The sequence below is a fragment of the Cyrtonyx montezumae genome, unplaced genomic scaffold (assembly GCF_038088225.1).
Source record: "Cyrtonyx montezumae isolate F1298 unplaced genomic scaffold, pur_monq_1.0 scaffold_10, whole genome shotgun sequence".
NCBI classification, from domain to species: domain Eukaryota; kingdom Metazoa; phylum Chordata; class Aves; order Galliformes; family Odontophoridae; genus Cyrtonyx; species Cyrtonyx montezumae.
This window is the reverse complement of record NW_027071826.1, coordinates 37,185,133-37,328,387: the sequence shown is the minus strand read 5'-3', so window position 1 is coordinate 37,328,387 and position 143,255 is coordinate 37,185,133. Positions and strand designations below refer to the sequence as shown.

Sequence of the window (143,255 nt, the reverse complement as noted above, 5' to 3'; positions counted from 1 at the left end):
GAACATCTTACATGAAAGGTAACTAATACCTCCCATTTCGTTGACATTAGGCCTTTGTCCCTAAATTAGCTTTTTCCTGACAGCAATGAGTGGAAACAGAACCAAGTTCTGCCCACCTGACCCACAAGGCCCCAGGGCAGGGCTGCAGTCTGTGACTGTACTTCAGTGTCCATAGCACTACACCCACAGCTTCCCTCAGCTCAGGGGTCTTGCCAAGAACTCACTTGGACTATGTATGTGACATTTTTTGGGTCATCAGAGAAATGTGAGGCCAAATGAAAGACATCAACATCGAAGACTAACTCCAGATAAACTTCTGTGTTATTACCAAGAAAAGTCATGAAAAATTCATTAAAACAACTGAACCGTTCTGCTCAGCTTTAAGCTCTTTCTATAGTTAAGATTGAGCTTCCACTTATATAAAAAAAACCTTTCTTTCATTGCTCTTTTTCTTTATGTTCCACAGTAATTCAAAGGAAAAAAAAATCCGTCAAAAGCAATTCTGCACCTCGTCCTCAGTCATCTTCTCAATTTAAGCAAACCTGATGTTGACTTCAGCTTCCTACTTGCTTAACATGGGAGCTTTCTGTGTACCAGCTACCACTGCTAATATGATGATCAAAACCGATAGCTCAAATTATATTTCATTAGCAGCAAAAGTTGCTGCTCAGCTGCTCATAAGGGAAAGACCAGAGTGGGATCAGCGTTTATGGTGCTGAAATATTGGCCTCTGAACAGCCTGGAGCGATAATATGGGTACACAGAAAAGCACCCAGCTGCTGGTTATGAACAGAATCACAAGTGAGAGATCATGCAAATAAAACCTGTTTTATCACTGGTAGTATCAAAGATTACAGAAGGAACATTCACTGTGCTACACAAAGATGCTCAGTCCTGCGGATGCAGAGGAATTAACCACAGGAACATTAACTGACTGGTGAAAGCTGACGGTGTTTTCTCTCTTGCTAAAGAAGTTTATTTGTCTAGGTGGATGAAAAACTGTCCAGAGAAATGTGATGATGTCTGTGGAAAATATTTTATATAATCCGTAGATATCTATGCTTTAGTTCATATTTAATTTTACTTAAATTAGAAATTACAGCACAGTGTTGAAAAACTAGATTAATATTTATAGATGTTTACTTAGCACTTAACAGCAAGCCAATGTGTTGAGTATATCGCTTGTGAATATAATAAAGGTTTGCAGAATTAGAGGTGAAATTGGACTAATTCTGGGTAAAGGCAGCTCAGAGTGGGGTCCACCTATTTTGTGCCTTTCAGTCCTCATGTAACAACAGAATACCTTCAGTCACATTGCATGCTTCCTCAGACTCAAAGAGAAGCCTCCCTCATCTCTTCAATCAGAATAACACCATCAGTCACTGTCAGTAACAATCAGAGGAACAGCTCTGTTTCTCTTTCCTGTGTCCAAACGAAGCTCATGGATGAAAAACAGGTGGTTGAAGTTGAATGTGAACAAGACAGACCAACTGGCTGACAGCACTGCTCAAGGATTACACCGTTATGGTGCAGGCAACTTAGGCTACTGATATAAAAGCACCTTTGTCTGAAGCTCTGCATAGAAAAAGGGAGTTCCTCAGTCACATATGGCAAACTCTCACAACACTTCTTAGGAAAATCCAACTAGTAAAGAAAGATACAGTACATTACCTCAGCCTCAGGGGTTATGGCAAATCCACCTACCAGTCTTCATCTATGTACACGAGCTTCCCAGAGGACATGGAATTAAGTTCTTAGTATCAGTCTCTATCCTCAACATGTTCAATGATTTGAGGCCAAAATAAGCTAGAAGCTAGGCACCCAGAAAATGAGAAACACACATGCTGTGTTCGAAAAAAAATAAAAACCTGCTTTAAATTACTTGACAACTTCATAATAGATATCTCCTATGAATATTTTTACACAATAGATGAATAAGCAGAGGATCGAGCACAGAATCCACTTCTGTGCTACCAATTCATAAAAATTTCAATTTCTTTCTGACACTTGTCTTAGTGACTGCACTTAAGTTAGCATTTCCAATATATAACAAAAGCACTGTACACAAAGTGTAAGCCTGATTCAGTCTACAAGCAGGGCCCATGCTGTGCAGTGAATGAGATTCCAGGAGAAAAGGTATACCATACCATAGTATCATCAAAGAGCACATCCTAAAACATAAAAGGATTACAGACCAAATTTCTAAGGCAAGTTTGGTTACAACTACTTTTTTTGCTGGGGCTAAAGCCCATGTCCAAGCTTTCCTACTTATTTTGCCAGCTTAATGATGTAGAATCAAAAAGTGAACAAACGTGCAATACAGAAATCAACTTGTTTGGTCTTGAGTGTCACTGAGGCCCCAATTTTTTACAAAAACATAATCATTTTCAGTACAGTATTTCCTAGGTTTTGGTTAGCTGAATTCACAGGTTTACTGCACTTCCTGCCATGTGTGGTCTCTTTCTTCAAAAAACTGTTACCAAAGAGCAGCAGCTGAAAAGCGAGTTCTCACTGATTTCTGTGGAAGGAAGACTAGGTTTTAAAACAGAATGATGATCCACTGAGGGTGCCAAACTGCTCCCAAGAACCTTGTTCCAGTTCATAAAATTATGACATTTTTCTCCTGCACCTTAAAGTATCATCTGATACCTCTTCAAACACCACTTCACAGGATAGACACCTTACTAAATACTGTTTGAACTGTTTAAATTCATCTAAATCCTTTTAAAATATAAAATTTGATACTCCACATACTGCTAGTAGATAGAATCTGAGGTTTCTGTTCCTGCCCTCCATTTCCTATGTTTTCCTTCATATCTTCTCTAGGATATGTCAATGCATCCATAGAACAGAAAGCAATAAATGTCCAAGGTACTCAAGGGTCTTCAAATTCTTACCACAGAAACAGGAGGTAATAATCGTGCCTCTGCACTCACTGAGGCAACTGAGTCTAGAGGGATTTACCCTTTTCTAAAGGAAAAAGGCAGTAAATAATTTGCCTAACCCTCTTTAAGATTTGTGTCTTAGTGATAGCATGTTAGAAATATTTAATAAAATCACAACATATCAGTAGCATTCTCTTTCCATCCAGTGGTGTGGCTCTAGTTGTTGAGCTGCCATTCAGCCTTCTGCTATAACATACAGCAATCCTTCAGCACTGAGCCTCCCTCAAAACCTTTCATGCTATGGCCAGCTGTTCTGACCACAGTCCACAAGATTCCAGTGCCTTCCTCACTCTGCTGCCGCATATTGCTTCCTCACTGGATGAGTGCAAGGGTTCTGTGATTCCTCAGCCCTAGGCTGATAACATCCAGTGTCAGGCTGAGAGCAAATGTTGCAGCGTATGCCCAGCATTCACAAAAGCATAAACTTTGCTTGTAACACAGCAAATAACTCTGGCTGCATGTGGCATGTCTTGGCAGAGTAAACACTAGTCATTGGAGGCTAGTGACATTTTGCCTGCCACTTCATACTCAGGCTCGCTTGTTACAAGTATACGTTCTGTTTGTTTCATGCTTTATATTAATTGTCTCTTTGCTTAGATTTCGGTGAAATGGTCTGAAAAGAGATGAAGGTTCATGGCAAAAGAGTGACAGCTTAAGAAATAGGTTTGATGTCTACCCAAAGAGCCATTAGAAGCAAAAGAAATGCCAATCCAGAGCTGGCAGGGTGTTACGAGGGCTTTGAGTGCATGCAACTGCGTGATGGACATGACAGTCAGATGATGCCCCAATCATCTTTTCTTCTTGGAAAAAGCTTAAATGCACCATCATTCTCTAGGAGATAAAACTATTTTAGGGCAAAAAGGTTTTGTTGGAGGGCTTGAGAGGGTACTGAACAAGCTAAAACTTATTTTAAAAAATTATTCATAACCACTGTTTTTATTAGAAATTTGCAGGGGAAGATTAAATATATCAGGAAGGTGCTAAAAGCATACACATGACTTTAAACCTCCAGTGAGAGAATAAAACAAGCTTATGTAGTTTTCCATACCTGATATAATTTCACATTTTCATGAAGTACGGCTTTTAAATCATTTCGGTTATCCCAGTCTCCAGAAATGAATACAAGAAAAATAATTTCTTATTCTAAAAATAAAATGATACTTTCTGATCAGCCTGTGAAAATTTCAGATCATAAAGTTCTGAATACTACTATGATGATGTATTTTTTCTATAACAACTCATACTTTGGCCTGATAATCCAGAAAGACTATTGAACTCTGAGATAGTATCATGAAACCAGGGTCTTTTAAAAATCTTTTAGCTGTTTCTGGCAAGGAATTCCTGGAACTGCTCTCATCTCCACTGAGCTCCTCCAGTTGTCCCTGTGGAGCCCTATCTGGTGTATGGTAAAGGAACAGATGCCCACACATATTCTTCATCCATCTGAGGGAAGAGATATGCTGCTATAGGCACAGCTGTGAATGGAGTATACAGCAGGGATGGGTATATTCTGATTTGATTGAATGCTGAATTTTGCTGAGCAGAAAAAAATGTGTAAAAATATCTTTGGCAGAACCTCATCCTACAGCATGAATCCTCTCTTCCATCTCTCCCTATCTCTGCATCTGAGGTGCCCTCTCTGTTGTTACTCTAATGCCAGAAATCTTGCTCACATCACAGAGCTTTTTATAGAAACAAACAAAAGTGCATGTATGTATATGTAATATAACTTGAGATATCTCCACCATTGTCCATGGAAAGGCACCAAGAAGGGGAGGATGCAGAACATCTGCAAGGACTGGTGAATTAGTCACCTTTTCAGAATGAAGTATTTGCCAGAAGTTCCCTTCTTTAACACTCCACAGCCCTCTCCCTCCCAAACCATGTCAGCAAAATGTGCTTAATGGATCATACTGAACCTTCGCATAATAGCAGCTGTGCATTTTACAGATTTAATGAATTGAAGGCCAGAGTCAACGTGCTATGGCTCTGCTAGCACTAGACGATAACTGTTCCAAAAGCACATGTTGGGACTCTTCTTTTTCCCCAGACTACTGGCCAAGAACTTGAGCTAATTGGATAGCCACAGCAATCATGAAGTGAGAGTTTGTTAAAATCAATAAAGAAGGTCCAACACTTAGGAGCTGAGCTCAGTCGTATTCATTTTATGGTTCCAAGGAATAGCCCAGTTTAGTCTGCGTTTATTTAACAAAGGACTTGTATTATTTTCAGTGGATTTTGAAAAAATAATTTTTTTCTCATAATTTCCTGGTCTCTCTGGTTATCCACTCTTCAGCTGGGTTCTTCACCTTATAGGTCAATGTGAGCTATTAACAGTCTTGATCCAAGGAAGCACTCAATCACATCCCTAACTTTGATACTATGACTAGTCCCATTGGAATCAATTGCACACTTCGAATGCTCAAAGGCAGACATACACACAAGCATTTTCCTGCCTAAATCCTCCAAATGAAGAGCTCCAAATGAAGAGCTAACATTTATAAACAGGAGGCAAGCTGAATAAAAGCACAAAGCAATCCAAAATTGGAGACTGGCAAATGCAGTTGCAAAGTGTTTCCAGTCAAGAAAGTGGAAAGAGACTGAAGGGATGCAAGACAAATCTCCAGATGTAGAGTAGATGTGGTAAATGAATGGCAATAGTGAATAACAATGCAGCTGAAGGACAACTTTCCCCAAATGATTGGCCACATTACTGCCACTGAGGATGTAAATAGAATTAGATTAATAGGAATGTGAGCATCCCCTCTGAAAATATAACTGCTCACATACATACTTGCAATTATTTTGTGTTTAGCAGACAAGAGAGTTTTGTGTGCAAAATTAGCAAGGAGAACTATTGCAAAATAAATAGGATGGGAAAGTGCAAACTGCACAGTCAATGCAGCAAAGATCCTGTGTTCAGTCTGTGACTCAGGGAACAAAATAGAAAAGTTAAGAGCTCACACCATGAGCTCCCAGCAGCGTGACTGTTTATGTGCAACAAAAGGACTAAGTAAATACAAGGAAATGGGGAGAAAAAAGTTTCATTAGCAATTTTTAACCATATGTTTTCTAAAGGAACAACCTGTCATGGAACTTTAGCTCCACTTACTGGCTGTAAATTAAATGCTTCATACACACACGCTCAAAGGACAGCTCTCAATTTTTACTGCTTTCAGTCTGACCTCCCTCACTTGTCCAGCTGAGCCACCCTGATTTGCCTTGATGCAGCACTAGTCAGAGGCACAGCAGGCAGCAGAAGTCAGTGAGGTCCATGTGACTGGCTGTAACAGAATCCATCACATTTGTGGTCCTCTGAACTCCCCTATACTACCAACTGCTATTAAGTGGGTTTACAGTGTTTTTACACCCGGCAAGGCTGCCTGGGTATGTAATATTGCAAAGGTAAGGCAGGGTGAATGCAACCATGGTTCATGAAGCAGAGAGATCATATACAAGCCCTCACACAGTTGCAAGACATCAGTGTTTATCAGCATAATGCAGTGGCCTCATCTACTCAGCAGAAAGAAGACAAATTCCTTGTGAACTAGGGTGAAAAACACATGATCAGGGGTCAATGTGAGGGCATTGCATTATCCATATTAAAAATGAACAGCAAATGTCAAAAATGTTTTTACAAAGCTGCCTTTACAAGCAACATAAGGTGGATCCAGAAAAGACTGAGACAACCTTTGCCACAAAAGCACACCCTTGTGATACCTGTAACATCAATCCACCCTTGAGAACAGAAACAACTTGCTTAGTCAACCTCCTGTTCTTCATTACTATATGTTCTGGACGTGTGTAGCTTCACAGTTACTGGTATTCATAAACTTCTACTGACCTTCAGAAGGGAAAAAAGAGGAGGGGTTTCCCTACAGACTCCTAGGTCTGCCCCACAGGAGGAATCTAGAGTGAATTAACCACCTGCTCTTTTTGTTCACACTCACATTCATCCCACAAGTGCCTGATGCTCACTGCAATTTGGGAAGCTGTGGTGGTATGTGCAGGCAGTGGGTAAAGCAGGAGCACAGGTGGTAGAAAGCACTGCTGTTATCAACACTGAGTCTGTAGGGAGTCAAGACTACCTCTTGACCTGCTCAATTGAGGTAAAAACCATTGCAGCACAACTACATTAGCAAAGTGGTCATCCTTAGGTCAGAGTTAACTGCACCCAATGTAACCTTATTTCTGCTCATTTTTCTAGGCTAGAAAAGCCCAAAGGCATAATGCAACGTAACATGCATTAAGAGGGTCTACCTTGCAAAGGTTACCTCTTCATTTAATCATACATTTCAGTTATTGCTCAATTAATATACCTCATGCATTTTCATTCCTGTATTAAAGCTGCAGTATCTTTAGACCTGAATTGCATGGCTCTGTGCCAGGCATTTACTGTTATCTGCTCAGATAGGTAAATCATTTTCTTTTGTGCACAGCATGTATTCTTCCAAAGAGGAGGATAATTTCTGGTCTTTTATGAGGAACTACATCTGGTGAGCAACACAGTAAGAGAACCCCTGCTTCTTCTCAGCTCCCTGTCTGCACTAGGGTGGGAAGTATGCCAGACTGCATGCAGGCTTGGGACCCATAATATTGTAAAATCCTCACCTCTAAGGTCTTCTGCTCATCAGGAGCCTTTGCCTCTGCACAACTGGTGGTATCTTATTTCTATGTCATTTCAATGAATAAGGCTCTTCAGAAGTTCAGAAAGAATGATCAGGAATTTAATAAGTAGAACAACCCTGCAATACACCAAATTACCACAGAGCACGGAGTGAAAGATTTTACTTGCTTATCCAATAGCTTGCCATCATAACTATATTGTGTCACACATATGGAAAGAGATACCTAGGCAGAACAGTTTGGCACTGCTTGGAGAGAATTAGCTATAGCTCATACTGAGCTTCTTGCCAAGGTGGTCAAGCTGATGTCAGGGCAAAAGTCAGCATCTCCCAATAGGGCTGCACAGCAATACAGCCTGCTCAGTGGTTATGCAGAGACCTCAGCCCACGCCCCAAGGCTTTGTAGATGAGACTTCTGTTGTTTGTATTCTCAGTGAAAAGCATTTGTAACCAGGGCAAGTGAGTCACAGTTTTTGTATAAAGTGAACTCAGGCAGCATAGTCTGTATTTAGGGCATTTCTCTTTTCCTCTCCCAGTGAGGCTCACCAGTCACTTCAAATTCAAACTGTCCTGCATCGTGCACAGTACAGCTACTGCCCTAGCTGCTTGTTACTGTGAGAAGCTGACTCTTAAATGTGGTGTTACAGAAAATATAAACCGAGTTCAAAGCATGAATTCTGCAATATACTATATCTATCCTTTGGGATATCATCTTCCATAGAGAAGATCCATAAGAAAGGAACTACATATTAAATAACAGATGCACAGTGATGCAAAACTACTTTGCAGAGGCAGCTACTGTGTTCAGACCTGCAGGGCTGTTTGACTCAATTGCTATAGTTGAGATGATGCTGTTCTGGGGAATGGCTCCTATGACTACATATGCAGAACTGAAGACCTAAATCTTACATCATTTTCCTAGATATGGCACAGAGTTTTTATGCTAGCAGTCTCCACAGGGAAGAATCATCCTCAACAAAAGCTGGGACAAAAAACACAATCACAAAAGCCCCTCTAATAGAAATGCATTGGCATAAAGGAGAAGGAGAAAAAACTTTGAAACCGAAGATGGCTTTGCTTAGCCATTTAATATGAACCCTCAGGAAAGAAATGCAATAATCTACAATATTATCACTGAAGTGCTGTATTATCTAAAGTATACATTAAAGAGTCACCCTGCTGCGAGACAAAAAATCATTAACTTCCTGATCTTTAGAGCAGTCAGGTCCTCCAAGGGATACTTAATATCAAAGCATAACATATCTCTTTCAGCCAAAACAGCTCTGTACAAAGCGTGTGAGAAAAACAGGCCTTACTTCCATTAAGTATGAAAGCTGAAGACTACAACAGACATTTTTGATCTTCCCATAGCTCTGAAATTAAATAACTAAAGAGAAAGAGAACAACATCAAGAAATGGTCCATGGTTTGTTTTTTTTTTTTGTTTGTTTGTTTGTTTGTTTGTTTCCAGGTTTATTTTCTTGGTGCTTGGAATATCAGTTTTCAGTTGGGATACAATTTTCTTTTTCACTTTTTTTTTTTTTTTTGCTTCCTTCCTTATGGGTTCCTTCTTTTGTTTCAGATAAAGTCAATAAATGTGCCCACTTGGTAGAAAATCCCCAGGAATGAGTAGAGGAAAGAAGGGGATTCCTTTGATGAAGATGAGTGAAATAGATTGTAGGGTACATACTTCACTACTTCTGAGTAATTACTTAGACTGTGATTCACCTGGCTCAGAAATTGAACTTAATGTCTTTGAATTGCTTAAGTTTTATGATGAGCATTAAAACCATACAGCAGCTTTGAGCTGGTCAAGTGAGCAGCCATTTATTTTGAACCCACTTTTCACCACTAGATTTAGCCCCTGGATTTTCACTGCAGCATCACAGATAGCACCTTTGCTTATCCACCAGACACAGTTCTGCCAAGCAAGATGATGTGCGGAAATAAAAGGGAGGAAACAGAATTTTGTATCAATATGAGGCACTGTTCCATGAAGATTGCTCAGAAATGCCTCAATTAATGAAAAGATCATGGATCTGTCTTGATTATGATTAATAACGTGGAAAGGACTAAAGAGAATAATACAAAGGTAGAGCAAAAGGAGGACTCAGTTCAGAAGCCAGCATAAAGAATGAATGAGCCATCTTCATATCCCACCTGCCAATGCAATTTGCAGCAGCCATTTTACAGCCACACCACAACATCAGGAGCTGTACTATCGACACTAGTTAGCTAAACATGAAGGTTTTTCTCTTCCTGAATTCTTGGTCATGCTTATGGCTACTGTATAGCTCTCATTCGGCTACTGTATAGCTCTCATTCCTGCAAACTGAGATCTGACAGCCAAAATAGGGCTATGGATGATTTTTAATTTTCTGTATAAAGTCTCAGCTAATTCTTCAGCTGTCACATGGGACTTGAGTGGTATATAGACCTTTCAGTGGCTCTCTGGAAAGAACAAATATTACTTTTTGGTACTGTATAGTTTACTGTGACTGTTTTGCCATTCATCTGAGACGTCAGTAACAGAACTATCAATAATGGAACTATTAATATCAGTATGCAATAAATATGAAAACACAAAAAAAAATAATTCTGGGAAAAGATCAAGGGAGTTCTGTGTGTTAATTGCTATGGAACACCGTGGCTGTGATTTTGTGCAAATGTCCAAAAAAAAGAAGAAAATACTTCATTCAGCATAAGGTGAAGATGAAAAGAATGATGGAGCCTTAAAATACTGAAATAAGGCAAAATTCATCAGTTTTATCTAAAGCATGTACAGGGGAAAGAAAAAATGTGAGTCAACAGTTATGTGCATTATGCAACTCCTCATAAAGACACATGTATTTCTTACATGCCTCTCATAACCTAATACTGACAAAAGTTTTCAGAACTAGTCTGTATGTATTTACTTCCTTACTCATAAGTAAGCCATTTTTTCCTTCCCTTTATTATCTTGTCTCATTCCAGCTTATCAGCATCCTCTCTTTTTGGATGTCAAAAAGCGAAACAAGTTCCTTCTGTACACACTCTTCAAAAAACGTACTCTTGGATAGTTTCTAGGTTTGTTGTTTAGGTGGGATCCTGTAACATAAAACAAGTCATCCCCACCTCAATCCGGTCTACTTTAAAGACTAGCAGCCAGCTGCCAAGGAGGTACAGGGAGGAGAAGCACTCCATTTTCCAGCCTCATGCTCTCTGGGAGAAGAAACCATTGAAGTATGCAGGAACAATTGTGTATGTGCTTTGAGGTGCAATTCACAGCCCATTTCTTTGCTGTCCGTGTCTAGCACTGGAGCAGTTAAAGAATTGGGACCTCTCAAAGCAATCAAGTAACAGAAGACATTGTTAAGTTTCTTTTAGAGATGTAATTGAAGACAGAGTGGGTTTGGACACCAGGTGAAACGATTCATGCAGGAAAGGAACTACTTATCCCACTAAATGTCATGTTACTCTGGTCAATGCAGGAGACCACTTATTGACTTAAAAAAAGAATAGGAGAAAGCCATGGGTTAGTAGCAAGATGGAGCATGATGGGAAAAGCAGGAGAGATTAAATAGAACAAAAAAGCACAACTGATCTCTCAGAAGTCCACTGCCACTTAACATAAGGTACTAAAACTGATAAATTGAGCACAGTGTCACAATGGCTAATGCTAATGTCTACTCCTCTATCTATAGCTACTGCAGTAATTCAAGTTTTGATACTGTGGCTTTCTTTCCTTTTTCTTCTATCCCAGCCAACGCCCAGTCAGGTACAGGACATTCCTGCGAATCCATAGGGTGCAAAGAAGTAGATGGGGATAAGCCTGCTCCTCCTCAGTCCTGATATGCTCGGTTACCACATCTTCTCCTTGCTTTGTGCTGTTAGAATTCCTGCAGGCAAGGAAGAGACGATTGCTTGTAACACCACCACAGCTCTGATCTTTTGTATTTATTTCCAATCCAGCTACCTGAGTCATTGAATATGTGTTAATTCTCCAAGCAATTACATATTCAACTGCTTCAAAAATAACACTTTTGAAAATTCAATCTTCTTATTTCTTCCATCAGTTCAGTTCTTCAGTATCTCTTCAGATTTTTTAAAATATTCTTAATTGCTGTTCATATCAAGACAACAGATTTACTGTCATGAGAAGATGGAAGACAGACAGAGGGACTCACACAAAGACTTTTCCTCCATGCTTGGGCTCCTCCCTGAACTAAGAGCTGGATTTCTTGCTTTTGCCAGATCTTCTGCAGTGCAAGGTTATACCAAGTAGTACACACTACCCTGTTGGAGCAGTTATCATGAGGAAAACCCATACTGAATACCATGGCATGCTTTCTGCCACAATTACCCAGCTGGTGCTCTTACCACATCTCTGCAGACTCTTGGTGACACTAACAGCATGGTAAATCCAGCAGAATTACCTTATTTTTTGATGTATTAGAAATATGGCAGTTTTGCAGCCTAAACTTAATCTTTTTTTACACTTTAAGTCAGCTTCTTGTATTTTATTCTGGGATATGGAACAGAAGGGAGAATACCAGACGATTTACCAAATGGAGAGGAATTAAACTATGCCAAGCGCTATCTGGAGTTTACTCAACGACACATACACCCATTTCACAAACTGTCTTGTGGCAATATTTTCCCACTAAACCTAAAAGTGGTGCAAGAGGTGTTATTGTGCATTTCTTCATGGATTACAAGCTTCCTATGCACTCAGATGCCATTATATTGGTAATATGTGCCCTGCTGTTTTGAAATGTGCATTGATGTGTCAGAATCTGGATGATATGTATCAGTAGTGAAAGTGTTAATGCCCCAGATACAATAAAGCTTCAGGAAAAATAGCACCCTCACCAACTCAAGCTTATTCCTTGGGAGGCAGATAACACTTTTCTGATTATTTTGACTAAATTCCTCTGAGTTGCTTTACAGTTCTCCTGATTTTTTTAACACCACACCTCAGCAGCAGCTGCTCTCATGCAGTGGTCACCCCTCTGTCCTGCAAATGAAAAGCATTTGCAGGTCCATAAGTATATTAGAGATGGCTGGGCTTTCAAAGCTGGACTTGTTCAAATGCATAGTTTATCTTGTAATTGACTGTCAGTTTGATTTACAATGGCAGTTGTGATGGGTTTGGAGACTTCAATCCAAAATGCTCTCTGAAATAAATGAAGGGAAAAGTCAGCCCGGTAAGGCAACTCGATTTGTTAATATCATCAAAGAACAGGAAACAATTTAGGCAACACATCAGCCCCAAACAAAAAGCACTCAGGACAAAGCAGCCCAGAGAGAGGCAGTTTATAAAACAAATCACAACAGCTGTAAAAATTACAGAAGCAGATGGAGGAAGGAAGGTCAGAAAGGGGAAATAAAATATCTATTCAAACGTAAGGAGAGGAATGAGCAACAACATTTAAGTTCTGAAAATTTTGACTTTTCAAATGCCTTATGTCATTTGTGGAAAAATCTCTGGTAAAAAAAAAAAACAAAAACAGAAAAATTATACACTGTGGGCTTGAATGGGTGCACCACAAACCTTCCAGTCAACTACAGTTTGCCTCAGAAAAATTGTGCCTTACAATTTAATGTTTGTAAAATACCTGGAACTGTACTTGTATATTAGGAATGGAAGTAAAGGAGAAGGACAAAAAATGCTAATTACGAGTTCTAAGTTTCTTCACTGCTCTCTGGAACAACAGCCCCTCAACAATTTCTCTATCTCAGATCCAATGGTAATACTTTGCCTGATACTTCTGTATGGAAGCAACCTTTCCCTATGAAGGCAGCTAAGGACCATTTTCACATTGGTCTATGAAAGGATAAGAAACCTGAAATGAAGTGATTTTTTTGGACGAAGATCTGGATTATTTCCAAATGCTTTTCTGTAAGACTACGAGAACTCAGTAAGTCAAACAATCAGCCACATCAGCAAGCAGCTGGCTGGGAATAATACTTCATGCATGCCAGTTTTGAACTTAACATTGCAAACTGCAAGTGCTGTGATTTGTGCTTAGCTGTACCAACCCTGTCTGTCCAACAGATTCATCTCTTTAGTAACTAAAGCACACACAAACAAACATTTGCTTTCAAATCATGAGTTTCCCTAAAGTGAGCTACTGAGTCACCTCTCCTGCCACCAAAAAAGGAGGCCTTTTGAATGTTTGACTCCTATCAGCAAGGGCAAAGCTACATAGAGGGCAAAGTCCCATTCCTAGTGCTCCAGTTTCTGTTTTTTCTGTATATCATTGGCATTCGTCTCACTACTTTGAAAGCATTAATTACTTCTGGCTTCAGTACCCTCCATCTTCCTTCTGTTTACTGAACTGAGTTGGAAAACTATGTCCATATTGTTTACAGTGACAATGTTTACATATAAGTTCTTTTTTCAGCTAAAAGGAGTATATTTTTTAAAGAAAAACATTCTGTTCCAATTTCTGTTGAAAAATATTTTACCTTACAAAATTATAAGTAAACATAAACCAAAAATTCTGTGAAAATGTGTTCCAAGTAAACCAAAATACAAAAAAGCAGACGGTGCTTTTCATCAGTCTTAATTCCTTCTCTACTCCAATTTCATTCCTGTTTCTCTCATTTCCAGAGAGTTTAGTATGAGTTCATTCAAGTGTATGATCATTCCATTTCCATGTCTGCCTGTCTTGGCGTCATTAAAAGTCTCTTACCTTTCCACTCATGTGCACCTACTATTCTTGTTTTGATGTCTCTGTGCCCCACTACAGCCAGTGCCTTTCAGATAAAAAACACTGTTCCTAGCTGTAAGGTTCTATTACAGTTTCTCCAATTTATATGAGCTATGGCTATGTTCCCTGTAATACAAAACCAGATCCATTAAGTAGACATTTTCTTATGATGTCCTTGACCTAACTCATTGAATTTGGTCTTTAGATATTATCACTTACCTGGCAAATACCTGCGGGATCTCACTAAAATTCCTTTCTTTTGCCCTTCTTCCCAGAAGAGAATGTAGGACAGCTACATTAATTAAAATATAGATGGATCCCCAAGTCCCAATAACATACCCCAAGAGGAATGTGCTCATAAAATTCCATCCGTTCACATTCCTCAGGAACTGAGTTATTTTTTTCAGCTGCCTGTAGCCCTCTTGGGATTGTTAGCTGGGGTCTGTCTCTGAGGGAATGAAAGAATTGCCGCAGCTGCATAATGCTACTGAGACAAATCTGTTAGCACATTTCCATACATGAATTACTTTATTAAAGTCTTTTAAACAGAGCTGGAGAGGCTGAGGTTCAAAACCTCCTGAGTGGTTCAAAAAAGCACTAAGATGAATATGGGATGTGACAAGAGTGATCTTCAGGGCACTACTACAGAAAGGAACAATGAAAAGATGCAAGAATAGTACTTTGGGATGGTAGAGAAACAAAGGAAAAAGGATAAAGGAAAAGGAGAGAAGATGTGGCTAAAATGGAGGTTTCTAAAAATACTAGAAATCTTTGGAGACAATCTGAAGTGAACATACATCAAACATGGCATCATTGGTGTGTAGGGATCAGGGGGCTAACTTAAATTAGATTTAAATATAAGGAAGTAGATGCTCCCTCCATAGCAGTTGCTCTCTGGAATCCAAAAAAAATGAAGAGAAGGAAGAAAAAAAAGAGAAAGGATAAAGCATAAAAAGCATACCTAGAGTTCCCTGAAAAGATGAGATGTGATGAGACAAAGCCACTCTAGGAAAGCTTTCTTTACAGGTTTCTGAAGAGTCACTGCTTTTTAACACAGAACTCTGCTCCCCAGGAAACTCCACTACTCAGGTCTGTCAAACCTGCAGCCTGGCTAGCAAAGTGCAGCTGTCTAAAAAGTAAGTTTCATTCTGATGCTGAAAGAAGGGACAGTGCTCCTACTTTAACCATGCTCTGTTCAAAAATGCAAAGACAACGTCCTAGACTGAGGAAAGCTCCCATGAAAGAGTGAAGGACTTCAAAGGGACTCACAGGAAGTGTAAGAAGGAATGGATGGCCAAAGCCTGCCCTCCACAGGGTACTGGAAGCCTTTGAAAAAACTTGGAAAGAACACTGAGCACATTCAGTAACATTTTTACTCAGATGTCTGTACAGGGAAAATCAACCTTTAAGTTCCTTACCTCCTTTGGATTTATCCCCATCTTGATTACTGCAACTAAGTTGTTACTTTTGCTGAAAAGAAGATGAAAGGAGAGGTACAAATGAAAGTACATGCTCAATGGAAGGTTCTCTTGAATGTAAAGAAGGGACAGCTGAGGGCCATGGACTAGTTCAGTGCTCAGGAACAGAACCAAAGTTGTGCCATTAGCACCTAAAAGAACATTCATTATTCTGCTTCCATAACTGAAAGCAGAATCCAGCTTCAGACAGTGATGGACAAAATCTCTTCTGCTGTAAATGTGTGTGCCAGTTCTGGGCACGTCCAGCATCACTGGATGGAGCCTGCACTGTGATTCCTGTCCGTGGGGAAAAAAAAAAAAATTAATCTGACGTTTCTGAAGCATCAGTGTGCATATACTGTCTCTACAAAAGTCGCTGTTCTCCAGCTGAGGTCATATATTCTCTTTTATAATAAATGTAAATAAATGTGAGCCAGCAACCTGCTTTTTCACCTTCTGTTCATCCTTTTTTCTACTCATCTATGTAAAATACAGTAGGAAATCCAAAATAAGAGGGTAATTCTAGAAACAGAATGACAGAGCAAAGTCCTCAAGAAAAGGTTTGAAAGTACACACATAGAAAGGATGCAAGTAATAAATACTCCAGGGCAAATAATAAATGTCCTAAGGTTCTACCTCCAGCAAGGGAGGGAACATGGCCAGGATGCTGTAAAGATGAGCCTGATTCACTCTTTATTGCCAGAGGAAATTTGCAGTCATGGCCACAGGGGTCCCCATCCAGCTGTCTCTGAGCTCAGCTCTCACCCTCTCAGCACGTGCGTGCTGCTTCACTGCCTTGTTGTCTCCACAGGAGGATTTCTGCAACATAGGAGAGCAACCCCAAGTAGAGAGCTGCTGGAGAGAGCAGGGCAGAGAGGTTTGTATCTGACACTTTGAAACAATTCACCAGGTGTTAGCTTGACTTCAGGGAGACCACAGGCTTTATTTTTTTTTCTTTTTTTTTGTCTCTTTTTTTCTTTTTTTTTTTAATTAATTTATTTTATTCCTTTTCCAAAAGAGAGTGGGAACTTATTCAGCTCTAGTGGAAATTCACTGACTCATTCCAGGGAACTTGCCTTCTGTGACCCAAAAATAAGCAGTCAGCATTCTGGATGCAAGGAAATATGCCTGAACTGAAAGCTGAGACCACATCTTCTGCTCTGGTACTTACAGGTTCTCTGAAAGTAACAGTTGGGTTTTACCAAGGGCGTAAAAAAGCCCTTTTAGCTAACGTGAGGCTTAAAAGATTAAGTTGTTGGTTAAAAGAAACATTGCTGAGAACAGACTGTGATTCTCCTGATTCAGCAGTACTCACACAATGTGCCTGAAAGTGCTTATAAATTTCATCACTCAGCACCTATGTGGATGACAAATGGAGATAGACAGGCTGGTGACAGCAGAGGTGGAGGGTGCAGTATTTCCTTTCGTTTTTTGCTCCTTAGTGAAACAAATGGCAGCCAAATAACACGCTCCAAACTCCCCCTTCTCTTCAAGATAACGACAGCTACAGGATGTACTTAGTCCTTAGCTCAATGACTTGAAATGTAACTTAAGGGTTGGCTGGTATTTTTCACATGGAATGAGGCTAGAAAATATAATTGGAATGCTCGGTGTCTGCTTGAGCATGATCTCTCATTTCTGTGATTTCAGCTGAGAGCTAAGTGTGAAATTTTGCATATAAAATTATGTTATAGAAATAATGCAATACAAGTGACTGTGGAGCTTTTAAAGAAGCAGAAGGCAATGAAAAACTAGTACTCACCTGTGAGAGTATTACAAGTAGTTCTCTTGATTAACTTGCATTACTGACCACTTTTTCCAGTGTATTAATTTTGTACTGGTAAAACAGAGCAAGATTCTTGGAACTATAAAATCCTCTAAACAGAGAATAAATACAGAATACGCTGCAGCAACTTGAACTCTCCATCCTTCACTATCAATAGTTTTCTTATTTTCTTTGGTGCCAAGAAGCCGCAAAGCAACCTCTATACTTTCTTTGGGCTATACATATAACCTCAGTGGGTTCTTTGGGTGCAGAGTGAGAAATACCAGGCTTGCTCTTTCCTTTAGATTGCTTTACTTTAATGCACTGTTTTTAACCCACGGTCCAGTTGTGCTGGCCTGTTGTCTATATCCTCTTCATTCTCTGTGTCAAAAGCACTGGCTATAGGTGCCTAAAATAGATCTGTTTTTCTTTTCTCCTACTCTTGATGATTGTGTTTTTCCAGCTTCTTCCTCTGCATCTATGCATCTGTTATCATTGACCCTGTCACTATCTACATTTCATTCACTGCAAGCACATTCATCATATGGTTATGGCAATTGTGACTCTCCATATTCAACAGCTGTATCTCATCCCAGCAATGTCTGCATTCCACAATCTGCATCTAAGAAAACACAACAGTAAAGGACAATAGTAAAAAAAATGTTGCTTTCTGTAATGGATCTCATTTTCTGTCCTTCATTGGGTTTTCTGCTCCTGAAGAAATTATTTTCTTTGCCTACTTGGAAGATAAAACTGCTATTTTTTATGGTGTTCTTCTGCTCAGCTCAGTAATGGCCTGTTGTTATTTCCCAGAAGGGAGCCCCAGGTGGGACCTAGGCCTGAGACATCAGCTGTTTAAGCAAGTGGAACGGCTGTCATTAATCTTTGCTTCTGGAGCTCATAACAGGAAAATGGAGCAAGCAGGGAATTGGTTCTCAATAAAAGCAGCGTCCTTCAGCCTTGCACAGTTTCATGTCCAGCCACTAATCAATATATACTGTTCCCATAGATCACAGCAGCAGCAGGTGAGAAATTGCTTGGACTAGAGGGTGGTGTATAGTGGACATGCGAGGATTTCCCATGCATGCTGCAGACAAATCAATCTTGTAGAATAAGACTCAGAAGAAGAGTCAGGAAAAGGCAAGAGATGATACCAAGGATATTTGGGAACAGATCCCTTGGGGGAAATATTGAAACAAGAAGAAAGCCTTGCTCTTCCCATGAGAGTTCTCTTGTACTGCAAAAATCAATACAAATATGTTAGAAGATAAATCTTTGCAAAACTATTGGTAGCTCAGAGCTAACTGAAAAGCATCACATGGCTGCACAGCAGGACCTCTTTGTATCGAAGTCTTTCTGGTTGGTACCTCCAACAGCTGCACCCTCAGGTCCACAAGGCATATCTCAAATGGTTCCTTGCTCTGACCAGCTCACCCCTGCTCCTTACTCCTCTCTCCACCAACTCTCTCTTTTCTACACCAAGGCTATATTCATCAGTAAAAAGTGATTCTACTTGCTCAGGACAGTTCCTGAGTGCTGTGACCTGAACCAGCTTTCTTTTTCCACTCACAAACTAAAGCAGACATTGAAAGTACAATTTATAACAACCTATGAGAGCGGTGCTGAGATCCAAAAGGCCCATAATGCTTAGATATTGCAATGCAATCTTCAGGATACTGCTCCCTGAGTCCACAGAGCTGGATTCTGTGCAGCTGAAGCAGTTCCCATCATGCTCCTGGCCCTTCATTTAACAGAAACCAAGAGACTGTGTGCTACATTTCCTATTAGAGACTTGGCCTGTAAAAAAATATTAATTTAAAAGAAATTAAAAAGCCCTGCATCATTTAATTGCATTGCATGGCTCTGTGCAATGATTGAGATTCTATTTCATGGCCCATGGTCCACTCCTGGACAGTAGCACAAGTCAGAGCTAGCATGCACTGAACTGAGCATTCCTGCAGGAAAAGTTTAATGATGGCTGTCTTTTCTGTAAAGAGAGGGCACCTTCCACAATGGAGAAGAGAGGTTTTAATGTCTAAAAATGTACCCAGTGGGTAACACGGCCCCTGTGATTTTCTTCAGCTGTTGCTCAGGAGAGGTTAAGGCAACAGGCATTTCAATTCCCAGAAGGAAGAAAGCATTTCTGGTTATATTACCAAGAAAAATAGCACAGAGAAATCAGTTCTGAGAGACAAGAATTGGTCCTGAATGACTGACTGTGTAAATTTTCAGTACAGTTCAATTCATATGCTCATTTGGTACTTTCTATTTTTTCCTCATAACCAGGTGGTAAGCAGCACAGAGAGCAGCAAGTTCTTTTTCATGACTGATGATTTAGACTCTTCAATTAAAAGTGTGTTAGCAGGTTTCAGCATATATCTGTGATGAGGAAGATGGAAGAGGTGTGTGTGTAAGAAAAAAGTTTTATTTTCTGCATGCACTAACACCTCCACTCCTGTTTTAATTCTGTCATTATTTGACAGGTGGTAAAGCACCACAGCATGCTGGGGGGCAAGGACTAAGACATTCTTGCTCCTCTGTTTTTGAATACTTTCTAGTAAGCACTGAAAGCAAGATTCCTGGACTACTGGACTGATAAAGCAAGCCTGACCCCTGACAGTGGTTTTGAAGAAGACATTTCACGTCTTTGCTAAGTGACGTGCAGTGAATAGTCAGATAGAGAATCACTGAATCATTACGGCTGGAGAAGACCACTAAGATCATCCAGTCCAACCATCAGCCTATCCCCACCATGTCCACTAACCATGTCCCTCAGTGCCACACATCACATGTCATATGTCACTCATTGCCATGTATCCTGTAACTCTTAAGATAACTGAACTTGTTTATCCTGTAAATGGTAGATGGTAACGTGACCTTAGCTCAGGTTTTTAATGAGATTCAGTACCTTTGATACTTAGATATTTCTATTGCCCTCTGAGGAATGAAATTTATATTGATTCATTTAATAAATGGCCATTATATTATGGTCATGATTGCTGAATGATCATAAGCAAGTTTTTTTCTATTGTTTTCTCTAATTTATTTTAAATTACTCTAAGGAGCATCTCATTGAATGGCTGATACTTTCACTGCCTGAACAGTCCTGTGATGAAAAATGCCTGTTTACTGTCTGAGAGAAAAGCAGACATTTATAACCACGTTGGTATCAGTTGTAGTCTGAGCTGGGAATTCACTGACAGTTATTTGCCAGATACTGAAACAACATTGTAAATTGGCTTAGTTCCAGCTCTGCTTTGGAACGAGTGCATAAACAGTTCAAATCATTCAAACATAGTGCATTCCAGAGAGCTAGTTTTGTTGGAAATTGGGGATACAGAGCCATGTTGATGTATCTGTATGGCTTCTGGACTACAGGTGTTATTTCAGTTAGCTGTCATGTCCTGTTAATTTAAGGGATGTTCCTACAAAACTGCCTCTCACTATCTAAATCTGAGTTATTCTCTGAAGGTTCCTCTCCTTTCCCTTGGTTATAGATATCTTGGTGTATATCAGTTCCTTTTAAAGGTACCTGGCTTACACACTTTGCTTTAGACAGAATCTAGCCAGTTGTGTGCAACCCCTCCTTCATTAAGAGCCATGAAATGTGATCCAACCCTGATGAAGTCAGAGATTAAAACCGCAGTTTTTGAGTGAGATCGGTAAAGCCTACATCAGGCTGGATCCAGTTTGGTAAGCTGAAAATATTCCCATTTTAACAAACATTATCACTAGACCAGAAATGGCTTGGCCATCCAGTATTAACTTCAAATGTATTTAGACAGACAGTGTAGTGAGCAGTCCTTTGTACAGACTTCTATGGTATCTGGGGTTGGAAGATATTTTAATCAGCATTGGCTATTGTGGAGTACAAAGCACACTGTTGCATCATCTCCACCAACTCCTAGGCCCTTGAAGGTGATGGATTGCTTCTCTGTAGGGCTTCTTATGGCCACAGCCTGTGTTACAGGTTGATAAGCCTGGCCTTTTCCTCTTTTGCAATCTGCACTGGCTTAGATCTGAAATGCACATGCCCAGGCCTTCCTTGAGTTTCCCTTTATGGCAGCCACAATAAAACCTGAGACATGTATCAAGGATGTAGCATTAAATTATTTTGACAGAGCTAAGATTACTTGCCCAGAGTGTCAGTCAGAAAGAAGAAAAAAGATAGCATAAGTGCACAAGCAAGGCAGCTGAGGCTAGGGTCCAGAGAAGTGACATTAGAGGTAGAAATACAGCAGCCTGGGCACAGAGCTTCATAGAAGAGGCAGACCTAGTAGCATCTGCAAATACTATGCATTGAATCCTGAAAGAGTCTGAGAGTCCCTGCCCTTTGAATATCTATGAATGTTGAAGATAAGCAAGACATGAGCAGTGGTAATTAGCATCTCCCTATCTTTTGTATACTGTCACTGATTTCCTGGTACCGTGGTACGTGCACCCTAATACATTACTGTTTAACAATGACTAAATCAACTCTTATCTGGATTTCCATATGTTTGTTATAAATATTCATGTATTTAGTTTCACAACACAGCTATAAGCTACATCAATTTATTATTCCCATGTTGTGATTAAGGACCTTTCAGACAAAAGACCATCATTTCTGTGTGTGGCTATAATTTACACTTTTTAAATGGAAATATGTCTTAAAGGAACACAGAGTCATAGAAGACTTGAGTTGGAAGGGACCTTAAAGATCATCTAGTTCCAAGCTCCTGTTGTGAGTAGGGTTGCCACCTACTGGATCAGGCTGCCCCAGAGCCCCATCCAACCTGGCCTTGAACTTCACCAGGGATGGGGGCATTGACAACTTTGCTGGGAAGCCTGTGCCACTGCTTCACCACCCTCATAGTAAATAATTTCTTCCTCATATCTAATCTAGATCTACCCTCTTCTAGTTAAAAAACATTGCCTCTTGTTCTATCACTACATGCCCATGTAAGAAGTCACTCTCCAGCTTTTCTTTAGGTCCCCTCTAGTTACTGGAAGGGTGCAATGATGTCTCCCTGGAGCCTTCTCTTCACCAGGCTGAACACCAGCTCCAACTCCTTCAGCATCACAAGTAGCAAGTAAAAAAGTTCTGATTAAACTGTCAGGTTAAAGCTCTATCTGCATAAATTCAATAAATCTTAAAAAGAAAAAAAAAAGGAGGCTGGGACATATGTTTGGGTTTTAATACAACCTCACAAAATGGAGAGTGCTTTCTGCAGTTGTGGATAGATAAAGGGGTGGAACTAAAGGGTTATGAATGCTTTCTACTTATTCCTAACATTGGAAATTCGGTTCATAGCACTGCCATTAGAAAAATTACTTATTAGATTTGTCATTAATTCTAGTTCTTTTTAATGCATTAGCACAGAGTCTGTAAGAGCAAAGGGAACAGAAACATTGGAAGCTACTTCTCACACATCAGTGAAATAATAAAACACTCTGAACTAAAAGAGGAACATGAGCTTAAAAGAACAAGTTGCATCTGGAAATTTTATTTATGTATCAAAACTAATTATTGTAAGTTCCACCTCAGTAGCACTTGAGGATTTCATTACAAGATCTAATTGGACTTATATGTACTATAAAAGTTTTTTATCTTTTAATTGGTAGCAGAGATCAAAGCAAAGAGAACGAGAGACAAACTTGGTATTTGTTCCAAAAACTCATCTTCTGGCTTCATTTGCATTTACATGGTTCTCTGGAGCTGCTCACAGCACAGGCTTGTACTAGCATGCCAAGAGAGAATCTGCTACTGGTCCTCCAGTTCAGTGCTTCAGAAATTTGTCAGAGTCATTCAGCCAGTCAGATCTTAATTACCAAAGGATGTTGCTTCAAGGCCTCCTCAAGCCTTGCATGGAACATGTTTGGTAAAAAGACAAGTAACAGCTGTTGTGCTATTTTAATGCACTCTTCAATGATGAAGGTGCCAGCCTATTTTCCCAAGGGTGAATGAGTCCTTGGAACAGCTCATCTGAATTAGGTTTGTGGGTCTGGACCACAGCCCTTTTAACCCTCACCCAACCTTGCAGCATGAACATTCTTTTTGATTCTACCTTAAATGTAGCCAAGCTGAAAACTCCTTCAGAGCCCATGGATGCTGAGAAGGAGAAGGACTAAATTCTGCCTGCACTGTCCAGTGCTGTTTCGTGCACTGATCTCCACTAATGCTGGCCCATCTAACACCAAAAACAGAAGCACTCTTGCTCTTCGGCTTGGATGATGGTGGCTAGATGCTAGTGTTACTGACATACCTTACAACAAGATAAGCAGTGAGTAGAACTGACACTCATGGTAACATCTCCAAGACTTGAAGTAGTAAGGAAATGATAGGTCACCTTAGGGCCTCAGTGATGAGACCAGAGAGAAACCAAACATAGGTGATACCAAAATATCTACTCACAAAATTCAAGCAGCGGTCTTCATCTGAGCTCAAGTTAAATTGGCAAGAGTTCATCAGTGAACCTTGCTGATATCCAACATAAAACTGTAAGTAGACACAGCAACAGAGAGGGAAAAAATTATAAAAGGGTCTTCTGAATGTTGAGCATTCATGCTGGCGGGTTGGGTGCCTAAATAAACAACAGCTGCCCAAGAGAATGAAGAGTTTGAGTTGTAAATATTACTCAAATGTTCCTGATCTGGTTTGTTGTATTTTACCAAATAATAGGTCTATCCTTTCTTCCTTTAAGCTTCTGTTTTATATGCAAACTCAAGGTTTATAAGTGAATTATTGACAGTTGAGGTTTCAGCTGAGAGGTATTTAGTTTTCCCAATTTTCTGTGTGATTGAGCCAGTTTTGCACTACAAGTATAGGAAGCCTACACTGGTTCTGGCCACCTGGACTGGAAGAAACATTGTATGTTAGAAGTGTAACACCTCCCTGTTTGAAATCATGCACACTGTCAGTCTGCCTTCCTGGTCCTCCAGAAAAAAAAGAAAAAAAAATAATAATTAAAAATTTTAAATAATTTTCTGAATCTGCAAAGACAAATAACCATCATGTTTCATTTACACCACCAGCAGAAGTGGAGAGGATGCAGGAGCAATATTTTCAGAAGCTGCTGACCTCTTTGCTGTCACCTTGCTCTGTCATCTGTGGTTCTTCATTTTGCTGTATCAAAAAAGGGAGACCACAGTACTTACGCACTGATCCCCATAGGGCAGAAAGGCTTAACTGGCATTGTTCAGTTGCTTGGGAACCCTCAGAAAAATGACTGAGGAAAGACAAAAGATGGTGCTGACCCAGATGATACCATCATTTTATCTCTGTATGATCCTAGGATGTGACCTCCACTGAAAAGAAATCCTGCTACTCATTGTATGTGGACTTCAGAATTCTATTAAGTAGAATGTCCCTAAGGAAGCTGTTTCATTTCTTTTTCTCCAGCTCATTCTAGCTCTTACTCTCTCCTTGAAATGGCCCAATGGTTTCAATCGTAGATCCTTCCCTCTCTTTTCTAGATATTAATTTAAAAGCTCAATCTCCAATTCATTTGTTATAATAATATATCCAAGAAGTATAAAGCAATCTAATTTTCTGTACTCCACAGAGGCCAACAAAATAATCATTTTGGGGCTTTAACATAATGGAGTTGAAGAGTTACCTAGAGCCACGCCGAAGATTCACACATTTATGTAAGTTGTGGGTGCTTTACTACACCCTCATCATTACAAAAAATTTCTTTCTCTGTGATTAGGAGTTCCATGGTGACTGAAAGCATCAGATGATGCTTTACAAAAGTAAAAGCAAGCAACATCTCATAGAAAGTATGTTCAGTTTTGTCTCTAAATTAATAGTTCCTCCCAGCTAAACAGCTGCAGAACTGGCTGTGGTCTGTGATACAGGTATATGTGCATTAGTTCCCAAATCATATGACAGTGCACTGTACTAAGACATGTGAATGGATAAGTCAAAAAAGGTTGCTGCTTCCCTCTCATGGTCAGTCTGCCTCACTGGGAAGTAAATCCCATTCTTAACTGGCATTTTTCCTATCTGAGAAAAATGTATTTTTGAGATACAATCGTCCACACTCAACATTAAATAGTCCATATTAAGAAAAATGCCAGAAAAGCCTTACCTACAGCTTGTACCTTACAAGTTAAAAAGAAAAAAGAAAAATATCAGCCACAACACACAAAACCACCAGGAAAAAAAAATGAAAAAAAAAAAGCAAAAACAAAAACAAAAACAGACTTCATTAGTTCCTTTACTCTCATAACTACATGTTTATTTACTGTGGTAAATCTCTTGTAAATAAGCTCTTCATTGCATGAAAGTTCTCCTCATTCGTAATCCTCTGCCGGGAAAACCTTAATCCTCTGTTTGCACAGGGGTGACTACACTTCGAAGGGCTAAACCACTGAAAGAGGATACTCCACAGACCAACAGCCCAAAAATGTGTTTGGAGCTTTGGTGTACCAAGATATACGTACAAGCTGATATCCCCCTGCCTGGGCAATCATTTTACATCTGTGCAAAATTAACATCAAGCTTCTCCATTCTAATTAGTTGAGCTTCAACACTCTTTATGAGTAAGTTTAAACGACAGCCTGAGCAGCAAGACAACAGAAAATCAAACACTGTGATATGGATATGCCAGCTCAAAATGGATAAGGCAATAATAAAACAGATTAGCATTGTGGTTTTCTTGCCAGGAATCCTAACATAATTTACATACTCTACAGGAATCACGGGAAAATAGATAGGGACGTAGGATTGGCAGGAATTGCCTAAGTCATTGACTCCAGTCCCCTGCTATCACAGGCAACCATGTCATATAATCCCTCTCATAAATCCTTTGACTTGCCAATGAGATGGAGTGAACACAGGAGAGAACACCACAGCTGTTCAGTAGAGCACAGAAAAACCCACAGCCTGTTTATAATACAATATTCAGTTGAAGTCGTACAGGGTTTTAATAGGGATGAAGGAAAATGTTGGTTCAATTTATTTCTAACTCCAAAGTTTTCTGGCAGGCGTGAAAGGGCTGCATGTAAGTATCTGATGAAGGAAAGTCACAGTACTCCTTCACATATGAAGGAAGTGTATATGGAGTGAGATTTGTTTGTAGCACCAGGGTGGCTTATTCATGGATTTTGAATAACCAAGACTGGCCCAGTATTCCAATTTATGTATCATTTGAGCCATATTCAAGATGACATTTGAGTAGGTTGTCTGCTGCCTCCAGGAAAGGAAGTCCAGAAGGAGGAATAGACCCAGTCCTTAGTTCCTATTTTATGCCTGATATCAGAGACATTCACCTATGACGAGAGGGAATGGCCACAAGTTGCGCCAGGGAAGATTTAGATTAGACCTCAGGAAGCATTTCTTTTCTGAAAGAGTGGTCAGGCACTGGAATGGCCTGCCTAGGGAGGTGGTTGAGGCACCATCCCTAGCGCTGTTCAAGAAGCGTTTAGATGAGGTGCTAAAGGACTTAATTTAGTAGTTGGGTAGAGATAGTGATAGGAGGATGGTTGGACTAGATGATCTTATAGGTCCTTTCCAACCTTATGAACTTATGAACTTATGACATGTAGAGTTCTGAGAAAACCACAGGTTTTCCCCAGAAACTTGGAAGTTTCTGTTCAATTTGTGAGTCAGGCATTTATTTTTGTCTTGGTTTTTTTGCAAGCTACAAATAAATAACCCATTGCCAGCTAATTTGGCTGCCAGAAGGGCCAAATTCAATGGCAAGAGAAAGGGATTAACTGGAACAGCTCACTCATGCAGATAAAACTAATGAGGAAACAGTCTGTATTGTTCATGTCTATCAACTGCACGTTAAGCAGTTTAACTTTTTGCTGTTTCCCTGTCAGTGGCTGATATTTATATCTATATCTTAATAGGATAAGCATAGGTCTCTCTTTCAGGGCTTTTCATGCTCCAGGATGTATTCTTAGCCAAAATATGAGCAGTAAATAATCAAGACCTTTGAACTAAGATAGTTCCCTGAGCAAAAGAGAGCTGCTATCTGTTTATTCCCTGCAAAAGGTAGTTAATGCCATTCTGAATGACTGAGGAAGAGATGCATAGCTGTGGAGCATCTTCTCATCTATCTTGCCAAGTCTGGATCGAGAAATGGCTGCTTTGGTCAACAGTAGGTAAAGGCTAAAAATTCAGTGGTGCCCTGTTGTCATAAATTCGGTATGGAAAACAGTAGGTAGTGAGAAAAGTTTAGCTAGTCCACAAACATTGCCATTGAAATGCTCATGCTCAGATACCTTCACTAGCAACAGGTTTGAGCCATTTAAAAAAGATTAAGACAGAACTAAGGTTAATCCCCTCCAATTGAGCCCTTCCAAACTGCCATGAGATAACATGATGGCTGTAACAATGTTCTAGAGTGAATACCAAACTTTCACTATATATTATGCTCTTTTTTCTTATTTTGTGTGTGTGAATCATTATATTGCTATTGCAGGTTTCCATTATGAAAGGATATAATTTAAACTACAGAAACAGTTTATTGGGATTCTATAAAGGACACAGATTGAAAAGAGGCACTACATCAAGGAGAAAGTGTCTGTTTAGAATATGATACAGATAAGATGTGGAAAAGAGAGAAAAATGGCCAGTTCATAGAGCTGAGGTACCATTCTTACAGGGATGTTAACACAGATGTGTACATAATGAGCTACTCTGGCCACTGAGCCTTGGAAAAGAGATGTGAGAAGCAAAGAATAAATGTGAGAAGTAAATTAAGAATTAAAGGATTGTCAGAAAATGATAATCAAATGACTTGTAGTCTGTTGAACTGTTTTTATAGGGCATATATGCAAGTGAAACATGATAGAACTGAATGAAAGAAGTAAAGAAGAAGATGTTTAGTGCTAAATATATCCAGAGGGTTCCAGTAATGGCCTGACCTATCAGGAAAGCACTCTTATACTTACCTTGTTCAAAACACAGAATGTTGATGCTTCTGGGTCTGTGTATCAGCTATTTGTGGATATTTATACTCAGTTGACTAAACTTCCAGCAGCATTCCTGACTACTTATAAAAGTTAGATGTTAGTGGGGTTTTTTTGCCATAGGGATAAACTGGATAGAGGTAATAGTTCCCTTGCCTTTATCTGTAGACCCAAACTGGTTGTGCACAGAGACCATACCCTTTTAAGGAAGGTCAAGAAATTCAGAGGTGAAAAACATATAGACCAGTATCTTTAGAGTAAAATAGTGGGGTTTTGTTGGTCAGACTAACTACAGAAAGAGAACCTGAGTGCAAATACAAACTTTGGAGAGGCTTTGTCAGCCAGCCGGCTCAGTAAACAATAATATTTCTTTAAGAAATGTCCTTCTTCAAAAGTTTTAAAATGTTTTAAAGAGTCAGAAGTATTTTCTTAAAAACTGTTCATTGTTCCTTTGTTCCTATTTCCACTACTGAAAGTTACAGCATCCCCTCCATGAAAGCATATCCAACAGCACACAGAAGTTCTATCAGTCTCTTGTTAACACTGGATTTGTCTTCCCCACATTTCCATGTCACTTGCTAAAGTCCATGTTTTCAGGTTCATGGAGGACTTAAGGACAATGTCCCTCTGAAAAAGTAAGACAGCCATGTACGGTATACCTAACAGAAACACAAAATCTTCACACTGTTGCCACAGTGGATATAACTAATGAGTGCCCTGTACCTTCCAGGATGACCAGGTGAGGAGCTGACAGGTCCTTGTCCTGTGAGTTCCTTAGGGCCCTGGGATCCCCAGATAGATATGAGTGAGCATCTCAAAGTGCCCAGACATGCAAGAGAGAGGGCAAATAAACTAAACCACATACCACATATGCACTAAAACAGGACTTCACACGCTGGATGAGAGTGGCACAGCCCTGCCAGGAAATGTCAAGGATGATATATCTAGACAGCTGACGGTATTTCCCGAGATTAAAGGCTGGGAAGGGATGATTTCTAAGCGCAACAAAAAGAAAACAAAATATAAAACAAGGACAAACACTCAGTGCTGCCACACGTCGGAGAGTAGAGAGAATAAAAGAATAAGGGATAAAAGAAGCAGTAGCTAATTAAGGAATGATGTACTTCATGTCTCTCCCTCCACTAGTTACAGCCGCACAGGCAACTAATTTGCTCCTCTTCCTCTGCCAGGAAGTGGGAATGCTGACAAAATGCACTTATGCAGTGAAGGGTCCCCAGTGCTTTCCCTGCAGACTGGCATCATCTGTCCATGGAGAAATCATCCCCTCATCACTTACAACAGAAACACGCTGTGCTGTTCTGAGGGGAATGAGACGTCACTTTGGTCTCTGGCTTGTTCAGTCACTAGCTTCCCTGCTCAGTACTCTCATAAATGCACCAGATGATACTAACAGGGGTGGGCTGAGGAAAGAAATGACTTTTTTCTTCCCTAGCTTTCATCCTGTGTAGCAGTGCTTACCTGCGTATATGACACACAAACACAGCCTGCTGATGGTTGTAGCAAGTCTACCTCCTGCTGGGCAGAGTTCCCTTCTGTCTGAAGTACAAGAGCAGAGCATATTGCAACTGTGAAAATGTCACCAAATTACAGCAAGGTGAGCATTTACAAGTAAAAAAAAAGTAAATAAAAATCAAAAATAAAAAAAAGGAAGAAGAAGGAAAAAGGCCTGCTAGCCAGCAAGCATTTCTAAAGCATGTTAACAAATCCAGCTTATCTCACGTGCCAGTTCTCCCCCGCCCCATTCCCATTTCCACTGAATAGACATTAATTGAAAATTATGTTTTCAATGTGAAGCCTTTTTCTAATTTGGTCTTGTTTAGAAGCATTTAGGGATCCTATGGTTTGTTGTGTTTCTGAAGTGGTTTGCATGAAGTCCCCAGGGAAGGCAACAAAGGGCACTGTCAACACTTTCTGGCAGACAGCAAGGGTTTCAGCTCAACACAGAATATTCATGTGCTCCAAGGAGGACAGATTTCTGGGGCAGAGGATACAGATGCAGAGCTCCAGTACAAAGCTTTTAGCAAAATGTGCATACAGGGGTAAATGGTTTCAAACTAAAAGAGGAGAGATTCAGATTGGATATAAGGGAGTTTTTTATAATAAGGGTGGTGAGACATTGGTTGCCCAGAGAGCTGGCGGATGCCTCATCCCTGGAGACATTCAAGGTCAGGCTGGACAGGGATCTGAGCAACCTGATCTAGCTGCAAGTGTCCCTGTTCATTGCAGGGGAGATAGACTGGATTGTCTTTAAAGGTCCATTCCAGCTTAAGAGATTCTATGATTCTGTGAAAATGCCACAAAGTCTGTCCCTCTTAAGGGTTTTTTTCAGTCTTTGAGCAATCCTAAATGCCCTGGTATTCAAGGAAGAACACTACTGAGTATATTAAAATATAAAAGTATTTTTTGATGAAGAAGGTAGAATTACGAATGCCGTATCATTAGATATGCTCACAAGGTTGCTTCACAGCCTTTAAATCATGTATACACATCGCGTTGCATATGCAAAAATCTTTTCATGTAGTTATATACATTTCTGCAGAGTATGACAGATGAATATACAAATTATAAAACATATATTATATTATTTACCCAACAAAATATGAAGCCACACACTCAGACATGCAGTACACATATGCCTATATATTTGGCATGCGCAAACCAGATATTTTTTTATATGGCATATATATGCATTATACATGAATGTCTTCCCCAGCCACACACAGGAACACCATGCACCTTACAATATGCACTTGTAGGATCTTCTTACCATCAGCCCTCCAAATAAATTTCCAATTGGTTATACCTATATGCATTAACAAAACGTGTGATTTACTGCATCGTCGAACCTGCACACATACAACACATGCCTCTATATTGATTTACTTAGTATAGAGTGGTAATGAGGAGAAGAGCACCAGAGAGTGCAGTGAAGTATTCAGAAAACAATTTATTAAACAGAAATCCCGGTTCCTATTTTTGAGTTTTCAGATTAGTGTAAGAGCTGGTCTACATCCCAAAGTTTTGCTGGCACAGCTAAGTTAAGAAGATAACAAACGAGCACATTAATTGACATCCCCATGACAACAAAAGTCTTAGAGCTATGCCAGAAGAAATCTCCTTGACAGTCTAATTTCTCTAGTTCATGAAATGGGAGAAGGGAAAATAACATTTTCCTCTATTTTTTAGGGTAATTTGAGATACAAATTACCATCAAACTTTTTCCAGCATTAACAAAGACTTGAATCTACTTAGGATGATTTTTCTCATTAAAATGGCTTTGAGTGTTAGAGGGATGTTATTTAACTCAAATCTAGTCAAGATCTGAATTTCTGTTTAGATCTGGCTGCTCCCAGACCCTTTTTAAACTACAGTGCAGGGACAGTACCTGCTTCAGGCTGTGGTTTCTGTAGCCATGCTCACACAGCCTGCTGCCATGTTTCATGCAGGTGGCTGGGACCTTTCATAAAGTATTACATGCTATTTTGAATGGCTACTCCAATTGCTTCAGATATTCAACCCTACCTAACTGGGATTTTCCTTATGTACCTCTGGAAAATATTTCCAAAGCCAGCTAAAAACAAACCAAAAATCCTTCTCATTCTTTTCTCTCTTTTGTCACCATCTACCTCCTCCCACACAGCCCGCACCATTTTCACAGTCTCATCAGCCAGCACAGATGAAAGCAGTGCTCTGTGCCATTCCAAATGCCACTGCAAACACACAGAAGCTGTAGAGATGTTCTCACAGCTTGCTGCCATGTGGCCTTAGCTCTGTAACCTGCCATCATGCTGTGGATCAGCCCTCAGGTGTTCTGGACGTGATTACAACAGCTGTCCCATCAGCTCAGGAGAGCTGAAAGGTGCAGGGGGCAGGAGAATCAGTATCCAGGATGAAAATGCTTTTATGAATGTATAATTCAAGAGGCAAGTGGTAGGGAATGTCCTGGGACAAGAGTCAGCATCTGTTGGGTGTCTGGGTAAAGACAGGTAATATGTTTGGATGTCTGTGCAGGATTCAGCTCAGAGTTAATGCAGCCTACTTGAGCACCAGAGTTCCTGAAGGTAAGCGTGCCACCCATCTTTGTCTAGGCTTGGTTTGGTGCAGACAGATGGGATGCTCTGCTGGAGGTGGGCAGCGGCACGAGAAAGGTGATGCCAGCAGATGTTACAAGGCCTGCCGCTGCTCACAGCTTACTGTGGGCTTTGTACACACATGGTTTGGAATCTGAGAGGAGAAACATTGAATGCTCTCAGTCCTGCACAAGGTGTCAGAACCCATTAGTGGAAATGAGTACCAAGGCATTAGGCTGCAATATCTGGATAAGCACAGCAGCAGGCTTACTAGTGAGAATGCAGATGGTCTAGAAACCTTCATATTCAACAAAACTGGTGGCCATCAGAACAGACATAAATGTTGTTCATATTCTCCCTGTAATTCCCTAGGCCCTTTATGTATGATTAAATCTTTTACTTAAAAACATGCACGCTAGAAATGAGTTGTTTAATCATTTATAGCTGCAGGATAATATTAGAAAGCATTTTAGTGTCAAAAAGGAAAATGTAGTCATTTCTCTGTAAATGGAAAGGCCAGAGAGGACTACTCAGTGGAGGCAGAAGCACCGAGTATTGCCCAGTTTGCCCTGGCCTCCCACTTGTGGGAACAAGGTGGAAATGGGCTCTGAGCGCTGTGCAGTAGCCACGCATAATTCCTTCTCCAAAGTGACAGCTGCCTGGGACACATACTGAAGGATTTCCTATGTTGTAATTTTGTTCTTTTGCTTCATTAAACTCCTGGTTGCATTGCTTTCCTTATGCTTTGCATAAAGAAATATTGCTCAAATATTCATACAAAACTATATGAAGGGTTTCATGACTAGCCATACTAACATTTGGGAAGAATTTTTTACAGTGCTTTCTTTTTGACGCTTTCCTCAAAATATTACTACCATTTTTTTCAATTATGCTAATGTTTAATTCAAAAATATTTTGAAAACAATAGCTTTCTTAATTACTGTGTAGACGTGAAAGTATTTTTCAACAGGTATGAAACGTAAGTACAGACATTCATTCAGTTTCCCAGTTCATCACAGCTTTCTAAACATCCTTCTCTCAGTTGGGTCTCTGCACTTCCTTCTCCTTCCTGGGAGTCCACAAATGGTCAAAACTAAGCCCTAACCAGCATTATGTACATGTGGATCTTCTCAGTATGGGTAGAATAAACCTAGAATAAACCACCTCCCTTCCATAGATGTCCTTGAGTTGTACAATCTGTGGCTGCTATCTCCATTTTTAAGTCGTCTTGCCGAACATTACACTTCACAGTCACATTTTTCTGTGCTTTGAGATGTTTCCTTTCTATTATTACTCTATGAATGGTCCATACAAACAAGAAAATTCAATTGGCTTTGGCAAGTGTCGAGTTTTCAATCTTTACATAGCCTTCCCAACATGGAAAGGCATGCAGCATTATGAGCTCCAAATAATAGTGCCAATTAGCGACAGTTAACATGCAAGGCACAAATGCTTCATGCCAGGCCTTTAGTAGCTTCTGAGCAATAGAAGAGAGTGAATATTACTACCTGGCTCACAAATCCTTTAAAAGGATGTTCCGCAATTGCTACTCACAGCAGCGAGGTAAACAGTAAGACTGATACCATCAGGCTGCTATCACACATACAAAGTCAGCAAGCTGGAAAAATAGGAGAAATAAACACTTTATTTCCCTTATCTCATTCTCCCGCTGAATTTGGCAATGTCACCAGGAACAGTTTATTGTTACGCTTTTCTCAGACAGAAATGCAGCATGGTTCTCAATGCTGCATAGAAATCATTTCATAAGGATTCAGTGCTGTTCTGCTTGCGGAAGCAGACACAGCCGAGGAAACAGAGCCTCATGCCCGCCGGGATACGGCTGAGCTGCGGCCGGTGAGCCTTTCCCGACAGGGGCTGATGCTGGGACAGCCTGCTCCATCCGTGGTCGCCGAGTGCCGCCTGCTGCCCGGCCCGGGAACCGGCGGGCGGGGCCTGCCGCACTGACACGGGGATGCGACAGAGATTGGGGAAGACAAAGCAAAACAAAACAAAGCAAAGCAAAACGAAACAAAAAGGCAAAACAAAACGAAATTAAATTAAGTTAAAAAAATTAGTTTACACTGTTTGAGGCTAATTGCTATGCCACCTAATTTGTAAAACCAGGCCTGGAGGTTTAAGGCTGATTCTACAAAGTGAGAAAGAGGAAATTAGAACAATTCAGGATTGATTGCTCATCTGGCATAAGTGGATAAATGATCTTTAAGGTCACCTCCAATCCAAGCCATTCTAAGATTCAGTGACTTGACTGTGGTCGCTTTATTGTCCTTATTTTCCAGTGGGAATCTGTTCCACAGAAGCTTTTCAGCCCTGGCCCCTGAGGATCCATGCAACTGAACCACTGTTCCTGTGAGAATCTTTTAAGCAAGTCCGCACGTGGTCATAGTACAAATCTGTTAGGTGCAGCTTCATCCAGTCTGTTCTTCACCAACAACCAAGGCAGCTGTGGGACACGAGCAGTAATCTTTTCACCTGAAGAAATAAACAAATTCCAACGATTTCGCAACTGAATTGTTTTTCCTACAGAAAACTTATGGGAAATTATGCAGAGGTCTGCAGTGATGCCAGTGTATGGGGTTTAGTGGACAGAGTACAGGAATGGAAGTCAATTGTACAGTGGTAACAGTTCATTATCAAATAGCTCTGTAATTTACCATAGGGATATTGCCACATGAATTGCAAGGAGATTGAGAAGAAAGACGAGATGAAAATCCCGATTGATTGAACACATTATTGGAATCACATCCTGTTAGAAGCTATGTTGCCACTCAAGGATATGCATTTCAAGCTTTTGAGTTTCTAAAGATGCATATCCAAAGATGTCTCAGTTTTAACAATTTCATTGTCTCCTAGACATGTATCACCTTCAACCCTTTTGTTCATATTCCTTCTGTATTAAAGTTGGGGTTGGACTAAATGATCTCTAGAGGTCCCTACAGGTCTGTGATTCTGTGAGCACATTTTAAGGTTTCATTGTAAATATATATATATATATATATATTATTTTGTGTGTGTGTGTGTGTGTGTGTGTGTGTGTATGCGTGAGGTGAAAACTAGATACTGGAAGATGGGAATGGCTGTAAGGAGAGAATTTAGGCACTGAGGGTTATGGTGGTGGTGGGTTGACTGTTGGATCAGATGGTCTGAGGTCTTTTCCGACTTCTGTGGGTCTATGATGCTGTGTATAACACTACAGTAATGACGTGAAGCAACAGGAAAGTAGACGAGGGAAAAAGAAAAAATGGAAAAAAAAAATGTTATGAGGAAGAAAGGGCAGAAACGGAGCACGTGGCAACACCGCCAGTTCCGCCGCTCCCCAGCCGCAGTACTTCCGCTGCAGCACAGACCGCGCCTAACGCTGCGCCCGGACCGCGTCACTTCCGGGGACGCAGCCCGGTTTCGCCCGGCGGGGCAGCCGGTCCTCCGGCAACCACACAGCCCTGCAGGGGGCGCTATACGAGCGCCGCGAGCGCCGCGGCCGCTCTGGGACTTCCGCCTCGTTGGTGCTGACGGCGGCGGCCTGCGCGGAGCGGCGGCGGCCTGAGCGGCGGCGACGTTGGCGTCACCGGCGGCCTCGGTTGCAGCGACGGCTCTGCCCCTACCCCGCCGCGCCATGCCCACCGTCGAGGAGCTTTATCGCAACTACGGCATCTTGGCGGACGCCACAGAGACGGCGGGCCAGGTGCGGCGCGGCTGCGGCCTGCAAGGCCTCGCCAGGCCTGGGGCTCGAGTGGCGCGGTGCGGAGTTCCGGGCTGGGCAGCACGGGCACTGCTGCGGCCGCTGCTGCCCGGGGCAGCTGGGGCTGTCCTCGGTGCGGCTTTGCACGCCGCGGGGCAGGGTGTGGGACGACCTTTGCGGCCGCGATCCCGCCAGGGGTTGCGGGGTGGGAGGAGACGGGACCGGAGCAGCTCCTGCGGTGGCTGCTCGTCGCTTAGATGTGGCGCCCTGCTTATTTACGGGTCAGTGTGTGCTACGACACAAGGTTATTTGGGCGGTTCTTTAAGCAAAGAAGTAGTAAGTTTTGTGGTTCGTTTGTTTATAAAGTTAGTTTAAGCTCAAGACCGTTTGCTTGTGTAACTGTGCCCCAAGGAAGTTGCAGGCAGGCCAACAAACATTTCGGCTCAGAGCTGATTAAAAAAAAAAATGGAACTAAAAGGTCTGGAGCTGTGGGGAGAGACAATAAATAGATGCCATACATGTCCTGTTCTACAAACACATAGTTGTTCATCATTTTGACAATTGTGGGTAGCTGTTATAAGACAGGAATAGGTGTGAGGTAGAACATACTCCAGCTACAAATGTTACAAACGCTGCCTGTGGTGAGGATCAGTGCTCCAGAGGTGAAAGGACTTCTCCACATGAAGAACAGGGTGAGTGGAGAATGATGGATCCTGGTGCATTTTCCACTTACAGGCTTCCAGAGCCTCTTTTTGATTCCTATACTGTGCTGGGTTGATCTTCAGCAGTCTTCTCTGATGCTTTTTTTTAACTGATGGTATTTCTGGCATACAGACATTCTGTGGCAAAATGTTCCATTGGTTCATTAACCTTTGTGAAGAAGTTATTTTCTTTAAACTTCTCATTTTGTAATCTTTTTTGATATCTCTTATTTTTGCATTCTGAGAAGCCATGAGTAATTGTTCTTTATTCGTCAATTTTATCCTACTCCATTATCTCTTAATATCTGTGTGAAAGTGATTTCTCACTATAAAAGCTTATAGTCCTATTATCTCAAAAAGGGAAGTTAGAACATGAGGAAAGGAGCAAGGAGACAACTAGAAGTATGACAGTGAGTGGGGTAATTTAAAGCACCTAAATTTAAAGCTTCTAAAAGTGCTTCAGTTGTGAAAAGGGCTATGATAGGATGGGTCTACGTCATAAGTAAAAAGAAGGTGAGAATGTCAAAATGAAAAAAAAAAACCCACAACTATCAAGACGTTTAAAATAAAGACAGAACACTTTTCCATAACGCTTTGTTAAACTTGCCATGAGATATTACAGAATGTAAATCAGCTCAAGAGCTGATTAAGAGGAAGTAATGGATGAGTGGTCAGTTCAGCCGTTTGGAAGCCAGTCATTCTCGTGATACTGATGGGGGCGAAATATGCAAAATGAAGGATTACTCTCTTTGTGCAGTTAGCTGCTCTTTCATGAGCTTTGAGTGCCACTAGCAGCTAGATGGTAATACAAACTTCTGCCTCAAGTGAATATTAGGAGTAGCATGCAGTAATAGAAATTCCTGGAACGCAGGCTGCCATATTTTGGTTGCTTTAAGGATGTTTTTTAAGTATATGTGAAGTTTAAGCAGTTTGTTTCACAAAGAGTTGTCCTTTACGTTCAGTCTGAGAACTTGTAGCCTTAACAGTGTGTGATGGTTAGTTTGTGCTGGCTTGTTCCCGCGTGCTGCGCTGTGTGCTGTACCTGCACACCCTCAGGCAGGCTGATGGGGCTGTGGGTCAGCTGAAACACCACCGTTTGTTCCTTGGTGGTTTTCCTTCCAGATGAGTGTTTCAATCTGGTTCATGATCTGGCACGACAGATGGGTTTCAAATGGAGTAAGCAGTGTTTAAGCAGCACTGGTCCTGGATGTTAAAATACAGCTTGCTATGAAAGGAATTAAAGTGGCATAATGCTTTGTAATTAGCATCTCTACTTGCTGCAGGTGAACTTCTCTATGGAGTAGGGGTGATGATACATATGGCTCTGAGAAGCTCAGCGCAAATAAAGGAAAGCATCCTGTACTTGTGTTTCTAGTGGAAGATGTCACTGCCCACAGCACGAGGTAGAACTGAGTGATCTTCAAGGTCTTGCCCAAGTAAAACCATTCTGTGAACAGCTAACCACAACAAAAGCTTGAATTTATTGTGAAGGTTTGGTCCTTCGGGCACATCCAAAATGCTTGTGTGGTTTTAGTTGGAGGAACTGGATGGAGACTTTTCCATACTATTGCTAAAGTGTTTTTCTTTCTGCATCTCAGCTGGAGGTTAATTTATTTATTGGATCCAATTTCTGCTAACATTTTTCAAAACTCTTATACATCGATTCAGCTGTTGAAATAGATGCCAAAGATACTTTAGAGCAATAAATTATAGAAATCACTTACAATCTGCTATGGCAGTACAGTTGTTGGGAGAGGTAAGCTCTGCATAAGAGAGCAGACAAAAGGCAGGAACTCATTGGGAAAAAAAAAGAAGGCAATCACATAATTCTTGTAGTCTGCACTAATCTAATCACAAGTGGCATGTAAGGGCTGTTAGCCCTAGGGCTAAGAGTTTGAATATTAAGCACTTGAACAGGTACTGGAGCCAGAAAAACAGTACAGTCAATAGGGACAAATTTTACTGGATTAGTGAGATGATATTGCTCTAAGAGAGAAACAAACTCCTTTGTGTGGGACTTGTACAATGCAGTTTGTTTTAGTAGACACAATAAAGAAGGAAGGAGAAAATCCTTTATTTTCTTAAGAGCACACCAAGTTTTTTCCTATTTGTATGTTTTGTTTTTTTCCTTTTCCAGCACAAGGATGCCTACCAGGTGATCTTGGATGGTGTGAAAGGAGGTGCCAAGGAAAAGAGGCTCGCAGCCCAGTTTATTCCAAAGTTCTTCAAGCATTTTCCTGAATTAGCTGACTCAGCTATCAATGCCCAGTTGGACCTCTGTGAGGATGAAGACGTTTCTGTAAGAATGAGGACTGGAAACTTCTATCCAGTTACCATGTTAATTTGTATTTTGTTCTTTTTTTTTTTTCCCTTTTTTTCTTTCTTAACCTGTGTCTTTCAGGAGGAGAGGGTTGGTCTCTGTTCTCTGTGGAAGCCTTTAGCACTTAGTCATATTTCTGCAATAGAAGAGTCTGTTGTGTGATTGTATGGGAGGATAAATTATTTTTCCTTTGTCTTTTCCACTGCCATTATTGATCAACAGAATAGCTCTTGAGAAAGAAGCTTAGATATGGTTTCTTTGAATATCTATTGCATTTTTCCTTTGGATTCCAATAAATCTTGCTGGAAGGCAAGAAAATTTCCTTTGCACCTGAAAACCATAAGGTTGTGATTCTGAACGTATTAGTCTTGCAGAAGTCTTGAGGTACTTCGTGCTGCTTCTTGTTTTGAAATAAGCTGTACCTTGGAGCATCTTTGGTGGTTGGATCTTAAAAGATGGGAGTGGATTTATGGAGGGGAAAAGACATCATTTCTCTGCCATATTTACACCTATAACAGTATCCTTCCTGTTAGCAAATAAGACTCTGTAATAACACAGATTCCAGCCCCTAGTTGCGTTTGTTAATTAAACTGTTGATCAGATTCATTATTTTGTGAATAGAGTTGCTGGTCAAAATGGTTTTTCTCCAGTTCTGCTTATATCTAAGAAAAATAGATTTTTTTCTTTTTTCCAATGTACGTCTCCATAGTTTCATAGCAAAGAGGATGGTTGGACTGTCACTGAACATCACTTTGAGAATATGATCTTCATGTTAAGAGGATATGCGGTCGTTTTCTCAAACTTTATATGGGAGTTGAAATTTTTTGTACCTTTTAATCTTTCTTTTTGTGGTACTATTCCACAATTTCCCATTATTTTTTCTTTTCATGGTGCAAATTCCACAGATCCGGCGCCAGGCAATTAAGGAGCTGCCTCAGTTTGCCACTGGAGATAATCTTCCTCGAGTAGCAGACATACTGACCCAGCTTCTGCAGTCAGGTGGGAGATGCTCACGTGGAAACATATGCAGTTTGTTCTGTGAAATGTTTTCTGTCGATGTATTATTTTGCTACAGAGCATTCTGTCCCAGTGGCACTCATGCCCTGCTGTTGCTCCTTTTCCTCTCTTTTATTTACTGTCCCATTATGCTGCCACTTTTGTGAATTACTCTATGAATTTTTTGTGAATTACTATTGTGATTCACATACTATTTTTTATGTCTCAGACCTTTTTCCTTCAAGTTCTCTGAAAGCAGGATAGGAAGGTAAATCTACAGTTACAGACTGCAATAAATTACCTTCTGACCAAGAGCTACTATGGTTCTAATCCAGGAACCTTAAAAGATGGAATGTGTTTTTTTGTACAAAATATCTAATTTGGTATCTAATATACATTGTTTTTTATAATGCAGTATGTTTATGGAGTGCTAAATGTTAGATGTTCAAAACTGCATTAAAAATGCATGCTTGAGTCTCTACAGTCTTGCTTCTCAGAAGAGAAATATTTTTAAGGGGCATGTACATTTCTCCATTTGTATTAAAGAAAATTGTTTATTCCATCAAGGAATTCTGTGGAGTAAAAATAAAGTATTAGTTCATTTTGCCTCAATTTAATAATGGTCAGTTTATTCAACTGCTCCTTAAAATTATCAAACTTAACAAGTAAAAACTTTCCTTAAAGTTTTCAAGCCTATCACATTTGTAATGTTGAAGTTATGGGGGATGAGATGATGAGGATGAAATGGCAAACAGCGTTTTTCTTGTGACTCCAGCTTTCTTAATCACGGTTTTCTGTTTGCACAGTCTCATAGCAGTTAAAACACATGTTACGTTATTCATGATGCTGATAATAGAATCCTCCTTGTGTGACATCAGTAATCTTTCTGCATTTATGTTTGCTTTTCAAGGATATGAATAAGGTTTTTTTTCTCTCTTCAGATGATTCTGCAGAATTCAATTTGGTGAACAACGCTTTGCTCAGTATATTTAAGATGGATGCTAAAGGTAAAGGACACATTTTTCTATAAATGTATTCTTTAGAACTTGGTACTACCTAATGCAGTGAGAGCTGGACTGAAATTTGTGTTGTCTTAGTACAATGCAAAAGTTAGAAGTGTATTCATTGCATTGTTTTGCAAACAGTACTGAAATTTGTAGTAGTTGTGGATCTGAATTATACAGACCAATAAAAAAATGGAGTCTCTTATGTCAAACTATGAAAACTATTTTTAAATGTTTTACGGGCTCTTAGGGGAAACTTCTATCTTTGGTATGGATGGCTCAGCTCCTGAGTTTTAAATAATTGTTGTTTCCTGATTCACTCTCTTTTCAGGGACTTTGGGTGGCTTATTCAGTCAAATTCTTCAGGGGGAGGATATTGTGAGAGAAAGAGCCATCAAGTTCCTCTCTACAAAACTGAAAACCCTACCTGAAGAGGTGCTGACTAAGGAGGTTGAAGAGTTCATATTAGCTGAATCAAAGAAGGTGACCATCTTACGATGCTGCAAGTTTAGCTATTATTAAACTATGTTTTAGAGTGCATGATTTTAAATAAATAGACTGCTAAAGGCTTAGAAAAAAGTCTTGGTGGTGGAGAACCCTCTGCCAGGTGCAGTATTCCACATTTGGTTTAGTGAGTGCCAAGTGAGGGAGAATCTTCTATCCCCTTGCTTTCTTAAGCATACTGTCTGTGCTTTTGTCAAAGCTCAGGGTGGTGTTCATCACTCAAGGAATGCCCTAACTCATATAGCTTCCTGTGCCCAAGCTCCTTAGGCCATGTGCAGCAGAACAGTTCCTCAGGCAGTTGGTCCACAGAACACGTGAATGCAGGGCAGGGAGTACATCCCAGATGCAGGACTTGGTATTTGACCTTGTTAGATTTCATGAGTTTTGATTGCACTCCCTAAATGGAAGAAAAAAGTGTATTAAGACAGTGGATACTAAGTAGCTATTCATTTAATGTTTATTCTGCATAAAACATGATTCAGTTAGGTAGCAAATTTGTCTTAAGGTTGGCATTGAAGAAGAACATTACTTGTGCACAGGTTGATGGCAGTTACTTTAACTTGGAGATGTGTACAATGATACTGCATGTTCTCATGTGTTCCTTTAAAATTGCTTCAAAAAAAAAGGGGGGGGGGGAGATGATTTAAATTTTAGATTGTTGCATGCTTTACCTTTTCAAATCAAGTAGGTACGGCCTGGAGGTTTGCAAATTACTACAGTGGAATATGTTTTCTGGTGTTTTATTAAGGTGCTGGAAGATGTGACAGGTGAAGAATTTGTTCTATTCATGAAAATATTGTCTGGATTAAAAAGCTTACAGACAGTAAGTGGGAGGCAGCAGCTAGTGGAGCTGGTAGCTGAACAAGCTGACCTGGAACAAACATTCAATCCATCAGATCCAGATTGTGTGGACAGACTTCTGCAGTGTACTCGACAGGCAGTGCCACTTTTCTCAGTATGTATTCATTTCTTTCACATGAGAAATAATGTGCAAAGTTGATAGCTGTAGCCCATCTTTGGTACTCTGAGTGATTACATTAGAATGACAGCATACCAGTACTTCTCTGCCTTTAGTGCATTAGAATGGAAGGCACCCTGTAAGCCCATGAATACAGAGAGCTTTTGTGTATTCTCTGCTTTTCAATGTTTTCTTTCAAATTTAAGATATTATAGTCAATTATGACAAGATTCTCACAGTGGGTTTGTATATGTGTTTGATCAATTCAGGTCTGATGCCAGGCAACTGCAGCGTACGTTGTCCTGTTACCATGTTATAGGCAATCTTTTCAGCCCTTGTTGCTGAATGCCTCAGAGTTTAAGCTAACTTTTAGTTTAACCTGGAAAGGGCTTTTGCATTTCAGAGTTAAAAGATGAGTTTAATAAAGCCTTAAGGTATATGCGTGTGGTAGTCATAAGATTGGCAGAGCGATGGTGGGGGGGAACATTTAATTCATTCAAAAGAACCATCTGAAGTCTGTGTTGTTGGGGGATTTTTTTGCAGAAGAATGTTCATTCCACAAAATTTGTTACTTACTTCTGCGAGCACGTGCTTCCGAACCTCAGTTCTTTGACTACTCCAGTGGAGGGCCTTGACATCCAGTTAGAGGTAAGCCAAAGTTTACAATGTCTTTGCAATCCTGAGAAATATGCATATGTACTGTAGGAAGTCTAGCTCTGCTGGAATAATAATGTTTGCTGTATTGAGGCACGACTGAGCATTGACTTTTAAAGCATATTATTTGTCCCAGCTTTTGAGACAAGACTAGAATATAAGTACATCAGTGTAATCATTTCTGTATTGCTGTCAACCTTTTTTAAGCATGTGGCATTTACTGAAATTATTGTTGCGTGGCTTGTGTTAATTTAGTCTCCTGAGGGAGTGGCTTAATGTCTATAATTTTGCTTACGTTAATCAGTGCTGCAGTTTCAGATATGTCATTATGAATTTCGGTGTGATGGTGAGCTATGCATGAGAGAACAAGGTTTTTGTTTACAAAGAAGTGTTAGTGTTGCTTGTTGGGATTGGACAGCAATACCCATTTTTCTGTTTGGGGACGTGAACAGACTAGGCATGTTCTCCCTTCCATTCTTTCCTTTGGCCAGGAGTTTGGTTTGTTTGTTTTGTTTTTAAAGATGTAATAGCTGACCTCTACTGCACCAATAGTAATGATACAATGATTTGATTTGGTCTGAAAGTTAAGTTTCTGTTCTTCTCTGTTAACACATGAAAAACAGTTATCCTTATGTGTAGGTTTTGAAGCTTCTTGCTGAAATGAGTTCATTTTGTGGAGATATGGAGAAGCTTGAGTCAAATTTGAAGAAGCTATTTGATAAACTACTGGTAAGACTAATGCAATTTTTTTACTGATGTAAAACACCAAAATAAATGTTTCATCAAAACAAGCTATGCTAATCCATTAATCTGTTTATCCTTTTGCAAAAGTGGCTATATCACAGATGTTGTTTGTCCTCGTATTATGGACAGCACTATTTGCTATTCAGAGCCCTTGTAGGGCTTAGTATCCAGTATGCAGTAAAAGGAAAAAAAATACATAGTGATGAGAGACTCATTTAGATTCTCATTAAATGCTGTATCTGCACTGCTGTTGTTAAACAAATTCTGCACTGTTTCAGAAGTGTTGATGCAGTCCATTGTTGCTTCCTGTGGTAGCAGTGCTACCATAGTATCTCCTGTGACTCAGAGGTGTCAGGGAACATGAGTGTAGGCTAACTACATGCACCAGGTCTTGTGGAGCAGCTCCACACGTTAGTGTGGGAATGAGAAATGCTTGTTAAATTGTCAGCAGAAATAAAGCCTCCAGTTCAAACACTGCAAGCAAAACTGTCAGCCCATGTAATCCTGCCTCATATATTTGTTTCTTCCTTCTGTTCATTAGGAGTATATGCCACTTCCTCCAGAGGAGGCAGAGAATGGGGAAAATGCTGGCAGTGAAGAGCCCAAGTTGCAGTTCAGTTACGTTGAGTGTCTCTTGTACAGCTTCCATCAGCTGGGTCGTAAACTTCCAGACTTCCTCACAGCCAAGCTGAATGCAGAGAAATTGAAAGACTTCAAAATCAGGTAATTGTTTAGGGGCAAGTCTTGGAATTCTGTTAGAAAATGTTAGGTTGAGGACTTTTCTTCGTGGGGAAAGAGGTTTAGAACCTCCTTTTGCTTATGCTTTTATTTCATAGGAATATGTAAAACTAAGCTCTTGCTTTTCAACTTTCTAGGCTACAATATTTTGCTCGAGGGTTGCAGGTGTATATTCGACAGCTTCGTCTAGCTCTCCAAGGAAAAACAGGAGAAGCCTTGAAAACAGAGGAGGTAAGTGTTGTGGGAATAGTGACTTTTTAATTGAGCCTACAGAAATAACCATAGGTGCATAACTATGTGGATAATAATATCCGTTGTGAGCATCCAAGTAGGTGAAGGGAATGATGCTGCTAATATCTATTGCCACTTTCTCTTTAGCTTATTTATGTTAACTGCATAGTGGATGATTGATACAAGCTCAGCTAATCTTATTTCAAAGACACGGTTTTACTTATTTGTTTATTTATTTGCATGTGAGCTTATGATTTATTATGAAAATTCAACTGCCATTAGTACTGAACCACTATGTATTTCTGGGTCCTCTCAGATTTTAAATAAGGGAAAACGTTACAGGTTATATGAACCTATGAATTGAAATAAACTGAAACTGTTGGTAGGCATTGAGGATGCTGCTTTCATCTTGGTGTGAGCTCTGCAGATTGGCCAGTTTCAAAATGGCCAAGAAGGCTTTAAATGATACTAAACCTCTACTTAGGCTGCAGTTGAGATAATGATTCAATACCTGATTGGGTCATTGTTTATCTTGCACGGTTTCCTGAGCATTACTCCTGCATTGTTTTAAAGTGGGTCATAATGATGTAACTGCAGTCTAACAGAAGAATGCACTTGGAGGAAGGGAGTGGGACGTAGGCTGGAACTTTACAAGCAGTTGGCTATTGTAGAGCTGCTGGAAGCCTCCAAAAAACTGTAACCTTGGAAGTATGCACACATTTATCACTACTGCTACAGCAGTTCACTGAATAGCAATTGGTGTAATTTGAAGCTACTGGAATAGCAAGTATTCAGTGGTATTTTTTTTTCTTTAACAGAACAAGATCAAAGTGGTTGCTTTGAAAATAACCAATAACATTAATGTTTTAATCAAGGTAAGTCTTAACATTATGAGGAAATAATTTCACGCAGTAGAGTAACCTATGAAGGAAAAAAAAAAAGAATCATTTAAACCAAACTGTATTGTGTTAAGTTAGTCTTTGTTGGTCAGTTGAGTGTGCTGCCTACTTTTTTTCTGAAGAGACGCAGATCTGCTGCTTCTGCACCTTTGCTGCTGTTGGAAGAGGGTAATGAGGCCCTTCTTAGTGGCAGCAGTTGCCAGCAGGAGTAGATAACCATGCTTTAAGGGGGTGTGGGTTCTAGCTGAGCTTTCTCATTTTCTGTTTCTTCTTTGTTAGAGACAGGTAACGAACAGTTCGGTGAGGTGCAAAGAAACGTAAAGGAAGGAAGAGGCAAAGCAAACTGCTATTTAGAGCTGTTTTCTCCTAACAGTCTAAGAGAGATGGGCCAAGGAAAGAGACTTCTATCTACAGCCCTTAAAAACATTCTTATTCTGTGTGCATTTGTAAGACTTCACCAGCTTCTCTAGCTGCCTCTCTTCATATCCCATCTTCCACCTTTAATCCATGACCCCAGACTAAATCTTAACCCATGCTACTGAGAAACTTTTTTTTTTAACCTTCACAACGGGGTTATCAGATGTCCCTGCAGGACCCATTTAGTCCATTAAAAGATGGAGGGTTTTCTTGCCTAGATAGAGAAACAAAGTGTATTTCTTGCAGTGTAAGGTGGTTTTCTGGTAATACAAATCTCATTTGAATTTCCTACTAAAGGATATGGAACTAAGGCAGTTGTCTGCTGTTGTCCTCTCTGACATGGGACTTTAAAGATTTGGGTTTTAAAACTCCTGGAAGGCAGGTGCTATTCTGGAGCCTTAGTAAGCAACTAAAACTTGGAGTGCTATGGGTGTGGATTTGACTGCAGAATGAACTGTCCACTTATGTCTTCATAGGATCTCTTCCACATTCCTCCTTCTTATAAAAGTACGGTCACACTGTCCTGGAAACCAGTACAGAAGGCAGATGCAAGGTAAGAGGTTTTTTCATTAACAGCAACAATGAAAAAGTGTAGTTAACTTTTGCTTTTCATGAAGGGAAGATTCCAAGCTGTGCGCTTTTATGTAATATATGCAGCACATGAGTTAGAAAATTCACAACCAAGATTAAAACCCATCCCCAAAAGATTTAAGGCTGTGATACAATAATCTTGGTCTTGCTTTAGGGATACAATAGACTGAATCAACTAGAGACTAGTTTACTTCCTCTTCAGTGTTGTTATTCAGGACATGTTCAGTAGTTGCTGCTAGTTTGCAGTTGTTACTCTTTGAAGTTGAATCATTATTCCCATACTTGTTACCACAGAGGTAAAATGTGTTTTTGTTTTCTTCTGTCAGTCAAAAAAGAACAAGTGAAGATACAACCTCAAGCTCACCTCCAAAGAAAGCTTCAGCAGGACCGAAAAGGGATGCCAGGCAGATATATAATCCTCCCAGTGGAAAATACAGTAGTAACCTGGGCAGTTTTTCTTACGGTAAGTTAGGCAGCTTGAAAAAACTTTGTCCAGTTACATTTGTGCATTTTTTTGGGGTGGAAGGGCAAATTTAGCACATTCTAAGAAGGTCACGCTGTACTGTCACCAATTTTTGTGTGTAATGATCTCTCCCTAGCTGCTCATCAGTTTAATGTTTGAGTACTGTCAGCCTATATATCCTGTAACGAGATTTGCCAGGTTAGTTTTAGTAGTGTTTAAATACATAAGCTTTTGTAAAGTTACTGTTGTGCTTTATCTCATAAGAACATGCCCTGAATTGCCAGTTGATCAGTTTCTGCAAGTGACCTCTTATGGCCTGTCTTATGACTTGACCTGTGTTCCATTCTTCTTAAATGTATTGCTCATGTTGCAGGTCTTTTCCAAAACTTCTAAGATTTGTCAGATGTACTGTGCATGCTCACAGTGTCAAGGTCAATCTGATCTGAAAGTCATTTTTGTGGGTGAAATGGGAGAGCAGTTGCAGGCTGGTTGAACAGGCCCAACAGTGGCAGCAGCCTGTTCTCACCTGGATGTCCATTGTCTACCTCTGCCAAGTAAATGGCTTCCCATGACAATTTATCACCCATGCACACATGTTAAAAAAAAAAAAAAAGATAAAGCATCGTCTTACATCTACAGGAAACAAAGGAAAAATGATCTGTGAATTTTCTACTGCAGACTTCAGCTAGTGGAGCTCTGTACTTAAGCTTAGTATTCAGCAGTTCTAAAAAAAATTAGAAAAGTTTCAGTTAAAAAGTCATAGTTACTGGTTTTCTTTTTGTTGTTGTTAGTGAGATGTCCAGGCTTCTCATCCACCTTACATTTCCGTATATTTTAAACTATGCCCATGTTCTCTTTGTAGATTAATATGACCTGTGCTTTAAGACTGTACATGAGGAGAAAGCGTAGAGGGGGAGTGAGAGTTCAGTTCACTTACTGCTATTTCCACTGTATCAGATTTGCTCTTTACAGAGGGAAACAAAACATCTTTTACAGTATAGAAACAGTTGGTGCAGTATCCAGCTATGCATAAGATCTTTCATGTGGATATATATGAGAGTACCAGCCCAACAAAGAATCTTAAGAATGCTTATAACTTAAGGATAGAAAAAGGCAGGCTGAAAAAGTTGTGGGTTTCCATCATTTTATAAAACCAGCAGGAGCAAGTCAGGCAAACAGCTGTCAAGATCAGCATGGTGTTGTTGGGCAGAAGGATGAAGTAGGTAGCCAAGGGAAGTTATTTACAGCTCAGTTTCCAGTTCTATGAAAGTGGCCTAGCTCAATCATAGTATGCAGAAAAATTGTGCTTAGTTTGAAGAGGCTGGCTCTCCTGACATCCTTTTACAATCAGCACTCCAGAATACAACTCAGGTCTTAGCACAAGCAAGATTAACCTCAGAGACTGAAGTCAGCCTTAATACCTCTAAGTACTGCTGTTTAATTCTCATCAGTATATAGTATAAAGCCTGCATGAAAAGTTTTGATTTCTGTTTCAGAGCAAAGAGGTGGATTCCGGGGTGGACGAGGAAGAGGCTGGGGAGGACGTGGCAATCGTAGTCGAGGAAGAATCTACTGAGTAGACAACTGTATCTTCCCTGGCCCCAATGGGCTAAAGCAAAAGTACACTCAGCAAAAGATTGCTTGGAGTATTGTTTCCTTCAAGGACTGCCTTCCGCTAAGACTGACTTAAATGTTCTTTATACCTTTGTATGTATGATCTACTTTTCTAACGGACTACGACTTGTCCATAGTGAAACTACAACTGTATTTTTGGATGCTTACAGTCAGCAGTTTTGGGTTCTTATTTTTGAAGTGTCTTCAGGATTTATTCAAAATTGGAAAAGAGCATAGATGTTTTATCGAAAGTTACATCTTGATTGTTTGCATATTAACCTAAAAATCAGCTACTACGTTACTGATACTATGTAATTGAGTGTATGTATTAAGTAATGGATAGGAAAGGCATGACTACAGAGATAAGTCAGATGAGCTTAGCACCTAAAGTAATCCTTTCCTCATCTGTAATCATATTTTGCAATATGTGGAGAAGAGTACCACTGTTAAATTTGCTTTTATTTACTTATAATTAACTTGACTGAAAGACATGCTGGTTTTTTGCAGTTTGCAACTTGGTTGGAAATCTGTTTTGCTTGTAGCATGAAGCAGTCCTTTTACTTAGAAATGTGGAGAATGTGGTGTTCTTTTGTTTTGTACATCTTACTCTTCTCCGTGCATTGTAATGCAAAAGTGATGTTTTGCAAAGGAATTTTAAATGTTTGATATGAATACGTGCATATACTTATGCCATGAAATTACAGGAAATGAGCAGGAAAAACAAAACAATAAATCACTAGAATTCCAGGAATGGGTAAAGACTGATGCAGTGGTTGAGCTTTGTAGACTGGAGGTGGACCGTAGCAGTACCTAGCTCTTTTCTGTGTTTTGCAGATTTCTGGGTTAGTTGGCACTCAATGCTTATGTTTCTGTTTTGTCTTTTTACCAATACAGTTGCATTTAAAAATATATAAATAAAATTGTATTTTGGGTAACATTGAAAAATTCCAGCAATGTAGTCAAGTGGAAAAATTAACAAATCCATGCTATTGTATTTTTTTTCATAGCAACTTGGAGTTCTTATTTACTGGTATACACCCAGAAAATACAATGTAAGAGCACAATGCTTTTTTTTTTTTTTTTTTATTCTCACCACTTAAAATTTTTACTTCTCAGGTCACTCAACATTGTAAAGAGGTTAGCTGATAGGAGAAAAAAAAAAAAAAAAGTTGGGGCAGGGGAAGAGAATTTCTAACAAGACTTCCAGGGCATGTTGATGTAAAATAGCTTAGGCTGTAGAAGAATGAAGATCTTTTCTTACCCTCTTTTTTTCCGCAGTCATTTGATATCCACATATGAATGCTTGAAAGTGATGTTTTGCCACCTAGTTCCATTTGTATTTGCTTGTGAATCTGACTCAGGTGTCTTCGTTAACACTTCGATATTTATCACTGCAATCAGAAGGGCAGAATACTGAAATTATGTCGGAGTTATTGACTAAAAGGTGAGTCTATTTTTGCACAACTCTGGAGCAGCAGGCATTAAACTTTGGACATTCCAAGACATGGGAGCTTACTTGTACTTCTGAATACGTGCCAGCTGCTAAACAAAGATTTCTCACTAAAATCAACAAACTTGGCAAAGAATTTTTCAAGTACAAATTCATGAGATCAAAGTGTCACTCTGAAAACAGGTACTAGATGGTAATGAGCTTTCATTGAAGGAAAAATAAAAAGATTTTGCACTCGTGGCTAGAATTTGTTGTTTTGAGGGCATTTAAAAAATGTAATCTCCAAGCCTAAATGTAGCTTGTACTTAGACTAATAACTAGGCAGTAGCAGCTTATTTTCTCACTGAGTTTGGAGTGAGTTTTCTTCATGGAGCTCGTTTTCCAGAGGTGACATGCAAAGTTCTTGTAGCCTCAGAAGTAGTTAAAAGTCTAACATATTTAATTTTAATGCAGTGAGTTCTTGTGGAGACACCTGTTTGCCATCTTGATGACTTGTAAATGTTCCCTTATGCTTTTGGAATAAATTCATTTTGTAATTTTGTTTGGCTCATTGTTTTATGGTTACTCTGCAGCATTTTGTGTTGGCTCAGGTGCTGTGCTATGTTTTGGTTTTGTGACGATTGCTGTATTGGGCAATGCTTACCAAGACTTAATTATTCGCTGCTTCAATGTGAGTAATTCAATTTAAATTCAAAAGTTTGGACAGTCATTTAAATATCCAACACAAGTTGCATGTCTCACAGATCCGTGATATTTGGGAATGTATTGTGAAAAGGAGTTGTCACAGTCACATAATAGATGTTGATAGTGCAATAAAATGTGTTGGTGTCCTGACAGCAACAGCAGCTTGGAGTAACAGCCTGGTTTATTTGGTGAGCAGTGCAGCGTGCCTCGTTGGGAAGCTTGGGAAACTGTAAGTACCATCTCTATGGGGCTGTATTCTCCATCCTTAAGGGATCACAAACCCTTGTGCTAGTCAGCCTCTCTATCAGCATTTGTAAACTCTTTTTTCTTAATTGCTGGCGCTGGGTGTGTGTTACAGGCACGTTTTTCTGTTTGACAGGCTGAGGAAGGCTGGTGTCCTGACGGAGCACGACTGCTAACAACCCGGCTGCAAACGTGGCAGAAAGGTACGACAGAAACCTGGCAACGGGGACAGCGCGGCTGCAGCTGAGCCGGCGTCCCCCGTGGTGAAGGCGGACGCCGTCAGGTGGAGCAGAAATGTGAAGGCTTTCGGTGTTCAGCCTAATTCAAAAGCATCTGAGGCAGTGGCGGACCCCCACAGAGCTCAACCCTGCGCGGCGCCTCGGGGAGCTGCTGCTCCGCCCCACCCGGGGCCCACCTCCCAAAATGGCGGAGCGGACGCTTCCGGTTCCGGGTGACGCGGGCAGGCCGGGATTGGGGAAGATGGCGGCGGCAGTGGCGTCCGGGTGGGGCGGGCTGGGGCGGGCGTGGGTCTTCTCTGGCTGGGCGCTGGGCTTGTGCTCGCTGCTGGCCTCGGGGACGCGGCCCGCCGCCGCCACCACGCACTGGGTGGTCACGGAGGACGGGAAGATCCAGCAGCAGGTAAGGCCCGGCGCGGGGGGCGGTGGGGAAGCTCCTGCCCGCGCCGCCCTTCGTGGCAGCCTGAGCCCCTCCGTGCGGCGAGTGAGCAGCGGGAGCTCCTGGGCCGGCAGCTGCCGCACTGCCCCGTGTCGCGCCGCCGTTGCCATCCGCCGAGCCCCGTTAGCTGTGGGAGCGGCTCCTCAGACGCGGTCGGGCTTCTGAATGAGTGCGCGTTTTCGCACTCCGCCGCGCCTGCTTTTGGCTCCTTCTGGGACTAAAACGGACAGTCGGCACTACGGCAGCTGGGTGCACGAGTGCGCACTGGCTTCGTTGAGCTGTGTGCTTGTGCGAGTGCTCCGCGTGTCTTGTTTTGGTGCTGGGCTGTACCCCATACGCGCTGAGAATGTTTGGGTTTCACGCTGGGGTTCTGTCTTAGGGGCTCTGATCTCGTGTTCATCTGTTCTGGTATCAGATGTGCTGTGGTTGTAAACATGACTTCCCCGGCTGGAGCGGGAAGCAGTCTTTTCAGAAAGCTATGTGGCTTTGCCTCCATCGTTTTTTATCAACAGAGGAACATTGTGGAGCAATGAGGGTCTGTTATAGCATCTCTTATTCTGAGAGGTTTTTGATGGCATCTGCTGTGTGTGTTTGTGGTCCTGAGGCAGGAGGAGCTGGCTGCCTGGAGGAGGCCCTGCTGCCTCCATCAGCCTTAGGCAGTGCCTCCTGTGCTGTCTGCATGGATCCCAGTGCTCTAACCTCACTTAATCACAAGCTAATGAATGACAACACTCAGTGTTATTTCTCCTCCTTTTTCCACTTTCTTTAGTGGGGAAATGATGAACGTGTATGCTAATGGGCTGAAAGCATCTGCATGTGAGTGTATTAATTGTATATTATCAAGTCGGGGTAAAGTGTTGATTTTGATTATTGCGTGAAAAGCAGCTGTAACTTGAAGAAAGAAAATCTAATTAGCTGAATCCAGCACTGCTTTTTAGAAGTGTCTTTTTATGATGCCACATAAACGATGAAGGCATTTAGAAGCTTCCACTGTGCAATTGCTCTGCTGTAAAACTAATTACATTAGTTTCCTAACTAGTGGCATTCTCATGTTCCTTTGGTAAACTACTTAAAAACTAAGTTGATGTGATAAAATAATGTCTGCAGAACAAGTTAACTTATCTTTAACCTGCACCATCAAAATAAACTCACTTGTTGCCAGTAAGGAAGTTCAAATTATAAATACAGTGAACTTGGTATATGAGGAGCTGCTTTCTTTAGAAGCTGGGATGTAGCTTTTCTTTATGAAAAGGTGCTCATTCTCCAGTGAGTTATTTATAATAAGATGTACTTCGGATCTCTTAGCTTTTTCTCTCTGGCTCTTCAGAAAGTGGACCTTAACTTTGTGTCTATTGCTATTGTCACCCCTGCGGAGTACCTCAGACCTTTGCTTTTTCCACTTATTTAAATGCTGGAAAATGAGAAATGTGGATGTTTTTCTAGAGTGAGCTTGTATTTTAAATACGTGTGTGTATATACTTACATGTATACGTATTTTGCTGCTATATATATGTGTGCATGTATATTGCTGCTAAATGTTGAACCACAACAGATGACCTCTTCCATTTACTGGTGATGGGATGATTTGTATCTGATTTATTATCTGTTCATTGATAAAAGCATAGTGTCCCAAAGTATTTGAGTTCTTAAAGCCAAGGCATTAAGTGCTTACTAACAGAACTTAAACTAAAACTTCCCTGTGGAGCATCCTTTGGATTTAATGTTTCAGAGTATCCTTCATCAAGTTGATATTTTTATGAGAATATTTCTTTTTAGTAGTACAGTTAGCCATTCAGTCATCCTTTCTGGCTACTTTTATTTTTCAGTGGGGCTTTCCTCTGTTTTCTTCTTGCAGACCCTTGGGCTGTGCAGCTTCTCATGTTTCTCTGCAGCATCCAAAATTTCAGCTTCCCAGTGTATGTGGAGCACTACCTGTCACCATAGCAGTTTTTCTGCTGCTTCTAATTAATCTGTTTTTGTTTTGTTTGTTTGTGTGTTTTCTGAAAAAGTGTTGTCACATAAGAATTCTCTGTATTACATTAGACTTTTCCTTTGAACTTTGAAGAAGTGGTTTGTTGTGATGGTTCCTGCTGTGTGCATGGCAGTCCATGTTTGGACTTTGTTTGGACCTTATCTACTTGAAGACAGCATGTAAGTGAGGACTCACATTTGGAACAAGCTTCACCTGCTGCTGATTTGAGCACAAAAACCTGAAGAGAATCGCAGGGTAATGCTATCTTCCCTGCAGCTCAGAGCAGGGGAAGTTACATCAGTTCACTGTGGATGAAGATTCAAAGGCTTTGCAGCTGTGTCTCCCTTTGGCTGGCCCCTTGAGTCAGCCTGGTTCTTGTCCTCTGTGCATGAGCCTTATGGGGCTTGCTCAGGTTTGTCAGTGTATGGTACCATGCACCTCAAGCTGGTGCAGTCTCAAAAGCACTTCACTTTCCTTGCCCTGCTGGCTCTAGTCTGTAGCCCAGCACGTAGCTGACCTTCTTCGCTGCACAAGCACATGTTGCTGACTCATCATAAGTTTTTCCCCTAGCAGAACCCACATGTCTGTTTCTGCACTGCCATTTCCATTTGGTCAGCCCCAGCCCTTCCTGGTGCAGGGGCTGTCCCACCCCAGGTGCTGTGTTTGCCCTCTCTGATCTGCGTGGTGGCTTCTCCAGCTCTGTTGCTTCCAGCAGCCATTCCCTCTGCCATGCCACCCATATTTGCAGAGGGCACCCAACTTGCTGAGGTTCTGTTGTTCCTCATTTATGAGGACATTAGAGAGTGCTGGCACCAGAATCGATCTCCAAGGGCCGCTGCTGATGACTGGCCACCACTGGACTTTGCACTGCTGAGCACAGCCTTTCCAGCACAGCAGCCTCACACTGGAAGTGCCCGGTACTGTCCTGTGATGGACAGTCTTGGCATTAATTAACATTTGTATTATTAGCTTTAGTAGGAGTGTTAGCCTTCTCAAAGTCTGAAATTCATTAAATTGTTGTCTTTTGGGGAGTGGAGAGGGTTTGATCTTCACTTGGACTACCTAGGTTTATCTGAATGAAGCCCAGTTAAGCTTAAGTGGTAGTCAGTTCCAGGCATTCACCCTGTGGGGTGGCTCGCTAGCTGTGGAAATTAAGAGAAGCACCAGTGCAAAGAGGTTTCCCTGCAGCCTTGAGTTTGCTTCAGTGAACTGTTACCGAAGTGCACTGTGGTTTGGGAGTGGAAAGGCTGCAGATCCTGACCTGTGTACAAAATGAGATGGTCTGAATCTGAGGGAATAATTTTATATTATTACCTTAAAATCTCCATTAGCTGTTTTCTCATAGTGCAGCAAGCGTGTAAGCCTTTAACATGAGACTGTATTCAAGTGAGATTGATGTTCCTGTGGTATAAGATAGCTAACAGCACCCTGACTGCCATTTCTTCTGGAGTTCCTGGAGATGGAGCAGACCCAACAGCTTGCAGCATATCAGCAGGATCCCATCCAATAAATGGGAGTGTTTGCTAAATAGGCACTGCTGTTCCAGTTTCTGGTGAGCATTTATTAATGATAAAGCAAGTTAATTCTCAGCAGCGCAGGTAACATTTTGTTGTTTTACTAAGCCATCAAGTGAAAGCCATCAAGCTCCATCTTTTGCTCTAGGAGCTGTTTTCAGGTCAAATGCATCTATCTCTGTCAGTTCCTGTTCTCATATTGGTCCGTGTCCTCCTTCAGGTGTGTGTTCCTGCAGAGCTGGGCACAGAGGAATCATAAACATTTAATGAGGTGATAGCTGCATAGTGTGCATGTTTATAAACCTTTTCATTTCCCAACTTCCAGTATAAAGTTCAGAAAAATATATAACCTGTTTTAGACTGTGCTCATCTGATAGCAGGAAAGCTGGCTGCCCTGCTGATGTACAGGTGTCCTTCCAGAGAACAGAAACGTATGCACAAGGAGGATGGATTAAATAGAATGCTGTAAGCAGTTCCAGCAGTCAGCCATGGCTCCACTGGTGCAGACTGGCTGCTGCTGTGTACCAAAGATATATCCAAGCTGAAGTGGGTCCTTGCAGATACCTTGTTTGAGCTTGATGGAGACAGCTGCATCCCAGCATGTTGCGGGGGACTCAAAGAGCTGCCCTCATATGGCCCACTGTGGACACTGGGAAGTTGAGCTAGTCCCGAGCTCCCAGGCTGATGGTTCAAGGCAGGGGCTGAGGAAGTGTTGCCAGGAGCAGAAAGCCTCTGGGCTGGCAGAAAGTCATTTTGGTTTTGATGTGATGTTGCAGAATTTGAAGCTTAAGAGTTGAGCGTGGAGGGGCAAGGCTTTGGCCTGTCCTGAGCTGAGAATGAGGAATTCCTTCAGTAGAAATGGCACCAAAGCAACACTGTTGGATTCTGCTTAGTGCAAGAAGGGAAGCGTTACCTAACAGTTCTTCCTGTGGAGACAGATTTGAACATGAGTGTGCCCCAAGCTGTGGCACGATGAGATGGCTCATAGGTGGCTGTGAAGCCTGTGGGCTGTAAACCCAGCTGCTACTGCCTGGCTGTGGACTGGTGGCACAGCACAGGGCTGGAGCTCAGGTTGCATCCATGTATATGCTCAGAGCAAAGGAAAAGCAGCCTCCTAAGCCAAGGAAGCAGAAATCTAGTGCAGCCAAATGAAAGGTATTTGCTGCTTGTGAGAACATTTTCTGTGATACATTAAGCAGTTGCTCAGTCTCATCTTGAAAATGGTGGGTGAACATTTGCTCTTCTGTTTCTCTTAAGGTTCTTTTTCTTAGCCATGTGACTTTTTTCTTGATTGAATCTCTTATCCTGCTGAGTCTGTTGCGTGCTAAACAAAACCAATTGCTCCTTCTTATGGAGGTTTGCAGTGTAGCTTGCTTTCTCAATACAGTCTCCAGAGCATGTGCCTCCTGATTGATGTGAGCAAGGAGTTCAGGCTAGAGGCAGTGGGAACCTACCCAAGAGATGCCGTCAAACTGCAGAAGGATGAGGTGAGGCATGATGTGGTTGAAGTGTAGGTCACCTTATCCTATGGAAAAGGGAAAGTTGATTTGTTTTAGAACTTTTACTTCAAGCACCAGAAGGCTGTGGGATTTTGGCCTTTCTTTAGTGTGAAAATTTAAAAACAGGCAAATAAAAAAAACTTTCATTCTAAGCGTTCTGTCTGTCTAAAAGGCTTGGGTCTGAGCAATTGGGCATGCTTAAAGGCAGAAAATGTAGAGCTGAGGAACTCCCATCATTGTCCTGGATCAGGTGCATCAGTCTCAGAGCTGCCCTGTGCCAGTGCCACGTGCCTGCTAGGTAGGTGAGGTATGGCACCTGAATCATGTATCTCTCTGAGAGTCGTGGCTGGTCAGAACTTGTTTTGACTTGTTTTGTGTTGGTCTTCATCAATGGTGTAAGTCAGAAGTGTGAAGTTTTTACTCTGTGGAGCACTGGTGCATGATGTAGCTTTGATGCTGTCAGCTCAGCTGTGAAAGATCTGCAGGTCAAGTGGAGAAGGTGGGAAGCAGCCTGAGCGTACCACATACATGCCCTGTGTGAGCCTGAGGATGTGAGAACTTATGCCAGATAGCTGACAGCAAAGCCCTGATGGAAGCATTTCTTTTGGACCCTCAGTAAGTACTGAGGGGATTCTGTTGTGACCATCAGCCTGTCCCCACCATGCCCACTAACCCAGGGTCCTCAGTGCCACACCCTCATGGTTCTTGAGCACCTCCAGGGATGCAGGGTCTGTGCAGCCCATTCCAGTGCCTCACCATTCTTTCTGAGAAGAAATGTTCCCTAATATCCAGTCTGAACCACTCTGTAAAGCACCTGTCCTAAAAATACAACACAGAATAACGTTGTTCATTAGCCTCAAGTACCTAATTAGTTATGTGCTGTTCATTTTGGTTTTGTCATTGCTGGCTGAAAAAAATTACTAATTAAGCATAACATTTTTTTGCTATTCTGTGAGAATAATTAGGCTCTATCTTCTGTAGTTTCAGCACAGAACACTTCATGTTGTCAGAATTTGGCAGCGAGCAAGAACCAGTCTGCTGTTCTGAAAACAAATTCTCGCTTATTACAGACGTCTGTGGGTGATCCCTCCATCCCTGTTTTGCTTCACTGAATGCAGACCTGACATCTATCTGGCTGCTGTAGAAAGTAAATACACAAAGTGTACATTCTAGCTAAGGCATCTGCTTTCTGCATATCATAGCTTTTAGGATGTGCACAGGTGCTAACAGCTGTTAGGACTTTGGCATTCCTGTGCCTCAATCAACAGTGGGATTTTCACTTTTTTTTTTTGTGGAAAAAAATTACTAAAAATAGTCGATTGAGGCATTCAGCTACCCTCATTTAAGAAAAAAATATATATATGTGCCGAGGGCTTGGCAAATCTTACAAGCCCAAGTGTGGGTAATGCAGGAGGCTCTCCAGAACTTGAGGGCTTGATTGAACTCCCGTGTCTTCTTTTGTTGCACAAATTTGGTGTGTCTCGCCAAATCAGGTTCTGGGTGTACTTTGTGACAGTGAATAAACCTGAACTGTGCTTTATAGAGAAACTCTCACCTTTGGGCAAAGTTGAACAGAGAGCACTTACTTTGAAAGTGGTTTCCTGGCAGGCTTTCTGCAACGTAGCTGTAGCACTCATTAGTTTCAAGGAAGGCTTTTCAGCACTATTTTTTCCTTGTTTACTATGTTTGACTCAAAGTCAGATTCTAGCATTTCAAGCAGTTCATCTTCAATGTCACCATTTCAGCACTTCAGAAGAGGAGTAAATGCTGCCACCAGCCAAGCATGTGAGTTAAAAATAAATAATTGGATCGAGCATCTCTTCCAGCACAGGAGTCCCTGCTAACCTAAGATGTTCTGCAAGTTGGCTTCTATTTCATTTCCGCCTGAACGAGTGTTCTGGGGAGCTCTGCAGGAGATGAGCTAAATCTCCATATCCCCCTTTATTTTATTTTATTTTTTTTTGTTCTTTTGCTCTTTGCCTTGAATAGATGAGAAGGCACATAGGGTGCATACATTGAAGGGGTGAAGGATCTGTAGCATTGTCAAGCTGCAGTCCATATCATGTAAAAGTAGATCTACCATTTCTGGTGCCATTTGAATGAATGGTAACATTCTCAGCTTCTCCAAGTCCTCATCGTGTTGCTGGCTGCATCTGAGAGAAGGCTGTGTGTTCAGAGTACCTCCAGAACCATGTGGCTTTGGGGTGAATGGGCAGCACTGAGGTGCCTGCTGAGTCCAGCTCAGGATGGAAAGCAATGGGAGTGGTCCTCTTAAATTACTTACTAGCTGAACTGAGTGAGCTGTCTCCAAATGGTGCTAGAAGATTACAGATAGTAACAAAAGGGACAATTCCTCCACCCAGTCCCAGGATGGGTTTTTTGGATTGACCTAAGATAGTCAGGGAATGGCACTTCAAATTCTTTGGCATTCTTAAGCATAAGTGCCATCGTCCTCTGAGCTGATGCCTGGTGAGGGCCAGCTAAACGTTACTTTTCTGATTGGTCGGCAGGATTTCTCTTGTAGTTTTCCATTAAGAATCTGTTCTTCTTTGTGTCATTCAGCATTCCTCTATAGATCTGGATGTTTTGTGTTTCCTCAGTTAAAATCTTGTAATGCCTTCAAAATGTAAATGTGCAAAATGAGGAGGAGTACTGATAAATCACATTCAGTCACTTTTATGAGCTGCCAAGATGATTTGAGCAGCTGTATGTGCTGGATCAAGTTTCCTTTGCAAACCTGGTGTGTTTGTCTGGTGTTAATTTTTTCCCATTCAAATTGTTCTTCAATAATGATTGAGTCTTTGTGGAGTTTTATTTCTGGGAGCCAATTGCGAGTCTCTGATAATTTCTTACAATGCAAATCTTGACATTTTGTTGTCAGAAATGATGAAATATAAAAGCAAGGTTAGGTGGACTGCTGAGGTTTTGGTTTTAGAGCTCTTTGTTCTGACACTACATCGGTCTTAAAATAATAGCTGCTAAGATTATTTCCTAATAATAACTTTCTACTAGTCTGAAATCTTTTGCTATCATTAGAAAGTCCTCATTTGCAGGTGACAAACTGAGGTCGGATCTGGAAATGAAAACCAGAAGTCTGAATAAAAACATTTTGAGTGCTGCTTAAGCTGCCAAACTTGATAGCATGTCCTGGTGGATGACATAACTTTTGAGTTCAAAGATATTGCTGTTCAGATGCTTTTGTTTCTGCTGCCAGATATTATTTGGTAGGAATTTGGAGCCAGTCACAGTTGTGGCACCTGTCAGTGCTTTTCTGTCAACCTGTACCACCCCAAATTCTCACACCCTAAACTCGAAACTAATTCTCATGAATTTGTTTTGTCAAAGACTATGGATGGAAACAGTTTCTCAATATCATTCTCCTTCTGAATGAATGATCACCTGAGACCATTCAGCTTTCTTAATAAGGTTTTTAAATGGTGATGTTTGTATAACATTCTGCAAACAATCGTTCCCCAGATGTGGTTAGTCACTGAAGGCAGAGCTCGTTGTTACCTTTGGTCTCAGTAAATGTAAAGTATCATGCAGGCAGCCTTCAGCAGGCAGGAACAGTCCAATTTTGGAATGTGAAGTGCTTAAATCATTAAGGTGTAACTCTGCTTTCTTTCCAAAGCTCTCCTTCGTTTGTTTGAATGTACCACAGTAGTTCCTCTAACAATGAGTTACGGACTAGTTCCTCAGTCAGTGCAGAACTCAGTTTTATGAGCAACCTGTTCAAAGTGAGGTGGAGCCCATAGGAGGAAATAAATGCAGCTCCAAGGTGTGCTATGGAATTTAATGCTTCAGCTGACAGTGTTGCTGGGGTTTTTTTTTATAGGGTATCTTCTATGCTTCTGAGATCATTATGGATATTCTATCACAGCAGTGATTGTTGGCTCAACAGTATTGTTGGCAACAGTGAAATCCATACTCCAAAGATTCATTGTGTGAAGTCTAGCTGGTGTCAGTCATCTGATGATATAAGTATTAATTCACCAGGGAAGATGATGAGATATGCCTGACTGTCTGGACTGTGTTGGTAGCCACCCTCCAAAATATGTTTGCTAAGAGGAGGAGTTCAGCTTTTGATCTGACAAGGAATATTTAGCCAAATTGAGCCAAAAGTAACATTGTGTTGATTGTTGTTTTATTTTTGAGGTAGGGGGAAAACTGGAACAGAGAAATGCTCTTCTTTACTCGGGGGATTTGAGTTCTTGCTTAGTAGAGAGGGTTTGTAAAGAGGTAAATGTAACAGTGAGGAGTCCACAGGGAATAGTTCTGAGCTTCTTATTTGACCTGTAGCAAAGAGAACCCGGCTCAAAGCTTGGTCTGTTGAGAGGTCGTGTTAAAGTGAGCGGGCAGTTTGTTGCTGTCCTGCTGAATCTGCAGTTCTCTGCAGTAAGAGGGTTCCAGAAATGTGCCCAAGTTGTTCGGAAAGGTGGGGAAAAAATGAAGAGCAAGAGCTCAGAGGTTCTGCTGCACGTGTGTTTGTGGTAGGCCTTTCCATCTAATTACAATGTCACCAATTTCAGATAGATTAAATAAAGGCAACAAAAAAACTTCTGGCTCAATGTTCATATTACGTCAACAAACTAAAAAATAGGAACAGGTTATGGCAGAAAGTGATAAGCAGCTCTTGTAGAGGAGGTGTCAGTGCTAACACGCAGGCAGTGTGTATGTCTTCGTGCAGTAGCTGGTTCCATTTTCTGAAAGCTTGAATGAAAGCTGAGCAGACCCACAGATATCTTTCTGTAGATCATCTGCCTTAACAGCCTGAGGTGCAGTTCCATGAGATGAACTCATCAACATTCAAAAACATGTTCAAAATTGGAATTCTTGCTGTCCTCAACTGCCTTCTTCTGACCCTGTCATTACATGTTCCCATCCATTTCCTTTTGTTCACATTTGTTTGATCTTCCTTAAGCTAATTTTAATTTACTAGTTCAGATAAAGCAGCCAAGAGTAGATGATGTCCTGTTGAACTAATGAGCTCCACAGGTGATACAAGGGACTGTCACTGTAGTAACAGAATGGAGGAAGTGGGACTGAAAGCCCACAGAGTGTCTTTTCTGCTGCTGGGACTTTCCCCCAGCCAGTCAGGCAGCACAACTGGCTTGGCAGGAGGACTGGGATGGGATATTTCAGCTGCGGAATGAAGAGCTGTATCTTACTGAAGTCATTTAGGGACCAGTTAAAGTCAGCATAAGAACCGCTCTTGTCTGTGACTGATCCATAATGTCACACTTTATTGAGCTGCCAGTTCCTGTGCATAGCTGTGGAAGCTGTGGCACGGTCTTTTCTAATAGAGTTTTCAATCTTTGTCTGATTACCTTTTGATTTTGTTCATTTGCTCCTTAATCCTGAATGCAATAGATCCTTGAAAGACTCAGTGCTAGGCCAGCGTGCTAAATTGGTTGTGCAGAGGAGTTGACTTGAATCTGAAGTACTTTGTGCCTATTGAAGGACTTGATGGAGGAATTTTAAAGCTGTAAGAGAAAATAGATTTTTGCGATTGCTGTTTAAGGGTACCTAGTACTTCAGCAGTAAGTACTCATAGTGATGTTATTGTGTGAGGACTTCTCTTGCCTCTTGTGCTTAGAATCTGTGCACCTGAGTAAGCTAGAATAGATTTATTTAAAGCATAGATTGCATTGAATTTTCAAATCACAATGCTGCTGAACGTATGGCTTAAGAATCCAGGCGTATTGTGAATGCTAAGTGAGCAAAAAAAACCTCTGAAGTGACAAACTGCAGCTGAATGAGCACAACTTCCTATCTTTTAAAAATCACTCTTTGGAGAACGTCTTACTCAGACTGTTGAATTGTCTTGCAGGTGGATTCACCAATGAACTTGAGGAACCCACATGACTTGGTAATACTAATGAGACAAGAAACAACAGTTAACTACCTCAAAGAACTGGAGGTAAGGCATAACATTAACTGCTAGCATTTTTAAGATTGTTTTTGTAATGGTGTTAGTGATGGATTTAGACAAGGAATGAAAGTGAATATTAGTATAACTCCAACAGATGGATAAAGGATTCTTCAGATTTTAGGATTTTTGTGGCTCAGATTTGTTGAACTTGTCATTGTCCTCAGTTGCATCTGCATCTTTCTACATGATTTTGTTGCTGCTACTGTATTCCAGAACTTTTTATTCAAGTGTTTTCTTAGGTTTGTTATAGCAGCTACTGAGAGTACATAGACAGTAGGCTGTGAATTTCCCTGTACACCTCTCTGCGTTGGTCCGACCATTTTCACTGATCTGTCTAGGATGTATGAAAGAGCAAGTCACCACTGTTTTATATAAAGCCCCTTTATTACAGAGCCTCATAATGGATGAGGTTGACAGAGACTTGAGGGTCCATCTAGTCCAACCCAGGGCTGACCAGAGGAGGGTGCCCAGGTGGCATCCAAGGAAGAGACTCCACAGCTTCTCTGAGTGAGCTGTGCTCTGTCACGTGCATGTCACAGAACTGCTGGCTGATAATTGTAGAAGTGGAATTTGAAAACACTCTTCTGAAAAGGCCTTCAATGAACTTTAAACCGTTAACTCTCACGGAAACTAAAGCTTAAATACCTAAAGCTAATAGGTCTCAGACTTTCTTTTGGCCACGCATTCATTCCTCTTGTGCCAACTTTGGTTTTGTCAGATGAGTGTAACTAGCTAAATAAGAAGTTAAATGAGTTCCATAGATAATCTCAGGCAAATAGGACAGGGATATAGGAAGGAAAAAAAAAAAAAAGCTGGACTGCCACATATGAGACTACTTTCAGCCAGTCTTTCTTATTGAATTACACTCATTTTTGTGTCATTGGACATTTTTACTATGGATATAAAAATAATTGTAGGCTGTTCAGGACATGGGTTGCAGATTTGTAAATGACTCATGTACCATTTTTGGTGTACAAATTACTTTCAGCAAAAAGTGATTTATTTTAAGATGTTGCACAAGATTCCATTACTGTACCTATGTTGATTAATGCATGATAGTGTGTTAGCAAATATATATGGCTTTAATTGAAAATGCAAAATTCCTTTGTGTATAACACAAGCAAATTCTTCTGATATTTAACAGATTTTTATTTTGCAGACCTAGGTGAGAATTAAACACAGCATAGTGTCCTAGGCAGATGATGAGTCCCTCCACTACTCATTGGAATAGGCTTTCTAGACTGAAGGGCAGCTCCAGGGGCACACCATAAGCTGATATACAGAAAGTATTCTCTGCTATTATTTTTGGCCTGTTGCCTCAGTTATACTTTGCATGCTGAGTAGTTAAGAGTTCGTTTTGTTTGCATTCCCTGATACTAATCTTGTGAGGTTTTGAAGTGTAAGAAGAGGGTTCAAAAATGACAAAATTGATGTCCCGTTTACCACTGCTCTGAATGGGCAATGATGAATTTGAAATGCTATTTGCCTTTTTTTTAGGTGCAGCAGGAAAAATAAAGGCCTGTTCAAGTTGTATTGTTTCTCTTGTAGTGAATTAAGTACTCATTTTCTATCTAAGCTGGAGCTTTTTACACTTTCTTCAAATTGACTTCAAGGAAAAGGCTGAATTGTTCACTTGTTCACTACTATACAGTTTGCTTTCGTCAATACGCATTTTTTATTTTCCTTTTTCTGTTTCCTGCAGAAACAATTAGTTGCTCAAAAGATTCATATAGAGGAAAACGAGGACAGAGACACAGGGCTGGAACAAAGGCATAATAAAGAGGATCCGGACTGCATTAAAGCAAAGGTGCCTCTGGGGGACCTAGATCTGTACGATGGCACGTACATCACCTTAGAGAGCAAAGACATCCGGTAATAAGGTGTTTTGTATTTTAAGATCTGTACTAAATGGAAAAAAAAATCTCTTCCTGCAATTAAGAAGTACCATCAGTTTTAAAAGGGAGCTACTGTCTCCGTGTGCTTTACCATTACTGGAGACTTCTGGTTTCTTTTCCCAGACTCCCAGTCAGTGTAACTCCTGTAGTGATATGTGCAGATGTGAACTAAACTGAAGTGCATCATGAAAAAAGGGGGTTACATTTGCTTGAGTAGGGGATTTTTTGAGCTAGGTGTGCTTCTTGTAGTGGGAACAGTCTTAAATTTGTATGGAAGATCAAGATGTTGAAATTTTATCCCATGTCTTTAGCAAATAGAGGCTGTGTGGGCAGTCTGACGTGCAGCTTTGTTTGTTATTTTTCTTCAGAGCTGACTGTTTTGATTTTGTACTTCTGATTTTTTGAACTTGAGGTGGGAAAGATAGATTTTGTCCTCACATCCCTTCATCTGGACCTGCAACTACCTTTTTTGTTCTTGTTTGATTGTGAAGTTTGGTTTGCAGGGGAGGAGGGAGTGCAGGTTATGTTCGTCTGAGTCTGCCTGCACGGTCATTTGCCTGGCGTATAAATCATGAATCATACCACCAACCCTCATTAATTTACCAGTGATACACTGGGTTGATAGATAGTGATGCATTTTGGAGGCTGTCCAAATGTCGATGTCTTCTCTGAAGCAGATAGCTATTTATTTATTTATCCTGTTGTGTTGGCATCTTGGGATCGGAAATGTGGAGAGGCATCAGAAGCGCTGTAATGTGGGGCAGCGCAGAGTTTTTGTAACAGGTGAAATCAGAATACTGTGTCTGTCAACTAAAATGTTGTATCTCTTAAACTGTAACAGTATCTTGATCTGAAGTCCACCCTGTTGTGTTCTGCTCTGTCCTCAGCCCTGAAGACTATATAGACACAAAGTCTCCAGTGCCTCCAGACCTGCAGCAGCCTGATTGTACAAAAGTTCTCGATCTTCCATACAGCATTCATGCTTTTCAGCACTTACGGGTAAGTGAGCAAATGGAAATGTGCTATTTTGTTTCTTCCCCTATCTGGACGAGAAACAGTAAAGTCCTAGGAGCAGCTGTGAGTCAAGGTTGGAAGGTAATGTGGTTTTTGAGGACTGTCTTGGTCTTCTTTAGAACCACGGTTTTACTGTGATTGAAGTGCCTGACTACAGGAGAATGCTTCTGTCGGATACACATTTGTCTTTTGTTTCTACTTGTCTTGTTTAAGATAGCGTTTTTAGGATTTTGTTTTCATGACATGTTTCATCAGTAAAACAGCAGGTTTTTTGTGCGTATGTTTAAATGTTTCTATCTTTTTGCAAATTGGAGAGTGCTGAGCAGGGTCATTAAGCTGTATGAGGATTCAGGGTCAGAAAATTGTTTGCGTGATTGTCAACATTTCATAACGTTAGTTGACTGTCGCTCTGATATCTGAATGCCAAGCTCTAATCCAGGGAATGAGATAATTGCCCTTTGCTAATACAAAGTTCATCTGCTTTAGAATGAGCTGAAGTGTTATACAAAAGTTGCTTTAATCAACAAAGTTGTATGAGCAGATTTTCTAATGCTGACCTAGCTTTAGCACTCATCTCATTTACTTTTGAGACGTAATAAAATAATTTTTCATCTACTCATATTTTCCAATGAAGAAAATGGGAATGGAAGTTTCTGGTTCTGTCCCTTGTTCTGGATTTCTTCTATTCGGAAAACAAGAAAGAGGAGAAAAGAGGGCAATTCTATAGTGTGCAACCTAACAAACTTGAGTTAAGTGCTTTAGGGGTGACTAGTGAAATCAATAGCTTATCCTCAAGCATCCATCAAGTAAAGGCTACTTTGAAAGAATTGATACTAACAACTGATCAACTGTTCTATCAATAATAATAATACAAGTTATTCATCTGGCAAATGTGATGCTATCCTGTGAAGTCACAGAGATCTTGATATGAATGGGTGACAGGAATGTGAAATAGTAGAACTGGAAATCTTCCTGGAAGTCATGTTCTTGTGCATATTTCTCAAATTTTAAAGAAACTGAATTCCTGCCTTCAATCTTTCTTTTAGGGTGTCCAAGAAAGAGTTAATCTGTCTGCACCCTTGTTACCTAAAGAAGATCCAATCTTCACATACTTATCACGGAGGCTGGGAAGAAGTATAGAAGAAATAGGTCATCGTATTTATGACGGGCTAATGAAGGTATGAAGCTGTAAACTTATGGGCATGTTGAAAAAGAGTGCTGGAAAGTACTCAGAAGATTAGATATGCCTGGTACATGCAGTCACATCCAGGACTGGCCTTTCACATATATTCTGGTTTTATGTTTCAGTTACAAAAGGTAGAGTAAAAACATTTTCTGCAAGGTATAAAGAGGCAGGAGATAGCATTAGCAAAGCCAGTAAACAGATACTGTCATCTTTAATAACTCTTCTACTTTTGTGGCCTAGAGAGTTGTATTTGTTGCTCTGTGAAGAGCTTATTAACAAAAATGCAGGTACTCAAAGATCACACATGCTTTTTTTACATGCCTTCCTGCAAGACATGGGAACTCTGTTTCAACTCAGAGTGTAGCTGCCGGTGCTTAAACTTCCTCCACTGCTTGTTTCATTTTGGATTTTCCCCAGTGTGAAATGCAGGAGTTTGGTTTCTTTCGTACATCTGTGTGCCAATTCACTCATCCTATTCACAGGGGTTGCCAACTGCCAGCTTTCCAGAGGAAGAGGACAACTTAGAGCAGATTAATGCTCAGTTTTCCATCCCATATTAATTAAAGCCATGAATAACCTTTTAGTTCATCTTAGTAGTTAGTACAGTTCATGTGTTTCTCTTTACTGCAGAACTCTTCTTCCTGGGTACTTTATAATATGGCTTCTTTTTACTGGCGAATAAAGAATGAACCATACCAAGTAGTAGAATGTGCCATGCGTGCCCTTCATTTTTCTTCAAGGTGAGAATTGCTGGTGAAGATAATTTTTTTTTTTTTCAGATTGCTTTTTTAGTTATCCCAATTGTTAAACAGATTTTTAAGAATAAAAGAAATAAACTCTCTTGCTTGCTCTTAGGCTTATGTACAGTTTAGACACTTGATCTTTGGTTGTTAATTTACAAAATCCCTATTTAGTGTGCAACTGAAGAATGAGTGTGTCCCTGTGCACAATTCTTACCAAGTCTGACCTTTAAATGGCTTTTTTCTTTTGTTCTTTTTTATTTCTTAATTAGGCAAAATAAAGATATTGCATTGGTAAATTTGGCAAATATTCTGCACCGAGCTCACTTCTCTGCGGATGCAGCTATTGTGGTCCACGCAGCTCTGGATTACAGTGACTTCTTTACCAGCTATTACACTTTGGGAAATATATACGCAGTAAATATTATCTTTACTTTTCAACATCTGCAGAAAAACAGTATTTAATCTTTCTGGCTTTCCTTGTAATGCTTTAGTCTTTTACAGTGTGTCTTTTGTTTCACACGCATCACACGTTTGATGTTTAAGTTTTTGTTTAAATAATTTCATCCAGAAGTCTGTCTTTACCAAAGGTTTTTATTTGCACTTCATAATACATTCAAGGGAAATTTTCCCACAGCCTCACTTTAACATGCATAGGCTTCAATTTCTGCAGACAGGCCACTCGTTACTGTAGATTACATTTTGAGTTGATGACTTATTTAAAAATTGAGAAAATTGATAAAATATTACAGAGTAATAGCTCATTCTCTCTTTGTCTCTCCATCATTCTTTAGATGCTCGGGGAGTACAACCACTCAGTCCTGTGTTATGATCATGCTCTACAGGCCAAGCCAGGGTTTGAGCAAGCTGTGAAAAGGAAGCATGCTGTACTGTGTCAGCAAAAATTAGAGCAAAAACTGGAAGCTCAGCATAGGTAACTAAAGCACCATGCTAGTGGAAATGCATACAGTCTCAATTTGTTCTGCTGTAGCAATTCTTTACATTTCAAGTAGAATAATTGTGATTTACTTTTTAAATTTCTTAGGCTGCATGATAAAGTTATTACTTTAAGCAACCCAGAACAAGGCTGAAAATGTACAATATTATGGGAAAAGCTGTTATTTTAAAAAGCATTCAAAGTAAATCTTTTCTACTGTCCAATTTTCAAGATCACTTCAGCGAACCTTAAATGAATTGAAGGAATATCAGAAGCAGCATGACCATTACCTTAGGCAGCAAGACGTTTTAGACAAATACAAGCTCATCCAGGAGGAACAAATCCTGAGGAACATAATTCATGAGACTCAAATGGCGAAAGAAGCTCAATTAGGTACAACTTTTCAGAGTTCACACTTATTATAGCAATGCAGAATTGCATATATTCAGATAAATTATAGAATCTGTTGAGTTGGAAGGGTCCTTTAAAGGCTGTCTAGTCCAACTCGCCTGCAATGAGCAAGGACACCTGCAGTTATATGAGGGTGCTCAGAGCCCTGTCCAGCCTGACTTTGGATGGCTTCAGGGATGGAGCTTCCGCCTCCTCTTTTGGCAGCATGTTCCAGTGCCTCACCACCCTTACTCTAGAGAACTTCTTCCTTACATCTGATGTAAATCTCTCCCCTCTTTTAGTTTGAAACCATTTCGGTTTGTCCTATCACGAAGACTCTGCTAAGAGTCTGCCCTCTGCTTTTCTTATAGCTCCCTTAATGTTAATGCCAGGATTTAACTTTGAATATTTTGGTGGCCTTGAGTGGCTGTTCTGTTTTGCTTATTGAAACTGGTGATTCTGGCATGTTCTCAAAATAGGTGTTTTTTGAGTCTTTAATCCACTCATCAGGAAATTTATCTTTTAAAAGAAAAATTTAAAGGTTTGAGAGGGAGTGGGGCTTTTCTTTACTGTACGCTTCTCATCTCCTCACTTAGTCTGTAGAATAACATGCTTTGTGCTACACAGGGAACCATCAGATTTGTAGACTGAGCAACCAGCAGCACAGCTTGCACTGCCAGTGGGACCAGCCTGTACGCTATCACCGTGGAGACATTTTTGAAAATGTGGAATATGTTCAGGTTTGTCAGTGAATTGATACTGCTGCTTTAAATTGTGTCCCATTTTCCCCATTAGCAAAAGAGTGGAGGTTTTGAGTTGTGGAGTCATTGGGTTGGTTGGATTTCAGGTTTTTTGAAGCTTGTCAAAGGAGAAAGGTACCTTTGGGATTTGTTAGTCACAGTGGGAAGTGGCTTAGTTCCCTTTCTAGAATTTGAAGTATTTAATGCTTGTTTGCTAGTAGCACAAGTTGGGATTGACAGTAGGTTATAGAGATGTAAAGTTTTTAAGTAAGGCATCGTTTTACTTAATCACTTTTTTTTTAATAGTTATGTATATTTAATTTTTTTTCTAAAGTCTTCATTTTCTGGGAGATTTGAGCCACTTCTTTTTATTTTTAACCTGTATAGAACAGCTGGCTGGTTCTTTGTAGGAAGAGCGAAGATTCTTCACTTGAGGAATTACAGTCTTCTCTCATTCAAATATACTGCATTCAGGCATGCTAGCAGGAGTATAGAATTTAACATTCCTTCAAAGATGGCAGGAAAGAGGCAAAGATTCCTAAGGATTAAATTTTCTTTTCAAATGTATATCTGGGAGGTGGAATGAGCACTACTGCTTAGTGGAAACAGTATTCCAATATATAGCTCGAAGTGTATATAGCTACAGTGTGTTTTATATTTCTTTAATCAGTTATCTTTATGGATACATTATGTGAATTATCAAGATACATGGTGGAGATGCATAGATTTTGTTTATAATCTGTTAGAAATGTTTGCTTAATATCTTTTAGCATTTTTTTATCATTTTAAGCTGTATTTTTGTAGACTTTCAACAACGTAAGTATTTTTCTGTGGTGTAAATGGATCAAGAAGTTTAAATTTCTATTTATTTTTTTTCCTCAAATTTCAGCTAATTAGAAAAGTGTAACTACTTGGATAGTAGAGTAGTTAACCCACTAATGCAGCATCTCACTCACGGAATTCTGTTTTATTTCTAGTTTGGTGAAGACTCTTCAACTTCAAGTATGACATCTCTGAATTTCGATCTTCATGCAAACCAAAGTGGCCACAGCCTATCCTTGCAGTCTTCCCCTGTTGCTCGTTCCATCGTTTCAGTGTGGAGTGTAGAATCCAATAGAGTGAGTGAACAGAATAGGTTCTTCTCTTTTGCTCCTTCGGAGAGGAGTTACAAAAGTGTGCATCCTATCCTTGTTTGTGTGAAACTTCTTAGCACTTCTTTAAACATACTGAACATCTCTGTAGTTTCTGTGAACCACTTCCCAGTCATTTGAAACTCTGCAGCAGCACAGACAGGGTTGTTCTCAGCTGCCATAGAAGAAGTCTACTGCAAGTAAAGCAGTACAGCTAGAAAACCAAGCTGCTGTTCTGGAAAAAATTGGAAAATAATAGTTTTAAAGGTGTCTACTCTTTTGTTTCTCCAAATTATTCTCTGTGTTCTTACTAGCGTGTTTATTGAAATATTAAAAATGTTGAGAAAACAATGAAAAAGAATTCCTTTTCCCTTTAGGACAAACAGCATCTTCTTTGGCCTCAGCGTTCAGAATGTATGAAATCTTTCCCCAAAATTCCTGATCCAGAAGAGCTGCCAACTTATTTCTTGCCCCCAGAAAATAGGGGTCTCAGGCAAGTGTTGATTTTATTTTAAAATATTTCTCATTTTTAATTTTTTACACTTAGTGAGCATTTTCTTTCTGGATAGGGTGGATACAATTCATGTTCAACAGCACAAAGTACATTCAGATCTTTTCCTCTGGCCATCCCAGTGAAGGAGTGATTTTTTTCCTTTACTGTTATTTCTGTAACTGTAACAGACCCAATTTCATGGTGATTGTTCCTTGACTTTTTCAGTACAAGGCGAATACATGAAACATCTACAGTATTACTAAAAGAAAGAGGATTTAAGTGCAGGTATGAACGTGGATTATTCCTTTGGGACAAAGGTAGAAAAACAGCTTAGCTGTGGAATAGCCAACAGTGTTTACTATTAAATAAGGCGGAATAAAAATGTCTGTGCTGCAATAGCTACTTTCAGGGTCATGGTAATTTCATAACATTCTATTCACTTAGCATTACAGTGGTGGTTGGGAAGCTATTGATTCATCTTTGATCCCTTTATTGCTAGAGTCCAGTCAATCCTAAATATCCCAAGAGAAGCTGTTGGACATGAAGACACCCAAGCTCCAGACTGTTCTTCTATTACTGATGCTCGTAACAATGAATCTCTCTACCTACTTGTCAAAGAACTAGACAGTAATCTGGATTTGAAAATGAAGATGCCGGATGATCAAGCAAGACAAGTAAGAGTCACATCTCATTGCTTCTTGTCTGTTTTAATTTTTTCTCCTTTTTGCGTTAGAAGTCTTAATAGAAATGGTTGATATCCTGAATATTTAAAAGATAGCTTGCTTGTTTCCCTTTTTTGGAAATGTGGAATTGTGTGCTTTCTAATGGTGCTGGTGGAAGGGAGATCTTGTCACTCTGTATTGTCTGATCTATCTTAAATGCTGACCAAAGGCACTTAAAATAAGAAAATTGATTTATTTAAAATTACTACTTTATTTTGAAACTTGTAAGAGTTACTTGATATGATTCATCTTCTTGGGATTTCCAGTATCATTCTTATTCTTCCACACTGGTAACTTTCAGGCAAGAGTACTCCTTCATATTGTTTTTTGAAGCTTGGCTGCTTAAGTGATGTGAATATATAATGATTGGTTTAGAATATTAAACTATGACCTATGTAGCTACGTTCTGTAGAATTTCACTTTTAAAAACAAAATCACTCTGTCCAGATCTTGCATTCTCGAATCAACAGTCAAGCTATTACACAGGAGAAGATGGAAGCATTTCTTGATCATGCCATGAAAAAGGTAAGTAAAAATTTGTAGCACAAGATAAATGAGGAATTCATATTTGAAGCTTCTTTCTATTATTAAAAAACAGATTTGTTTTAGAAGTAAAGATTTGCCATGCCTGTGTATGAGAGGAAGCTAACTTGAAAATTCAGGTTTGTAAGAGAAGCCCAAACATATAGAGATACAGCTGTTTCCTTTAGCTCAGTGTATACCACACAGTCCTGTGGTTACTTATTCTTTCTGTGACTTCAGGACATTCAGCATCAGTGCATTAGCTCATCCTGGCAGGCATTTGTTTAGATGAACAAAACAGCAAAGCAGCTTGCACCTAATTCCATCTCTCCCAGCATGTCTGCCTTTTGCTCTTCCTCCTCCTCACAAGTCCCCCAACCTGTACTCCAAAGGCAACCAACCCACTGTCAATCTTCTGTCAGGATAATTAGCACTCTGGGGCAGAGAATATACATCTGTATAACACTGCAGAATGCCACCTCCATCTTGCGTGGGGCCTTTGAGAATCATCACAATTCAGTTGACAGGAAGCTCTGAGATAGAGGTTGGCTCTTTTTGACATGTCAAGCTGAAATTTCTCAAATTAACTTTCTTCTATAAGTTTTGTCAAGGCAGTGTATGTATGTATTGTTTGAGTGTAAAATCAGTAGCATTTACTATGTGCATTTGTTTTCCAGAAGAAGAAAAATTAGCAATAGGAGTTGATTTCTGTTACTATGGTGTTCAGAGCATTCCTGTGTATGTCTAATCTCTTAACTGTTGCAGAGCATTGATATTTTGTTTCTAACTGTATTATTTGGTTGCCTTCATGGTGGAAGTCTGAACTTGATCATTTTTATGCTGATATAGAAACTGTGTGTATATATATATATATATATATACATTATACACTATATATATATATATATATATATATAGTGCTATGTCATGCCTATTCTGTTAATGATAAACTTTCTCCAGAGAAGGCATGCCTCAGCTGGCATCTTTGTACTGAGAAAGACAAAATGCTAGTGAATTGCTTGGGATTAAGTTAGAGGACGTTAAGACCTGTGTATGGAAAGTAGTTCAGCAAGGATTGAATAACATGCAAGTTATGTTATATATGTGCATTGCAAAATAAAGATGCCAGGTAATCTTACAATTACGTATTATTATGTAAGGTACCTCATGAGAAAAGGTAACGTATCCTGTTGATATCTTCCTGTGCATCTTGAACCACAGGAAGAGCTCTTCTGTCACTTAACTTTTTCAACACGTGTAAGTGGTAATAAAGAAAATATTTTAAAAATAATAATAATTTAAAAAAAGGAGCAGTAACTAAAGCATTCTATTTTCTCTATCTGAATCTGTCTACTTGACAGGATTTTAAAATTTTGCCGTTTCTCCTCTAGGATGAATGTTTGTTTCCTCTGTTATAGGTCAAAGAAGAGAAAGAATTCAAGGTGTATTTTGACACTGTCTGTTATTCCACATGCCTTCACTTGTCACTTGCTGTTTTTTTTAATCTTTAAACAGCATCCCATGCATGCCATGTTGATATCTATTCATAAAACATGCAAAGATAACTAAATTTAATAAAAAGCAACTCTGAAACCTTAAATAAAACATCTCAATATAGGATGTAGGACCTGGAAGCACATCTAACTAGTGGTTGGAACGTGCCTGACTTTCCAATTGGTAACATCTTTACACAGACCCATGTTGATGTAATTTTGAAACTCCAAAGTGGCTGAGAAATGTTTTTCATGAAGCAAACTAACCATTATCAGTTGCGTGTTTTAAGGGATTTTGTGGTCATGTTGTAAGATGGTTGTACAAGTAAAGTGTGTGAGCAGCAGGTCCTACTAAATTACAGTGCAGACTGTAAGCTGCATACTAACTTCTCTGCCCTGATAAAACTCAAGCTGTGAGCAAAGCGAAGTGTAATGTATGCCTAGTTACACAGTATGCAAGGGTGAGTTTTTGTTCTTACCAGACAGCAGGCACTTCTGTCTCCCTGAAACACCTCTGTGTGGGTATTTTCATTCTATTCCCTAATTATCCTACAGCCTCAAGATCCTCTATGGCTTGTGCTTAATGAAGCTGGATTGTACTGGCGTGCAGTTGGAAATAGCACATTTGCTATCACCTGTTTGCAAAAAGCATTTAATTTGGCTCCACATGAGTATCAAGACATCCCTCTGGTCAATCTTGCTAACCTCTTGATTCATTATGGTCTTCATTTGGATGCCAGCAGGCTCCTGCTGCAGGCATTGGCCATCAATGCCTCTGAGGTAAGATGATGTTTTTATGTGTTGGTTCAACAGTGGGTGCCTTTCCATTACTTGATTAGTTTCTAAATACATGTTATGTAACTGTGCTTACTTACCTGAAGTATGCAATCTGGCTTCCAGCTTGTGGTTTGGAAGGAATGTTAATTTTCATTTACATTCTTGTTCTAACTGGGTGGTGCTGGTTACTGAGAACATACACATCTGGAATGTAAGTGCTTCTAAATAGTTGACACATTTTTTTACTACCAAAAACCTGTGTCACTAGTGGCTCAAAGGAGTCCAGTATGTCATCTAAAAAAAGAGAACGTAATGCTGTTGTTCTGTCTCTATTTTTAGTTAAAAAACCAAAACCTTAAAGCAGCAGATGTGAAGGTCTTTCTATAGGCATCTTTCTCTGTCACTTGTTTCTGTGTTGTTTTTTTATTATATACTGTTTTATTTGTCCATAGATTTAATGTATGTAGCTGGGTATAAACCTGTGTTTGAGTTGTTTTGCTTTTACTTCCAATCATAGATTCAAAACACATTTTACATTTCTGAATAGTAACATTATAAGCACTTTGCAGATGGTCATCTATCATCATATAAACTGATTAAACTATGGAACTGGCCAGAACAGTTGTGAAAAGGAAAGGAGAGGAAAATTAATCTGAGGTGGGACCTGAACCTAGATTGGTGTGTATGCATGTGTGTCACACCTTTTCTCTGGCAAGGGGGTTAGTCTTAAATTTTTGATACTTCTATAAGGAGTCAAAGCTTATATTTTTCATGCTTATATTCCTGCACTGAACTTAACAGGGGGCTGAAACCCCTCATGCTGCCAAGCACCTAGCTTTTCTAATGAAACATCCAGAAACAATTTTGAAGTTGATGGAAAGGGATCTGGCTGGTGTGAGTCACAGGTAGTAGTGCAGAAGGGAGTTATAGGAAAATCTTAAGAGGTGTACCTTGGGAAGAACACTTGAAGGGATAGCACTCAAAGTTAACCAAGGACCACACTACATGGATTAGGGCTTTCCTCAAAAAATGTTGGTGAGTCTTGTCTACTACAGTGGTACCTACTCTTATTTTTCCAGTCACTCACAGTCCCGTAGTAACCATTGTTTCTGAGAAAAATTGGCAGGAAAACCTGTGCTTAAATGAAATTTCCTGGAATATAATGGAAAGTAGATATAAATCAGAATGGATTACAGATGCAGGGAGTTAAGTATGTGCTCTGTGAGCAAAAGCTTGTAAAAAAAAAAAAATGGTATGCAGTTGCTCAAGTTGTGTGTTTTTCTGAATAATGCTTAATGATGAAAGCGGAGTGTGGAAAATCTGAAGCTGTTGGTCAGTCTCCAGATTTTCAGATAATGAATGTAAAATTACTTAAGAAGGGAAAAATGACTGCTATGTTACAATATTATAGTAATTATTCTGGTGTTTTATTAACTATTGTATTTTTTTGTGTGTGAGAGATTATTTTCAGTCAACAAATAAACAAAAAGTAATGCTTTGCTGTGTGCCTACATTCCCTGATTAAATTCTATCCAGTGAAAAGGATGTTTGTAATCTGTACTTCACAAATAGATGTTATGCAGAGACTTGCCAAAAGCAGAGGACAAAAATAGGAAGTTTTATAAATTGTTGAAAATAAATGCTCATCCCTAAGCTAGTGTGAAATTGGTGTTTTCAGGAGCCCAGTTCTGCTCAAGTAAGTGCTGAATATTGTTGATAAACAAAATGCATCTGTCCTTCTAAAGTTGTAGTAATACTTCTACACTTTTGCTGACTTCTAGTTGTTCTGAGATATCCTTAGCTGTTCTGGTTTAGTCTTTGCTGTTCTGTGCAGAGGGCGTTATATATGTGGTGGTTTCTAGATAAGCATTTAATACTTCATGTCAGTGTGTATTTAACAGCTGTTTTTCATCGTGGGAAGTTGGAATCCAGAACACAACCTTATGTCAGAACAGCTTTTGTTTAGCACAAATGCATCAAGCTGTTAGGTCTCTGTTTGAGGAATAGGCAGTCTCTATTGAATAAGTTTTCCAAATTCCTTCCAGGCAAATTGGGGATGGTGTGGGTTGACAGAAGTTTCCGTTTCCGTTTCAACTGCTAAACATACATATGCTGAGGTGTGTTGCTTTTTTCTTCACAGCCCCTGACTTTTTTGAGCCTAGGAAATGCATATCTGGCTCTGAACAACATTAGTGGAGCCCTGCAGGCCTTCAGACATGCACTGGATTTGACTACCAAGTGTTTGGAGTGTGAAAGCAGCCTGAAGATGATCCGCTGTCTGCAGTTCTATCCTTTTCTCTACAACATCACCTCTTCTGTATGCAGCGGTAAGCAGTTGCTGGAAGACAGACTGTGAGTGATGTAGTGTCCATCTGCCTTGAGTGGAGCACCTGGAATTCATGTTTACTGTGCTGTTTCTTCCCAAGGATCCTCCCTTTTGCTCTGTAGTGTATTATCCCCAGTAGCTCCAAGGTTGAGGAGCTGCTTTTAATGGGGAAGTTATGGTCCATTAAGGAGTGCTTGTGGATGGCTTCTTAGATATCGAGGGCTACCAATGAGTGCAAATTACTTCCTGAGTATGTCAGTAATACCTTAACAGCCTGACTGATACCTCTTACTGGTAAATGAGGAATGCTGGATTGAATACTTGGAGAACTGTACAGCTGCTACTGCTCAGCTACTCAACAGCCCCTTTGTGCATCTTTTCAAATTTTACAGTTGGGTGGATTTATTTTCTCAAAGCTGAAGAAATTGGCATAGAACAGCTCTAATTTTCTTATCTTTACAGTGCGTTCAGTCCATTGGCTGTCATTTTACAGTGTTCAGTCTTTTTGGAACAGCCTGAAGTTGTGTCAATATTATTTTATTTATGTAGGGTCTATGTTCACTGCTTTTAAGCTCGCAAGTCTTCAGGAAGAATGGCTTTGAACCCAATCTCTCCCAGTTAAAATACTTTTATGAAGTTGAGGTATAGTGCTTTGTTCCTTTTAGTATCTACTTGAATAAACCCCCACACAAGTAGCTTTTGGAGACAGATTTTGTTTCTCTAGATCTCTCTAAATGTTTCCAGTACCTTACCTGTTCTTGCACTTAGATAACATGCTGCTTATGAGCAATCTTGAAGAGCATTTATGAATATGCTTGGTAATCCAGATGTCTTGCAAATTGTCACTAAGGTATCTTCTCTTTCCTTGATGAATGAACACAAGAGAGTAATGCTTTTAATTTTTAGTATTACAAGGACTTTCTCTCTTGTTTCTTTTTGTTGTTGTTGTTTGTTTGTTTGTTGTATTGTTCTATAATTCCATGTCCAGTGGGGAAACATGGAAAAACCTCCTTTGATTTAGCATCTAAAACTAGGCTGTCCACGTGCAGGCCAGAGGCCTTATATACCTCCCGGTATAAATACAGGTTATTCCAGTGTAGGTGATATTCCAGGACTATGTCATTACAGTAATGCCATGTTTTTCTCCTTCATTTTCACTGATTCACAGCATGCCAGTTTTGCAGAGAACTGAATGCTGTTTGGTTAAATGTAGCAAGTTGTATGAAAGCACATCTTGAGGGTCTCCTTCTGAATCAGAATTATAGTATTTAAGTATTCTACTCTTTATATTTTTGCCTTTTTTGGGGACTCTTTCTGTCTTAATATTTCTCTCTCTTTCGTTTTTATCTTTAATACCCTTTAGGTCATCTTTTGTCTGAGTGCAAGAAAAACCTGAAAGCGTGAACCTGACAAATAGTGTAAATGTTCTTTGTACCTTCTTCTGCAGAGTGTGAAATAAACATGCTGGCTAGTTCAGCCTTGGTGATGATTTGTGGTTTAAATAAAAAATGTAAATTAAAAAAATGAAAAGGCAGATAGACAAATCTTATTTTCATATGGTTTGGGGAAATATTTTTCCCCTGCTCTTCCGCTCAACAGACTTGAAAGGAAACTTGACAGGCTATGGGAAAGTGAAGGTGAGTCTCCAAAATTTCTATTTACCTCCTGCATCTCCTTTGGGAACTAAAGAATAGCTGTTTTTCAGTGCCTGGTCCCCTGAAAAAATCACTCAGAAATTGGAATGTCAAGTATTTTCTGTCTAATAACTTATTTTGATGAGCTTTCCTTCAAGATTTTAGAAGGTAACAGTAATAGGGCTGCCTGTGCTTTGGGCTGTATGCTCTTGCAGTGAGTGTTTGGGGGAGTCAGGTGCATGATACAGTGAAATGAATATAGGGATTGAAATTTGGGATTTATGAGCTGGTATTAGTTTGCATTATGTGTCATGGATACTTAGTACAGGTGAAATGGGAATTTTCTTAAGCATGTTGGGATATTTGTTTTTCTGTGCAGGACTTAAAGTGTGCTGCACTGATGCTTGCTTATTGGTTGCTTGCTAATATTTTCCTGTCTGTGCTGCTGCCTCATGCTGTGTTTGTTTCTGTTTTAGACATAAATTTGTATCTCAAACCCAAGTCACTTCACACATGTAAGAGCTCATGTCCTCATGTTCTTTTAGACAAGATCAAAATTCAAAGCCTTAAACTTAGTAGAATGGTATTCTAAACATGAAGTGTAACATGCTTTAAGCTTCAAGTGCCTTTAGGCTTACTGTCTCATTACTTGGCAGGATAGTGCTTTTACAAAAAGCTTTATGCTACCCTTCTGGAAGTAGAGGCATTGATGCTAGGAATTTCTCTTTGTACCATCAAGATCCCCAAATACTTGTATGTAGTGAGAATGTGTTTGTAGAAGCAGTGTGTGCTCACATTCTGAGTTCTGTGATGTGTTCAGCAGTTGGCTTAGCAGCAATGCTTTAAGTGTGGGCTTAGTGCCCTCTTGTGGTGCAAATACCCCATACCATGTGAAATCAGAGCTCTTGATTTGTTTCATCTGCTTCATCTTAAAACAGAACATGAGGGAAAAGTATTTGAGCACTGAAGTGTTTGCCTTTATCACCCAGCATATAAAGTCTACAGTGCTAGTAAGTTCAGACCTTCAAGCAGATAGACCTGAAAAGGGAGAGGTTCACGTGAAAAGAGAATCTTTGCTCAAAATCCCAATTTTATGGGAAGTTTAAATAACTTAGTTGAATCAACTTCAAGGTTGAAGCATCTGAATCGTAACTTAATGACTGCAATCAGGTTTCCTATAGCAATTTCAGCTACTCAGATGCTGAGCAAAAGGCCCAGTATGTCAGAAAAAGCATATGCTTCCTTTATAATACTGTGTGCTAAAACAGAAATGTGGAATACTCATTCTGTACATTCTTAAATTAAGACCAGAATCTATGCCAATTGAATAGCTTTCTGAACGGAACACTTCTGTGTGTTTAAAGCTTTTTCTTTCTTTTATCTTGCTCGTCATGACAAGGCAGAATTCTTTATTTCTGCTGAAATATGTTTAAACTACCATTTAGTACTACCTACCAGTTAGTACTGTCATTTATTTGAGTACATTAATGGAAGGGATTGGATCTGTGGCCATCTGTTTTTGTGTTACTTTTGCTTTCTCGTCCCCTTCTCATCCCGATGTTATGGGAAAGTTCATCAGTGCAAAAGGAGTGGTCCCTCACAGTGGATTTTTCAAACAGAGAATTCTATTGAGCATGTAAACTGCATGTTAAAGGTCTTGGAAACACATCACAGCAAATGCTTGTGTTGTCACTTAATACCCAGGCAGCACCATAGAGAGAGACTGGGTCCTGTATGATTCAGGAGCAGTTCTGAAATAACTCTTGTCAGTCAAAGTGAAATACTGCTTGCATTGTTTCCACACCCTCCCGTACACATGGATAAAGGACCCTGTCTGCCCAGTGAGCTTCACGGAGATCAGAAATGAGCTGGAGTATTTCTTGAGCATCCCTGGCAACAGAGGTTAGATCATCAGAAGGAGCTGTTGATGCCATTCGGGTGGAATCTTGGTCACCTACCTTGAGCTCAGCAGTGCTAAAGAAGTAAGGGGAGGTTACACTGTACTGGTGTAGAATGAAGACATGGCACCTAACGCAGACAGATGGGAGATAAAGAGGGCTGCTTTTGGTGGAGGTGTCTGCTACTGTCATGTGTGCCTCTGACTGGGAGATCCTTAAAAAACCTTACATGGGAATTTGCCCTGTGGCAATAATGAGACCTGGTCATTGCTTCAGTGTCGTGTGGCTGTTTCATCTCTGCCTGCACAGCAAGGGAAGAATCAGTTCCTACCATCCAGTTTTGCTGGGATATTCGTGGAAATCATAAAAGTTTGTGTTGTGGTCTGGAAGATTTTGAGTAGATAGGTTGTTGCCAGAGGACAAATCTCTTTTCTAAGCTTACAAACTGTTGCATTTAGAAGCATCTTTCTTTCTTTGAGGGCTCTGTGATACTTTTTACTTTTTGATTTGGTACCTGCTGTATAAATGAAACCTTTTCCTGATAAGTCCTTGTCTAGCTTCTTTTGCATCGCTGAAGGAAGTTGAAAGTGAGGGACCATGCTACTTTTAAACACATCTTTACTTTCCAATGCTCTGAGTGTTCTTGTCTTCAAAACTGTGCAGAGAAGTATAGATATTGATTCTTCAGCTTAAGAATCAAATAAAGTAGCACTATGTTAAATATGGCATTTCTAGTTACCACAGTATTTAATGTTCTGCATAGTCCATGCGCATTGCTTCCAAGCTACTGCTTGTTGGAAAGCTGTTTTGTACCTTAAAAACTCCTGTATCCACCAGATAAAGCATGCTGTTTGAAGAGTGTGTTTCTCCAATGTCCCTCTCTATTCCATTTTTTGAACAGACTGATGATGTGGGTAAACTTGGTCAACGACTTCCTTTTATGCTAACATCAGATGATTTCTGTACATTGCACAAAGTCTGTCTTGCTAGCTTATGTGCTTACTCTACTTAGTAATGTACAGGGTAACAGTGTACCTAACAGCTGCTCTCAAGACTCACTTTGTACCATGCTGTTCTTGTATTCATTCTGTCTTTTCTCAGGACTGGAAGACCACAAACTGGCAGTGGAGGAAGGAGAAAAATGGAATTTTCTGAGCTTCAGGACTAACTAAGGAGATGGGGATAGCATGATGCAGAATTCAGTGAGAGTTTACTGACGCAAAATAATTAATAATGGAAGGGAAGGTAGTTCAGAATTAGATTACTAATATAGTATGACAGTTCCCACTTTTGTCTGCCTTCATAGTCAGAGTGATTCTTCCTGATACACTATCTGGATCTTTCCATTACTTCAGCACAGTTACGTGTTCGTGTAATGGGAGGATCAATCATTGGGGTAGAAGAAAAAGAACATGTGGCCTGGCCCCCATGTATGGAGGAACTGGCAAGGCATCGTTTAATCTCATTAACAATTTGCCAATACCTTGTAGGCTGTGAATACTTGGCTTGAGTCTGAGAACTTGTAAAGTGGTGATGTGTAGCTTCAGCCTGTAATGAGTCATGTTGAGATTGTCTCAAAGCAGCATGCAATGCCATGTGCTCAGATTAAAATGAGCACTGCATGCTGAGCCATGGAGTGCCAGGCACTTAACTACCCCTGATCTGTCTACTTTATTGATTTGTTTTTCCTTTTAAGGTTGGTTGCCTGGTTCATGTGAGAATCTGCTGTGCTCTGATTATCCTCAAAGCTTGAAATCTGTCATCCATTCCGACTACTAGTGACCGAAACTAGGACAATTCCAGTTTCCCTAGAGGAAGAAATAGATGCTTCTTGGATGCAGCAGTTCTGGGGAAGCAGGAAATTCTTCCCAAAATCCCTATATTTTTGCAGGGCCTGTTTTACAGTTTTGCACAATAGTGGCATTGGGAGGAGAATACTTTCCTCTTGAATCCTAAACTGAGACAATTGGCAGTATTCTTGTCTAACTTCAATTTCTGCGGGAGTTTCATGCATGGACTCTAGAAAAGGCTAATCCAATTTCTGCTTGTTCATTGTTTCGTCAAAACCAGGATTGATTTTTGTCTATTTCATCTGGAGCAACAACTGCTCTTTTGAAGGACATACGTACAGTGTAGCCTGTCTGACAAACAGCTAAACACTTTGAAGCTCTTCTTAGATTAGTAAGGGGCATACTGCCTAGCCAGTTAACACCTTCCTTTGCTATTTGAGTGTGTCAGTGTCTCTGTGCTTTGATCTTCAGTTAGGAGAAGGATTGTGTGGATATCCGTCCCAAACAAATCTGAAAGTTGTTTCAAGTTAGTATTAACTGTTAATCTGCTCTGGTTAAGCAGTGTAACGTAGTGAAAAGATGTGCAGGTAAACATAATATAAAACCTATAAAAACTATTTGCTTAAAAATGCAGAATCAGATCACTGCAGAAACCTGTTTAAACTCACCATGTAGCACAAACCTTACAGACCTCGGTGCTTAGATCTATGTACATAAGACCATTACTGCACCCATCAGGCTTTCTAGTGTCTCTGTGGATGTTGAGAGAACTGGAAAGTTTACTAACCCCATTACTATTAGCTGTTCTAGGGTTCATTTTTAAAGAATGGACTACTTCTTATTTAGTTCCTTTTAAACTTGAGTTTGTGGGTATTTAATTCAGAAATACAGGATCTCTAACAGGCAGGACTTGAGACATGCAGAATATTAAATATTTAGCATAAGAGTTATATAGGGCTGAACACGGAGGGAAAATAAGAAAAAGAGCAAAGGAACCATGAGATACTGTCTCTGCTTCTGATGGTGAAACTAAGAGTTTCCATGGCTTAATCCAAGACTACTTCAGAAGTGTATTATGTGAAGGCAAGGAACCAGATAGTTGCCATTCAATCTGCATAGCATGCGTTATGCTGTGATCCAATGTAGGTGGATATTTAATGTTAAGAAATAAGTAAGTAGGTACTTCATCTGACGTTAGGAAAAAAATACCCAAGCACACAGAAGTCACTGAGGAGAAGCCTTCATCTTTAGAGTTTATATGTGCTCTTTTATTTTCTTCCCCTCTTTCTCCAAAATTTTTTAATTTAAAAAAAAAATAATAATAGTTATTTATTTTTATTTTATTAACAGAGTGCTGCTTACCTTGCTACTCTATGTGTAGTACCATCACACCATGGAAGAGATATTTACTAGTCTCTCTTATCTACTTAGGAGATTTGAGAATTTCAATTTGCATGGTTCTGTATTTTGGATAGTGTTCCTCAGCATCATAGAGCAAGTTACGGCTTCTAGGTGTACGTCATAATAAAGCAAGAAACCTCTTATTGTAATGGATGATGTGGAAGGAGCACAGTAATAGTCAACCTCCTTGCTTTGGACTGGATGATCTTGTAGGTCTTTTCCAACCTTGGTGATTCTATGATTTTTCCCATCCCTGTTTATAATTATGGAAGAGGTGTTTTGGCATTGTTTAGTTTGAAGTGTTCTGTGCTGCTACGTTCTAGACTGCTGAATTCTTCAAGAAGTTTATCAGGTATGTCCCTTGCGCTGTGTTCAAGTTTAAACAGGTTTGTCTTCCTCTTTATTATTTGTGTGTGTATTTGATCACTAGTATTTCATAAAGAATGTTTGTATATGTCAGCATCGGGGACTAGTTACACAATATTGTGGTACTTCTAGTAGTGTGAAGAAGAGATCTGGGTGTACATGGTTGGCATTTGTGTGTTTTTAAAGGTTTAGTCAGAGCTGTTGTAATGAGACAAGTAGATAATCTTTAAATCTATAACTAAGCCAATTTAGAGGCTTCTTTTGGCTACAAATCACATTTTAAACCTATTTTGATACAAGTGAGAGCAATTGTTTTACAATGCAATCCTCTTAATTGAAAATCTGTTATTGGAATAAATAATAAAAAGGAATGAATGCTTAATTTTGTGGGCATGAGTCTAAACTTTGACCGTGTAAATTGTTTTGTTGTTTGCTACGCATCAATCCAAAGCTTGTTATGTAGTGCACTCTTATGACTACTGGCTTTGAGTATGCCCCTCATCGTCTTTGAAGAAGTTGCCACTGACTGCTCATCTAGGGTAGGAACTTAAGATGAGGTAGGGATTTATGAAGCTTTTAAAATGCTTGATAGTACTTTTGTAGAGCTTTTTGTGCTGTTTGTTAAGCTTTTATCAGCAAAATGTCCTGCAGTATGTCATTGAAAATGTTTTTTGGTTGTTTGATCATTTGGAGGATTTTGGGGAGAGGAGGTTTGTTTTGGTTTTGTCTTGCAACCTCCAGTTTTGGAAAGGAGGGTTTATATTAAAGGAATAATGCTTTAAATGAAGGGTGCTTCCATTCTATGAGAAAACAAATGAAAAGCTTAGTCTAACCATTGCACTGCTGTTGTCATTCTCAGCCAGTATCAGTATTGATACCAGCTGTGGAAGATAGAGGAGGTACACTTGTATTATGGTTGCAAAACCTTTTCGTGCCCTGTTGAATCTATCAGTGGTACTGCTGGCTTTGGGGAGCTAGAGTTAATGCTGGGTGGGCTGCTTTGCTTTTAAAGTGTGCAGCAAGGATTCTGGCAGTTCTGTGCTGCTGTAGCTGCAGGCTGCCCTTCTGCTTCGTGTCTTTTCTGAGCCCTGGAGTGTACAGGGAATATGTCATAAAGCTTGTGTATTCCTCCTCTGTTAAATATAGACCCACCTAGCATTCGTGTCAGTATTGCATAGCCAGGTAATTGTTAATTAAGAGCTTCTACTTTTCTTCCCTCCTCCAGTTGTCACTGTTAATCATTTTCACTAAAAATAAACTGAGAATCCCTTTGTTATATTTTGTTATTTTTACACCCCTGTATGTGCTAAGTACAGAACTTACTTTGGTAACACTTCTGGAATACTATTCAGTCATGCAGCTCTGGTGGATTTGTTGTGTTTCCAGTGACAGCCCTGTTCTGTCATTGCAACGTGGTTTGCAGTTTCTGCTTTCAGAGCTCAATTGTGGAATTTTGTTTTATTCTTTGAAGTGTAAATATGTGGGGGTTTTTGTTGCTGTTTTTTTTTTTTTTTTAATTAAAACAAAGGAAAGGAGTAAGAAAAGGAATGCATGAGTTTTAGAGATAATAGAAGCACAATAATTTATAATTCAGACCAGTGGAGCAGCAGAAGCTGCTAAAGGTATGCCTCTTCTGTAGTTACTGTTCACCTTATTGCTTTTAAAACTCAGAATAACAAACTTGGATTTTTTTTCCACTTAACAAATGTCTACTTCTAAAGATGATCAGTTTTTTGGGTTGTTGGTTTTTTTTTGCAACCAAATATCTGTTCATGTGCAATCAGAATACCACATTTTCTGTTAACAGCTCACAGGAGTTTTATGAAATGATCTGTTCAGCTTGAAACATCAAGGTAATTGGGTTGTGTAGTATGTAATCCCCAGAGTTAATATCACTGTCCTAGTCAGAGCTCATGTTTTAGATGTTGCCTGAGGGAGAGTTCCTCAGAGAGCACTGGACAGGACTTGTCCTATAAAATGATAGATGACAATACACTGTTCTTCAACTTCATCTCTTTAATTAATCTAGTTAATACTAAAAAATGCTATGTCACTGAAACAGCAAGCACCCCAAAAGTTTTCATGTGGTCTAATAAGAGTACTGTTAATAGTCTTCATACTCAAAGAATAACATTCCTCTCTTCATAAGAAAAGATATTTTCATTACATTTCTTTGTGAAGAATACTGGTTTTGAGTGTGCATCAGAAACCATGGAGTTGGACTTCTTGCTGTGAGGTTCTTTAGCTTTAATGGCTGTAGCAGATGCTAAAGCTTTGGTGGAAATTGAAGAGGGGCCCTGAAAATCGAGATGGTCAGTATTATGTGGAAAGGAAGACCTTATCAGATCTATTCTGTACATAAAATGTACAATACACACTCATGGCAGAGTGGTTGTGTTATGATAGCACTGTAAAAGCACCTTCACAGTAGCCCAAAAATTTACAGACTAAAATGATATGAGGAGTAGAGGCCTCTAGCATATAATACTGTTTTCTGCTTTTAATCTCTAGGATCTCCATGCTTTGTTTTAGAATCTGTATTGCTTTTTCTTTCCAATGGCTTTGCTTTTTCTCCCAATTTTTTATATATCTATTTAAATATCTCATTTCCCTCACTGATAAATAATAATAATCATATTGTTATTACTATTATATAAAATGCAGAAAACTACACGTGTCTGTAACATCTTTGTTCCGCTGACTGGTGCGTAACAACCAACTCCTAGACAAGGTAGAACAGTCTGATACACTTTTATCTGGACTTTCTGAGCTCAGATATAAAGTCACAACATCTGCTCCCAGAAAATGAATGAGCAACAAAGAGATCCTTCTTCAGTACATTTTCATGGAGTAAGCTGAAGGATCAAGTACTGTGAAGTAGTTCTAGAGTTCACATTTTGTAACTGTGATCACTGTCTGGACTTGACACACAAAATTCGCATGTGCAATTTGGACAACTGGAATATTTGTGAATACTGTTTAACTGAGCATGTCTAGGGCAGCGGTCACTTCTGTCCTTCACCCAGGTGGTGTGCAGTAGATATTGAAGTGATGCGGGTCATGATCTGCCACCAGGAAACATTCCTGAAACCTGGAGCAACATTGTTCCTTTGGTGTGACACTTGTACTGGGTGTTCTTCACAGTTGCTCTGCAGGCGTGCTGCTGATACAAGCTGTAACATTCTGACGTGTGGTGTTTCCATACCACCATATCCGTGGAATACTCATCCAAGACCTCTTTTTTCAGCCAGCATTTTTTTCCTCCTGTGACGTCACAGGCAACTGAAAGCAGTAATTTCAAAAAATCAGGCCACTCAGATATCTATATATAGCAGCTCTCAGATCCCAAGAAAGTCAGCACTCTCATTTAGTCTGTTTTTAGATGTTAGTATTTATAAATTAATATTAACAAGGTTAGTCTTAAGTAGAATTGTGGGTGTTTTTTTTTTTTCCACTTGCTATTTCTAGCTTTTTGATTTTTCCTTTTTTGGTGTTTTTATCTCAAAAATAGTTGTCTATATTTTGTCCCCTTTGCTTTTTTTTTCCCCCTTTGTACTAACAATGAATTGACCTTCACAAAGGAAGTTGTGGTCATCGCATTACTGAGTAGCACCTGACTTGCATCAAAATCAGGCTGGTTTTGATAGTGGGGGGGGACTAGGTTAAGCTTTAGTGTTGTGTGTGCAGAGTTCTTTGTGAAATAAACATGAGCATCTCCATAGATTGAAGAGATTTTTTTTTTTGTAATGAAACCAATTACTTCTTTTTATTGACAGCACAGAGGGAGATGTGAGAGGATTAAAGAAAGAGTCACTAATAGAATAAGTAGGAAAGGAAGAGTATAATTACGTGGTAGATGTTAGGACAGTTTCTGAAGTTACCAGCTTCTGATCTGAGCATTTGCTTATCTAATGGCCTTGTTTGTCTTTTTATATTTAGCAGAAAACCTAGTTTTTACTGAACATTTTTCTGGAAGATTTGTGAATATAGTTGTATTTGTTTGTTTGGTTTTTTTATTTTGACATCTCTGGAGGTGCTACCTGAGTGTTGTAGAAGTACAGAACATATGGTATACGTATGTCCCAGCACTGACAAGTAGCAGTACAGATGACACTGTGATCCTCCCTTTGCATGGAGAAAACTGCTTTATTCGTATTCTTTGTGGTTCATGCTGCCAATTGGAGAAATAGTGCCTTCCACGCATTGAGCAGTACAGTTGGCGTTCATGGGTAGAGCAGGGAACGTACTTGAGGATCTTGCATTTAGCAAAAGCTCTTTGATTTGCTCTGTGCTTCTTAATTCACTTGCGTACATAAGCTGTGTTCACTTGCAAGAGATTGAAAGGAAGAAGGAAGGATTTTAGAACAGTGGCTTAGTACTTGGAATATCTCTTTTGCTTCTCAGTGACAGCCTTCCATGTCTTGGCTCTGTAGTTGTGCCACAAAGTGAGCACAGTTCCCAGCACTCACACTGCGTAGGAAATGCGTGTCTGTGTATCTGTGGCGGAGCTCTGGGGGGGGAGGTGGAGGGGAGCAGCCCTTTAAACATAGTTCCTGGAAGGTTGACAAGGACTTACTGTAGGAAATGTGAAATTTTGAGTTAAAATGTATTTGAAATAAAAACTATTGATAAGAAGTTGCAGCTGATTTAGGTGACTGTATTTTAAAACATCTGAAAGCTTACCAGTGTGTCACTGGATTATGCTTGAAGGAAGGTTAGTGTTGCAAGCTGTCTGTCTTTTTTTAGGACTGCTCATTACAACTGTGTTTGAAATTTTCCAAATGGACCCCCACATACAGTGCATTGTCACCAAAAATGCACTTTGGAAACACTCACTGGAAGTGCTTCCACCACACAGTTATTTCTCAGGTACTGTGCAGCCCCCCATCAAAAGATACTTGTGTTTTCTTTCGTTGGTAGTTCACAGCATGTATGTAAAAACATTTTCTGTAACTGTTTTGGGTAATCTGCCTTGTCAGAGTGCAGAGCAGGGTTGTTTTGGTTTGTTTTTGTTTTCCACTCAGCAATGGGTTTGATACTTTGTGAAACTGCACTACTAATCTTTGTGTAGAAAACTAGAAGACCGCATACAGAAGTGTCCAGAAGGAGCGGTCTTAGGTGGTGCATCAATAAATTCCTCTCTTTCAGGTCACTGTCATGAGAAAAATCCAGAAGGTAGTCATGACAAGGAGAAATACTTCGATGACCACCATGAGTCAGTCACAACAGTGGCAGAAGGGCACTCTGGGGAAGGTACAGAAGATGCAGAAACCCTTACTCAGCGTTCAGCAAGAGATCCCTCCATCTTGAGACTGGAAAGTAAGTCTGCGTTAAAATTCAGTACTGACAGATGAATGATTTTCTAGATTTTTTGGAAGAGCTGTCTTCCTTCCTCCCAGGAACTATTTTATTCCCCTCTGCCTATAAAGTGGAAGGTAATCCTTAAAACGTACTTCATAATGTTAACTGTTCTTCTCCAAACCTGACGTGAAAATGCATAAAATCAAAAAGTGGAATCAAAGGATAGGACACTTTCCAAGGTAAAGGGATACAGTTTCCTACGGGGAGAACTCTACAAAAACATGTTAGCTGTACCTTGGTAAATTCTGTATCAGCTGTGTTCCAGAAGTGAGAACAAACAATGTCTATGGTTATGGTACAGAGGGCGTTATTCAGTGCATGATGCATAACATGTAGAGGAAAGGCTCCTCCTGTTTAACCCCTTGAACAGACAGAAATCTGGAAAGGAAACTGGTGAATGGGCTTTTAAGGTGTTAATTTCTGAAAAAATGGTTGGTGCTTCTTTGCAGTGGGAAAGTCTGCATTCTCCATTCCCTTTCTTTGTATCCAGCATGGAGCAAGTATTTGATTTGTGCAGGTGGAAGAGTCATGTCACAGGAAAAATAAATTCTTTATAAAAGTTGTGGGTGAAGCTAAAAAATTGAGGTTTTTATGGTGTTCCCTTTTAGACTCTGTTACTGCAGAAAGCAATGGTTCAGAAGGAATGGAGAGTTTAGAAGATGATCAGATGTCTGAAGAGATGCTGGCTTTGGTGGATGAATTTGAAAACTCATGGCCTCAAGAAGCTTTTGAAGGAGCTCTGGAAGTAAAAGGTCGTCGGATGGACTTGCAGGGAATCCGTGTCCTAAAGAAGGGAGCTCAGGATGGACTGGCAAGCTCCTGTTTTGGGGACTGTGGTGATGATGATGAAGCTGAATGGGTAAGTTTGGATGAGTTTGTAAAAGTCTTGTACCAACTTAACCGTTACAGACGGAAAGACTTAATACAGTTTCTGGGAACTTCCCCTGTGGGTTGGAGAGCTGGTTTGTGTTTTTTGTGAAATGAACTACTAGTTTCAGTCCATTCTAAAGGGAAGGCTTCCACTACAACTAACATCATTAATTATCAACAGCAGGTGAGTGGGTGTTCAGTGTTGTTTGGGTGCCTTCTACTACCTGTACAGAGTTACAGAGGAGACAGGATTTTAACAAAATGTTCTAGTTAGTGTGAAGGTAACAAAATACCTGTTTGTCATCATGTTGCAAACGAACTATGTGCAGTGCATTTCAGCTCTTCAGCAATTAAATTGGTTCTCACAAGATAGAGGTTGAAATTGTATATTGTTTGCATAATGTTATACAGTGAAAATGAACAGGCTCGGAGAATGAGTTGAGATGGGGAAGGAATGAGATCTCATCATAACATCTTTGAAATTGAATCCTTGGATTAAAAAAAGTAGTGTATTGGAGCAGCTAATATTTGTGATGTTTCTTAATGTTAACCTTGCCAATATTGTCCTTTTGATAGATCACTTTTCAGGTCAAACGTTTAAAGAAACCAAAAGCTGATAGCTTGGATCTCCAGGAACCAATTGGGAGACATGGAGAAGAAGGGACTAATGGAGAAAATGAAAACTTCTACCAAACTGCCTTGGAGATTAGTGGACCAAAGATACCTTCTCCTGGACCAATAGGTAACCTGCCACTTTGAGAGAAAGCAAATCCCTTGCAGCTTTTGAATTACTACACAATGATAGAATGGTATGGGTTGGAAGGGACCTTTAGTTCCATCTAGTTCCAACCACCCTGCTATAGGCAGGGACACCTCCCTATAGACTATGGTTTATTTCATGGCAACTTTTATATTACACTGGTTTGTCACCATAAATACATGTATCACAAAGATGACATAATGAAATATACCTTCTAGATGAGAATGTGGAAAAACAGCAGATCTCTTCCATGAGTACCTTCTTCACAAAGTACAGCACAACTTCATCCACTGTATGAAAACTTTCTAGATAATACCCAGAACTTCTGGGGATGAAGTGGTAAAAGTGGAGAGGGAAAGACAAGGATAAGGTCAGTAGAAGTGGTAATGGAGTGGGGAGGAAATTTTTTTTGTTGTTGTAGTTAAAGCTGAATGAGAAGTTGCTTTTTCTTTTTTTAACCAGATGAGAGAACGTATATGGGGGGAAGGCTTTATTCAGAATTTATTACTGACTAAACATAACGCAATTCGAAAACGAAATTCAGAAAACTTGGTCTAGTAGAAATAAATAAAACTTAGTGTTCTACTGCGGTTGATTTGATGATATTAGAAGAGAAGATTTAGATCCTGTCCTCCAAAAGTGAAGCTAGTGAAGAGCACGTTCTTGCATGAATGTTGATGAGGAGGTTTGCAGAGAGAGACATGGACTTTTTGCTACTTAAGGAACAAGTCTTGGAGAGAGTTCTATTGAGACAGTACAAGTTAGTTCCATTGGTGCATTCATTTGGACAGAAAGCACATGATTGCTTGGATTAAAGTTTGGAATTTCTGGAGCATATTTGGTGCCAAGGAAGAGAGGATGAATAATTGTTTCCCATACATTTCTTCTTACGTAATTTCAATTGATGTTAAATTTTAATGTTATAGGTATGCAAAATTGTGTTTTCCTGTACATTCTAGTCACTGAGAATTTGATGATCTAGAAAGTAATTCACATTTTGAAGGCTTTTACGTGAAGTCTTTAACAAGCTTAAAAAGTTATAATGTAAGTTACTAAATGAGCTTGTCATCATGCAGTCCTCCTTCTGTTTGTGAGGACATACATGTCCTTTTCCCAGTGCATGTTCTCTCCCTGATCTGCTTTCCTGGCTTTATTGTACAGCATCCCTTAATTGTATAGTGATTAGCTTTCTCACACTCCTGAGAGACGAGGTCTGCTGATATCCTCTTTATGATAACTACATTATCAAAAGTTTAAGTAATACCTTGGAGGTCACCTGGGGAGTTCCAAGCAAAACAGGGAAACACAGCTGACTGTCCTCTGTCTGACTAGTACTCTTTCATACCTTTCACTATCTTTTGCTGTTCATGCAAATAGTAACTAGCACAGGTACTGTACAGTGCTGATGACAAAAAATAATCTTTCCCCTCTGGAATTTCTTGAAGTTTCTCAAAGTTAATTTTCCTTTAAGCAGAATATTTTACAAAAGACACAGTGTTGCAGACTTCGTCATCATTTTGCAAAACTGTGCTGAAGAACTTAAACCTTGATGGGAAATAGATCTTGCATCCAAGAAGTCAAAATTTTAGGTAACCAGAAATAGGTGCTAGAATACTGCATGTGTAGCTGGTGCTATAGACCTGCTTGTTTTTAAATTTGGCCTCTCGCTGTGCAAATATAAGGCTACAATGAATCTTTCTTACCTTTGAAACAGTTCAGATGATTTTGATGTGAGAGAATCATGTTTCCTAGCAGCTAACACAAGTTGGATTTGTAGGATTTGGTACAATGTCCACCAAATGTGAGGGGAAGATTGCAGTAGAGTTCAGATCAAATGTGAAGATCAGATTCCTAGTGTGAAGTGAATTATTTAACCTTTCCCTGCCTTGGTTAACTCCTTTCTAAAATGAGGAGTTGTAAGTGTAATTGCTGGTTTCAGGAGTCTTGAACGTGAATGAAATAAAAGCTTATTCTTTGATAAGAAATGACTGTGTTTTTCATCAGCGACTGTGAGAAGATGGTCAAATGATCAACTTCTATTAGTTCTTACTTTAGCTGTACGTCATAAATGATAACTCACTTATGAACTTTAAGGAGTTAGAGATATTACTTAAAAACATCTGCCATTCTTGTTTATGGTCTGTGACTATTGAAAAACTCTTAACATAACTTAGATCTTAAGTCTTCATCTTCAGATCTATCTGCCATAGCATCCACTTCTGTCTATGGATCCCACAAGATCCATTCAGTATTTAGATGTGGAATCTTTCTTAAAGAAATCTGACAGCAAGACTGTGACTTTTATGTTGTAGAGAATGTATCTACTGGTGTATTTTGTAATTCATTTTACTGAAGTAGTCTTTCTGCTCCAAAAGAATCCCGTTTATTATTTCTTTTTTCTTCTTTCCAGGAAAGAGGCATGACTATCGTAGCCTTGGATGGCCAAGTCCTGATGAATGCCTGAAGCTTCGTAGGGTAGAGCTCACAACCGTGGCCAGCACATGGCTTGCTGTTTCTGCTAAAAACATTGAGTAAGTATCTTATGTATGGACCTTAAGTCGCTCACGCAAAGCAAGGCAGTTGCATGGCCTCAAGTGTACATTAACTGAAGATTTTTAAAGTAAGAAGGATCTATCAAGGTTATAGAGACATTTGAAAACATGATGTGATATTTGTCAGTAGACTTGCAAAGAAAAGTGCAACTTCAGACTGAAGATCCAGTTTCTCTTGCTTCTCAAGCTGTTCGAAGTAGATTCTTCTGTGCAGTTTACACTCGCTAGGAAACTTTGTAATAAATCTTTTCTTCTCCTGACTGATTCAACTTATTACCTTTGTAGTATTACAGAACACATTGATTTTGCAACACAGCTGCAAGAACCAGCCATGGAGCCCCTTTGTAACCCCAATCTACCAGCTAGTATGCATACTTTGGACCACCTGCAAGGTGTCTCTAGTCGAGCAAGTCTGCATTACACTGGAGAGAGTCAACTTAAAGAGGTATGCTACAGTTGAAGGCTGTCACACAAAAATATCCATACCATGGCAGATTCAAGGTATGTTTAGTTCAGTGCATGAACAGATGAATAAGGCGGTAAGAACAATGCAAGCTGAAAGTGATATTTCACCAGACTGTTTTCCCAGCCTTCTGTGATCTGAGCTGAGGGAAATACTAAAACACTGTCTTGGTACTTATAGCTCTATATGGATGAAGTAGAAGAAAAATCAAACCGAGTATACACAAACTTTTAGAATTCTCAGTTTTCAGTGGCATGGAGTTAAAGCACCATATGACTGTGACTTATGTTATGCAGCGATGTTTAGTTTCAAACAAGTCAGAGATTTGTAAAATGCTGGGTGAAAAGAGTAGCCAACAAGTGAAGGATCTCTTTTCTCAGTTTCTGTCCTCTAAGTACTTGTTCTTTCTCTTTCACAGGTACTACAGAATCTTGGCAAAGACCAGTACTCACCACAGTCATTAGAACAAGTTGGTACTCGAATAGCCAAAGCTCTGGAAAAGGTACATATGAATGTGAAGAATGTCTGGCCATACTGCTTGACTTAGCAGTCAATACAGTCTCAAACCATCTGTCTGAAATAAGGAATGAATTTGTACTTGGACTTGAGATTTGTGTCTATTCAGCATCTGTAATGCCTTCACAGGCTTTTACTTGAGCTACACCCTTTGCTTACTGGTGGGAGTCCCACTGTCAGATCTCTTGCCTGCCTTTCTACAAAAGCCTAAGCTTGTAAGATTTCCCAGAATTTCCAACTCTGTAAGAGCTGTATTGCTGGCTGCTGATGCGTATTATGTATAGGAAAGATGCAGAGCTGTTGGAGTGGGTCCAGAGGAAGACCATGAAAGATGATCAGGGGTCTGGAGCACCTCCTGTGAAGAAAAAAGCTGAGAGAGCTGCACTTGTTTAGCTTGGAGAAGGACCTCATTGCAGCCTTCAAGTTCTTGAAGGGAGCTAACAAGCTTCCAACTTTTTACACTGTCTGACAGTGATAGGAGGTGGGGAAATAGCTTTAAATAAAAGGAGAGGAGATTTAGGTGAGATGTTAGGAGTGGTGAGGTGCTGGATCAGGTTGCCCAGAGAAGTGGTGGATGCCCCATCCCTGGGAGGCACTCGAGGCCAGATTGGGTGGGGCCCTGAACCTCCTAATCTGGTGAGTGGCAACCCTGCCCGTAGCAGGAGGGATTGGAACTGGATGATCTTTAAGGTTCCCTCCAACCTAAGCCATTCTGTCGTATTAAACTGTTGTAACAATCTTCAATCTTTCTATTCTGAAGCTACATTCGCTTGGAGCTTATGGAAAGTCAGTTAACCCATGGCTCATCTTTTCCAGTTGCACTTTTGGCAGGCAGGGGCTTCCTCTCTTTCTTACCTATTTGCTTTCTCCTTACACAGTGTTGAGCTGAGCTGTCAGATGCATTCAGACAGTGGTATAGCACCACGTGCAAGGGTGCACTTTCTGTTCTGCACTGAGAAAACCAAACTTCCTAGCTAGATCAGGGCTACTGAGGACCTCAGCTTGAAAGGATGCTTAGGGACACAATTTTCCCAGGATATACAAGGCAGATCAGGATGCAGCGATTAACGTTGTATACTTCCAGTGTCAGGAAGGTATCTGAAGCTTAGTACATTAAAGAGGGTTCCACCAAGACAGTTTGGTGCCCCTGGCCTATTCTGCTGAAAGTCCTTCTAAGGAAGTTACTGTGCTTTGAAACTGAAGTCAGTAATCCTTTATCATTCTCAGAAAGTGAAGATATTTCTCTTAAGCTTGCATAATGAAGCTTAGTTTCTTTTGACTTCAGATATGCTAACTTTTGCCTTAAATACTACGCTTGCCCCTGCACAGCAAGCTTTGTCCAAATAAGCTGAAGATTTACTACTAACAGAAGAGAAACAGAATTCTTCGCAAGGCTAGCTGTGATGAAAATAAAGCACAATTCATCTGTCTACCAATCTCATTCATTATTCACAAGAGCTAATCAAACAGATCAGGATGACTACTTAACGTTTATGCTCACATATGCAATTAGTTAACTTAAAGTATCTGAATCCATTGAATTCAATCACTTTGTATTTCTCTTTCAAACACGTGGCGTGGGAGTCAGCCAACTGGAGGCAACCAACTTGATCAGCTGGACTGTTCAGGCTCCTGCTTTGAGTTGCATCCCAGAGCATCCTTTGTCCTTCTGTTGGCTACAGGGAGCTTAAAGAGTCCAATCAGCTAACTTAGCTGGCTAAAATTGTTGATTTTACTATGTATGGTAATGTATATACACATCTAGATGCTCAGCACCTGACAGCTGGTTAGAAGCTATTGTGACTGCTGAAGCTTACTGTACAAAAGATTAAGAAAATGATGTTTTGCTTGGAATTTGTGTTTCATTTGGCAGTCTCCTTGATCAGGCTGTTGCTTATATGTTATTAGACAAATTCTCATGATACTTTGGGATAGTTGAACGCTGTTCTTAAATGAAGCATCCTCTATCCCAATATATTGAGCAAGTTCGAAGAGTGGAGACAGGAAGATTGTTCACTATAGTGTCTGTATGAATCATTTTTGTGTTCTCTTCCAGAATCAGACTTCATGGGTCCTCTCTAGCATGGCAGCTCTGTACTGGAGAGTGAAAGGTCAAGGGAAGAAGGCGATTGATTGTTTACGGCAAGCATTACACTATGCACCCCATCACATGAAGGTATGTACACATGGACCAGATACACAGATGAAATAATGATTTTCCTTGTGAGATAGCTGCTTAGTTTTCACATACAATTCTTAAAGCTAGAATTGTGCATATCAGGAGTCTGAATATGTATGTGCTAGGATATTTAATGTGAGTTAATTTTTGAGTTATTTTTCTATGCAACAGTGATGTTTGCTCACTTCTGTGAGTGGAAATGTGTGCGAGTTATTGTTTTTGTTTGTTTATAGCTCAGGGTCAGATGCCTTTTTTTTTTTTTTTCTTCAGATAAGTTTAACTCATCACCTTCAAAGTGACCAGGTGATGGAGCCTTCTTGCAGTCTTCTTGCTCCTGAAACGATTTCAGTGGAAAGAACCTCACTTTTGATCACTTTCTCTTCTCTTACAGGATGTACCACTAATAAGCCTGGCAAACATCTTCCACAACGCCAGACTTTGGAATGATGCTATCATTGTGGCTACCGTGGCAGTGGAAATAGCACCACACTTCGTGGTTAATCATTTCACGCTGGCAAATGTCTATGTAGCAATGGTGAGCATGCCTGGGAGCCCGATGTGTCTAGTTTATGACACACAGAACTCATATTTCCACAAATAATTTTGGAGGAGGAACGTTCATGAAATAGGGGGAGTATCAGAAAGAAAATATTTTTGAATGCACTTTTTGGAGTGTCAGAGCTTTTTATTACTCATTTAATACACAAAGGCCAGTGTAGTTACGAGCTGGTTCAGGATGCTGCCTACAAAGCTTTATTAAGACAATAGCAAACAGTTGATAATTTTGATTGGCTTCCTGTCTAGACAAACACAGGATACTTTTGTTACACTGGGAAATTAATGATAAACTGAGTTTCCATTCTGAAGAGCTTAGTTTAATATATTTAGGAAAACCCAGTTTGCAGTTGCAGTAAACTAACACAAGAGATGTTTAATTTCAATATCTGGATTATCAACTCCCAAAATAATTTAGAGATTGAATTCAAATTTCTTCATACTTCCTATATACTATAATCTGCAATTCAGCTTTCACTATTTCATGTGAATGCAGAATGTTAATTCCTTTTCCCTTACTAAAGCTGGATCAGTTCTTGGGTGCTTTTTTTCTTTAAGAGGAGCAGTGTATTTCAAAGGGTAAGAGAGGCACCATTAAACTGGAACACAGTTAGCATGTATATTTGTGTCCAAAGTATTTTCAATTACAAATGTTCACATCCATCACTGCCAGTGTTCAGCACTTGTCATAGATCTGTCCATTATGTTTTGTTCTTTTGGTTAGAAAGGATCATGGTGATAAGAGGGTAAGTGGAGCAGGTGGTGGTGTATTGTGACTGTTGGTGTTGGTAAGAGTTGAAACGCATGGTGCTGTTAAACACGCAGTGGAAGCACTGGAGGAGGGAGCAACTTTGTTCTATTAAGCTATTGGTTCTGATCGTAGTTTGAAAGGAATGAAGTTTTATGCTCGAGTTGACAGTGCCTAAGGATAACTTTATTCTCCTGAGTCTGAGAAATCAGAGTAATTACTAGTATAGCATTATAGAGGGCAATGTTACTTAATTTGCAAGACTTTTCATCTTGGTCCCTTGAAAAGTGGGAACTGTTGTCCTTTTTGAGGATTGAGAACTCTGAATGGATGCTACAGAAGAAACCTAAATGATTGTCAAAGTAGTAACAGATCACAGCAGATCTGAATATAAATGATTGTGTCTAAAAATGGAAAAATCTAACCCACCTCCCCTGCAATGAGCAGGGACACAGGGGAAGATCTAAAGAAGAAAGAATTGAAGAAGGAAGATTTAAATCTTCAGGGAAGATTTAGATTAGACCTGAGGAAACATTTTTTCTCTGAAAGAGTGGTCAGGCACTGGAATGGCCTGCCTAGGGAGGTGGTTGAGGCACCATCCCTAGTGCTGTTCAAGAAGCGTTTAGATGAGGTGCTAAGGGATTTGATTTAGTAGTTGGGTAGGGATAGTGATAGGAGGATGGTTGGACTAGATGATCTTGTAGGTCCTTTCCAACCTTATGAACCTATGACACCTACACTAGATCAGGTTGATCAGAGCCTTGTCCAGCCTTACCTTGGATGTCACCAGGGACAAGGCATCCACTACCTCTCTGGGCAACATTCTCAAGTGCTACACTATGTTATGGTTTTATGATTTTTGTTGTATTATTGATATTCCACATCATAACGTCACGTGGTGTATTGGGAGATAAAGAGTGAAAAAATAAGAAAGTTGGTGTTCACTGTTTTTAGAATCTGACTTTATGCAATCTTCTGTCCTTTTTTATAGGAAGAGTTCGAGAAGGCGATGAAATGGTATGAGTCAACATTGAAACTTCAGCCGGAGTTTGCCCCAGCAAAGAATCGAATCCACACCATTCAGTGTCATTTACTTATGAAAAAAGAGCGGCGGTCTCCGTAGAGATGGGGCAGCTTTTCTTTTTTTTTTTCCTTCTTTTTTTAAAAAGCCATTCTTCACTACTCTGCTTTTAAGTGTGCTAAGATAAATTGATGAATCAAAAGTTTTAACAAGACTTCTGAAAAGAGATGGGGATTTGGATCAAGGGTTCTTTTATCTTTTCTCAGATATAGAGGCATCTTTGGAAAAAAGGTTCACAGACAATAGTTTTAAAACATCCATGTAAATATTAAACCAAGGAAGTTTCATGAGACCATAACCACCTGTACCAGGACCCCAGGCACCATTAGTTTTTCCTTAATGCTCAGATTGGCATTCAGCATCCAAAATGACTTGCTTCATGTCTTATAATCTAGATCAATAGAAATGCAAAGCACACACCCATGCCAGATAGTAAGAAGAGATAATTAGCAATTCATCCACATGAAACTCATGCTTTGTCCAGTCCTGTTTCCTCCATGCAACATTGCCTGCTTTTTTGGAAGGAGAGGGACAGAATTTCAAACGTTTATTTAGAAAACAAAATACAAGGGGGTTAGGAACATCTAGCATTTTTTTAATTATTTATTTCTGTTGGAGATGAGGAAATGGAGGGTGGAGTACAGCAGGACACTAAAGTCAAAGTGGTTTTTAATCTTAATGCAGGAAAAAAGAAAAGAGAGGAAAATAAAAAAGATTAGAAATCCCAATAAGCTGTTTTTGTATTTGTCTATATATTCACAGCCCTCTGCCTCCCTGAATGGTTGTTTTACTGATTCTTTGTTCACTGTATTTCTAGTCATTTCAGAGTAAGGTGCAAGTTTCTGCTTGCTCTGAGCCATACTTTCAGCTGCTGAGAAGGAGCAGGGGAGGCAGTGTCAAGGTAATGAATCAGGTGGAAGATTTCCGAATCAGTTTTCTGTTTGGTTGGTGGAGGACGTGATTCTCCAGACGTCATTGTTGAATTAACAAGGGCACATATTTGAAATAAATTGTTTATGAACAAAGCACAGCTTCTCCTCTGATCCGTGTGTCATGCGCCATTTGAAGGAAACTGGTCTTGGGGAGCATTTCTTTTGGAGCAAGCAGAGCTGGGAGTCAGGACAGCCTTCCACATTCCTAGTTAGGTAATGATTTGCTACATATCCATGGGAAATTCCTCACGCCCCTTTCAGTGGCAGGAATTAAGAGCCAATGTGGCAGTGGTGGAAACTACAGCATCCATGTAGGTTTTGTAAATTACTGTAACTTTAAAGTTCATAAAAGGATCCCTGAATATTTTTATATATAATTGAAGATGAGGAGCTCTAATGCAAATATTTACCTCTGTTTTACTGTGATTAATTTTTTTTTTTAATCTAGGAAGTCTCACAGAGGTATGAGCAAGTACTGCTGTTGGGTAGGTTTTTATTAAAAACGTGTTGAGTGTGTTGAATTTCTGATTGTCAGCTGAGCCAACAGCAAGTCAAATTGTATTCCTTTCCTAAGGCTGTTTGAAAGCCTGATAATGTTGACTGGAGATTTGCCTGCCTAAGTTCTATTGTTGTGAGTCAGATCACTTTCAGGAAAGTCTGCTACAACACCACGAGGATCATGGACTGGGAGAAGGAATTGCAGAGTCTTCTCACCAGGAGTTTTGGGAGAAGCCAGTAAGGTAGGTGCAAGTTAAAGGAAAGAAGTTAAATTTGAGTTAGGAAAAAAAAAATGTAATATACAAGAAGTTCTCCTACTTAGCTTAGAAGCTTACTGCTTAATTTGCTGGTGTGTCATATGGTCAAATCAAGTGATTGCCACACACTGAAGTTTAGAATGTGTCCATCTCACTGATAATGAGCAGTGTCAGGATTTAAGTGAAGAGTAAGGCTGCTCTGTAAGAACTTAAAGCAGCGTCAAGTGCAAGTAAACAGCACTGTTTTTGGCAAAGATGGAATGAAAGTAGACCTTTTCTGGGTCACATAGCGTTGCTCATAGACAGCACTGATGCGCACTTAAAATTAGGCGTTGGTACCCTTGTCAGTTTGCATCCTCCTTGCAGCTGTTGGCTTGCTTGCTTGCTTGGTATTTTCTTTAGAAATGCAGCAATGAGTATTGTAAACAGACATACAGAAGGTGAGCAGGTGCACTGCATTTTGTGTGCATGATCGTACCATAGATCAGTGTTACCCCCATGGAGATAGCAAGCCATTTATCTTCTTTAGCTGTTTGCATTTTCTAAGAATTCATACCTTATAATGGTTCTTCAGAGCCGCAGTGGTCTGACTTTGTATATTGTATTCGGAATATTGGTTAAGTCCTTCAAGGGAACGTGTGTTAACCTTACTCTCATAGAACGTCCATGTATAGCTGTTTTCAGGGCTGGATCTGCCGTGCAACTAACAATGAAATAGCCCGTGCTTCCCTCCTAACTGTCTTTTCATAAGTTTTAGGTAGTTCTTTGAAGTGTTGTAATAAAATTGATGCGGAGAAGAAAACAATTTACTCAAGCATAAACTTGGGCTAATGCCAGCAGTAAGGCATGTGCCCGAAGGATTCCACTTCAGGATCTACTGGGAGCACTGACTCCCACCTTGAAGGACTCCGATGGATTGCTATTATTTCTCATTTCTGTGCCTTAAACCCTGCTGCAAAAATATGAAGGATGGTGATTTTGAATGTTATGGTTGCATTCACGTGTTAGGGAAAAACCTAGCGATGCCCATCTTAGAAGGAGAAGACAAGTTAGGCAGCATGTTGGAAGGGAAATCGATGAATTTGATACAGCAGAGGTGTGGTTCTTTGCAGGATGAGCTAGCTACTTAAGGATGAAATCTCCTTTCATTTAATCCATTTTAAAATAAGCTGTCTAAGCTTGTTATGTAGGCTGCATCTTCAGTAGATGAAGAAGGTGGTTATCTCCAGTGGTTGATCCACCCTCCCTGTGACAAGTCATCTGTTCGGTCAGCCTGTTCCTTCCCATGACTGCCGTGGTACTTTCACCAACTACCATATGATTTCTAATGATGATGCATAATAACACATTTCACACTGACTAGCTCTGCTATATATATATCACCAGTGTTGTCCAATTTAGAGATGACAAAGCCATGGGTAAAGCAAAATCCTTCTCCAGGGGGAAAAAAAAAAAGTATTCTCCCTTGTTTTTGAGTACATCCAAAAGTTGAAGTATAGAGGGAAAAAAAAAAGTCCATTTGTTTGCAGATAGTATCATGCACCTAACATCAAAGGGCTTTTGAGGGCAGAACGTTCAGATACTTCTGCCTGTGGAGTGGTGGCTTTGATTCTCCATTGATGGCATAGCTGTACTGCTCGGGGCTGCACTGATCCTATACAAAGAAGAAAAATGCAAAGTGCTGTGCTGTCATCCAGGCTGAGTTTTTAATTTCCATCACCTACAATCTCTTTTCATCACCTGTGATGACCAACTTTTGTGTAATAGACTAGAAGACAAAACTGAAGTTTTCTGGGGGAGCTTACAACCTGTTTTTCTCTCACTCAAACTCTCACATCTTCTCTCTTAGCCTACAGGAAGGAAGCAAACAAACAAAACCCCATGGCAATTGTATGATAGCCGAAGGTGCTTGGAGATGTTGTACTAGCTCTAACGCTGTGTTGAGATGCTGCTTGTGGCATTTTGCTTCCTGAGACTCAGTAGCTGCCACGAGCTTGTCTGGTTAGCAGTTTTGGACCTCTGGGGGTTAGAGCTGCTTCACAGACAGTAGTGTTCCCAGTCCTGCCCTCCTGTGTCACTCCAGGCAGAACATTCCCCTTTCTCCCCATACCTCTGCCTCCCACGTGTTGTCTGATGGCTTTGTAGAACATATGGCTTCTTTGGGGCTGCACTCCTTCCTGTTCATGTATGAGAAATGGTTGGAGTGCCAGGGAATGCAAACAGTTAACAGCATAGATTAAAAACAGCTGTGTGGAAGTCTATGAAATGGAAAATGGGAAGAGTTTACTAGTCCCTGGATCGGCGCTGAGAGAGCGGAAATGCTTCAGAAGAACTTTTTTCTGCATTCAGAAAACTACACGCTCCTTTTCTCCTCCAAAGAAGATCAAGATGGTCCTCCCATCTCAAGCAGCACTGGAGATGTCCGTCAGGAGTTCTGCAGGTTGCCTTGATTTCCTAGAGGAGCTGGTCAGCAAGACTCCTCCAAGACACATCCCCAAAGAGTGAGGTTTGTCACTTTGGGGTTTGCTCTTGTTGATTTTCTCTCTTAATTTGCCGAGCGTACTCAAGCATGCTAGCATCGATTCAAACAGAACAAATGGGTCTGTGGTGCTGAGGCTTATGAAGCTTTCCTATCAATTGATGGTTTTCTGGCTGCTGCCTGACAGCTGCTGTCTGCGAGAGCCAGAAGTTGTCCTGTGAGCAGCTAGCAGGAGGGACAGACAGATAGGTGTTCTGAATCATTAGCACTATTTCAGTTAGTTTTGGCCTGCTCCTTCCACATCCAGTCCTTCAGACGTGGGTTATTACCAAGCCTAATAGAGTTTTGCTATTTATACCTGTTTGTGCCGACAGCAGGCCGGGTGTTTCACAACGAGACAGTTTCTGCTCTGAAGAGAGCACAATCAGGCGCTGTCCCAGAGGAAGCTTCCCACGGCTGCGGGCTGTGTCGGTGGAGTTCACCCAGCGGTCAAGGACCAGGCGGCCGCTCACTGAACCGCGCTGGCTGCAGTGCCCCAGCAGGGACATCGCTGCTCTGCACAGTGTTGGAGAAGTCCCCGTTTCTCCGAGCAGAGGGCAGCGGTCTGCCAAGCTGAGCAGCCATCATCCTTACGTGTTCATGGTAAACTCTCAACCTGAGTGTTTTTACTGTTCTTTTTGGCCTTATTCTGATATTGCCCGCTGTCTACAGTTAACTAATTCTACAGTGGTTTTGAAAGAAAAGAATCCCAGAGCTGCTGGAGCTGTACACCGCATCCATGAGCACCTATGGCAGGGAATTCCAAATTCAGTTTGCTTTTTGGTGAGGAATTTTTATTTGGTTCCACTTGTTCTTGTTTCTTGAATTAGAAGAGACCACGTACAGTTGCTCTCCCTCACCTTTTCCATGTTATGCTCATCTTGAGAACACAGAGGATTGACCAGGCTTTTAGCCTACCGGCTCTTGTCTGGGACTGTAGAACACACGGTAAGAAGTGCATTTTTCATCGTGAGCATGGGCAGCATTTGCAGTCTGCTTTTCCTGCTTCTCCACCTGTACCACAGGCTCTGCTGGAACAGAACGGTGAGGATGTGGCTCAGGTAAGTGGGATGCTGGCCACACACTGGATGCAGTGAGGTCTGTGTCTCACCACACAGCACAGATATCTAGAGGGTCGGGGCACTGAAGGAAGGGTTCTGAGCAAGGAGGCAGTATAACAGCACCTGCAGAGCTCCCTCAGAATGGTGATGGCATGCCTGGCTGCATCAGCTCAGGGAGGTGACAACAAACATCTTCCTGATTGCCCCCTACCCCACCACACCACTCTCTGCACTGTGACATCTGAAGGCACTGCTGCAATGCCATGAGAACCAAGCCCGTGGTTAATGATAACCATGGGGTATGAAACTGAATCACTGTTTCACCCACTAGGCTGGGGCTGTTCACAATTAGATCGCAATAACAAAAATCAAAACTGCAGCCTTAGTAATCTGTGTGTTATCTATGGGCAGTTGTCTCTCATAGTCTGTTTCAATGATCCAACAGGGGAGAATTAAGTGACCTTCCAGATCCCAATTCATTAATTGCTGACTGTCATCCCAGGGCAGTTTTAATTATCTGGAGCAGCTTGGTCAGCATTAGGCTCGCTCTCTGTGAGAATTTGTTTCTTAGTCCCTTGCAGGTCTACATGGACTGTCCTTGAGAACTCTGTGGTAACACCTCCTATGTACACGCCATCTATTCACACCAGGAGCACACCCAGAAGCTCTCAGACACTGTGACCTGACCCACGTCCTCCTGTCTGGGCAGGAGAGGCTGCACTCCTCTGTGCTGGTCAGGTTGGTGTACACTGATACTGGCATCCTGACAGAGATCCCCTTGTCCTCCCTGGCAAATGGGATAGTGTGTGCTTGTAGAAACCCCGAGTGTTTCTTACAAACCACTTTCCCCTAAACAGCTTCAAAGGCATTTTGAGCAGAGGAACAAACAAGTGGATGTGTTTTAGCGCTGATGAGGCTTTCGTTCTTCAACTGGAGGACCTACAAGAGGGGGAAAAAGAAAAACAAAAAAATTGGGTGAGTTTCCTTAGAAACTTCCAAAGAGAAGCAGGATGAACCCTTTCTGTACTGTCAGCCCTCCTCCACGCTGGGCAGAGGAGCAGAGCCTGCCCATGAGCTGCAGGGAGCAATGAGAGGGATTCTATTGACTTCCTATTGGCTGAGCTCTGGGCTCCATTTATACTTATACATGTGAACATATATAGGGGTAACTGAGTGGCAAGTGTGATTTTTTTCAGCCTGGATCACCTGTCCTGGTGCACCAGGTGACTGTGACTGTCCAACAGGCAGCCAACCCTTCAGGTGTTTGACGTTAAGCTGTTCTGTTGGCAAATGTGAAGAACAAGACTTCCTAGCAGCACTCTAACAAAATTAGCAAGTTTTGAGTGCAGAATTAGGTGTGTAGCTGAATTCATAATATGGGTTTTTTTTAAGCCGCTATTTAATATCATGAGCTACATGGGTGCAGAAGAAGAGATGAAATTGAATGCCTTCTTGTGATGCTCCCTTCCACGTGCCACTGGCCACCCTTGATTTACCTCCTCATAGCCACATTCTGCTTCTACTGTCCCTGGCAAAATGACCCTGTATGGCATAGCTGTTTGGGGAGGGGCAGAAATGACTTTTACTTTTTTTTTTTTTTTTCCTTTGATCTGAGGTAACTGCTCCCTCCTAGGGCTGTGATGAGTGGCCATAGCTCCCAGGCAGTTGCCCTGCACTGTGCAGCCAGATTGCCCCTATACATCCTGAGCCTGAGGAAGGTGGGGTGAGCTGGGCCTGCCAGGCTGTGGCAGTTGTCAGCCTCCCCTGCTCCTTTGCCATCTCCTCCAGCCTCTCAGTGTGGCTGTGTGGGTGGAAAGAGCAGCACCAGCAGCTGGAAGGAGGTGGGAGGAAGAAGAGGAAAGTGCAGCTGGGGGCTGGAAGCCAGCCTGACTGCCTGCTCCTCTACAGCCCCCTGGCCCACTCCTTTTCATCGGTTGGGACTGAAGGGCTGAGGGCCCTTCCCCACCTGCCCATCCTCTGTGCCAGAAAGAGAGCCATAGATGTTGTGAGCTACCCAAGCACTGTCATTGTTCCTGGATGCTCTGAGTTCTTGAGAGTGCAGCTGAAGTGGAAATGAGAAGTGGCGAAAGGCAAAACTGCTGTTATCTCTTCTCTGGGCATATTGGACCTGTGTGGACAGCTGTCTTACTGGTAGGACCTGTCCCACCCCAGCACATTCACCCCATCCCGTGTGTGACCTGAGGTTACAGGGTGAGATAACTGCTTTGTGGCTCTGCCTACACCAGCCCAGCAGCACCAGGTGGCCCAGAGACTGTGTTCCCCCCATCCCTTGCCACCAGCCTCAGACACACGGGCAACCCCTTTTCTGCTCCCACGGCCCACCCCTGCACTTTGCTTTGCCCTCTCACCCTCACCTTCCCACCTGCGACCCAGGATCCACGCATCCCCTACCCTGCGCCCGGGGTGCAGCCCTCACCTCCCCGTCGCATCTTTCCCCTCCGCTCCCCCCCCACCACCCCACCCGGGGGGGCCCTGCCGCAGGCTCGGCCCGGCGCTCCTCGCGGCCGCCTGCAGGTGGCAGCCGGAGCCCGGCGAGAGGCGGCGGGGCCGGGGCCGGGCGGGGCCGGTGCTGCGGGACGGGCCGCCCCGTCGAGGCTGCGGAGAGAGGCGGGCGCGGGGATCCCCTCCCACGCGTGTCCGTGCCTCGGGTGATGCGGGAGGGATGCGGCTCCTCCGGGACCGGAGGCTGCTCGATCACGGCTCCCGTCGGTGTAATGATACTGAGCTATTTCCAGCTCTCCCCGAGTGCCGGCTCGGGCCCGTTTCCTCAGGTGCTCCCCTCGGGTTGCGGGGCTGTGGGGTGGCGAGGGGCGGGGGAGCACCCGGCGGCGCGGGGCAGAGCCAGGATGCTCCTGGGGGATCCCCGCCCCGCTGCACCCGGAGCCTGGCGCTGCCCCTCTCTCCCCCTCCGGGGGCAGCCGCGTTCCGGGCACGATGTGCCGGGCCGTCCGCCGGAGCAGGGCTAGGGGCGAGCCGCGGAGGCAGCTTCCCGTGAGCTGCTCGGTATGTAAAACTCTGCGGTGCCGCTCGGCAGGGCGAGAGCCGCGCCTTTGTTCGGTGCTGAGCGGAGCGGAGATGCCCGCAGCCCGGCCCACGGCGGAGCGGGGGAACGGCACGGGTGGGACCGGGGGAATCCCACCGCCCCCACCCCCCGGGGCCGTCCCGCAGTCCTCCGTGCGGAAGAGCCCGGCTCCCGGTCCTGACTCTGCCCGGGACAGGCGCTGTCCAGCACTGTATCTGTCCCGGGGCACTGGAACCCACCCCAGAAGCTCCGTCCGCTTCCCATCCCTCCGGCTGGATCCCCAGCCAGGGTACGGTGACACTACTTCCTTCTAAACTGATTAAAATTCAGTCGAAAACCAAACGTGACGCCCAGAGACGGCCTTGGCTCGGGACTGGCACAGCTCAGGGCCTTCGTCCTTCAGCCCCCAGTCCCACCCAGGTGACGGCTGCCTGCTGGCAGACCCAGGGGGAAGAGATGGAGAGAGGGCACCACATATCCCATACTGCCATTGCCTGGTCCCTGCTCGGTCTCCGGAGAGCTGACAGGCAGCAAACGGGGCTGTGCCCCCTTTAGGGTGTGGCAAGGGCACCGCACTGAGGTAGGCACACCACAGCTATGGTGGGGGGCTCGTCCTGCCTGTGCCTGTGTGTTCTTTCAATAGCACAGGCAGGGTGCAGAGGGGACTGCAGTCTAAAGGGCACCCAGTCTGCCCCCCGTTTGCCAGCTTGAAATGCTCTTTAAAATGTATTAAAAAATAAAAATAAAAAAAAAAAAACATCCAAACACTATTAAATGCAAAGAAATCATGAAAAACAACAAGGAACAAAAGCTCTCAATCCTAGCTGAGCACTGCACAGACAGGAACCTGCTCTGACGTACATGAGCACCCCATAGGGATTAACTCTCTCCTGCCCAACAAAGCCAGCCTTCTAGTTTCTACTTTGCAGCGCATTCTCTGTGCTATAAATGTATTTAATCTAGCCAGATAGAGAGATTAAAAGGTACAGGCTTAGTACCTTGCTGCAGTTGCCTCCACCCAATAAAAATAAATAAATAAATAACAAAAAAAAACTGGTCCAGTATTTTTCTGCCTCTATGACGGATCCAAAGAAATTTCCCCTGTGAAGCAGACACAAGAAATAGGCAGTAGAAGTCAGAAGCAAAATGAGATGGAGATGCTCTTGGAGTCATTTTCCCTTTGCCTTCCCATGGTGAACATGAAGGAGGGGGTGTTGCATGCTTCCACAGTGCCAGTTTGCATTTTGCTGCCCTTGCCCCTCTCTGGGGCTCCTGAAGCCTTTTGCAGCTCCTGTTGTTGTCACCCCACCATGCCCGTGGGCAGGGGAACCTGTGGGCAGCAGCCACCTCACAGGTAATGCCTGCAGCAGAAATGTGAAGGCTGCTGTCTCAGCACTAACTTTAACCTTCAAGTCAGGTTTCCTCCTTTTCCCACACCTGCAGTGTTAGACTGCTGCAGCACGACGTACAACAGTATTCTCCATCTTCTTGCCACTGTTGGTGCCATAATGTATACTCCTGCAGCCTGCAGACCATAGCCTGCCTTCTAGGAGCCTGCCACTAGATAGCTGAGTTAGGAGGGTGACACCTTGGGCTACCTGCACTACCCTTCACTTCTACAGGAACTTATCATCCTTGCTGAGGAGGCGTTGCTCAGAAACGAGTTGCTGAAGGTAATGTGACACCTGTCCCATGCTTGAGCACAGCTGGAAGGTCTGGTGTTTCTCCTGATGTACTGCCTACTCCCAGCCTTCTTTGTTCTTTGTGTCTCTGGGCAATTCCAAATCTCTTCATGGGACCATCTGCTCAGGGATGCAGCCCTGCAGGTCTCAGTTGTGGCTGCAGCAAGAAAAACTGGGAATGGTGTTGAAGAATGTTCCTATTGCCATGGCAGTTAAGGCACAGCTCTATGTAAATGACCTTGTTCTTTCTACTGTAATCAGAAAAATTTGGGTTTTCTTCATTTCAGGTCTGATCGGACTCAACCAGCATCATGGGGGTGCCCGAAGAGTGTCTGCATGGGAGAGGTGTAGTCATTGTCTCTCTTTTCCCAGGAACCAATTGCAATGGTACAGCTCAGGACATGGGCAACTATCCATAGAGCCTGAGATGTCAGTGAAAAGTCCATGACTGAGGATAGGTCCTTGGAGACAGGTAGGTGGCAATGGGTGTGATGTTTTCTTGGAGAAATCCAAGTGCCAAATATTTACCTGTTCCTGCTCTGCTGCTCTACTGATCACTTTATTGAAATCCTTTCCCAAAACACCACCTCTGCTTTACTTGGTCGTGGGGTGGTACAATTCTGGATCTGTGTTCTGAGTTCATCCTAAGACCACAATGGGCTGAAGATGCCCGCTTAGTGCTGCAAGAATGATGATAAGCATACAGGTGTTACACGGTAGTAGGTACCTGTAGTGTTCAGATAGTGAACTCAACAGCATGCCAACAAGATCTCTGGCCAAACCTGCCAATCTTTTTCCTTGTGTTTAGTGCTCTTGCACTCCACACACTTCAGTGCAATGTAGAAATGCTGCAGAATGTGCCACAGGTGACATCCTGGATTTTTCTGACCCTATTCACTTCCCCTTGGCACTGAAGGTTGTGGTCAGTGCCCAGGGCCCTTGTCCTGCATGTAGCTCTATAGCCCTGTGTGCAAAGCTTCAGAGCAAAGAAGCTGAGGATGTTGTGGCACAAAGTGGGGGGAGCAAAACAGGGAAAGTGACAGCTGGTGGTCAGAATGTGAAGGAAAAAAAACAAACATCTTTTGAGGGGTTGTGTTACTCAAAAAACACTGCTCAGTGACATTTGAAGAGAAAGGAGGACTTCTGCACTGAGACCAACCAGTCATCAGCATGGTTCAACGGTACCTGCACACTGTAAAGGGAGGGCTTAATGCCCCTGCAGTGCTCCTCATTGCTTAACATTCATCTAACTCTAGGAAGCCTGGCAAAGGCTAGTTTTCATAATATTTTAAGTGCTCCAGAACTTGAGTTTGACACCTAAATTCTTCCTCCCCTCGGTGGTGAGACCACGGCACCAGCACTGTAGATCCTCTTAAGGATCCCACATTAAAACTGCTTCCTAAGCACTGCTCAGCTTGTTGTCTCCATTTGCTAATTGTGAACATGGAAACCTGATAGCCAGAGCCCTCATGCTAGAGTCTTACAGATCTGTAGATTACACGGTCATAATTAAATTGAAGAGAGTGAAGGGAAGGGAATTAATACTAAAAAAAAAAAAAAAAAGGAAACAAAAACTACAACGACCTAACCTCCAGAAATCGAATCTATGACATTGAGTTTAAATGTATGGTGTGTGGCCAGTGACATATGAGTCACTTGAGCCTATCTTTATAAGAGTAGCAAAGTATGAATAAAGCGACCAGCTGGCATGGTGCCACTGTCCCTGTAGATATATCAGAGCATAACAGCAGCCCGCATTGTCAGCTGGAGGCTCATTGTCATCAAGGCCAGTGGAAATGTTAGTCCTGGTGTTTAGATAAGGGTCATCCCACACCCCAGCCTCCTCTTACAGTTCTTCCTCAGTGCCCACTTCCATAGCTGTATCCCTCTTCACTGCCTTTAAACCCCATCCCCATTTGATTTTGAGTTTAGTTGCCAAAAACCCAGGGGAAGTGTCCAGGTCCCTTCCTCTCACAGTTGCACGGCCCGCAGACCTCTGTGGAGTAGGTTCAACTTGAATGGGCCTTCATGTTTCTGTGTTAACAGGGCAGCTGCCAGCCAAGGTGATGGAGATGATGCATGGCCATGAAATCTCCTTGATGTGGTGTGAGCACAGGCTGCAGCCAGGCCCAGTCAGTCTCTCCAGCCATGGCTACCAAGGGCCTTTTTCATTGGGGAAAGATGCAGTGGCCTTCCAGGTGAGCCATAGTGAGGTGGCTGACCTCATCTTGGCAGCACCAGGTACTGCCCTATGCCATGTAGAGTGTGGGATGTCCCTGAGGGGATCTCTCCTGCTGCAGACTGCCTCTGGAGAGTGCTGGGGGTATCAGGCAGGCTGCTCACTTGTGTGTGGTTCCTCACAGCATTCAGCTCTGGGTAGATCTGAACCACGCACGCCCATGTGAAGGCAGGTTATTCACAAATGTTGCTGGCTTAGCCTGAAGTGCCCCACATCTGCCTTCTTCCCCCCCAGGAAAGCAGCTGCAATCTGTTGCCTTTCGCTGTGCCTGTTTGTAGGGGAGTTGAGAGGGAGCAGCATGAAAATGTGGGCTGAGCACTCCAAGTTTTGGAAAAAAAAACATACAATGAACCCTACTCTGACCTCCAGAAGCCAAGGAGTAGATGGGAGACTGACACTGGGGCGGGGCACAGCTCTGTCCCTTCCAGGCTGTATGGCTGCATGTGCACTGCATGGTCTGGGACACCTCCAGCAGGAGCTTCCAGCATTCCCAAACTCTCTGGCCTCTCCCATCCATTATGAAGTAAAAACTGATTTTGCTCCATGCCTTCCCCAGCTGTTCCCACCCTGCTCTACAAAGCTCATCCAGGTCAGAGCACAGCAGAAGACAGAGGAACCTGAGGAGCACCACCTCCTCATGGTGTCCCACCCGCCAGGCCATGCCTTTCCCCTTGCACACAGGTGGGCACTAAACTCCAGTTGGGCTTTGCCAACAAGCAGGGGTGCATTAGCCTCCACAGTGCATTAGCAATTAACAACTAAAGCTGCCTTGCTTGGGAAATGGCTGAATGGAAACACCGAGGAGGGAAGAAATAATGAAGCATCATCTTGGTCACATGGCATGTGTTGTGCTGGGATGGATAAGCAGTGATGCCACGGTCTCACTCAATGGCCTTGGGTAAGTCACTCAGTGTTCGTTTACTAATGATAAATTAAGCACAAAGGTCTTTTTCTCCTTTTGACTTTATTCATTTGCTTTTCTTCACTTCCTCCTCTCTTCTGTTGAGTTTCTTGTGCAGTCCTTTACCACCAGGCATGCACTGCTCCCAGCATGTCGTGGTGCAGGTCTCCACGTGGTGTTTGCCACGTTGCCTGATACACATAAAAGCCAGGATTGAAATCCCTGTAGAAACACACATGTTGGAAGAGGTTATTTCAGGAAGGACAGGATGAAATTAAAAAAAAAAAAAAGGATGTTGCTAAAATGCAGATGTTGCCCTCCTCAAGTTGGGCTGTGTTAGCATCCCAGTGGGGTGATCGATGCCACTTCTTTCCCTGTGCCCACCAATGCTTCAGCCACAGTGTGCAAAGCCTTTCTGCTGCAGAATGCCTCACGTCCTCAGCAGAAGAGGGGAATGCAGAATAAAACAATCCCCTGATAGCAGAGCTCTGTTCCCACTGCCAGAATCCCCCACCAGGAGGTGCGGGTGGCTTCCTGCTGCAAACAGCCCCCCTGGGTCAAAACAGCAGCACAACTGCAAACTTCAGGGCAATCGCTGCTCAGTCGCAAAATATTTGCTCTGCTCCTGCCCTGCCCTTTATCTCTGGGGCCTCTCTCTGTCACTAAAGCAACACTTGACAAGTCCTCACCAGGGCCACCTCCTTCGGTGCTCCCCACCATTATTAATGGTGACAAGCTGCATTGCTGAGTATTTAAAAGTCCCCCTTCTCTAAATATAGCCAATCTGTGTGTGCTCAGCTACTATGGGCCGAGTGAGCGGGACCAAAATATTGACACGCAGCAGGCGTGGATAATGTGTTTTGATCCCCGTGCTCCCTCCCTCATGCTCCCTCCCTCTCTGCACAGTCCCCGCACACCTTGGTTGAAAATCTGTTATAATTTAGCAGCAGGAACGTGACCACCGTTTGGAGATGGAGTTTCCTTTGTTGATTTTTCCGTGCTCTGTCCAAGCGGTGTCAATGGGAGCAGAGCTCTCAGTGCTATTTATAGCCCGTGTGCTGCATGCACCTCCCGCCCGCCGCAGCACAGCCACGGCCATGGGGGGGACATGGGGACAGCCTGGGGACAACGAGATGGCGGGCAGCAGTGCCAGGAATGGGGCTGGGAGATGGCTGGGGAAGGAAGGGAGCGCTGGGAGGGAGGTGGCCGTTCCCTGGTGGGGAAGGGGTCTGGGGGAAAGCATCCATAGTGGGGCAATGCGCCTTGGGGCTGCGGGCCTGAGGGGTGGTGTCAGGGAGCCCTGGGAGGGAGCTTGGGGATGCAGAGACATCCCAGCTCACCCGCTGCACGGGGAGACTTCAAAGGAAAGGGAAGGAAAAGAGAAAGGGGAAAAGAAAGCACTGCTGAGTTTGTCACTTGGGGAGGGGGTGATGGGACCTGGGAATGGTACTTAGAGCTCTGGGCTGGCACAGGGGGTGCAGGGTGAGCTCCCCTGCTCCATTCCCAGCCCCACCTCTCCATTGGGGTGCAGTCGCTGAGCTCGGCTTGACAGGGACCCTAAAGTGGTAAGTTCGGCCCACCCGCTGCAAGGGGGCTTGGCCAGAGGCTGTATCATGCTGACGTTATGGGTTTGCCCTTGGTGCAGCGTGCAGGGCGCTGGGTGTCGAGCAAGGAGCAAAAATGCAGAAGGAGGGGGTGGGAAAAGGGGATATGTTGGGGTGCACGTGTCCCTGCTCTCCCCCAAGTGAGCAGCGGGAGTTGGGAGCCCGCGTGTTTTGCTGCTGGGGTGCAGGGAAAAAGCTGCAGTTTCTGCTTGAGGAATTGCTGGAGCTGGCAGGGAGAGCGGAGCTGGCCAGATGGAGGATGAGCGGGAGGCAGGGAGGGAGCGAGGCAGCAGCGCAGGGAGGGGGAGCAGGGAGCCAGACACCTACGCAAACACAGAGTGAGAGGAGATCCTTGGATGCAAACACAGACACAGGCGTCCTCCTCCTCCTCACATGCCCCTGATTCATTTCCACATGCCATACACGTGACATGCTAATTCGGGGCTACTACAGAACTCCAGGGCGAGAGAGGAATGGGAGAGAGAAATAAAACCCAGCAAGACGCCAAACTGCAGTTTTTTAAGGGGGTTTCGGTGCGGCTTAGCAGCATCCCCGCTCTATGCGGGGGCGAGAAGGGGGAGAGGAGGGGGGGAACTCGCGGCAGCACTCGCCCCCGCAGCTCTCCGTGCCATTGGCCACGCGTGACCCCGAGGCACACACAGCACGGTGCCGCGGGCACCGCGCCCGGCCCCGCTCCTCCAGGAGCCCCGCTGCCGCAGGGAGGGGGACGGGGGACGAGGGGGGGGTGCGGAAAAGCAGAAGTGGGGGAGAGGTGGTGTCATTCCGGGCGGGGGGTGATCGTGCTCTGGGCCAAATGCGTTTGTGAGCCAAGGGGAATCCCCAGACCTCTCCCCTGTGCTCCCGTCTCCGCTGGCATCCGAGGTGGGAGAAGTACTGCCAGCGTCAGGGAGGGCGGAATCTCAGCGCAGGCATCTTTATAGCAATACCTTCATTAATTTAGTGGCCATGAGGCGAGGGATGCAGCAGTTGCTCTCCCTGCAGCACAGAGCACCAGAGCTATTTGGGCTGTGTTGCAGCCTCAGGATGCGTTGCTAACCAAAGCAGTCCTCCTGACATCCCCAACCAGAGCTCTGAACCCAGAAGGGCAAAACTACTGCCTCCTGGATGGCACTGTGTGCCTCGTGCCTTATTAAAACACAGAGATGAAATCTGGAGAGCTGAGCTCCAGCCCCAGTGGCTTTCTCCTGCCACCAGGTGCTGATCCCCGCCCTCCTGCTGCGAGCCAGCACCCCCGAGGAGGACATCCTGGGGAGCTGCTTTCCCTGGTGCAGCCCTGGGGAGGAAGCAGTGATGTACTGGTTGTGGCCGCTCCATCTCTCCCTGTGTGCAGAGGGGCTTCCTCAGCAAATCTGGATGAGTTGAACCAAACCCTGTGAAGGAGAAATCAAAAAAATCCCCACTTTAGCAGCCTTAGCCTTTATGAGAGATGCTCTGCTCTCTCACGAGAACAAACCTGTGCTGCTTCATGCGAAGAGCGAGTGAGGAAGGTGAAAAGCATTCCCATTAAATATTCTACCTGAATGTTTTAAACTGACAGCCACACAGAGGAAGAAACCCCACACACCATGTGAGGCTCAGTGCAAAACACAGCTTCTGTGTGAGGCAAGGGGGAGCAAAGGTCATTCATAACACCCACTGCCAGTTGTATTTTTAAACACTTATGTCCATTCTCAACGGCCCAATTCATGACGGAGGTCCTGGTGTGTGCAGGCAGCCAGGTGAGACACCCACCCCAGCATGCTGCTAATGCCAGAGGAGGTGATTACATAGGAAGGGGTCACCACTATGTACAAAGACACACGGATGTGTGTACTTCATGCCAAGTGTCATAATTACATTAACACCTGCTCTACTCTCATGCTTGCTTGTTTCTCATTTGCTGTTTTCCACCTCCTGCTATCAATAACAGCAGCCACACGGCCGCAGGACCAGGGTGCAGCCTGGCAGGGTGCAGAGCTATGGTGGATGAGAGACCCTGGGCTCTGGCTGCCTTAAGAAGGTTCACTCCTCTTCTGATTACCTTGGGTTTTGCTCTGTGTGCTGAGGGCAGGATGTGACCCTGATTGCAACTCAGTTTCGCCTGCAGGCCCTACACTGCTGGTTTTTCCTCCTCTCCTGCAGCTGAAGCCCTCCCTCAGTCTCAAATCAAAGCACTGCACCCAGACTCTCTCAGGACTCCCTTTGAGGCTCAGGTCTCCAGGTTCATTTTAGGTCTCGGCAGAAAGCGGTGTGGGTAATTCAAGTGCTGCTGCAACCTAGAAAGCCCCACGCTGGGGACGGGAAGGGGTTAGCAGAGGAAAGGCTGCGAAGCGTCGGCTCCACGTGTGCTCCTTCACAAACGTCAGAGCCATATAGGTCAGGCAGGAGCCATTTCCTCACTGTGCCTGCTCCGTGGAGAAGCGGGGGACTGCATTCTGCGTGCGTGTCAGCTGCACTGCAGCCCAGCCCCATTAAATTAGCAAAGCCCTTCCTAAAACCGTGCAGAAAGCAATAGCCCCTCGCTCCCCCAGCAGCGGCTTTGTGCTGCCCCTTGGTGCATCACTCCCACACCCCAGGCACTCCTCCCGCACCGGGGTGTCAGTGATGGGGGGCTGCCCCCCGGGGTCACCCCGACGTGGTGCCGAGGGGCCCGCAGCCGGAGAAGGGAGCGGAGGCGAGCCACAAGGGGGCATGGTCTGTTCTAATTCATAAAATGCGGATTCATTGACAAAAACGTGGAACAATTGGTGAATGGTGTGTGTGCATAAGTTAATGCTGCTGGGGAAGGCTCTTCGGCGACAGTGGAGCTGGGTGGTATGGCTTGCACTCAGGGACATGGAGAGGCACGGTGGGGAAACACTGTCCTAAATTGCACCCACGACCACTCCACCGTCTTTCTTGCTTAAGTGGGGAGCACTGGTAGGGGGAAGGCAGAGAGGCAAATTCTGATTCTGGACTCCAGAGCAGCAATGCCAGAGCTGGGGGTGCTGCAGCCATAGTCACAGACTCCAGCCTGAGCCGGCTCTGCTGATGCCTTGGGGTTCTTTTAAGGTTTTGTAGCTAATGTGCTCAGCTGCCAAACATTTTTAATTCCTCTGCTAGACAAGATGGGAATGGAGCCTGATGGCTAAGAAGAAAATTTGCACACAGAAAATGTATTTCTTGGCAAATCAGATACCCACCTCCATCTCCCCATGGGAGCCCTCGTGCCTCTCAGTCAGCTCCTGTTGCTTCCCCCTGCCCTGCAGCACTGGGGATGGGGTGTGTTTACATGGAGACCACAAGGGAGAGAAGAGGGGATCCTGGCCCCCAGGGGTGATTTAGCCCAACTCTGCCACAACCTCATTGACTGCCTATGAGTGCTGTGGGGAGGGGAAGGGCTGGGAATTGCTGGTGGGTGCTGCTGGGTCCTGCTTTCAAAGAGATCTGCAATGGGTGAGGGAAGAGAGGAGATGGGCAGAAGCTTTTGCTGCTGGGTGTCTGTCAGTAAGTGGTTGTTTTGTTGGCTTTTTTAGAGTCCTATCTTCTTGGTCTGACATGGAGATGGAGTCAGACCCTAACATCACAGCCTCTGAGTGGAAACATGCAGCTAGCTGGCTGCTGGTAACTCCAGCAACTGCCTAGACTTCAGCAAGGACCACACCTGCTGCCCACAGCCCTTCCTGCAGAGTACCCTGGCCATGCCTCTGATCCTCATCCATGGCCCGGACTGGCCTTTGGCACAGGCTGCACCCTTAATGAGGGGCAGGGGCATGGTGTGGGCCTGACCCCGCTCTCTGGATTTTTTTTTTCCTGACAGTCTTTGACGTGGAGGGGGAGGGAATATGCCAGGCAGAAAGAAAAACTGCCTGCGCCGTCCCCACAGCGTGAGGAGGGGGAATACTGGATTGCTCCATAGTGACAAGTCAGTGCGTCACGGAGAGCACCTCCTCCAGCCGCCTCGCAGGGGAGGACCAGGCCCACAGCCATCATTATTCAGCTTCAAAGATTCAGGCTTCAAACCCTCCGTCTCCCTTATAAAAGGCAGAAAGCCCCCATTGTGAGGGTCAGCAGGCAGCCATGCCCTCTTTCTCCGTCTCTCCTCTGTGCAAGTGCGAGCAGGACGTGGGCACTGTGAGGCTTTGTACAAAGAGCAAAGCAGGATTCACCTGGGGTGTGAAAAAGATTCAGGTCTTGAATGAGTTTGTTCAAAATGGCCTCTCTGAGACTTTGAGCTGCGGTGTGATGAAGGCAGAAATAAACCTGCAAAGGGCTTTCTGTGCTGACAGGCACCCTGGCACAACAGTGGGGGTGGGGGGGAGTTGTGACAGAAGTGACGGGGATATCTGCAGAGCTAAACCCAGTCCTCATATATGCTAAAGACTGGGAGGGGTACCTTAGTGCTGCAGGGGGGGTCTACTGTCAGGAGGTGTGCAGCTGTGTCATGAAACTGGTAGCAACATCATGCTTCTCTGCCACTCTGTGTGCCATGAGCAGAGCTGTGCTAAGGGGCCAGGAAGCACGGCTCACGGCTGCTATCAGTTCACCAGGACTTCAGTAGTGCCACAGCTGATACTGACTTTTTTCTTTTGTTAGGTTCCTGCTAAATCTCCATCCCTTGGGCTCCTTGCACTCTGTGCAGACCAGAAATTTTGCACTGGACTCCAAGTTGCACAGGAAAGAGGGACATCTTCTTTGCCTTGGGGCTGTACACAGCGCCTTCCTTGCACACTCTGCCAGCTGAGCAGCTGACGGTGGCGCAAAGTGCTCCATGACCATGTGCCACACATCCCACAAAGACATAAATCTCACATCACAGGTCCTTCTTCTGGGACTGACCCTTCCACAGTCATTTCCAGTGATTGCCATTTGAATTAAAATGTGGAAAACAGCAAGATCTGTCCATCACACCTCAATTCAGTAACTCACCTTCTCATCCTCCTCTTTTTTAAATTGTTCTTCTTCATGTGGTGTCTCATTCGGACTGCAGTCTTCCTACATTTGACCACAAAGCACTGTGTGCACTGAGCTGTCTTCTGCTGCTGTTATTTAGTGCTCAGAACGTTTGTTGCTGCACAGTTAGCGTGGTGCCTCTCTGCTCTTCTAGAAAGCTCCAATATCCACAGGACTGCAACACCTGGGAAGCCAGCAATGAAATGCTGAAAGAAAGCAATATCTCTCGCCAGCACCACCTTAACTGTGTCCTGCTGGCATTAGCTCCTGGGAATGGCACAGCAAAAAGTGAGGAGCCTAATAAATAGACCTGAGACACTCTCTTTGGGCATGCTATTATTAGAAACACAGACAACGAATTGGAAATCCGGCATTTATCTGCATCTATTCTGAGTGGATTCACTGTGTTGACTGTGGTTGTATTGATTATCAGTGGGAGCAGCTCAGAGAAGCTGAGATCATGGTACAGCACAGGGTCTATGCTGGCAGAGTGGGAGCCTGTTACTTGCTCTGCTCATGGAGGTCTGTCCCGTGTGCCCACAGCAATGTCCTGCAGAAAGTCTTGCCACGTTCTGGGGCATGCAGACTTCTTCAGTCCCATCCCACCACACAAACCAACCTTTTTCACATGGAGAGCCCAGCTCCCTGCATGGCTCACTGCTCCTGCTGCCCCTCCCCTGTGTGTGTCTCTGGAGAGGAGCAGAGAAGCAGCCTGGGCCCTGAGCGGATCACTGGGGATGTGGAGGAGATAATAGAATCCTACAATCATAGAATCGTGGAACAGTTTGGCTTGGAAGGGACATTTAAGATCATCTAGTTCCAACCCCCTGCTATAGGCAGGGACATCTCCCACTAGACCAATCCAGCCTGGCCTTGAACGCTTCCAGGGAGGGGTCACTCACAGCCACACTGGGCAACCTGTCCCAGTATCAAACTGGAATTTCTTCCTAACATCTAGTTTAAATCTACTCTCTTCCAGTTTTAAACCATTTCCCCCTATCCTGCTGCTACGTGCCTATCTAAAAAGTCCCTCCTCAGCTTTCCTGTATGTCCCCTTCAGGTACTGGAAGGCCACTAAAAGGTCCCCCTGGTGCCTTCTCCAGACTGAAGTGCCTAGAGAAGAGAATGGACATGAAGAGAACGTGTAGGAGATGTGAAACAATGCCCTGTGAGGTTCAGATGGCTGTTGAGAAGTTTGCAAAGCCCAACTAGTCAGCTCGTCCTATTCCTCGTTGTTTCTTTCAGCCCATATTCCTTCCTTCCAGCTCTTTTTTTTTTTCCCTTTCCATGTACCAGTGCCTCTGCTACAGCCACACCTTTGTCCCTCTGCCTTTTGACACCTCCCCTTTCTCTCCATGCCCACACCGTTGGCAGCTCTCTTTCTCCTTCCTCCCACACACCCATCTCAGCTGAGCCCTTCTCCTCACCCCTCTCTTGAGGTGATTTGGAGCCTTACGGGGACATAGCATCACACTGATGCTGAGGCAGGTGCCAGGGGAAAGAAATCCAAAATCCAGGAGCAGTCTTTTTGAGGGATGTGGCACCAACACCTTACCGGTGCAGGTGACCAAGCCAAACTTGTTTTCCTTGGACTGCATTCACTCACTGTGCTCCAGGTAATCCAATCCAGGTTTTAACCACCTTCTCTTTTCCCTCACTGAGTCATTAGTGATCTTTCTGACAACTTAGTTTTCTAAAACTAAACGTGACTGTTTATTCTAGAGCCAACGCTGTCTTCTCACCCAGAGATAGTGGGGCTTGGCCAAAGGCACCTTTGAGCAACACAGGCAGTGAGTGTACTGCACAGCTGCTGCCAACTTTGGGAAGAGCAGCCCTCAGCTCAGTGTATGGGTGCAGCAAAGGTCCTGCGAACACCACTGGAACCACCCACCTACGGTACCTGCAAGCTGCCCAGAAACCTGCCCACCCAGCATAGAGCTGTGCTGCTCTGCAGTGAGTTGTGTGCCACCAGCTGCTCTGGAGGCTGGAGCTCAGGGGCAGCAACAAAATGAATGGCAACGACAGAGCAGCCTGAACAGGACCGGAGCATCTGCTGCGAAATGAAGAGTAACAGGAACGCAGGGATGAAGAATGAATGAAGCCGTTCAGGTCACGGCCCTGGCCTTGCTTCTTCCCCCAGGAGCGAGGGTGGAGCCTCCGTGCCCTCCCCTGCTAACCCTCAGGGAAGCGGCAGCCTGCGGGGACAGCTGCAGCGCACATGTGGCTGCTGCGCGAAGGGAAGCGGCTCGTGAACCGCCCACGTGAAGCAGGCTGGGGGGCCAGGCTCTCCTGCTCAAATGACCCTGAATCCGCACCGTGTGGATGGCATTACCTCCACGAGACACTCGCCCATCAAGCTGGAGGCACCGGGATGGAGAGGGCTGCAGCCGTGGGGTTGGGAGCAGCATGGGGTGCAGGGTGGTGGTAGGACGGCTGGGCGCTGGTCCTCAAAACGTACAGGAGTTTAATTTTACTACCGTGAGTAATCCCCTTGATTTCCAGCTAGATTAGTCACAGTCTTAACACTTGGCACGTGAAGAAATGTTTGCAGGGTGAGAGCCCTATTTATGGCCTGATCTCGCAAATTATTACTGTCTAGCACAGCACTTCTGCTCCTGAATAGTTTCACTGAAGAAAAACAAAACAACGAACACCTATATATACATACATATATTTGTGTACACATCTTCAGACAATCACTGCCTTGGATGGGACGGCTCCTGCACGAGGGACAACGCAGGTGGAGGTCTGACCCCACACCCAGTGCTCCAGCACCAGCCCTGAGGTTCAGACACTCCGGCTGCAGCCTCAACGGGGGGGTTTAATTTTCTATTTATTTTAAAGAAAAGAAAAAAAGAAAAAGAAACGATCGATTTTGCTAAGTTCGGGCGAAGGCGAGAAGGAAGCGCTAAGCAGCTTGCCCACGTAAATCAGCAGCCCGAGCGGATTCCTCCGGGCTGCGGCGTCCTCTCGGCGGATTCAGGCTGCATCGAGGCCCCGCGCCGCTGTTTGTGAATGTACCATCGCCGCGCATTACCGCCGCTCGGCTGCATTGTGTCCGTATGAATGGGGGTGACATGTGCTTGCCCACAGGTCCACGTGAGCGAGGTGGGGTGAGGAGGGAAGGATATTTTTAAAGCGAATCTAGAGGGAGAAAGCGGGAGCCGCGGCTCGGCGGCAATGTGAGCGCTATCCTAAAATAACCCCCGGCCCCCGCCCTCCCCTCCGCCCGGCGCGGGGGTCCCGCAGGGCCGACGCCGCCGCCCCCGGTCCCTCGCGGCCGCCCTTGGGCAGCGCACGCGGAGCTAAAAACGGAACGATGCAACACAAAAGATACCGCAGTCAGCTCGCGGGGGCTATTTTTAGCTCAGCGGAGGGAAAGGAGGGGAGAGAGGGAGCGAGGAGCGAGGGAGAGGCGGCGTTCGGGCTCGCGGTCTAATTCGGGCTCTCTTCCCCCCCCCCCCCCCCTTTCTTTCTTTCTTTCTTTCTTTCTCTCCTTTTTGATTCCATCAATGGTATTTTCCATACAATCCGATTTCCCCCCGTTCTGCCGGGAGGGGCCGGGGGGGGGGGGGGGAAGAGGGGGGAAGGGGGGCCGGGCTGAAGATTCTGGAGTTTTATGGCTCATTCCAGCTAGTGGCTCCTCTCTGCCAGCTGAATTAATTTGATACTATTTTTGAAAGTCAGTGTTTCTAAGGGAGACCTAATGACGCAATGACGTCAATGCAGGTCAATAGCACACACTGGAGGAACTGACTGTGCTGCCGGGAGCCAAGGGCTGCGCGCCCGCTCCCGCACCGCGGCTCCCGCACACACACGCACCCCCGGCCCCGCGCACCCACCCACCCCTTTTTACCCCGGGGCTGCGCGCTCTCCCCACCCTCTACGATTAAAAAACAAACCCCAAAACACGCCGACAAACAAGCCGGAACGTTAAAAGAGCGATGAGACGCAGTGCAGAGCGAGGCGCGCTACCTGCGTGCCGCCCACGGAGGCAGGCAGGGACACGCGTGTGCCCGCGCCCGCCGCGCCGGGCTATAAATAGCGGCGGGGGCGCGGGCGGCGGGGGCGCGCGGGGCCGCGCTGTTCCGCCCGCGCGGGCACCGGGAGGTGCCGGGCCCGGCGGTGCGGGGGCGGCGCGTGGGCGGCGGGCGGGGGGGGGCGCTCCGGCTCTGAGGCGGCAGCGAGCGCCAAGCGGGGTGCTGCTGCTGCTGCTCCTGGTGGTGGTGGTGGTGGTGTTTTGTTTTGTTTTTTTTTAATTCCCTCTCCTCTTTTTTTTTTTTTCGATTTTTGTTTCGCTTTTTTTTTTCTTTTGCTTTTTTGCTTTTTTTTTTTTTTTTTTTTTTTCCGCCTCTCTCTCCCGGCTGAGTGCAGCCGCACATGACGCCAACCCCCCAGCCCGACACGCGCTAGTTCCCGGCCGGCCCTCCGCCCCCCCCACCATCCCCTCCCCCCCCCCTCCCCCCCCGGCCCCGTTCCCTAGAAATGCAGCCGAGGCGCGGGGAAGAGGGGACGCGGTTTTGGCGGGGGGAAGTGATTCTTTTTGTTCTGTTGGGGGACCGCTTCGGTTTGTTGTTTTCGTGTTTCTTTTTTTTTTCTTTCCTTTTTCTCTTATTTTTTCCCCCTTTGCGCACACAATAAGTGAAGAAGATGTGGCAAGGTAGGTTCCTCTGTGTGCGCGCGGGTGCGGGTGCCGGGTGTGCAGGTGTTTTGCTTTCGCCTTTCGCAAAGTTTCCCGATCCCGGTGCGAGATGCTTTGCAAGAAGCACTTTCCCTCCCGATGCGTGCTGCTGCCCGGCTGGTGCAGGCGTTGCGTCCCTCTCCGTGCAAAGAGTTCTCGTGTGCTGGGTCCTGCCCTGCTCCTGCAGGGCTGCAGGCGGGAACTGCGCGCTGGAGACCCCCCCTCCCCTCCCCCTCCCATACACACTTCTTGCAAGGGCCGCAACTTTCGCTGGGGCACATTGGTGGGGTGGGGGGGGATGAGGGAGGGGTTTGAAACAATCGGGTAAGGAGCTCGTAGATGAGATTTTGACTCTTTTTGCAATCAAAGCCCGCAGTGTTGAAGCTTCAGGAGAATCGGAGGGAGTTGGTATTTCTTGCATAGAGAATTCGGTACTTCTGGGAATGGGCTGCAAACCCATGGCGGGGGGTGCGGGCAGAATTGACAGCAAAGTAAACGATGAGACAAAATAGCAATTAAAGTGATGCAAGAAAGTGAGAGGCTGTTACAAGCTCTAACCACCTGTAGAGGGAAATCTTTATACATAGTAATTTCTGATAGCTGATCTATAGAGAAACGAGAGAGGATGGCATGATCCAAACTTTGCTGCTCTGCAATGTGCAGCCCGAGCTGCCTGCTGAATTCCTGGGGGCTTGAGAACCGCAGAGCCTGGAGCTGAGGAGAACCTCGAGTTCAGCATCTGCTGAGCCTGTGCCTCTGGTGTGGCAGCAGCCAGCTGCAGTGCATGCTCTGCTCTCCTCTAGCGCTGCTGCACTCGGCGTGGTTAGCAACAGCTGCCCTGCCTGCAAAGAACAGGTGTAATTTACTGCTAACTTCAAGTGGGTTTCTCAATCTGTTGGAAAAGTTGGATGGTCTTCACCGTCTTGGGAGAAGGCACAGATTCCTGCAAAATCAGGCAGCTCTGATCGACGGAGCACCTTTCCCATCCCTGGATGCTGCTCAGCTCCTTCTGAACCAGAAGACAAATAAATGGCACCATGGGATGAGCAGTGCTACAAAAGTAACATGCCTTGCCTGATGGCACTCCTGAAGAAGCTGAGCCACTTTGTAGAGCTGTGCCCTGACCCTGCAGCTGGGACATGGGATCTCTTGCAGCCACATGAGCAGCCCAGCCCCAGAGGGGACCCAACTCCCAGCTGCAGGGTGATGGCCAAATGCCCTGAGGTGCGAGGTAGCACTTAAAGCCGAAGTCACCGGCTGCCTACAGCCACGAAGCACACAATGGTTAGGAATGAGTTGGGGGCTTCAAAGCCCTTGTCTCTACCTCTCCAGCATACTCCACCTTCAGACTATCTGTCCTCCAGAAGTAAGAAAATGGTAAGTTAGCTCAGCCTTGAGTCACCTCTGCTGTTGTCTGTTAGCCCTGAGTCTGTCATTCGACTGTCCAGCTGAGAAAAGGTGGAAAGCCTGTGGTTTATCACTGAGAATATCGTCGCATACGTCATCGGGGTCATCTGATTAGCAAGAGCTGCAGGAGCTGAAGTAGATGAGACAGTGCTTCTCTTGCATCTCTCATCTTTCCTCTGCAGTGTTCCACAACAAGTGGAGCTCATCACATGTGAGTTCTGCGTTGGGCCCAACCTGTATGCATTAGTCCTCTGATTCCTAGCTCAATGGCCTATCTCATCTCGTGCCAAATCAGAGCAAATTGTCGTCAACCCTCATTCTCTGAGGTTTGTTCTTCATCTGTTTTCTTCTTGATCACATCCTCAGATCTTTGCTTGAACTTGATACTGGAGCGTTCTGAAAGGCCACCAGGTTTAGACACCATCGGGAGCTCCTCATGCACTGCCTCAAAGAAGCAATCTCCGGCAGGATGACTCTTTCTGATGAGTTTTCATTAACTCCTTTCACTTTGCCTTCCCTGGGAACTTCTGAGGTCTTACGCATGGTCTTCTCAGTACAGACTCTCTCTGACCCAGATATTCTCACATCCACTTCACCTATGAGTCACTGCACTTTCTAGCCTACAATTATATTTGCATAGCTTGTGCAATAGAGGGAATTCTCCAGCTTGCACACAGCTCAGCTACCTTCCTGCAGTATTGCAGATGTTGTTCCTTTTTTTATGTCAGGTGTAGAGGAATTTTCTGTTTTGAAAGAGCAACTTCTGTTTCTTTTTTTGCTCTGTCCTTTGTCTCTACTTCCTTGTCCTTCTGGTTCAGTGATGAGTGGGACTAGAGCAACGAAGGATCTTCCCCTGAAAGGGCTTATCTAGGTTCAGATGTTTGTGCTGAAGGTTCAATCTGCTTTGTGTGCTCTGACTATTCTGATTTTCTCATGTCCTGTGGTACCACTTATCTTAATGATGAATAATAATAATAAGCTGATAAAAAAAATAAGCTGAAAGTTTTAATTCAAGATGGTGAGAGTGTATCCCACCATGGAACATATTCGGTGTCAGATGGACAGCCTTTCAGATGAAAAACCTGTATTACTTCTCAGAGTATCGCTCTGGATTGTCTTAGCAGCAATTGCAAAGTACCGTTAGAGGTCTAGATACAACCTTCTTCACAGTAAATGAGCATCTAAACTTGCACGTTCTTATGAAAACCTTCAAGAGAGGAAAACCCACACCACATCAAACTCTGTGGGAATACAAAGCTCTCTTTTTTTAATGCAGCCATGTATGTATGTAATGAAAGGATCTGACAGAATGCCAGTATTGGTGATGTATTTTTATCTTACATCAGGCATTTCATGCTATTTTATGTCCGTTAATCAATCAGGCTTCAGTGTTGCTAAATGTTGTACTTTGAGTGGACAAATGAAAGGCCAAAGTTTGTCATCTGGATGCATCTTTGGTTTCCAAGAATTAAAAAAAAAATAAAAGGAAGTAAAAGGCACAAGCCCAGAAACATGTTGGCTAAAAGTGTAGCCCTCTACCAATTTTATTGTAAGCATCTCTGAAAGATGCTCCAAACTTCACTGACACCCATATGCTGTTCTCTCGATGCCAGGTTAGTTCACCTCTGTCTTTCCATTTGAAAAACTAGTGCTAAAGATGAGCAGCTCCACTCATCCACATACTCCATGGAGTGTAACAGAGTACTTCCAATGCTCCATTACACTTGCGCCTCTTGAAACACCATAATCAGAAACAAGAGTGTAAGATTGTCTCACCTCTGTTTTACACTGTATCTTTGCAAATCCTTGTTGTGCTGAAGCTGCCATTTCTTCCACACTTCAAACTTTGGCACCAGCTTCCAAACTTTGGCACCAGCATCCTTCTTGATGACTTCTGCGATGTGATCAACCACGAGGCCGTATGTCTTGCTCTGGCAACTCATGACTTTCTACACCATGTTCTGTCTAACATCTCCTTCCTACCAACTTGTGTCTGTTTCTGATCTTATCAAAAACATGTGCAAAGGAGGAACACCTTTTTGCAGATACTCCACTTGTTGTATCCGCACCTCTTTCAAAATGCAAAAGTCTCTATTGCCCTTAAATACAAAATCACATCGGGTCACAACACATTTTCATCTGTTCTTCATGGAAGCCAGTCTTTGTCTGTGCTCTTCCATTTGGATTGTAACCTCATGGGTGAGGCATAGTGTCTCATTCATTATTTAGTACAGTATACACTTTACTGATGGTGATCAGATAAAGACCCATCCTTACCCATCCTTTTCCTCCCCCTGAACAAGGATAAATTTTATTTTAACACCCAAACCACTGTTTTCAGTTATTGGCTCCTAGCTAGAACATCCTATGTGGTTATTTTTTTTTTTTTTTTTTTGAGTCTGTGTTTGTATGGCATCCAAAAGAATGAGAGCTTAGTCTGTGGCTGTCGGTATATAATAATGCTCACACTTAAAAGTTTAACTGGTGACACGTGTTGCTAACGTAAGGAGCAATCAGCTGATACAATATTAAAGTTTTTTAAAAAATTAACACATTCCTAATTTTAACTAAGTACTCATTGTCGGTTTTGAACAACAGTTCAGGTTAGCTTTTATATGCAAACCTTGAGCTACTCAGAAAATCATTATATGGAACATAATTCAGACTCTGTATCTCTGTTCATGTAGTCCTACAATAATTGTAATTACTGCAAAAGCAGCACTGAAATGATGATCTGTGAGGGATTTGCAGAAGCGTGTGTTTCATCAGCTGGCTCTGCAGCAGGCATTTATAGCAGTGCCATAATAGCCTGCACTTCTCTGTCACTCATCCATGGATCTCCATCTATTCTACTAAGACACAGTAAGTTATGTATGATAGTCACTTGCCCATCCAGCTCACACGATGAGCTAAGTAAGTATTAATGCATGTTTCCTGACGTTAAGGAAATGTAAATGTAGCCACAGGTGCATCCTTTGCTTTGGTGTTTCCACCAACGATGGGGCAAAATGGAGGAGACCACTGTGATTCCATCACATCCGTGGCCATCTGTTGGCTTGGGTGAATGAGTATATGCAGTGCAACAGTGCTCCTGAAGACTTCCTTCAGAGACTACGCTCTTCAGAGTACTTTATTCCCATTAATTTCATGACACCTCCTGTCTTCTCGGTGATTTTGGTGGCTGCTGCATCTTTCCCTAGTAAACCTGAACCCCATGTTACAGATATTTCCACTCCCATGCTCAGTCAGATGAATTGCTTCCTTTCAATTTATGATCAAGTAATGCTATGTTATCAGTGGCAGTAGTCATTTACAAGGCAAAATATAAAGAATTCAAGTGTTGCATGTTTCTGTAGAGAAGATTCAGCAGCTGAGAAAACAAAAGCCTTTGCTGTTTGGCCAGCTGGTCCTTCTGGGACTTCCAAAAGTTCTGTACACACTGGTGGTTTGCCAGTCATAGTCATGGAACCAGTGGCTTAATTTGTAAACTGTGCATAGCTGAGACAGCTTGAATCCAAGCAGAAACAGCTTGGATTTTGGTGCCATTTATAGGGCTGAACTTGCTATTAGCATGTGATGTATAAATGTTAACTGGTGATAAAAATAGATGTTCAGACAAGAAGTCATATGTGATCTAGATCTTATGCTCCATTCAGGTCTTAACTTTTCCTGATGGTATTGGAATCCATTTTGCCAGATGTTTCTGACTTACTGAATGAGGATTTTTGGAGGTTTGGGTCCTAACTAGATAGGAGTACCTGAACTGAATTTGAGATTTTTGTACCTTAAAAGGTAAGTAGACAAGTAATTGATAAATTCACCTACCTGTCCTGATTAGACTATCCATTGGATTTTCTGATTGAGTAGCAATTTTATACTGTGTTTGTTGATAGCCAGACTGAATGAATTGTGCTATAAGGAAGAACAAATCAGAGACAAAACCAAAAAAAAGTTAAAAATAGCTGTATGTCTTGTTACAGGATCATCACAGGCCTGGTAAGATCTTGTAAGGCTGTGTCTGGATGACTCTAGGCACCTTGCCTTGTATTTCACTTCATCATCTATGAAATGCAGCAAAATGAGTGTGGGTTTTTTTTTTTCCACCCAAACATCATCTTCCCTGGGAAGAACTGGATTTTTTTCCCCTTTGACTGGATTCTTTGGCTTCATGTTCTATTATCTTAGTACATAAGTTCTTCCTAAATTCCCTTAACATCACCCCTATTCCATGTCCTGTTCTCTCCCACTGGCTATGATACTGACCAGTTTTGAATTAAAGTCTGTCACAGACTTCTGGTATTTCTTCATCACTGCCTTCACTTTCATTTTTTTATTTCTACCAGTACATGATGCTGTATAATGCACCACTAACTGTTGTTTCACTTCTTGTTCATAATTCTTTCTTTAAGGTGGTTGCCAGATACGTGTACAGGTTGTGTCAAGGGTCATGGGTCTTATTCATGAAAGTTCCATTTCAAAGGCTAATGAAAACCAAGTCTTAGTGTAAAGGCTCATCAAATTTGCAGCTGAATTCCTCAAAGATTATGCTCCGTGTATCTGAAGTATGATGTCTATTCACTGTATTTCTTCCATAGGTTCAACTTTTATTAAAAAGCTGTTATGATTTCCTTTTGATATCATCCTCAATATTGAGACCGTCATACTCTTTTTCCACCAGTTTCATTATGCTAATGGTTTTCTTCTTTTCATCCTTGCTACACAGAAATGTGTCTCTAGGGTCTGATTTTGCAGCCATTGGAGGAAGATCCAGTTTCTATCATTTTACATGTTATAGCTATTATGTTTCTTTATAAAAGTAAACAGAAAAACTAAAGGCAACAAAGCAATCCAGGTATCAAAAAACTGTTCAAGGTAAATATTAATGCAATCTGTATGAGATTACATCAGAATGTGTGTTTCTATTTTGTTGGTCTCCTGGTCTGTGCATCCGGATTCTCCAAAAATCCCATATATTGAGGTCACAAGTCTTAATCTTGATCTTCTGACACAGGTGAGATTTTCTTTACTAAAATATTGCCCAGCCTCTCCTTCCATTGTTGGAGGAAAAGTGTTCTTTTCCTTCTTGTGCTTCCTTGTGTGCTCTGATCTCTCTGATTATTTGTAATATTGTGTCTTCTTACTGATGACTTTTATTGATTATCTCAATACTATAGATATCTTCAAGAACATCCTGGTTAGGTAAGTAGGTATCATCTTATCTTCATTTTATAGGTGGATAAACCAAGCATAAAGTGATGGGCTCTTCACCTGAAATTTGAGGAGAACCTCAAAAATGGTGAAGGAATAAGCCTTTCAGCAAGACATTTCAGATCAACACTCATTGCAACATATGTCTGTTTTGAAGAGGAATATCTAGATCCCAGTCTCCTGCTTCAGATAGCAATCACTTTTCTTCAGGTCCTATCGCTAGCTTAGACCTTGCCATCTGTAGTAGGCAGTAGATTTCTGAAGCGGTGTCACTATTTATTTTCATTTCAATGTGATTACTCTTTCCTCTGGGTGCTATATATTTCTGTAACAAAAGGTAACTAGTATAAGTTACTGATTGCTCTGATACAAGGTGAATTTCATTCTGAAATCTGAAGATTTTCTTAAGTTCCTGGTGGCACTTCACTCTTTGTTTCTGGCCTTCTTCAGTTCACTTTGTTTGGAATTTATCAAATGTCATTCAGCTGCCTGGGTGGAGCCCATGAACAGACTATTTGTAGGAGTAGATGGAGGTTAGGAGAATATTTTTTAACAGTTATGTTAATAAAACAGTCCCAGGCTCACATGTCAGCAGAACTCCAAGGGCCAAGGAAGCAAAATATGTTTAGGCTGTTTTACTCTCATCTTGTAGTCTTGATTGTGGCTGATCCTTGTCCTGAAGAGAGAAGGTGAAAGCCACCTTTTTAACCAAAATGAGAAAGAGGTGGGACCTTAAACTTGGTGAATAATCATTATTTATATATGTATATATATATATATGTATGTATAGTGAAGAATGGCACTAGAAGTATTTCAATCTGCAGATAAAAACTATTCATAATTGATAGATCATAGTTGTTCTGAGCAAGAATTTTGTGCCAGCTAACACTTTACTGTTAATAATTACAGTATTATCCCCAGTAGTATCCCCACATATGCCATTGTCCTTTAGGGCAGAGTGTGGAAGGGAAACTTCCAAGAGTGAAGACAGGCCAATATGCAGATCCCACTTGTCAGAGGTGGGGCTACTCCCCTTGGCACCCCAGCAACTCTAGGCAGTGTACTGCTGTTGCTGGGCTTTTGTCCCCTGCTTTGTCCAGTATATGTGATATTAGGTTTTGGTGGAGGACATAGTGCCAGAGCTTCTGCTTTCTTTAATTCTTCATTGGTAGGGAGTTTTAATTGCTTAGAAACAAGGAGATTGCTGATAACTAAAATATCAAGATTTCCTTTCAGTGCTTCTAATGAGCAGAAATGGGAACCACTGTCGGGTAGATGATTGCCAAATATTCTTTTCAGTTTGGATGGTTTCCATTTATTTATTTAAGCCAGAGATTCCCTAGGCACTGGGCATGGCTTCCACCTTGCTTTTAGTAGGAGGCAAGCAGGACAGGAGACATACCTGCTGGGATGGAGAGGACATGTTTGGGTGTAAAAGAAGTAGCAAGATGAGTTGATGAAATTGAGGCTAAGAAGTGATGCTACAGCTTCCAGAAAGACATTCCAAACCATGCGGTAGAAAGATTAATTAGTCCTCTCACTAATGTGGGAGTGTTCAGAATATAAAACACCTGAACACTCCATGGAGATGTTCAGGAGAAAGGGCTCCTGGTGAAGAGAAGGCATAGGAGTTCCTGAGGGCCAGGAGCTGCACAGCCTTCCTGTGGGTCCACTCCAGGATCTGCCACCAGGATCACCCCTTCTATTGGCACCTTTTCTTTGACACAGATAAGAGCTGAGCTGGCCAGCTTCCCTCTGTTCATTGTCACAAAGATAACTACACAGAAGTGCAAAGCAGTCTGTTTGTGTGAGGGCAGGAAGAGAAAATGGCTGCACCCTTCCCGCCCTCCACAGCACAAGGCTCTCAAAGGTTTGAGAGTCAAAAGACAGTTTGGGTGAGCATGTCTGCATCCTTAAGGTCCTGTGTGGCCTCACATTTTTGTTCATCCAGGATGAACTTCACTGCAGCTCCTCAGGGGAGCTGGCTCCTAGGGGTCTTGAGGAGGACAAGATCTGCCCTTGGTATAAGGGTTCATCTGGTTTCTGGGCTACAACTGCTGTATGAGCTGTTTTTCCATGGTGAAACCACGGGTTGGTCTGCATTTTATTCCAGGTCTGATGTGTAACATCTTTCCTAGTTCTGTGGAGATGGGTTTGTGGCTGATGTGTGTGGAGATGTGTGGATGATGATGCTTATGCCGTGTGTTAGATGCAATCATATGCTCATTTGAATGGCCCCTTGACTGCCTTGAGCCTCATAGTGCCATGCTGTGCCTCCCATACAGGTATGATTTCCCCCCCAGGGGCTGCTCTGTCAGGGCCAGTCATGACAATGGCACTCACTGGCTTTGAGGGAGAGGGAGAGACAGCCCTACCTCATTGATTGCAGCATATTGACATTAGGAAATTCATTGTCTGCAAAGAAGTTGGTAATAATTGAGTTAATAAATAAGGACTGTGTGTGTACAGATTAGACAGTAAATAACTTATGGGTTTCTTGATTGCCCCCCCATTTTGCTTCTCCCTTCGCATGAGGTGTGGTGTAGGCTGGTGGTGGGAATGGTGGTAGGGCAACTCTGGCCCCCACCTGGGGAAGGGGTGGTCCCCACTGCCATGGTGTTCCTCAGGGCTCCCCGTGTATCTGACCATGTCCCTGGGGGCGGGGAGCTTGGTTAATGCTTTTAGTGCCATTTTCCAACAAATGAGAAGGAGGTTTAAAAATAGCAACAGTCCTTTGCGCTTGACTTTTTTTAGGCATTTTGAGAAATAGCTGCATCCCTTTGTCTGGGAGACAGGGAAGATGACCTGCTCGTTAAGGTCCTCCTGAGCTCCTGTGGGGCTGTGGGGGTGGCCCCACTCCTCTCCCCAGCTGTGTGTATTAACTGTCCCCTCTGCACACAGTGGCAAAACAGGTCGTTTCAGAGATGTGTTTTGCCTAATGGGAGCTGGGAAAGGTGTGGTGCATAAAGGAAACACCTCTTCTTGCCAGATAGACCCGGCATTTATCAGCACAATTCCCTTTTGTCTTAATGCTGCTGATGCCCCCGGTATAGGGGCAGGGGGCTCAGGGGTGCGAGCGCATGTCGGTGTGTGCCACTGTGCAAGCTCAGGTTGAGCCATTTGCGTACAGACTGGAGCAGCATTATAATTTTTAATTGCAATTTCATTTGTTATTCTCTCCCTTTCCCCCACCCCTCTCTCTGTATAATCTGGATCATTGCTCTCTGTAGCTGATTCCGTGGGAGACCAAGCAGAGTGCGTGGGTGCAGAATATAGAAAGCCAGAGCCATAGAATCTGTTATTTGCGTCATTCTAGGAGACGGGGCTGTTTGCCTGACAAATATACAGAATTAATCCTGGTTTTATCAATATCTGTCTTTTGCTACAGTAGCCAAATACAAGTGTAAGGTGGTGGGGGTGCGAGCTGCTGCTGTTCAGACTGGGGGGGGGGGGGGGGGGGGCAGTTGGAGGGAAAGGGATGCTAAAATATATTCAGTTCCCCCCCACACCCCCCCTTCCCCCAGTGCTGTTTGCATTGCAAATATTAAAAACCTGAGATATTGTTGGTTTTTTTTTTTTTGACTAAAATTGCCATAGCCATACCTGAGGAGAGGAGGTGTGTGAGGAGGGGGGCACATTTTCTTGCAGTGCCTGGCTATGCAGATCTCTCTCTCTGTCTGTGCTTCTGCACGGGATGTGTGTGTTTTGAGAAACACCTCCCTATGCCCAGTGCAGATTTCCCCCCTCCCCCCTCACAAACACACACACGTTTGCAACCCCCCCCCAGGATTTTTGTGCAACAGCACAGAAAGCTGCACACCACAAAATATGGGGCTTGCTAATTAACTCTTTTCCTCGAATTGAAGTGCCTTTCTGCAAGCACAAAGCTCTGAGCACAGACATCTTTTATGATGAACTAGAGCCTCTGAAGAGGAGAATCTGAACGTGACGTCAATAGCTGATAACTGACGCAGCCTTGCAAAGGAGTCTCAGGCTGGCTCCTTGCAGCCTGCAAGCCCTAATGATTCTATTTTTTCCCCAGTTCCCCCCTCGTAGTGAATTACTAGAACGCAAACACACACACACACACCCTTTTTTCATATCTATATTTATAGATCCTTTATTCTCCAAACAAAGGATTATTATTTTATTTAAGGGGGAGAAAGGCAGGGGGCGAGGAGGAGAGAATTAAAAAAAAAAAAGCCCTTCTTTGTGCTGGGTGCAATTCACCGTATGAAGCCACCTCAGTCTCCCGGCAAAGCAAGCATCCCTGCCTGAAACCCACGTTTGTGCACAATGGCAAAGTGGTGCATGGTGGTTGTTGTGTTTTCTCCAAAGCCCACTTTACAAAGACACTGCGAGAAGACAGACCCAGTAATGCTGGCAAGGCAACAGGCAGAGAGACAGACTCAGTACAACTGTGGATTAGGGGTTTGTGCAATAGGACAGCATGGAAGGCGGTCAGTTGATGGTTTTCTGGTTTTGGTTTTTTTTATTTTTTTGGTTCTCTGCAATGATGCACCTAAAGCAACAGTGGATAGTGGTGCAGAAAGAAGCCGGGGTAGGGGGACGCATGGCTGGGGGTGGCTGTGTGTGTGTGGGGGGGAGAGGGGGGTGCAGACTTAATGCACATTTAATGTTTTGGACGTAGCGTTCCAGCGAAATGCCTTTGTGTGTGGATTTTTTCCCCAGTACCTGCTAAAAATAGCATCAGGGTTTTGATCGCGTTCCAGAAATAGACAGAGGGTTGCACTTGTATAAAAAGCGAGCGCGGGTGGAAGAAAACCTGGACATCACCGCAGTATTTTTTTTTTCCAACTCCTGTCTGGAAATTAATTGTTGGATTTCCCCCACCACCCCTCGATCCTCGCCTCCCCCCCCCTCCCGCCCCCTCCCCTACCCGAGGAGTTCCCGCTCGGTAAGTAGCGATCTTTCCTGTGCATGCTGCAGCCAGCGGCCGTGAGTCTCGTCTTTCCTTTCTGCATGCTCGGATCCCTCTGTTTTCCTCCCTTTCTACTTTTCTTTAAAGCGAAGAAGCGGGGGGGGGGGGGGGGGGAGGGAAGCTCCGCTCGTCTCCATAACGCATTTGGTGCATGCACGGAGCCCGGAGACAGGGAATTCTTGCAGAAAGGGGAATCACCCTGTCGGTAAATCTCTGAATCAATAGCGAGCTGCAACTCTCGCTCTCTCTCTGTCGGCGCTAGCGAGCCCCTCTGCCGCCCGCCCGCCCCCCGCTCGGCTGCTCTCGGGGGGGGGCGCGGCGGTGCCGGGCGGGGGGCGCGGGCCGAGCGCTGCGCGGGGCCGCAGCCGGGAGCTGTCCGCTCCCCGGTGCTGAAGCCGCCGCCGCCGCGGGGAAGGGTTGTAGGGGGGTATGGGGGGGGTCGGCCCGGTCCCGACGCCGAGGGAGCCGCTCCCGCGGCGGTTTCCCCGCGCCCGTGCGCGCCGCCGCCGCCCTTCCCGCCCGTGCGTTTGAAAGAGCTGTACCTGATGATGGTGCTCCGCAAAATAAGAGGCTATAGGTTGCTTTATTTGGACTCACCCCTTCTCCTCCCACCTCGTTTCTCCCCGCTAAGCGCTCACACCTTCTGCGGATCGTGTGCGTGCGGGTGTCCGCTTTTATTATCGCCCGTCCTTCGCGTCCTTAGGCAGATAGATCCTCGCCGGTCGAGGCGGGGGAACGGCTGAACCGGAGGCACTGGGCAGAGCTGCAGGGTCACGGCGAGCACCGGGGCGGCCCCGCGCCGCGGCACCGCTCCGGAGCCGCCGAGAAGGGAGGGGGCTCGACCGCAGCCAGAGCCCTGCAGGAGTGGGAGAGGTACAGGCAGACAATAGCCGCGGCGGCAGCTCCCGCTGAGCGCGCTTAGCCGTCGCCTCGCGGTACGAGCGAGCTTAGAAAATGGTGCACCTACCGCACAAAGCCCCGCACCGCCGGCGGATCCTGCAGACAATGCCGCGCTGCGGCCGCGGGCACACAAAGCGCCGCTCCTCGAGCCGAGCCCCGCGGAGCCGCACCGCGGCACTCCGCCCACGGATGCCCTGAATGTAGGAGCCGAACCGTCCCTTCCCCGAGCGCGCGTGGTCGTATTTACAAACGGACCCGTCCCCGGTTTGTTTGGTTGGGGGTTTAAAGGGAAAAAACAAAACCAAAAACAAAAAAAAACCAAGCCCTTCCAGCACGTGCAGCCAATCGTCGGGACTCGGAATGTGGCTCTGTGAAACGGCGATTAGAGCCCGGCAGTGCCCTCCCTCTGCCCCCCGCCTCCCAGCCCTCCCCTCCCGACCGCCGCTCTCCGGCACAATGCATGAGATTACCCTTAACTGGATCCTATTAAATAATTCAATGGTGGCGGTGTAATTTTGGTTGGAAACTGCACGGATTTCCAAGTCGTGACTGTGAAAGTGAGTAATGTGCTCTGGCTGCGTCATGGCTCCAGTCACAGATGGTTCCAAACTGAGGAGAAATCGTGACTTCGACTTGAGACGTCCCCTTCTCCACGAGCAGCGCGGCCAATCACCGCGCCGTCGGGGGCACCGGACCGCTCCCGCGCCGCGCTCCGCGTGTGTGTGCGTGCGGCCGTGTGCCGCTCCGCGTGCGCGCGCGGTGCCATCCTCAACAAGTTGCAGGAGGGGAAGGGAGAGGAGGGGTTAATCCCGGGGAATCTTCTGCACCTAGCGAGATCGTGACCCTCCCACACAGTACAGTAACTTATATACATACCTGGAGGAAGGGACGCTTCGCTTTTGGGCTTTCTAAAAAAAAAACCAAAACGCCCCGTGGTGATCGGGCACGCGGCGCGGGACCGCAGGAGCGGCCGGGAGGCAGCGCCAGGTAAGTGCCGGGCTCCGCCGCCCCGTGCCGCCGCCCTGCCTGCCGCTCCGCCGCTGGGCTAACGGGGCCGGGGACGAGGGGCGCTCGGGGCGGGCGGCGGCGCCGCTCGCGGGTCCCCTCTGCGGAGCGGGGCGAACCGCAAACTTCCCGAGTTGCGGCCGAGGTGCGAGGTTCCCCCCAAACCGCCCCCTGCCCCCGCGGGTCCCCCTTTCCCTCGTCGCGCGTGAGCCCGTTGGGACGCGGCGTGGGCGCGCATTCGCCTTTCTGCCGCCGCCCGCGGGCGCCGTCGGGCCGCTCGCTCCCCGCGGGCTGGCGGCGGGGAAGCTCCGGAGTTGGGTGCCGCGTCCCGGAAACTTTTCGGAACCGGCCATCCCCGTCCCCGCTGGCGGCGGGGGACGGAGGCTCACGACATCGGGCGGTGCGACCGGAGGCGGCGTCCCGCGTTCCCCCGGCCCGGGAGGGTCGCCCCGGCTGCTGCCCGAGGTCGGGGGCGGCACGCCGCCACGCCGCGCTCCCTCCGCGGGTCCCCGTGTCCCCGGCTGCCCGCCGCGAGGTGGCGGCGGCCCGGGGCGCCCCCGTCGGGGCGAACGGCGGCTCCGCAGCGGGGTCCCCCGACGGCGGGGCGGCTCCGCGCCTCCCCGGAGCCCCTCGGGCAGAACAGGGCAGGGGAGGTTGGCGAGGAAAGGGCCGGGGGGTCCCGACTGCGCTCTCGGACGCGCCGTGGTTGCGGATTTGGAGAATAATTAGCCATAGAGATGCTGCTGCTTATTTTTTTTCCCCCTTCTCGCTCTCCCCCTCCTCTCTCCCGCCTCTCCCCCTTTCGGTAAAAAAAAAAAAAAAAAAAAAAAAAAAAAAAAAAAAGGCAGAAATAGGCAATGTGAGGCGCCGCCTGATTGGTGGATGACGATTTTAGCCCGCACCAATGAGCTGCCCGCCTGCTCTCTATTTATTTAGCGCTCAGGGGGAAGAGTTTTCTCTTTACGCAGCGCCTGTGCCCAGCGCCGGAGCCTCCGCGCGGAGCGGGGCCGCGGACACGCCGCGCTCCGCCACGCTCCCGCGGCCCCGGCCCCGCTGGGGGGTGACGGCCCCCCCCCCTCCCCCCGCCGCCTCGCCCTGCCTCGCCTCGCCCGGGGCCGCGGGGCTCGGAGCGGCGCTCGGTGGGGATGGGGGTGGGGACCCGGCGTGTCGGGGATGGCGGAGCGATCGCCCGTGGGTCCGGTGGATGGTGTGGCGGCGGCCGGCCGATGGATGTGGGAAGCAGCGGGAGACTTTGTCCTTCGCGAATCTTTTTGCGGTCTGGGCTTGCTGTACATAACTACCTACCCGGGAAGCCCTTACCCCAAAAAGCATTCGCGGAGGGCGCACTCGCCGAAGGAGCAGCAGCTGCGATCGCCGAGCCTTGGACTTATCTAGACTCTGTGGGCTTCTATTATTAATTCCTGGCACCTCTCCCTCTTCCCCAATCCAGCCCCCCCCACCCCCCCCAACCCAACTCCCCCCCCCTTCGTGCCGTGCGTGTATATCTGTGTGTAGAGATAGAGGGAGCGATGTAGTGGCAGAAATAAACACCCTTTTCCCCCTTCCTACCCCGCTCGGTCCCCCCGGGCGGTCGGGCACCCACCGCCGCTTTTCGCCGAACTTTTTAATCGACTTTTGCCTATCGGAGCAGATTCGCACCTTGATTCGGATAACTGTATGGTCGCTTTTATTTCATTAATGGAAAAATAAAAATAGAATGAAACTTCCGAAAAGTTCTCTGCCCCTCACCTTTTCCCCCCTCCCCTCCCGCCAGGGCATCTCCGTATTTAAAAAAATACGGGAGTCCCGGCTGGGCGAGATCAATTCATAAAAAAAAAAAAAAGAGAGAGAGGAAAAAAAATATATATATATCTTCGGAGCGATTCATTAAATGCTCCGTAACCGGGAGCCTCGGCTTCTTCCGAGGTGGGGAGGGTGGGATTTGCCGGGATCGCCCCATAAATAATAGGGAGGGAGGAGAGGGGGAGGCGCGCGGAGCCGCCGCGGTTTGGGGGAGCCCCCAGTTCGCGGGAGCTGCACCAGGCAGGCGCTGCCAAAGGCGCCTCCCTCCCCCTGCCCACTTCCAACCCGATTTTGAGCAACTTGCAGCCCGGTGATCACGCCGATCACTCTTTCCCTAAAAGCTAGTGCCCCCGAAAAGGGTAAAACAGGCGGAATCCGGGGGAAAACCCCGCCGAGGCTCCGCTTTTGGACGAGGTGATTGCGAGCAAGCAGAGCAGCATCAGCACCAGCTCTCTGGTTCTGAAACTGCCTTGTGCGTGCACACAGCTCTGAGAGCATCTCAGGCAGGAGTTGGGGAAGCTGCATTCTCCCTCCCTTTGCAGTAATTACCAGCCCGGTTCCGTGGGCAAGAAATAAACAACAAAAAGAGCCCCTCCCTGCCTGCCGCCCCCCAAAAGAGCGAGCGATTAAAAGCGTCTCTGTCCGTGCCGATCAGCCTCGTGAAAGAGACAAGAGCTGAGCAGCAAGTTGGGAGCGGAGCGGCCGCTCGACGCGACACAGGGGCCTATGGTTTCACCGTCTGGGAAAGAAAAAGGGGTGGGGGGGGCGAGCGACCGTCGGGGCTGCCCGGAGCCGGCAGGGCTCTCCTCCCTGCTGCCCTGCCGCCGGCACGGAGGGAGATCCGCCGGGAAAGGGCTGAGCTGGCAGTTCAGGGAAACCTGCAGTGGAGAGATCGGGCGAGGACCACGGTCGGGGCTAAGAGTTAATATTTCTCAAGAGATAAAAGAGATTTTGAAGACCTGCCTGCACTTTAGAAAAGAGTAAAAGGCTGGCGAAGGGATGAGTGAGGAAAGGAGGTGAAGGAAAAGCACCTCGTTGCTCCCTTCCCTCCCTTCCTTCTCGTTCAGGACACGTAGCTCAAGCACTAGCTGCCTTGATGAAAACAGAGGTGGAAGGGTCACGATATCTTTCAAGTAGGCTTGCATTTTCATAATTATTTATCCTCTCTTTTTTAGAAAAAAAAAAAAAGTGTTTGTCCTTTCCAGTCGCCAGCAAACCTCCTTGCAGGGGTTTTATCCATGTGAACATTTTTTAAAGGGAGAGACAAGGTACTGGAAGGAACTTGGGGAAAAAAAGAAGTGATGAGAGAAATCAGCTAAGCTGAGGATAAGCCAGCATCCCCTCTCCTTCCTGCCTCGCCCCTCAGAGGACTGAAATCAGGGGTGGTCCGGGGGGGCAGCTCGGGAGCGAGTGGAGCTGCAGCCCCGCCGGCTCCACGTCTCCCTACCTGGGCAGCCAACTGTTGCTGCCATGCTGAGGACCGCTGCTGCAGGCTGTGGCCGCTCCTTTCTGCTCGGGGGCAGCTCCCAGCTCTGCTCCCGACGCCGCCGCCCCGCGGGGCACTTCCCCCTCCCGCCCCACCTTCGCCTCCCGCCGCCTCCTCCCCCAAAGGTTCCCTAATGCGGCAGCACAGCGACCCGCGGCCGTCGTCCCGGCTCGCCGTAGCTCCTGCCCCGCAGAACAGACCCCCTTCTGCCTCCACCCCCTCGGGGCCGCCTTGAGGGCGGCCCCGGCTCGCCGGCACTGTGGCATCGCGGCCTCCTCCTCCCGTTGGAGCCCCCGGGGCTGGGCTCGCCTCCCTCGACGTGCCGGCGGGATTCCCCGGGCCGGGACTCCCTGCCCTCGGGGCTGTTGCTGGAGCTGGGCTCGTGCGAACAGGGACGTGGACGCGGCTTCACCTTGGAGCTGCAGGGCTGCCGTCCGGGAGCAGGCTGAGGCTGCGTCCCGCGGCTGTCCCCGCGTGTGGCAGTGTGGCCCGTGGGTGTGCGGCCGCACGTGCGTGAAGTGCGAGGTCGCTGCCCTCGCCCGCTCACCCTCCTTTCTCTCTGCCCTTCCCTGCAGGTGCAGCCGCGCCGTCGAGGCCGAGGAATCCGTGGCACCGCGGGAGCAGCAGCCCGCACCAGGTGAGAGCAGTGCCGCACCGGGCTTCCCCCAGCCCAGTCCAGGCGAGGGGGTCGGGGAGCGCGGCCGGGGGAGGCCGGGCCTAGCTCTCCCCTTTGACCCTAGCCGTGGGGGCAGCCCATGCTGCAGCAGCACTGGGCCTGTCGCCCTGGGTTCCCCTGCCCAGGCAGGGCACAGGCTGCCCCTCCGGGCCCGGCTGCCTGCTTCTGACCGAGACCGAGCGTGGCCCGGCCACAAAAGTAGGGAAGAGGGAGGATGGGCAGGGGAATCCCTGAAGGAAGGGAAATCAGCAGAAGTTAGGTGTCCCTACTAAGCCATCACGTTGATTTTGAGAGAACCTATCGTTATGAGCAGGCGGGGAAAGGAAAAGTTAGAAGGCTTTGGTTAAAATCTCCTTTTCTGCGTTATTTTTCCTTCTTTATTTATTAGTTATGTTCTTTTCTGTTCTGTAGTCATGTGTGCCGTCCAACGTGTGCTGCTCTTGTAGATGTAGTTGTGTAGGCTTGTCTTTTTTTTTTTTTTCCTCACGTCCATGATCTCCGACACAGCTCTGCAGTTCTCTGGCTACCACTGCAGCCGTGAGGTAGGAGAAGGAGAGGCAAAGCAATTACTAGCAGTGCCTTAGAAATAAGAAGCCTTCCTCCCAGCGAGGCAGGGGAACATACTCTGCTTTGGTCTTTTTGGTGGCAGATGCCCTCTCCTGTTTCCTAATGCGGACGGCTTAGAAGAAGGGGAAATATACTCCTATTATAAAATGAAAAGTTTATAGATAACTAACTGGAAGAGATTCTTTACATTATTTTGAATTTTATTTCATGAGTAGGTACGATACGCAGGAAAGCCTTTTACAAGAAGTCCGTCTCTTGCTTCGTTTTGGCACCTAATTTCTAGAAGGCTGTCACCTGCTCTCCGGTTCTTTGTGCAGTTTGCTGTAAACCAACAGTGATGTTGTCCCTCAGAGCTGCCAGGAGGGCAGATGCCCCCAGAGGTGGGGGGCTGGCTCAGCTTCCCCATGGCACAAGCCGTGTGCTTCGAAGGCACCATGCAGCTTCTCAGTGCTTCACGTTAGCTCTCTCACCATCACTATAGACAAGTTGCTTATGGAAAGGGAGGCAGGAAAGCAGCTCCTCATCACGCAGGATGGAGAGGCCTTTTAGATCTTCTGGCATGTGGCACCTCCTGACCAGCATTCAATCTCCCCGTAAAGAGATCGTATCAGATATTAAACCACTACTGCTCTTGAGGTTTTCTAAAAGGTCAGGGCAGACATTGCTAGGAGTGTGGGGTCAGCATGCGTTAATTTTCATCTGTTACTGCACTTAATACAATTATGTAAAGGCTAAGGGCCTATGAATAGAATTGCTGCTTAAGGCCTCGGAGCCTCCAGTATTCCTGTCAGTTAGGGACTGAGAAATACCTCCAACCATCTGTAAAAAATTGATTTGTGAGTACGGGCCTCATGAAATAATGATTAACACCATTACCCTCTCCTCCTGCCTCCCTCCCCTAATTTTTATTAGCATTCAGATCTTTTACAGATCATCCACACATCAGTTCTCATTCTTTCTCTTTCAAATCCTTTGCCTCAAATACGTTTGGATCTCATATTTGCGTGAGCTGCGGTATGCTGCCATCTCCTTTCTGGACGCAGAGACCACTCTAATATGGGACATGCAGAAATTAACTTTTAGCTTTACCATTATATTTTCAGGCACGTTTTGCGGTGGTTGTTTGCATAGTTTTCAGCACCTATGTTCTTGCTCGATAGTAGTTTTCAAATATCCTTTTTGAAGTTTTTTTTTTTTCCCCAAAAAATTAATGTAAATGTCTTTTTTCCCAATACTGATAGTTACACTCCAGCTTTAGTGGGGCTAGGGTCATTTTGATGCTGTTCTTTTTTTCTTATTATTATCTCTCAAAATGATAAAAAGTTAGTGCTTCTATCTTCCTTTTTTTTTTTCTTTTTCTTCTTTTTTTTTTTTTCTTTTTCTTTTCTCTGT

General features: G+C 43.4%; 3 protein-coding genes across 3 annotated transcripts; 2 read left to right on the top strand and 1 right to left on the bottom strand.

Annotated features, from left to right (window-relative positions):
- Positions 1-36,034: 36,034 nt before the first annotated feature.
- API5 (apoptosis inhibitor 5) lies at positions 36,035-51,003 on the top strand. Its single transcript, XM_065754969.1, has 14 exons — positions 36,035-36,182; positions 39,018-39,179; positions 40,106-40,199; positions 41,138-41,203; positions 41,532-41,683; positions 42,453-42,659; positions 43,206-43,310; positions 43,956-44,045; positions 44,602-44,783; positions 44,936-45,029; positions 45,848-45,904; positions 46,822-46,898; positions 47,263-47,399; positions 48,896-51,003. The coding sequence occupies exons 1-14, from the start codon at positions 36,114-36,116 to the stop codon at positions 48,973-48,975; spliced, it is 1,572 nt and encodes a 523-aa protein (XP_065611041.1). The 5' UTR covers positions 36,035-36,113; the 3' UTR covers positions 48,976-51,003.
- Positions 51,004-51,792: 789 nt separating this feature from the next.
- On the top strand, positions 51,793-100,419 carry TTC17 (tetratricopeptide repeat domain 17). The gene is made up of 25 exons (XM_065754968.1): positions 51,793-52,029; positions 62,881-62,970; positions 64,685-64,854; positions 65,765-65,876; positions 66,938-67,069; positions 67,708-67,817; positions 68,090-68,234; positions 68,612-68,751; positions 68,987-69,147; positions 69,772-69,884; positions 70,862-71,002; positions 71,392-71,507; positions 72,007-72,181; positions 72,677-72,754; positions 74,800-75,024; positions 77,162-77,348; positions 89,585-89,755; positions 90,406-90,656; positions 91,244-91,409; positions 93,838-93,958; positions 94,265-94,424; positions 94,861-94,944; positions 97,015-97,134; positions 97,529-97,672; positions 99,432-100,419. Exons 1-25 carry the CDS (start codon positions 51,814-51,816, stop codon positions 99,561-99,563), a joined length of 3,660 nt encoding a protein of 1,219 aa, XP_065611040.1. The 5' UTR covers positions 51,793-51,813; the 3' UTR covers positions 99,564-100,419.
- A 5,269-nt stretch (positions 100,420-105,688) lies between these two features.
- LOC136060797 (collagen alpha-1(I) chain-like) lies at positions 105,689-138,663 on the bottom strand. Its single transcript, XM_065755593.1, has 8 exons — positions 138,303-138,663; positions 137,203-137,960; positions 136,065-136,282; positions 135,385-135,968; positions 121,521-121,634; positions 116,755-116,957; positions 107,225-108,140; positions 105,689-105,726 (listed from the first exon to the last, which is right to left on the bottom strand). Exons 1-8 carry the CDS (start codon positions 138,661-138,663, stop codon positions 105,689-105,691), a joined length of 3,192 nt encoding a protein of 1,063 aa, XP_065611665.1.
- Between the last annotated feature and the right edge of the window lie 4,592 nt (positions 138,664-143,255).

Bases quoted from the DNA above. Each gene is read 5' to 3' on its own strand.
- API5 (XM_065754969.1), top strand. From the start codon at position 36,114: ATGCCCACCGTCGAGGAGCTTTATCGCAACTACGGCATCTTGGCGGAC. The intron at 44,784-44,935 runs GTAATTGTTTAG...TCAACTTTCTAG, and splicing joins TTGAAAGACTTCAAAATCAG to GCTACAATATTTTGCTCGAG. The intron at 46,899-47,262 runs GTAAGAGGTTTT...TTCTTCTGTCAG, and splicing joins GTACAGAAGGCAGATGCAAG to TCAAAAAAGAACAAGTGAAG.
- TTC17 (XM_065754968.1), top strand. From the start codon at position 51,814: ATGGCGGAGCGGACGCTTCCGGTTCCGGGTGACGCGGGCAGGCCGGGA. The intron at 94,425-94,860 runs GTATGCTACAGT...TCTCTTTCACAG, and splicing joins GAGAGAGTCAACTTAAAGAG to GTACTACAGAATCTTGGCAA. The intron at 97,135-97,528 runs GTATGTACACAT...CTTCTCTTACAG, and splicing joins ATGCACCCCATCACATGAAG to GATGTACCACTAATAAGCCT.
- LOC136060797 (XM_065755593.1), bottom strand. From the start codon at position 138,663: ATGCTTTTTGGGGTAAGGGCTTCCCGGGTAGGTAGTTATGTACAGCAA. The intron at 121,635-135,384 runs GTAGGGGAGGGG...GTACGTTTTGAG, and splicing joins ACCGAGCGGGAACTCCTCGG to GACCAGCGCCCAGCCGTCCT. The intron at 116,958-121,520 runs GTAATGCCATCC...TTTATGAATTAG, and splicing joins TGGGCGAGTGTCTCGTGGAG to AACAGACCATGCCCCCTTGT.